Source organism: Ambystoma mexicanum, chromosome 4p, assembly GCF_040938575.1.
Source record: "Ambystoma mexicanum isolate Mex_15411 chromosome 4p, UKY_AmexF1_1, whole genome shotgun sequence".
Taxonomy (NCBI): domain Eukaryota; kingdom Metazoa; phylum Chordata; class Amphibia; order Caudata; family Ambystomatidae; genus Ambystoma; species Ambystoma mexicanum.
The window spans coordinates 892,911,723-893,055,901 of NC_090927.1; positions in this window are offsets into that span (position 1 = coordinate 892,911,723).

Sequence of the window (144,179 nt, forward strand, 5' to 3'; positions counted from 1 at the left end):
ATTATTTGTGGTGATTTAAATATCGACTGTATAAAATCAAATAAAATTGGGGAAAATGCCCAACAACAGTAAAAAAACGCTCAATCCAAACAATGGCTGAAAGAAATCAAAATAAGAGATCTAAAAATGGTAAACCGAAACATCAAAGGTGATTTAAAAGGAGAAGCCACATGGTCCTCCTACAATGGCAGTGCTACACTGGACTATTTCTTTGTATACTCTGGAACTTTTCTACAAATAACATCTATGGATATTCTAAACACTTACAAAAGTGACCATAAACAACTCATTACAACTTTTGAACAACCAAGGCATCTGCTGAGAAATCAAAAAAACAAACCCAGAGAGCTATGGACTCATAAAGTCAACAGTAACAATGGCCTAATAGGCTTCGATTAACAGACAGAGAACAACCTCGTCTAAATAAAGAAATCCAAAAACAATTTAGATGTGGAATACGAAGAGTGTTCAGCCTATTTAGAACTGCTGACACAAAATATGGAAACGCCCAAGTAAAAAGACTCCATAAATATGACCAACAACTGGCTGAAAAAAAGAAACACTTGCAAAAAAGTCTGCAGGTTATAAGGAAAAACACAAAAAACAACAGAAAGTAAATTGGAAGAAAAATAAGTAATAACTAAATATCGAAATTGGGTCAAGGCTCATCGAGCACAACTTAACCAGCAGGATGGAGAAAACATGATTCGGTCTACTGAAAATAAGAATCCAAAGCTCTTCTGGGCACTAATAAATGAACAGACAAAGCCGACAGGATGCGAACAACTAAACCCAATTCAAGAACTCCAATGGGTGCAACATTTCGAGAAAATATGTGACCCAAAGAAAGAAAACTTGAGAGAATTAAAAGAAACTACAGCTAAAGCCTCATGGAAGATTTTTTCACAAAAAGTGAAATACTAACAATTATCAAGAAGGCAAGGGAATCACGTGCTCCGGTCCCGATGGATTATCAAATTTCACACTCAAGCTAAACCCGGAAATGTGGGCAAAGTTAAGCTATGTCTTATTTAATAGAATTAACATCATGCGACAAATACCCAAATCATGGAAAATCGCTATTGTAATTCCGATTTTCAAAAAAGGGGACCCAACCAAGCTGGAAAATTATCTTCCGATTTTCCTTTTAGGTGTGCTGGGAAAAGTATATGCGGGAATACTCCTGAAAAGACTAAAAGAGTGGATTGCAATAAGCGGCAACTTTGACCATAGACAGACGGGTTTTGTGGAACGGGTTGATTGTGGCTTCAATCTCCTCCTGCTTAACATCCTCAAAATGAAATCATTAAAAGACAATCAACCCATTTATCTGGCATTCATCGACATGGCATCAGCCCTTGATAGGGTCGATAGAGAAATCCTTTGGGAAAAACTCAAGGTAAAGGGCTGCCCGCCTGACTTATTGGAGTCAATTACAGCCCTTCATACAAACACCAACCTCAAAATACGGCTAGATCTAACAGGTAATCTCAGCAGATGCATAAAAACAAAGAGAGGTTTGAAACAAGGGAGAGATCATGTGCCCCTCGTATTGATGGAACTGCCATAATGCACCTATTGTACGTAGATGACCTAGTGTTGTTGGATTTAACTCCTATAGGGCTACAAAGAAAACTAAATACCCTACAAGCGTATGTTGCAAACAGCAAACAACAAATAAACACAACAAAATGAGAAATCCTAATTTTCAGGAGACTGAAGACAAAAAGAAACAAAGGATTTCAATGGAGGTTAAATGGCACATCCATCAAATCATCCAACAACCTGAAATATCTAGGAGCAATGATTAGTGCAGACGGTGGTGACAGCCCATGGAAATTGAACTTGGAGCTAAAAATGGACCAACTTATTGCCCAAGCATTGATAATGAAGAATACATTCGGAAAGTTCTCGATACAATGCTTAATTGACTTTTACAACCGAAAAGTCACACCCATAATTACCTATGGGGGAGAGTGCTGTCTGTGAAAGCCATGGGAAACTTGGGGACGTTTGGAAGCCAAATTCTGGAAAAGAACGCTAAGGCTGCCGAACTGTGTCCCAAGCGGAGTAATAAGACACAAACTGTGACTCTATTCGGTACATGTACAAGTGGGTGGAAACTGCTGACAACCTACAGAAAAGCAGAATTTAGTGACTTCCCCGCCCAATACAAGGTGCTAAAGGCACAAACTTCAAACATGAAGCCTTGTTTGTTAAGTATCTGGAGACACAAATGCCAAGAAATAATGGAAAACATCGGCATTCGTGTGGAACTGTTGCATAATAACCCAAAAACAGTAAAAGAAGCTTTCTCGGCAGTAGACTGGGCCCAAACAGAAGACTTACATATGAAAGCAAAATCTCACACACTCTCAAACAAACTACTCAACTTTCCAAAAACACTCCCAAACTACCTAAAAAAGAGTGAACATTTGAAACACAGGGACACCCTACTGCGCTTCAGATTGAACATTCTAAGAACCCATCAGATTTTAAAGAAATACGGCATAGTGGAAAATAATACGTGTCGTCTTTGTAATGAAGAAGAGGAATTTTTGCAACATTTGACAATGTTTTGTAAACAACTCAAACCTGAAAGAGAAAGGACCCTCCTACCCAATTTGCCAATAACATGTAGTTTGGTGGATGCCATGTACTTTATCCTCAATAAAAAAACGGTCAGAGGCCTGGGATTGTTCTTAATTGCAACACAGGAAAAATTTGCCAAGCAAGCCAACTTTGAAGGCCTGTGAACCATTTTAAATTGTACCTGGACATAATAGCCAAACATAAGGATAACTAAGAACGTGGAACGAACTGGGACGAACAACGAGCTGAAAAATGTTTGGGTTGATGATAGGAAAGACAATGGAAACGTTGAGCAAAAATTGTATTAATTTATGATAAATGTTTAAATAAAACAAAAACAAAATAAATAGTGGTAGAGAGGCCTACGCCTAACAGGTCATATGGGTGCTGTACTAAACATGGTTTTGTTTAATAGTGTGATGTTCAGGAAGGCAGAATAGGTGTTAATTATTATTAAGGTGTTTTAGATAGGTTTGACAATTGTTCCAGGCTTCCAGGGTAGAGTAATTGCTCTACTTCTCACCTAGGCCTACCTTACTGGTCCTGGTTGTTGCTGGTTGATGGCTGGCTACTGGCCTCCCCTGTGGACACCTGCTGACACTTTTTGGAGCCGCATCTGTTAGAGCAACCCTTTGCCTTGCAGCCCTTAGCCGCAGGGGCTACCGGGCAGAGTGAAGATATGAAGATTAGTTCAACTTCAGTGGACACAAAACTGTTATTGGTTTATTTGTATTTGTAACTACTTTTTTATATAATAAAATATGTATTGTTGTACATTGAAATTTAGAATACAGACATATTGTGTTGGTTATAAGACCTTGGGTAGGTCCCTGCAGGCGGAATATGTTTTCAAAGGTTGGTGTATTGAGTACAATTGAGGATGAGAGTTGAATGGTTAGAGTCACAGAAGTTATGCGTGTCTCCCAAAGGAGCATTTTTGTTAAGGTTCCTATCCCAGTTAAGGGACGCATTAGTCCAGGCCCCACCTTTTTCAGATTGAAATGTGTTAGCCTACAAACCCCAGTGCAACATGTGGCTTTTTACTCAAGTTTGTATGGAAGGTTTTCTGAAAATGTATCATTTGAACAAAATATTTGTTTACAATTTTCTCAGGAAGTAAAACTCTCCTCAATCCTCTTTTTGTTTGTACAGGCTCTCTCTGTGCGCTCGGTCGCTGCACATATTCAGGAAAAACATTTACACCCCTCCAATAAAGAAATTAACCAGCTGCCACCGATAAATCATTTAGACACTGCCCCAAAGATTCACTGATATGCACCACAACTGTGCATGAAAAAGATGTACAATATTATCAGAAGATCACTTCTCATAGATGTGCTAATGCACAACAGAAGACAGAAGAGAAGCACAAAAGATAATCGCAGTGGGTTGAAAGCATGCACAACAAAAGGAACTCAAGCATGAAAGAAGGGAGGGGCCATGAAAGTACGCAAAACACTCCACGTATTAGATTCTCAAAAAGGGAGTACATGATTTGTTCCAAAAAAGGCCCTCAATATTGTCTCCTATCAGAAAGCAGGGCAAGCGACCAACAAAAAGTGCAACTGTTTGCTGACCCTAACAAGTGACCTAAGCCACTCCAGTCATGGCACACAGCACAGTATGAAAGCCCCACAAATTAAGGCATCAGCATTCTCCAAAATGACAGATTCACTGGGCATCACGCAGCTGCACCATCTGAGGAGGAGGAGGAGGAGCCAGCCACTGAAGTACAGAAGGAGGATTAGTTAATTCCACCTAGCACATCGAGAGATAACCCAGAGGTACTAACTTCTACCACACGTCATAATGGATATGGTAAGAGAGCGGGCCGAGGGGGCCTAACCACACCAACATTGTGAGGACACCCCTTACCACCACGGGTAAAGCAACTTGCCGGCCTGCATTATTTTTCACACAGGCATATGGATGGCCTGCAATTCTAAGGGAATATTATCAGGCACCAGCAGCGACTTAACACCTGTACAAGAACATACACTGGCATTCCTTGAATGTCCAGATGGGGTGTGACGTTGCCAACAACATCAGAAATGGTTATGCAAACTTTCCAAGATCAGCACACAACAGTTAGATATGCCAGCACGCTGGTCACATGATGCCTCTCTAATCCACTGATAACAGTGGGTAACCCCTGTGAATGTACCTTCTTCCCCCTTGCAGGAACCCATTCACTAGAGGCTAGCAGAGGTAGAAAGCAGAGCACATTCACACCAGAAAACCATTAGACCACACATTTGGCATACCCAACTCATGCCTCAGGTGCTGTGACCATTCTGGCAGGGTGCTACTCTTCTATCCAATTACTGTATGCAACATTTCTATTCTGTGCTACATGACATAGCACTCATGTGCGGCATGCATGCTGAGAAATGCCCTGATCTTCGCCCACTGTCACATGTCCCAAATAATGCAGTTTATGACCAGAGAGAAGCAGCTGATGCATTTCTGTTGAGGAAGCATGCATGTTAGACATCCCCTTATCTGTGGCATTTTAGCATGCATGATGAGCAACATCTCCTGCAAATGGCATTGCCTGTACTAGGCCTTCTACTGACCTTGAGGCTGTGCCATCCATTCATGATATTCAATCACATTGTATGAGGTCACTGATACCAGGATACTTGAGAATAATGAGGCATGGGAAATGCGAGACCAGTGAGCACAGTAACTTACCTGTACTTGAATGCAATCACAAACATGACTCATAATCATCCGTTGATGGACTCACCTTTCTAAATATAGCATTTGTTTTAACTGCTGGCATGGAAGAACATTTTCATTGGTTAAGAAAAGTTAATCAGCAAGATATTTATTAAAAACCAAATAAAATGCTAACATCACTGCAAACCAAATACAACATTAAAGTCCATGTGTATGGTGCTTGTGGCATTGTGGTTTTAGCACCTTACTGGCTATCCGGTGGTCTCTTTGTGGCTTCACTGATGTTGTGCTGAGCTATGTGGCTGTGGCTGGGGGATGCATTTCCTAGGAGTGCATACTGGATTATGTACTCGGGTTTGAGCCTGACACCATCACTGCAACATGCCCCACTAGGGCAGCAGATTTCTTGTTTGCAGCAGCAAGGCTCGCAGCATGCGGCCACATATGGAATCTCACCTGCCTGTGGGCTGTGAGTTGTATGGCGTTGCACTGTTCAGGCAGCTCTTACTAGGCAACCTTCATCACCTCACTGACAGAGCTGTGACCTTCCCGCAGAGCCCTATTCTCCTCCCTGGTGGCACTGACAACTGCCACCATGGACTGTCTGCTCTCTGCCATCTCTATTGTAAGGCCAAGATGCCCCTAAGCCAAAGTTCTGCAAATTGAAGTCCATTGGGTGGAGACCGTCTCCTGGCATGTCCACATCCTGTCATTCCCGGAACGGTATTGGCTTTGCCTGAGGCCTATTGGTATGTGCAGACCTTACCTCACTCTGGACTGTGTCACTTTTCTGTAGCTTGATATTTGGTTGTGTTACACCCATAGCAGGGATAGCCTCAACAAGTGCCAGGGATTGTCCTATACTGTCACCTGTGGGTTCCTCTCAAGGCGCAACCTGGGTGACTGTCAGTTGCACACACTCCTATTGTTCTTCCTTTTATCCATCCAGTAGCAGCATGTCAGTGTCATCAAGTGTCAGTGTCACAACATGTGTGCCAAATTCTGTACAGGATGCAGAGAGTGGTATGTAAGGGCATATTATTTTGCAGTCATATACAGGTCTATGTACGTCTATGGGAGTATTTGCACAGGGAACGTATTCCTTCAAGGATGCCTTTAAGCTGTCTCTGTTGCAGAGCAACCAAATGTTAGGCGCAGCACATGTGTCCATGTAGGTTACATCTTCAAGTCTTTCCATTGACATATGTGACCTGACATACACATGCCACAACATGCTTTTCAGTTAATGATGGACATGGATGCATGCCTGTGACAAATCAACTTCTGGTGTACCAGTGGTTCAGGGATGAATATCAGTTTCTAAACTGTCAATCAGCCCCACACCTTCAGTATGTGGGCTACTGTGACCCACTCAGCAGTACTCTCATCCATAACAAAGTTGCACTTCAGCAGAAGCAGCAAAATGGCTGCGCTGGCTCCTGTGAGCACCATTGCCTCATGGCAAAACTGCATTTTGCAACAACAAAAAGATGGCTGCACTATCTTGCCAAGCACACATGGGGCAGGATGGAACAAGGGGGCACACTGAGAAAGCCTGCCATTATGTTCTGACATGTACCAAAGAAAGGGAGTGAAAAAGCAGTGCTGCTTTGCTGCAAGCCAAAGTTCCCATTTGAAAAAGGGAAATATTTCCAGTTAAAACTGATGCCGTTTTGATGCTCTTTTCCTCTGGTTCCTCATCAAACTACTGTTATTAATAAGGCCCTGCCATGCCCATTCATATCCCCACGGTGCTTCAGCTGAAAAAGCATGACCCCTGATTGTCAGGCTGTGTCAGACCACAGCTGGGAAAACAACAAAAGCTTTCCTTCAGCCAGACGGAAAAAACGCTTGACTGTGCTACAAAGTTTCAAAAATAAACCCTGCAAAAGAAATCATAGCTCTGTGCACATGTCAATTTCACGAGACCTTTGCCTTGTACAGACTGTTGTGTAAAATAAGCTGGCTACAGCTATAGAACAACATTGGCAAGTAGATGGTAGAGAAATCCCAGCAACATTTACCATGTGTCAAAATGGGCTTGTGCAAACCAGAAAAGAAAATGCCTGTTTTAAAAAGTACCATGTTGAACAAAAACGTGTCTGTGCCTAGCAATGTAAAGGGTTTTGTTGCTGTGGAATATATAGGGGATGTTTTATCCAACAGGTTTTTTTGATCCAGGGCAAAATAAAAGAAAATAAAACTGTTAAACTGCATGGGCTAGATTTTGCAAGCTACACAAACAGGTTTTTCCTGTTGGTCAGAGCTAAGGCTTCCCCAAATGGAGCCAGCATAAACTTCCAGGACACGAAAGTGATAATTGCTAGGTTGGAAAACTTTGACTGACCAAGAGAAAGAAACTTCACATCTAATCAGACGTGGGTCTGGGCTGAGCCATCTTACAATGGAACTTCCAGGGCACGGATGTGCAAAGTGAAAAATCACACCTACTTGTGATTTCTACAGGAAGCTTCAAAGGAAATCTCTGTGACAACCCTGGATTGAGGGGGTAGCTTGGAAGCTATGCCTGTATACGGGGAACAATTCTGAACATTTGTTTCCAAAGACTATTTTATGAATAAAACTTGTTCGATTTTTACAACCGGACTTTGCAAAAATGTAAAAAATTAACAGCTTTAATGTAATTTTGTGGGTTTTCATTTAAGACATGGTAGCCTTCACTGCCATGTTGGGAATAGAAATGGCAAAGAAGTGGATATTCTGAGTAAAGGGTACACGGTGCCATTGTAAAATTTAATACAGATATGTCTAATAATAATCTATATACATGTGCAAAGTTGTAGAATTTTAAGTAATATAATTCTCACTGAAAAGTATCAAAAACTGGTAGAAGGACGAAACAAGGTCCTACCATCGTGAGGATTGAACTGCTATACTCTACATACAATATGTAACCTGCTTATGTAATTTGTTAAGATGCTTCAACTGTATAAATGTACCATTTGTGGCTAAACTGAATGTTAGCTAAAGCAACTGTGGGATATTTTGAACATTGTAAAACTCACATCATAAATCTGACATCTGTCCCTTGAAATCCAACCAGCTGAGAGCGAGGCAGGGACTATCACCCCTGACCGATCCAGTGCACCCCTGACCAATCCAGTGGTTTAGAGGCATGCTTAGCTAAGCCTGCCCTACCATATACTTCTGTGATGTCACTATGCATCATAAATAAGAGTCCCTGACAGGACTCTAGAGACTCTCCTGAATTTCCAGCGCCAGCGTTCCTGATCTGCTCCATTCATCTTGCTGATCTCAGATTTCTCTACAAGGCCAAAGCATTGCTGACCCTACTCCAGCAAGGCCAAAGCATAACTGATTTTCTCCCAGCAAGGCCATTGGTCCAGAAAAACCCACTGAATCCCATTAAAAAGGGGAAAGCTGTGGTACCTTAAGCATCCTGAAACCAGACCGGCTTCTTGCCACTACTTGCATGCCCACTGACCCTTAGCATCCAGCGACCAGACCTTGCCCAGCTTTCTTTTGCCAGGAGAGTCTGCATCCGGTGAGCAGAATCTTTTGTGATCAGAACCTGTTGACTGTCCAAAATCCCTAGACTTAAGCATGGACTGTGGTTATAAATCCCCACCCCATAGAAACACATAACCTTCCTCATGTTGACCTTTTTGTCTGTATCACACTCTCTAAGCAGTCATATTCATACCCTAAACCCTTAGTTATATTTTGAGTAATCAAACTAATTTCCAGTTCAAGTTGAGCACTTGGGTGATAAGGTTGACCTCACGAATCAACCTTGGAGCTTACTGTGTTCCTCTTTAACAATATAGTTTAGATAATTTGGTTTAGGTCAAATTTGCCTTTCTTTCAAAACTGATTTTCTTATTTTTAACTGCTCTATTATTCCTAAAACTGAACCCCATTCCACCCCGAAAATCTCATCCAAATCTTCAGCTACCACTATTCTTTCACTTTGATATTGTCCCTGTGATATACATCTGTCCCCCAGACTAAAAACTGCATCCCAATTCACTGTTTTTCACCCGTTTCTATAAAAAAATGTTTTTGCAGTTATAACTGCTTCTGTGTAAAAATGCAACTTTCCAACGTGTGATTTGACTGCACTGGGTTTTCAATTTTAACTTGCTTTGTGAACTGTATGCTTGTGTGATAATTTGCCTGATGGTTGCTAGTGATATAAAATCCCTGATACTGTGATAAAACATATGCATAGCATTATTTAAACACAAATATAATTCATTATTTATCAAAATCCGAATATCATTTGAAAAGGGTTTAAAATTTGTTTTCTGAGGGAAGGTCGGATTTTGATTCTGTTTTCTGTCTCTTATCCATGACTACCTGCTGCGTCTTTCTATCTATTCAGAATTTGATTATTTGCGGGTTTAGGGAGCATTGCAGGTGGAAACCTTAACCTGGGTGCGATGTATCCTAATTCAAAAAGTACTCCTATTCCACTGTGCTTTGGATATGTTCATGTAGAAGGTTAACTAAGTGCATTGCTCCATTCACATTGTAATTATCACCCCATTGGTGATTGCCGCCCAATATTAAAATGTGTGCGATTTTTGTGAGCTCTAAAAATAAATAAATATTGTATTTTTCACCAACTGGCCTGGTTCCTGGTCCATTGTGCCCCAGTATATTTGTAAAATGAGGTGTGAGACGGATAGGGTATTGGCTCAATTTAAATTCATTGAAATGAAAGAAAAAGCATTCCTATTGAGCACCACATCCCAGGCTAAGACGAAGTGTCCTGGTCCAGTGTGTGACGCCCGATTGGTATCCTTAACAAGTACACCAGAAGTGATCCGAACAGATTGGAACACAAGTACATTATACATTTCCTTGTCCAATTTTGGTAACGTGGATGGAACGGCAGACTTATCTGGGTAAGGTCATGGATCATTGGTTAGTTGCAACACAGCAAAAATAAAATGATTACCAACTGATAAAAGGGACTGTCCAGTCAAGATTGTATACAAATATCTACATTATTATTATTACAACAGACAGTTCTAGCACACTACAAAATACAACCCATCCTGTAAAGGAACAGATAGGAGAGAAAGTTTCCCAAAATAAAGGGATGCACTCTCGATCCTGACAGGAGGGTGTTTGGTAAAGCAATCAGTCGTAACTGTTCAAGGTTATTTGGTTTCAGCACCAAGTGAGCAAGGGGTCGTAAATGTCACTAGGGGCCTTCGGAGAAGGACCAAGGGGCAGAACCACAATGTACCTGGTGCTTGAGATGATTTTGATTCTCAACAGCATCAAGTCGGTTCTAGGATGCTTTGCAGCTCCTGTGACAGAGTCCAAGACGGGAGACAGCTACGGGTATCAGGCCTCAGGCAATTTGACAAGTGAGGCTGGACGGACGGCTGCAGGCTGGCCTACATGGCAACTTGGGGTCCAGAATCATTGTCTCTGTGCTGGTTGGCGAATCTAGAATGCTGGTCTTGGCATCTCAGCCGGCTTTAGTGGCTGCAGAGTGACAACAGTCAGTGGTGCAGTCGGTCACGGTTCAAGGGCTCGACTGCCTCGAAAATGGCCTTAAAAGATGGATGCTGATTGATGCTTTTTGTGGCACTCCTGCAAGCTTCTTCTCAGGGCTTTTGTTGTCCTTTAAGGTGGAGAGTGTTTGCAGGCAACAGCCTTGTCCTTTGTTCAGAGACTCTCTGGCCCTTCCCACCTACGAAGCTTGCTGGCAGAACCTAGCAGGGCACGCTGTGTGCTGGCTGGGTACTAGTTCTGGAGCTGCTGGATGGGTCCTCTGAGTCTGGCATCTCCCTCTGTTCCCTGGGAGATGTTTAATCCAGGCTTTCCTTCACTGGCGGTAGGTGTAAGGCTAACTGTACCTTCAGCCAGGGTCCAAATTAGTCCTTCTTACTCCTTTCAAAGTTGTTGGGTGATCAGCCAAAATCGGGGCGCAGCCCTCTTTTAAAGCCAAAGGGCCCAGTGATTAGCGCAGGCTAGGCCTACCTTAATGAACCAATCCTGGGTCCTCACCAACAATCTTCTGTTATGTGTGAGGTTATAACCAGAGTGCTTTGAAAAAGGAAAGCTAAGGGATGAAAACATGTTGTGGATCAATGTGTCTCTCTGGTTAATTGATCTCTCTGTGACTCTTGATCAAAGCGCATGTCTCCCTTGAAGTTGGTGGCGAGAACATATTTTCTATCTCCATTAAATCAAATACTTCATCCCTCTGAAATGGGGTCTCCCTGCACGTTTTGCCTACTGTAAACAGTTGTCCCAGACATGCCATTTACTGCCAGAGGGGTGGGATCTAGCTTTAGTTGACACATTGATTATCAAAGAGGTGTTGAGCTTCCTGTCCACTTTTGTCAGTTCTGCGATCAGGTTTATCGCAGGCCTGTTTTAATTAAATATCATCAGTATGCGCTACCACCAGCAGATCTTAGACAACAGAGAGGGCAGATCCATGGAGCCTTTGATATTTTAATTAGAGTGGCCATGTCCGGAGGAAGGTGTTTCCTTCCCCCTTCCTGAGATGCTTTGATGTACCCATGGCTATCATATTCCAGCTAAATATGATAGGAAGGACTGCGCCTGCAGGCTGTGTCTGCCGGAGTGCACATGACCTTGTGTTTTTTGTGCAGTGATCAGAGGAAAATGTGTGTGGATTAGCGCTACACATTTTCCGAGGTTGATCTCCCATCATTCATTTTCATTACAAAACTTTAAAAAAGCCCAGGTGAGCACACAATCTGGATGGTCCAATTCCTGAATGCCCCGCATCATCAACATGTGAACCACCACCCTACTGAGGGTCTGGTTTGTCATCAAGTCGAAAGTACTGGCTGAGGCCATCTGCATTTCCATGCTGGGAGCCTGGTGTGTGCTGGATGTCCATATCTAATCCCTGTAGGAACATAGTCCAAAGCTAAAGCTTAGAGTTCTCTCCATGCATTGCCATTAACCATTGCAAAGGCCAGTGGTCTGTCTGGATCGTAAAGTGAGACCCAACGATGTAGGGTTTCAGCTTCTTTACGGTCCACACTACTGCATACACCTCTGTTTCTATAACAGCCCAGTTCTTTTCCCTTTTTGCCAACCACCTGCCAATGTAGCTGACAGGTTGCTCTACCTTTTCTGAGTTCAGCTGCGCTAACACTGTTCCAATCCAAAAATCACAGGCATCTGTCTAGATAATGAACTCCTGGCCATAGTCTGCCACTTTCAGAACTGGGGTCTTGCACAATCCATTCTTTAAATCCTGAAAGGAGGTTTGACAGGCAGGTGTCCACGTTACCTTCTTGGGTATCTTCTTGGAAGTTATATCATTCAGGGGCATGGCAATGGTCCCATACCCTCTGATGAATGACCGGTAGTACCCGGTGAGACCTAAAAAGGCTCTCACCTGCATCTGTGTGGTGGGGATGCCCCGATCCTTCACAGTCTGTACCTTTGCTTCGAGAGGTTGTTTCTTGCCTCCACCAACGAGGTGGCCTAGGTAAGTAACTGTGCCCTGCGCTATCTGGCACTTTGTGGCCTTAATAGTCAGACCTGCATTCTGCAGCACATTAAGCACTTGTTTCAGGTGGGATAAGTGATCCTCCCAGGTGTGGCTGAAAACAGAAATGTTGTCTAAATAGGCAACACTGACATTTTTCAGAAAGGACAAAACCTGGTTAAAAGTGGCAGGGACATTCTTTAATATGACGGGCATCACTGTGAACTAATAATATCCTTCCTGGGTTGAGAATGCTGACCTTTCCCTCGCTCCATCTGTCAAGCCGACCTTCCAATACCCCACTTTGAGCTCAAAGGTACTCATGTATTTGGCAGTGCCAAGCTTGTCAATGAGCTCATTTGCCCGAGCAATGGGGTGAGCATCTGTCCTTGAGACGGAATTGAGCCCCATGTAGTCCACACAAAAGCGAGCTTCAGTCCCTCCACCACTGGTCTTTTAAGGGACCAGTACCACCACTAGCCCAGGGTCTGTGGGATGGCTCTATCACTCCACGAGAAACTTCCTCCTTGGTGGTGCCCCTGACCTTATGGGACATCCGTCAAATCCCATTCTTCATCGGCTTAATCTCTCCAGTGTCCACATCATGGGTGCACCAATCTGCACGACCGGGAGACTGAGAAAACAGATGGGAAAACTGTCCCAGTAAACGGAGAGTCTGTCAGTTGCTGTCCTGACAGGTCTGTTGTAAGGTTGACACCTGTGGCTTCAGTGTGCAAGAGGTCTGGGAGGGGATCAGTCTCCTCCTCAGTCTCTCTGTTAGTCACTAAGGCCATGATCAAGTCATCCTGGCTATAATGGGGTTTTAGCTGGTTCACATGAAATACCCGCCACATCTGTTTAGGTCCTTTCACATTAATGAGATAATTCACCTCACTGAGCTTTTCTAGCACTCAGTAAGGCCCAGTCCACTTGTCCTGAAGGGCACTGCGTTTGACAGGCTCCTTAATCAACGCCCACTGTCCTGGAGAATAGGCTGTAACTGTGGCCTTCTGGTCGTGCCAGTGCTTCAGGAGCTCTTGACTGGCCTTTAGGTTCTTTGTTGACTGTTCCATGTACTTTGCCATTCTAGATCGAAGGCTGAGTACATAGTCCACCACATTTCATGCATGGGATGAGGGTTTGCTTCCCCATCCCTCTTTCACTAGACTGAGGGGACCTCGTACAGGGTGTCCAAACAGAAACTTAAAAGGACTAAACCCTACTTTGTTCTGTGGCACCTCCATGTGTGTGAACAGAAGGCATGGCAGAGGAATATCCCATTTTTTCCTCAAGTGCTCATCCAAGCCACCTATCATGCATTCCAGGCTCTTGTTGAACCGCTCAACAAATCCATTGGTTTGTGGATCTAAGGATGTAGAGAACCGGTAGGTGACTCCACACTCTCCCCTCATTGCCTTCATATTTGGTGATATGCAGTTTGATCCCCTGTCATAAATGACTTCCTTGGTAATCCAACACAGGAGAATATTCCAATCAGAGCCTTTGCAAACACGGGGGCTTTGATGCTCCTCAGAGAGACAGCCTCAGGGTATCTTGTGGCATGATCTACCACCACCAAGATATATCTGTTCCCTGAGCAGGTTTGAGGATCCAAAGGACCCATACTATCCATGCCTATTCTCTTGAAAGGCTGCCCAACCACAAGTCATGGAATTAAGGGGGCCTTTGTGACACCACCTGACTTGCCAGAAGCTTGACAAGTTGGGCAGGAACGGACAGATTCCTTAACCTTCACGCTGAACTGCAGCTAGTAGAAGTGTGCAGACAACCGGTGTGTTGTCTTAATCACTCCCAAGTGACCCGCTAAAGGAATTTGGTGAACCAAATCCAAAAGGAACTTTCTGTGGCATTGAGGAATCACCAAAATTCTGGTGCCCTCGCCCTCAAAACCTTTGGCTCACTGTACTGGAGTCCATCCTCCCAGTACACTTTGAACAGTACAGGGGCCTCACTCTTAGCCTTCTCCCCTGCCTGCTTCCGCAGGCCCCCCAGTGTGGGACACACACTCTAGGCTGTGAAGAAGTCAGTCTGACCTGGGACCCTAGCTAATGCAAACTCATTCAGCTGGTGCTGGCCCTTCAGATCGGCACCCATCTTGTCCTCCACCTCAGGTTCCTGCACTGCGCCAGGCAACAGTTAAATCACTGAGTCCCCTGCTATCAAAGTAGGGTACTCAGTGGCTGCTAGCCCCTCTCCCGCAGTGGTAGGCAACTCAGTAGTCTGTGGAACTGGACTAGGGGCTACCGGCCATGCTGGTCCTTCCAACAAGACTTCTGAAAGCACTCCAGGCCCTAACGTTCTCAGAGTGTTCAATCTTCTTCTCTCTTTGGCCCTCGATCGGGTAGCCGCTGTGACTATTTCAGGATCAGGAAGATCATCATCCAACAGATATGGGACAGGGATGGAGTCTTTCTCCGCTACACAGCGCTGGGTCATTTCACCTCGCCAGCTGAACTCTACTATCGCCGAGGGACACTTACTCTTTCCACCAAACCCACTGACACACAAATCAGGCCCATCAATATACTGGCCTGGCTGTACCCACTGCCAGGTGACAGTAGTGACGCTATTCATGGTGTCTCGAACCGCGGGAGTTTTGTGTCCATTGATGTACACGAGTACGAGTTGAGTATTATTGGGAACTGGGGCCTCTTCTGAAGACCCGGTACCATTCCTACTTAGTGTAACTAATCCACATCTGGCCACTCCTTGGCTTAGTGCTAAGTCCTCCTCTAAGAGGCCTACACTAATGATAAATCCAACATTCACTATGACATGCTTGGGTAGGCCCTTGCAAGCAGGATCCCCTTTCCTATGGCCCAGCTCCTTACACATGAAGCAACCTTTGGGTGGTGAGAACGCTTGTGTCCCAGTGTTAGGGCTGCCTGTGCTATTCTTTTCAGTGTGCATGGCTGAGCTGGAGTTTTGGGAATTCCCTTCGTTCTTTTGGGGACCTGACTTTGAATAGGATTGGGTTAGAACTTTGTCCTTCCCATCTTTGTCTACTTTTTTGTCTGCCGATTTCTCTTTCGGTTTGGGTGTGCTCGCCTGAGCCTTCTTCTGGACAGGAGTACTCAGAAACCTGTCGTCAGCATTGCAAGCTCCCTGGGGTCTGTGATAGTCTTGTCCACAAAATGCTGGTGTAGGTCAACCTCAAAATGTTTCTATACATGCTCACACAAATTAAAAATGGAACATACCTTTAAATTTGTCAACTATGCTACCAGTCACCCACCCGCTCAGATATTTCAAGGACAAGTGTGTGAATGCTTTGAATGTCGCCACACTTTTGTTTCCAAGCTCTCTGAAGCTTTTGAGATACTGTTCTGGGGTTTTACATAACTTCCTGAGGAGGCTGCCTTCATGCTCTCATAAACGGGCCTTTTCTCAGGAGTTAACTGAAGAATTACATGATTACCTGGTGTCGGTAGGTGACTCGTCAGGGCTGCACCCCTCAGTACTTGATCCACCTCCCGTAGCTGAAAAGCCAGCTCGAGCACTTCAAACCCGTCAACAATATCCTTCCTCACTTCATAATCCTGCACTAAGTCTTTCAGGATGTGCTTACGGGAGTTACCCTGGGCACTCTGGTTTGAGCCACTACTACTGTTTTTGCTAGAGGTGGATCAGTTGGCCTCCTTCTTCTCTTCAAGTGCCAGCTTGCGCATCTCTATGGTGACCATGTCCCGTTGTTTCTGTTCCTCTAGCACTAATCTCCAATCCTCGAGCAGGAGCTTTCTAGCCACTACCTCATTAACTGCCTGAACAATTACTGGCCCACTTAGAGACTGTGCTGAGCCCTGGGGCCTGTGGGATGCCACACTACCCCATGTCCTCACTGACACTCTCGGGTGTTGAGAAACCACACTTGCCCCCCAGCGGGATGACACTGCTCATGCGTTCGTCCTCTTCATTTTCCCCCTCCCTCCAGAAAGTCTTGTCTGTTCGGGTACATGGGGACTAGCCCGTCCCCTGGTGTCTCCTTCCCAACTGCCCTCGCTTCTACCCAAGCTTGGAGACTGGTCAGCAACTTGGGGTTTATTCACCTTACTGCTGTAGGGAAGGCCCTTCTCTTGACATAAGACACGCAGGACATCCTTTGTCCTGCCATTTACAGTCTCCATGTCAAGATCCATGACTATTACTATTAGATCTGACTGCTTACCACCAATCTGAAAAATCAACCTCTGGGGTACCAGTGGTCCAGGGATGAATATCAGTTTCTAAATCATCAATCAGCCCCACACCTCTAGTATGCCAGAAGGGATCTGAACAGATTGGAATACAAGTAAATTATAAACTTCCTTGGCCAATGTTGGTAACATGGACAAAACGGCAGGCTTATCTCTGCAAGTTTGTGGATCGTTAGTTAGTTGCAACACAGCAAAAATCAATTATTACCCAATGATAAAAGGGACTGTCAGTCAAGGTTGTATAAATATATCTACTTTATTATTATTGCAACAGACAGTTCTAGCACACTACAAAATACAACCCACTCTGTAAAGGAACACAGAGAACAGAGAGTTTCACGAAGGAAAGGGATGCACTCTGGATACTGACAGGAGGGTAGTCGGTAAAGCAATCAGTCATAAGTCATAACTATTCAATGTTATTTGGTTTCAGTACCAAGGGAGCCAGGGGTCGTAACTGTCACTAGGGGCCTTCAGAGAAGGACCAGGGGGACAGAACCACAATGTACCTAGTGCTTGAGATGATCTTGATGCTCAACAGCGTCGAGTTGGTTCCAGGACACTTTGCTGCTTCTCCGAAAGAGTTCAAGATGGGAGACAGATGAGGGTATCAGGCAGGAGGCAGTTCTGCAAGTGAGGCTGGATGGACGGCTGCAAGCTGGCCTAGATGGCAGCTCAAGGTCAGGAATCGTTGTCTCTGTGCTGGTTGGTGGATCTGGAACGCTGCTCGAGGCGTCTCAGACGGGTTTAGTGACTGCAGCGTGACAACAGTCAGTGGTGCAGTATGCCTCGGTTCTAAGGCTGGATTGCCTCCAAAATATCCTTAAAAGATTGATGCTGGTTGATGCTTGTTGTGGCACCCCTCCTATCTTCTTTGCAGGGCTTGTGTCATCCTTTAAGGTGGACCGCCCAAAGCTCAGGAGAGTGTTTGCAGGCAATGGCCTTGTCTTTTGTTCAGAGACTCTCTGGCACTTCCCACCTAGAAAGCTTGCTGGCAGACCCTAGTATGGCACGCTGTATGCTGTCTGGGTACCAGGGGGTGAAGCTGCTGGACGGGTCCTCTGAGTCCTGTATCTCCCTCTGTTCCTTGGGTGATGTTCCCTCTAGGAAATCCTGGCCTTCCTTCACTGGGGAAGCTGTAAGGCAGACTGTACCCGCAGCCAGTGTCCAAATGAGTCAATCTTTTTACTCCTTTTGAAGTCATCGAATGATCTGCCAAAAGAGGGGCTCAGCCCTCTTCTAAAGCCAAATGGTCACAGTTATTGGTGCTGGGTAGTCTACTTTAATGAACCAATTCTGGATCCCCAGCAACAATGTTCTGTTATGTGTGAGGGTATAACCACATTGCTTTACAACAGGAAAGATAAGGGGTGACAACATGTACTCCTAAATCCCACTCATGTTCCTGTCTGTTGTCGATCAAGGTGTCTCTCTGGTTAATTGAGCTCTCTGTGACTCTTGATCAAAGCACAGGTCTCCCTTGAAGTTTGCAACGAAAACAGACTTTCTGTCTCCATGAAATCACATACTTCTTCCCTCTGAAAGGGGGTCTCCCTACAGGGTTTTCCTACTGTAAACAGTTGTCCCAGACATGCCATCCACTGTCCTTCATACAGAGGGTGGGAGCTATCTTCAAGTTGATACATTGTATATCAAAGAGGTGTTGGGTTTCCGGCCCTCTTTTGTCAGTTCTGCGATCAGGACTATCGCAGGCCTTTTTCAATTAACTCTCATTAGTATGCGCTGCCACCTGCAGAACCTAGACAATAGAGAGGGTAGATCCATTGAGCCTTTGATAGTTTAATTAGGCTGGCAATGGTCAGAGGAAGGTGTTGCCTTCCCCCTTCCTGAGATGCTCTGATGTACTGTGGCTTCACATTCCAGATAAATGTGGCAGGGAGGACTGAGCCTGTAGGCTTTGTCCCCCCAGAGTACACATGACTATGTATTTGTTGTGCAGTGAGCAGAAGATAATGTGTGCGGATTAGCTCCACACATTTTCTGACGTTGATCATTCATTTTCATTACAAAACTTCAAAACTTCAAAAAAGCCCAGGCGAACGCACACTCCTTGTGTGGATGGTACAATTCCTCACAATGACAAATGTCCAAATTAGAGAAAGAGTGGGCACTACTTATTAATTGATAAGGTAGTCTGTACTTGATAAGATATTTAGTCCTGTCGCCAGATTCCTCCCCGTTGCATAGGGAGGTGGAAAATACTAATATAATGTTGACTGGTTAATTATCACCAGTCTGCTGGAAGGACTCGTTTGGATATCCCACTAAATTTCTTTTTGAAAAATATTTGATTTCTTCAATAATTCTTGAAAAAGTGTTGATAATTCTGATGAATTTATGGTAAAATTATTTTTATTCAACCATTTACATTTTTCTGAGGCCTTTGGCAAACATTATACTGTTCAATGCATTTCGGTCAATAATAGACCTTCATCAGGAACTGTTAATAATAAAGAAAAAAAGAAAAAAGAAAAATTAACTAAGGTATTTATGTAACTTTACATTAACAAAAGAAATAATCATATATTTTGAATTATGCTTAAAGTCAGCTCTACTATACATTTTACAAAAAGGGTACCTGTGTAAAACGTTGCTTTAAATCTTTGGCCTGATTTACTGTACTTCCTTGTTGGTAATTTATCCAATTTCTCTTCACTCAAGCATGCTTATTAGTGTTAGCTGTTGCATGTCCTTAATATCACTTCTTTAACTTCCTGGTGATATAAACAATAACCAATGTATGTTCAAATTCTAACAAATATTATGTGCAAATTGTTCTATCGGCTAGAGTTCAACCTCCCCACAGGGGGAGTCTTACCTGTTGTGTAAGCCAAAGTAGTAGCATCTGGGCACCTTGCTCGCGTGAAAACGCGTTGCTGGTTGTCCCGCTTGCTTTTATATTGAAAAAATGGCGCCGGCACACAACGCGGTGACGTCATCAACGTGATGACATCATCGCGCGCCGGCGGCCATTTTGGATTGGTCAAAAATCATTGTTGGATCATTGTTAGTACTTATGCTCATGTATTGTCTACACGTGTGTTAAACTCTTCAAATAAAAACTGCTCATTGCTAAACTCCAAGGAAACCACCTAAAAATTAACATGTTTGACAGATATATATGAAAATAAACGCAAATTGAAGATATGGTCCAGTGATTGTGTAGGCTATTGTTACTCCACTTAAAGTGATACACGTATTTTCTAAGTCATTAAAGCACAACAATGTACATTCGGTGTTCTTCAATATAAACTGCAAGTGATGCAAATGAATTGCATACTTATTCAAACTCTATTGCCATATTATTCAGCCTTCTACACATATTGTTGGACATTTAATAGTTAACAGCATACTTACGTTCTAGAATGCAAAGTATAATTTCAACTTAATAATTTTAAATTTGCTTTAGAGAAAACATGCAAAATTACATTCCTCATTGAGACCATCCGGCTGCATGGAGTTGAGTTTTTCAATCCAGAAGGTTTCTTTCTGGTTTAAAAGTCTGTTAATGTCAACTCTCTCTCTTTGGGAAACTTCAAGTACATCCAAAATTTGGAATTTCAATTGCGCTATCTGGTGCTGGGCTTCTTTGAAATGTCTCGCTACTGGAGATTTAATGTTGCCTGTGCAAATGTTTGAACGATGTTCATTCCATCTGATTTTCGCTTCGCGAGCAGTCTGTTCCACGTATAATTTGCCGCATGGGCACTTAATACTGTATATAACGTTCATAGTATCACATGTTGCAAATTTTTTTAAGTAGATTTTGCGACCTGTTTTTGGATGAAACACAACATCCCCCTTCTGAACCATGTTGCAATTTGAACAGTTTAAACATGGATAAGTTCCCTTCTTTTTTGTTCTTTGTCTTTGTTCTTGAGCGTCACTACGTATGAGCATATCTTTAATGTTCTTACTTCTGGTATAAGCAAACATTGGTGGAGTAGTATAAAGATATCCCAGTGTTCTGTCTTCTGATAAGAAGTGCCAATGTTTCAAAACTATTTTCTTGACTTTGTTACTTTCTAAAGAGTATTTAGTGACATAGATAAGCGGAGTTTCTTTAGTTACTGGTGTTTTTGCAAGGATCTCTTGTCTGTTCATTGTGGCCACTTTAGAAATGGATTCATTAATCTCTTGTGTTGAATACCCTCTTTGTGAGAATCTCATTGCCATCTCTTTAATTTGTTTTCCACATTCCACTTCATCTTGCACTATCTTCTTAACCCTTAACATTTGACTGTAAGGGAGACTGGTAAGTGTGTTCTGAGGGTGAAAACTTAAACGATGAAGAAAGTTGTTGCGATCGCTGGATTTACGATACAAAGTGGTAACAAGCTTAGAATCTTGATTTGACACAGTAACGTCCAAAAAACTCCCTTCCTTTGTACTATGAGTTGTCGTAAATTGTATATGTGTATCAATGGTGTTAAGAAATCCTGTAAATTGTATGAACTGTTCTTCACTTCCCTGCCAACTTCGGAATACATCGTCGATGTATCTTCCCCAGTATTGAAGATGTTGTTTCCAGGTATCATGATTTAATATATGTTCTGTTTCAAATTTATACATGAAACTGTTAGCATAACTTGGCGCCATTGTGGCTCCCATGGAAGTGCCACTTGTCTGCAGATAATATTGATCACAGTATCTGAAGTATGAATTTTGTGAGATGAAATCCAGAAGAATCATTAAAAATTCTTTTGATGCTTCTACCCCTCTGGTGTTTAATAAGAGCCATTCCACTGCTTCCTGTCCTTGGTTATCTGCTATCTGTCTAAAGAAGAAAACGCTCTACTACAGAAAGGACTTAATTTTGTCCCAACATACCATTCCACTCTTTTTGAAAAGAAAGTAGAACTCTTTAAATTTTCAAGAAAGCTTAGATTAAAAGCATTTTTTGCAACCATCGAAGAAGACAATACAGAGCAGACAACACCAGAAATGGAGTACAAGAGTTTAAACCTAAGAGTACTTTCATACCCCCTATTAATTATCCCATAATCGATCTGTTCCTAAGAATGGTTACCACTGATTTGAAGAAGCTTGCATATAAACCACCACGACATGGTAACTTCAGTAAACAAGATCTGAGTACTATTCGCAGATTATTCTCAAACAAAAACATAATATTTAAACTTGCTGATAAAGGGGGAGCGATGGTAATCCAAGATACGGAAGATTATCATCAAGAATGCATGCAACAACTCATGGATAGGTCAGTATATCAACCCATAGACAAAGATCCCATTGATGAGATTCAACAGAATTTGGAATACATATTAGATCTAGCGGAGAGTAACAAATGGATTACAGAAAAGACTAGACGTTTCTTAACTACCACGAGTCCAAGAACACCAGCGTTTTACACTATTCCGAAGATTCATAAAACATCAACAAAACCACCAGGTAGACCCATCGTATCAGCTACCAACAGTATTTTACAACCTCTAGGAACATACTTGGATTATTTTTAGCAACCAATAATACAAAATACCAATACTTACATCAAGGAGACCACTCATTTTTTGAATATTCTTACCCACATATCCACGAACGAAAATATCATCCTATTTACTGCAGATGTACGCAGTTTATATACCTCAATTCCACATAACCAAGGACAGGAAGCAGTGGAATGGCTCTTATTAAACACCAGAGGGGTAGAAGCATCAAAAGAATTTTTAATGATTCTTCTGGATTTCATCTCACAAAATTCATACTTCAGATACCGTGATCAATATTATCTGCAGACAAGTGGCACCTCCATGGGAGCCACAATGGCGCCAAGTTATGCTAACAGTTTCATGTATAAATTCGAAACAGTACATATATTAAATCATGATACCTGGAAACAACATCTTCAATACTGGGGAAGATACATCGACGATGTATTCGGAATTTGGCAGGGAAGTGAAGAACAGTTCATACAATTTACAGGATTTCTTAACACCATTGATACACATATACAATTTATGACAACTCATAGTACAAAGGAAGGGAGTTTTTTGGACGTTACTGTGTCAAATCAAGATTCTAAGCTTGTTACCACTTTGTATCGTAAATCCAGCGATCGCAACAACTTTCTTCATCGTTTAAGTTTTTACCCTCAGAACACACTTACCAGTCTCCCTTACAGTCAAATGTTAAGGGTTAAGAAGATAGTGCAAGATAAAGTGGAATGTGGAAAACAAATTAAAGAGATGGCAATGAGATTCTCACAAAGAGGGTATTCAACACAAGAGATTAATGAATCCATTTCTAAAGTGATCACAATGAACAGACAAGAGATCCTTGCAAAAACACCAGTAACTAAAGAAACTCCGCTTATCTATGTCACTAAATACTCTTTAGAAAGTAACAAAGTCAAGAAAATTGTTTTGAAACATTGGCACTTCTTATCAGAAGACAGGACACTGGGATATCTTTATACTACTCCACCAATGTTTGCTTATACCAGAAGTAAGAACATTAAAGATATGCTCATACGTAGTGACGCTCAAGAACAAAGACAAAGAACAAAAAAGAAGGGAACTTATCCATGTTTAAACTGTTCAAATTGCAACATGGTTCAGAAGGGGGATGTTGTGTTTCATCCAAAAACAGGTCGCAAAATCTACTTAAAAAAATTTGCAACATGTGATACTATGAACGTTATATACAGTATTAAGTGCCCATGCGGCAAATTTTACGTGGGACAGACTGCTCGCAAAGCGAAAATCAGATGGAATGAACATCGTTCAAACATTCGCACAGGCAACATTAAATCTCCAGTAGCGAGACATTTCAAAGAAGCCCAGCACCAGATAGCGCAATTGAAATTCCAAATTTTGGATGTACTTGAAGTTTCCCAAAGACAGAGAGTTGACATTAACAGACTTTTAAACCAGAAAGACACCTTCTGGATTGAAAAACTCAACTCCATGCAGCCGGATGGTCTCAATGAGGAATGTAATTTTGCATATTTTCTCTAAAGCAAATTTAAAATTATTAAGTTGAAATTATACTTTGCATTCTAGAACGTAAGTATGCTGTTAACTATTAAATGTCCAACAATATGTGTAGAAGGCTGAATAATATGGCAATAGAGTTTGAATAAGTATGCAATTCATTTGCATCGCTAGCAGTTTATATTGAAGAACACCGAATGTACATTGTTTTGCTTTAATGACTTAGAAAATACGTGTATCACTTTAAGTGGAGTAACAATAGTCTACACAATCACTGGACCATATCTTCAATTTGCGTTTATTTTCATATTGATCTGTCAAACATGTTAATTTTTAGGTGGTTTCCTTGGAGTTTAGCAATGAGAAGTTTTTATTTGAAGAGTTTAACACACGTGTAGACAATACATGAGCATAAGTACTAACAATGATCCAACAACGATTTTTGACCAATCCAAAATGGCCGCCGGTGCGCAATGATGTCATCACGTTGATGACGTCACCGCGTTGCGTGCCGGCGCCATTTTTTCAATATAAAAGCAAGCGGGACAGCCAGCAACGCGTTTTCACGCGAGCAAGGTGCCCAGATACTACTACTTTGGCTTACACAACAGGTAAGACTCCCCCTGTGGAGAGGTTGAACTCTAGCCGATAGAACAATTTGCACATAATATTTGTTAGAATTTGAACATACATTGGTTATTGTTTATATCACCAGGAAGTTAAAGAAGTGATATTAAGGACATGCAACAGCTAACACTAATAAGCATGCTTGAGTGAAGAGAAATTGGATAAATTACCAACAAGGAAGTACAGTAAATCAGGCCAAAGATTTAAAGCAACGTTTTACACAGGTACCCTTTTTGTAAAATGTATAGTAGAGCTGATTTTAAGCATATTTCAAAATATATTACTATTTCTTTTGTTAATGTAAAGTTACACAAATACCTTAGTTAATTTTTATTTTTTATTTTTTTCTTTATTATTAACAGTTCCTGATGAAGGTCTATTATTGACCGAAATGCATTGAACAGTATAATGTTTGCCAAAGGCCTCAGAAAAATGTAAATGGTTGAATAAAAATATTTTTACCATAAATTCATCGGAATTATCAACACTTTTTCAAGAATTATTGAAGAAATCAAATATTTTTCAAAAAGAAATTTAGTGGGATATCCACACGAGTCCTTCCAGCAGACTGGTGATTATTAACCAGTCAACATTATATTACAATTCCTCACAATGCCATCATTGCTGTTAGGGGTATCACCTGCGTGTCCTGCTTGGGTGGGGTGCATACAGGGAAAGTGAGGGGGCCTCCTCTGCATTCCATTGTTGAATGCATGATATCTGGTAGACATGGGTTTGGTTGGTGTAACTGCTTGCCAGGAGAGATCAGGGGTTTATGTTATCTTATTGCAATTGGTACTGCTCACCACACCCATTTTCATGGTCTTCAGGTGCTCTGGCAAGTCTGAAAAGGAACGAGAGAATTGGGGTAGTTGGTTAGTTAGATCGAGAGGGAGAGCGCTAGAGAGCTTTGATGTGCTCTTGGTAGTTTCAGTTTTGAAAAAATGGTCACTGTGTACATGAGCTTTAGTTTTCTGTGGTTTGTTGGGTTTGGTTGGTTGTTGCAGAGTGTGTGCAGTGTGTGATGGTTTCATGTTTATTAGTTAGTTAAGGTTAGTCATGAGTGTCGTTTGTGCCTTTCTTTGTGTTGATTATGTTGGTCTGGCAGGGTTCATATTCTTGTACGGTGGTTTGCATGAATTGTTTTGTTCCATTGAGTATCCAGGTTTTGCATCATAAGGGTTTTGGTTTTTTGGGGAGTTTTCTCTTGTGTTGGTTGTTCCTATTCAATAGTGTTTCCTGGTTATCTCGGTGAGTTCAAGAGTTATATCTTTAGCAGTTTTCTGAATTTTAAGTGATCTTCTTTTGTGCATATTTCCTTCTAGAACGAGTTTCTACGTTTTGCCAACATGGAGGAGAAAGTGGATCCACCAAAATTCTGCTTTGCGAATTTGTTCTGGTTTGAATATGGTTGCCCAATTACACTCTTGCTTCTATGTTTAGCAAATCTTTTAATGTGTCGTTCATGTGGCTTTCACTTCATATATTGATTGTATTTGTGTTCTTCATGTCTGTGGATTCTATGTTAATTTTCTTCATGTCTAAATACATATATTACCTATTGTACATGTCCTTCATGTGGAGTGCATGTTTGCTTCATGTCTATTGCATGCGTCTCAGTGAGTACATTCTCTCACCTTTGGAGTATTGTTGCGGGGGAGGGGCAGAAGCTATGGATGACCCATTCATCTTCCGCTCAAAATAATCATAATCCATTACATTTCTGATGGCGAGGATACACTGCTAAACCTGCATGGCCAGCAGAGAAGAACTGTAGTGAAGAGTGAACTGTGGGCAGAATTGACCAATAATTCTGCCAACAGTGCACTCTTCACTAAAAACATCATGAGCTTAACCAAATCTGTCACCCAAATAACTTGCACATTTGGCAATCCCATGTATTTTTAATACAATGAAAGTAAGGTGATTTGATGTCAGGCAGAGCTTATTTTCCCTGGCTTAAGCACAAATGCATACACATGTCTGGGAGTGCCTGTAGTTGCTGCTCATTTTTATCTTTGCCTCCATTTTCCATGTCATGCATTGCGACGATTTATTTATTTATTTATTTTTGCATTGTTGCAGCACGCTGCACCTTTGGGTATCTAGGCACTAGTTACATTGTGAGACAAAAAATAATATACAGAGTACAGCGAATGCAAGAAAAAAACTAGAAAACAAGACAGGGAGAAGGAAGTGTCGTGGTGTCTTAAAAGTCTTGGTTGGAGGAGCAGGGGTGGAGGAGAGGGAGACATGTATCTAAATGTCTTAGTTAGCTCACAGAATCTATCAGGCGAAAACCCACGTTTTTAGTTTTTTTCGGAAAGGTCCAGTAAGAGGGTTCCTTTCTCGGGGTGATGGAGAGTGTGTTCCAAAGCTTGGTGGCCATGACAGGAAAGCTTTGTCTTCATCCGGTCTTTCTGGTGAAGGTGGCCACTCTGTGAAGATGGATGTTCATGGATCTTTGATGGCGAGTTGGGGTGTATTTCTATATCCGTTGAGATAGGTAGGGCCGGGTAGTGTTTGTGGTGCACCTCTGCATGATGGAGAGTGTTTTGCATTTAATCCTTTCACGGATTGGGAGTCAGTGGGTGTCTTTCCTGGCCTTTGTAATGAGGTTGTATTTTAACAAACCCATGGCTGCTCGCGAGCAATGTTTTGGATGGTTTGCAGCTTGCACAAGTTGCGTTCAGAGGTTCCTACAAAGAGAGCATTGCAGTAATCCAATTTGGCTCTGTTGATGTCTCTGGCTATGGTGAGTCGGTTACTTGTTGTGAGGAATGGTTTGCTGGCATTCAATAGTTTTGCGGTGAGGCAGCAGAAGAAGCCATGTTGTTGACCTGCCGGGAGCAGTCAAGTGTAGAGTCTATGTAAATGCTTAGAGTTTTGGCTGCAGAAGATGTATGGATACGGTTGCCGTCAATGTCAAAAGCTTTGTAAACTGGGTCAATGCTGCAGAGGGTGGAGTGCAAGCCTACAATGAGGATCTCTGTTTTGTCGTCATTGAGGCATAATTTATGGGTTGGACAATGTCATAAACTGAGTTGATGGTTGTGGTGTCAAGGTGATATGAACCAGAGAGGGGGAGGAGCATTTGGGTGTCATCGGCATCATTTGTGTAGGATATGTTGAGGGCATCTAAATGATCAAAGAATGGTTTGGTATACATGTTGTGCAGGGTGGGGAGATGCAGGACCCTTGTGGGACTCCATCTGTTACTGGTGTCATTAGGGCAGCATGCCCGTCCATAAAGACACAGGAGGATCTGTCTGCTAGAAAGGATCTGATCCAGTCTTTTGCTGCTGGGGAAAGATCAGCTGTTGTGGTGAGGTCATTGCAAAGTGTCTGGTGGTCAACGAGGTTGAATGCTGCTGATCGGTCCAACCTGGGGAGCAGGGCGAGTTTGCCTGAGTCTATGATATCGTATAACTGTTTTTTTAGGTCCTGCAAGGCGGTTTTGGTCCGTGCCTTGGGCAGAAGCCTGATTAGTGGATGCCCAGGATGTGGTTGTCCTCAAGATGTTGTTGAACCTGGATATATGCTGCGTGGTCAAGGATTTTAAGGATGAAGGGTACTGTGGTGATGGGGCAGTATTTAGTGGGGATGGAGGGGTGAAGGGAGGTTTTTTAGAAGCAGGAGCATCCAGGCTTCTATCAGGTCAGTTGGCACAGTTTTTGTTTTGAAGGAGGAGTTGATGATAGATGTAATGATGGGTGTCAGCGTCTTGGAGCAGTCTTCAATGATAGGGGCTGGATAGGCATCTACTTTGCATTGGGAGGGTTCAAGGCCTTTGATTATGTTAGTGACTTCGGATTTCAATACTGGGCGAAGGTCAAATTGGGGGATGGGTCGTATGTTAGGAGAAGTGGGGCGAGGAGGTAGCTGGTGATGATTAGGCGAGGATGGGCAGTTGCTTAGTGCAGATTTTCGCCTGGAGAGAGGCAATTTTCCCTGTGAGGGCTTTTTGTACCCTGGTGCAGCAGGTGTTGTATATGATGAGGTCTGAGGGAATGGAGGTTGGCGACTCGAGTTTGCGTAGGATCGTGAAGAGTTTGCAGGTGTTGCATTGTGCATTGTTTATTCTGACATTGTAGGTCTGGGGTTTGGTGCTGTGAACTGCTCTTTTCTACTCTTTGGCTAGGGAGGCATACAGGGCTTTAGAAATGGAGGCAGGGTATTTTCTACATGTTTATTTTACTGCATGTTTCTTGACACGGAAGGCAAGGAGCTTGGGGTTCAACCAGGCATTCTTTTTTAAAGCTTGTTTGGCTTTGCGCTAGAGTGCCGATAGCTAGAGCAATGGTGTTGTTGTACAATTTTACCAGGGACTCTGTGTTCTTGTCTTTGTTGGACGGCATTATGAGGGCTGAGGGGAGGGGAGTGAGGCGGTCCTTGTTAAGGTTTTGGTAGAATGGGCTAAAGCTTCAGGTTTCATTAGGTGATGGGGCTGGGACTCTTGTTGATGGGGAGGTTGAATGTAACGATGTGGTGGTCAGACCACGGGCAGGTAGTGGTGGTGTGGCAGGACACATTGACGTTAAGGTTGGCAATCCAATCGAGGGTGCAGCCATGGATGAGGGTAGGTTCAGTGGGTTGCTGGGTACAACCAATGTGATTGAGGGTAGTGGCTAGGCTTCTAGCGTGTGGGTCTGTGGGGTAATTGAGGCCAGGATTGAGGTCTCCCAAAATTAGGATTTTTGAGTTTTGAGCTTGGCTTGATGGTGGCGTTGATGATAAATATGAGGTCTTCCTCGAAGGAGGCGATGGGGCCTGGTGGGCGGTAGATGAGATGGAGGTTGTGCATGTTGGTGGTTGAGGCAGTGAGTTTGGTGGACAGCATTTCACAGTTTAGGATTGAGCTGGATTTGGTGGCCCTGATGGTGATTGTGTTTTTGTAGATAAGTGCGGCTCCACTGCCTCTGCTGTGGGTTCTGACATTGTGCATGATGGCGTATCCTGGGGGGATAGCGATGGAAAGAGCAGGGCCTGCTGCAGGTTGCAGCCATGTCTCGCATATGGCAAGCAGGTTAAGATCATTGGAAGTGAGTAGGTCATGGATTTCTGGGGCGTGCGCAGGGACTGATCTGTCATTGATCAGGGCACATTTGAGTGGCTTGTTAGGAGAGGCCGATGGGGGTGAGTGAGTGCAATCTTTTGGGGTGGGTGGTGGGGTAGAGGCCCAGGTGCCTAAACAGAGGAGCTTGTTTCTAGATTAGATGGAGGGTGGTGCTGAAGGGGGTGGCGTGGGCTGATTGTGGGTAGGAGGTCTTCTTGTGTGGAGATGGAGGTGCTGATTTCTGATAGATATCGGGGAGGCTGATTGTGGGTGCATGGTCTTCTGGTGCGGAGCTGGAGGTGCAGATTCCTGATAGATATTGGGGGAGGTCTTATTTCTTCAAGAAGGAGGCATATGTCTGCCTGCGTAGATGCTTCTTTATCCCCCCCTGGAATAGCTGGGACCCTTGCCGAGGGATGGGACATCGCCCTGATGGAAGGACTGCACAGCCGCTATTGTGCTGGGGTCCAGCATGGCGTTTTATTGGAGGGAGATGCATATAGAATGAGGGGCCCCCAACTATTCACTCTTCATGACTCTTCATCACATCTCGCTTGCCCCTAGTTGCCGATCTATGCTGCAACTTCTGGCTCCTCAGCGCATTAAGCTGCTTTTTCTCACCCCTTTTGTACTTCTCACCCTGTGACCTCTTGTTCAGGCAGCCCGTTCGAGTGAGCCTCTGGCCATGTCAACCTAAAGCTATTGGGGTGGTTGCCTGTGGTGCCCCATCACTGGAAGTTTTTCGAGATTCTATTACGTTTTGGATTGTTTTGTGGGTGCACTACCTCGACTTGCACTTCTGGCTTGATACTGTACACTGTATTATATACACACTGTGCCTCTCGTCAACAGCGTTATTCAAGCACCTTGTCCATTCAATTCCCAGTGAGCCTGCACATTTTGAGATGAGCGGAGGTCTGCCTTTCCTCCCAGCTCAGATGCTGATTGCTATGCACCACACCTCCTATCCAGCCAATGGTGACAACGCAGGTCACCCCCTTCACGGCGGTATGCCTTCTCCCTGTGCCGACTTCACAGATCATGCTTCCATATAGGATTAATGCTCTCAGCAGTATGATGTGGCGGGACGTGCCCCTTCCTCACATCACTGTTGTGTCAGCCTGAGAACTTGTGCTCACAGTGCTGGACGTGTCTGTGCTTGTAAGCAGGGTTTGCTTATTCTGCCTGTCACAGACTGGTACTCTATCTCCTCCGAGATGGCCTCTGGCACCGCTCTGGGAATCTCAACCTGTTCCCCTCTGACCTACCCTCTGCTGTGCTTGCTGTGTACCGGCCAGCCTTGCAGGAATGCGCGAGTGTGCTGTCTGCTCCCCTGCTGCTTATTCCTTCTCCTACTTGCTTGTAGTTCACAGTGGCGCCCCCGGACATTTTTTCATAGAGGTGGCCACACTGGAAATCTTGGGGTGGCTTACCAAAACAGACACACATAGCTGAATGGGCTGGTGGGGGGGCAAGCATTTTTATAAGGGTGGCCGTGGCCCCCCTTGGAAGCCCCCTGGTGGCGCCCCTGGCAGTCCACCCGCTGCGTGGGTCTTAGCTCACTCCGGGCTCCTCCTGCTGCTTCCAGACACTGGAGTTGCCACCACCACTGCAGATCCTACGACATTAACCCGCAGGCCTGAGTGTGCAGCTTCCTCATGTGCCACTGTTGTGCGCGTTCTGCTCAACCACCGCTGTTGAGTCGTGACCGGCTACCACAGCTTGACTTCAGGGGGCCCGATATGCTGTTGGGTCTCTTATTTATTGAAAGTTACGTTTTTTATTATTATTTGGATATTAACGTTTGTAATTGTTCCTTTGTGTCACTCATTTTTATATGCCTTTTTACTTTTTAAATTTTAGAACAGCCTTTTTTCTGTGTTTTTTTTTACACAAGAATATACCAAGAAATTCAACACATTCATGTAGAAAGAAGGTGTAAACGAAATGTCTTCCTTTTAAATAAATAAATAATTGACCAAGAAAATTAAGGTTCTCTATAATTATGCCTTCTGAGGTGTTGGAATAATTATGAAGCTGCAGCCTTTGCTGCCAGTTGATGCTGTGATTTTGGTTTCCACAATCGTTCCAGAAATAAAGGTGACCACTACCATAGGTTTATATAAAAATTAGATGTGACAGGAAAATGCCAGCTATAATGTTTAATTTATTACTAAATCACTGTGGTAATTTCCTCCAGCAGCAGGCTTTAAATAGTAACAACATTGCAACCCTTATTGATAATTCAATTTTTTAAGTCAGGAATAGCCCGATGATTTCCGCAGCAAAATAATTGTGCCTTTTACAACTTTATCAGGTGTAATGAGTGAACAAAAATGGATGAACAAAAATCAAACACAATTATTTGGCCCATTTGTATCAGAGTGCACCATTTTAGCCAAATCAACATTGCAGAACCGAGATGCCATAGCAGTGACCAGATCTGTTTCTCTGTTCGGTAGTTCATTGATTACTAAGCCAGCATAGTTGGGGATCCGAATTCAAGACTGTATTTAAAGGTACTAAATGTAAATATAAGATAAACATTATAAAGACTGATCATGCGGCTCTTCTATACAAGCTTGATCATCTGACCAACTAAGCAGCCCATTTAAGTAACAACTGCAATTAAACCTCTAATTTTGACCAGATGAAAAGAATAAAGATAATCTGAAGATACTACCCCCTCATTTTAAATAGGGTGGAGAGAGAAACGGGGACGTAATAGTGATGTGTAATGCTTTTATTCTGCCATTTACCACTATAGCCCATTTTCCTGCAGTGAGAAGGCAGAGGAGGGGCACTGAGTGGAGATAAGATCACTGCCCTGCTGATCCCCTCCATCTTGAAAATGTGTTTCTTTAATATCTGGAAGTCATTTTGATAAGAATCCGTTGTTAAACGACGTCTGCAAAGCATAATTTGCAGGAGACAATTTACCTCTATGGAGCTCATTTTGAGCTAGGTGTACCAGAAACAAAATACGTAAAATCTGTGCGTAAGGCTTTTACATATTTTGGTACAGGCACACCCCATTGTCATTCATTTGTGTGGCAAAGAAGAGTGGTGGATCATAACTTACGATTCTGCTGCCTCATTCCTCTGCCCGACACAAATACTAGAGCATTTTTGCAGCGTGGATATTCATGGTAGCGCAAATGCTGTGGCTTTCTATGGAGACTGCCTGTATTTTACACCAGCAAAAAGCAAGCAGACTCCATAGGAATCCATTGTAAATGCCACCTGTCATGCGTACATAGCAGCCAGAGTTTACTTCATTTGCATGCAAAATGCAAAAGGCGGTGTACAAGCACGTATGCTGTCTTCTTACACTGCCCCTTTAAACTCCACTGTGCCAATGAAAAAGTTCATTGGGTGGGGGAACTATCTACGCTTAAGTGCAAATGTAACAGGTTCCCACCGCCAAATTACAAATAACTCCAAAATGACCCCCAATGTAAGTCATGAAAAAGAAAGCAATAGATAGATGCAAGTCACAAACAGTACACAGGAGCATTTCCCAATACATTGCCGTGATGCTTTTGCCTTCAATATTAGCACTTCCTGGTTCCTGCACATGCACGCAGGATCCGGAGCGCTACCTTATCACCACCTGAACTGTGTTAATGTGCATGGAGGAACGGGAGCACCCCATCCTCCTTGTAATTCGGGCCTCCCTCCGTCAGGTTCACTACGGCCTTTCTTTACCACAGTTCAGGTATTTTTAACACAGCTCCTGTATTGCCCTTTTCATCAGAAAGCAAGGTTTTCCTTCTCATAGCTTTCTTTCGGCATCCCTCTGTCGGGTTCACACTTGCCACATTCCACAGTTCCCAATCTTATTGGAAAGCAGGGTTCCCTTCCCTTAGCTTTCCTTTAGCAAAGGTTTAGAGACTTTCAATTGTACAAGGGATTTGACGTAACCCTTGTAGGACCACTCTGACGTTCTAGGCCACCCTTTCCTGGAGCCTTCGGGTTCTTGTAGTTTCAAAACAGGTCCCATTCAGAGCCTTTTGAATAAGCGCCCACATCGTGCCAGACCCCTCTGCACCTGGACCTCAACTGGGATTTCTTTTGAAGTCCAAACACACCCAAAAGTTCTTTCTCTGCAAATTCCTGGAGTTCAAAATGTTGCTACTTGCAACCTTGGGCTCAACACAGTTTGTTTTGCTATCAGTTTCCTACGGCTCACCGGTTGTGCTGAACCCGTGGGCTTCTCTGATCTCTAGAGTCAAGGATAGTACCACGGTATCCAGCTTGCCTCTCCACCTGCATTATTAATGCTGGTGTCCCCCATGTACCAGTGACATCTGCTGCTCCGCACGCCAGCTGTAACTCCTGGTATTATGATTTCCCTTTTGGATGCTTAGTGGACATGAGTTGAATGGGGCAAAGGCTTTTCTCCCTTAGTCATTGTTCCAGGTCTCGCTGCCTTTCTCCTGCCTATGAACTGCCGGTTTGGTGTAGCTGTCTCCTTGTGCATTCGGCTTTGCTTGATGTGTGCTTTTGTGCTCCGCCTTTTATCCCTGTGGGGAAAGTAAAGGGCCATCAGGTGTGCATGATTATTGTCAATTGCCTCTCTCTGCCTGACCCGTGTGTTGGGACATGCCAGGTAAATGGCTCTGGTGTTAATCCATTTTCCGTTACAGTGCAAGAAAGTGTTCATGTGCCAAGGGGGGGGGGGCTTCTAAATATCCTACAGGGTTCGGATGGGGAAAAGGTGCTACAGGGAAGGAGATACTGCGTCTCAACCCTCAGTGTTCCACTTTCACTCCCCGAACCGCCTTTTATCCCTGTGGGGAAAGTAAAGGGCCATCAGGTGTACATGATTATTGTCAATTGCCTCTCTCTGCCTGACCCGTGTGTTGGGACATGCCAGGTAAATGGCTCTGGTGTTAATCCATTTTCCGTTACAGTGAAAGAAAGTGTTCATGTACCAAGGGGGAGGAGGGGGGCTTCTAAATATCCTACAGGGTTCGGATGGGGAAAAGGTGCTACAGGGAAGGAGATACTGCGCCTCAACCCTCAGTGTTCTACTTTCACTCCCCGAAGACCCTTCGCCCAGGCGGTCCTCCCCCACTGGTTTACCCCCAGGATCTGGATCAAATAGCGATGGCGGTGTCCTGGCCATGTAGAAGACAGATCTCTGGGGACTAGCGGGTGAGACACCTTCAGGTTTCTCACACAGGAGACAAACAAAAATATGTCCAAATTCAGCTTCAAGAGGAGAGGACTAAGGAGTCAAAATTATTGTCGAGGTATTCCTTTCCACATGGACAGCCTGCTGGAGCAATGCAGGATTGATCCACTTCTTCCTCAACATAATAGGCACACATTTTTGTGTACTAAAACTATTTGACAAGCATGCTACCGCAGTACCTCTTCTCGGCACTTGCAGGTGCCTCTTGCCAATTACAACCACCTCATTCCTAGTTGTAAATAGAAAAGTCTAGATGGGTGTGACAGTGATGTACCCAGGTACCTATGCAATTCAGCCAAAAGATCATTCTGACTATTCGCAAATTCTATTTAGCCATACAGTCAGGGAAATGACAAATAAGGCATAATTCAAACACAAAGCCAAAGCTAGAGGTGTCTGGCCCAAGGAAGTGAATTTGCATTATGCAGACCCAAAATATCCCATACATGTTCTTGATAGCTATTAGTATATGGGTAAATCCCAAATTCATCCATTCATGAGACCGCAGTCCAAGCCTTAGAGGTAGCACCACAGAGCTTTTTCTGAGCCATGATATGGGTCTGGGATCCGATGCGCATGTTATGCACAATAACAATGGGGGCTTGTTAAGTTTTGAAAAGGTGGCGGTACAAACCAACACCATAATAAGCTGAGCATAGTGATCATGACTGATACTCCAAACAATACCTAAGATAAAACATTTCTGAACATTTCAACAAAGTGTCAATTGTTAGAAATGTTTTTGTCAAACTAGCTCTACTTGTTTTATCCAATGTGCTAAGTTGTGCTCTCTCTCGCTCTCTGCTTCGTCTCCCTCTCTCACTCTTTTTCTCTCTTTCTCTCTCACTCTCTATCCCTCTCTGTGTGGGACTGGAATGTTTCATGTGCCTAAGTCGCACCAGCTGCTGGAAGGCCGTTCAAGACTGTTTTTTATTATTAAAAGTATAATGAGAGCAACACTGAGGGTCCACTGTTTATTGGTGGTGAGAAAGTTCAGTGTGTTGAATGCTCACTTCAGCAATCTGTGTGTGGTCTGCAGGTCAACAACTCAGCCTTTCATTAATCTGAGATCGATAAATGAGTACTAACTTTGGTTGAGTGATAATTGTATGTAAACATGTATGTACAGTGCTTTGGCGAAAGTGCTATACAAGTCATTATCATTATAGGGTGAGGAAAGATGAGGGACAAATTGGATCTGTAGGGTATTCTGGGTTTCTGACAGACTTCGTAATGGACAGAGCACCAGGCTGAAGGACCTACAATTGTGTTCGCATTTTCTATTTCTTATTAATAATAAAGATATTTGGCCCGATTCAGGGAAAAGTGCGCATTCACCCCGCAAAGCACGCACGCCGAGAACGATACTGCGCACTCCTGCACGCAGAATTAATTTTGCACGGTCTGTAAATTCATTATTTCTGCAAAGTAGGCCTATCTGCAAGTAGCGGCCGGAACGCCCCTGACACGCCCCCACGCAAAGCAAAAAAAGCCAAAACAACTACCTTTGCATACTCCCCCGGGCACGAATACATGCACCCTTCAAACTATGCATGGGGACCCCCGCAAGCAGGCCTGCATCTCAGGGATCCTGCGAGGGGTCCCCTGTAACTGTTACTGACACCCCAACAACATGCGTACAATTTATTGTAACTCGGTAAAGCTCAGAAAATCTGCATGCAAACCCCCGTAAACTGGTCCTGCACTCCGCTACACAGCATAAGCGCAACCCTAAGTCAGACCGGAACCATGGCTGCAGAAACGCACCCCTAAATCCAACACCGGATCTTACCTTTGCGTGTTAAATCCTATGCACAAGTGTATGTATGCCTGCCTTCGGGTAGCAGATAGTAGGAGGGATTTGCACAGTAATTTACCCCCTGAGATGGTGTGAGCTTGGATCCATGAATATCTGTTGTACAATGCAATAGTGGCCGTGCAATGGACTCCCTGTGTGCTGTCCATCGTAACAACCACATTTTCCCTTGTTCTTCCTCATTTTTCTAGTTGCGCCCCCTTCTCTGCCCTCTGCGCAAGCCACCCCACTCTCTGCATGGTGTGTCGGGCAAGGTACTCGGCTGCTCGCAGAGACGTGCTGAGCCCATGCGAAGTCCCCGCAACGTATGAACGAGTGCCGTGCATTCAATTCCATGAATTGACAAACAGAACTTTGCACAAAGTTTGGCACGCATAGTTCCTATTGACCGTGCAAATAATTCCATGAATCGAGCCCATTGAGTTTAATCTAAGCACAACCCTTTCCAAGAATCAATAACATTTTGCAAAACTAAATGGCGTTTATTCTCCTGTAAAGAAGCTATTACAAATGCTGTAATTGTATTCTCTGGATGAGAAAGGATTAAAAAGGAAATTATTTAACTTCACCAATATTGCAAACTGACTCTTTTTACAATTTGACTATAGTCATTTCTAATGATCACTTCAATATATATTGTAGTCTTAGCGAGAGGTTCACTCTTGTCTTACTTAGCAAAACATATTATCAAAACCTAGAATAACCGTATAAATAATGTCATACTCTCGAAATATGCAATTGTGGTTTTGTAAGGGGAACACATATCACCAACGAGGGAGCTTGACTGATTTGCATAAAATCAAAGACCATTTTAGGAATAACCACAGATCTTTATATTCTAAAAGTGTGCCTGTGATAATAGGGCTGTTGAATCTCTAAGTAATGCACGCTGGCCGTGGGGCTCTTTTCATTTTTCAAAGCACTTTCATTAACATTAACGTTTTTGCAACAGTGAATCATATACTCATTGAGACATCATGTGGAATTTTCACCATACATATGGTATTTGCAGTGTCGTCTCAATGTTACTTTACTGATAAAACAGGCAATCGCTTGTAATAAAATGTTCTCTTGCAGTTGGAGGAAAGCGCTGAGGGGTTAGGCCCGACAGCCTGTTTGATGTTTTCTTGTTGTGAGTGTTGTGGATGGCCATGGTCATAATAGGAACACATAATAATATGCAACCTCTTTCAGAAGACAACTAAGAAGGGAAACCAAAACCAAAAGAACTTGGCAACCCCATCAATGTGCAAGGAAGTGTCTGATAACAAACGAGTTTGTCACTGCTCATGCTGTATTGGGTGACCCTCATCCCCCTCACTTGGGGACAACCTTAAAATCTTCCGGTGGCCAGCGTATCTGACCCATTGGCACCCCCTACTTACAGGGACACTTGACTACCCCAAACACTGCATCCTCCTATTCATGGAGGTACGGTTCAGGTTGTGGCATCATTTGCCAACAGAGACAGCACAGAGTTATGAGGAATGAAGGAAAATAATGCCTGAATTGCTTAACGTTAGGCAGTCGGGGAGCGGTGTGGATGTCATGGAGAAACACATGCTCCAGCACCACACTTCTATTGTGGTAGAATGGGCAAATTTTTTTATTTTTTGTTTAAATTGTAGTCGCGCTCCTAGCGCGTTGTTTGTGCCTGCTCCTGCTCCCCCTCCCACTTCCTGGTTCTTCCTCTCCCTCCCCGCCTCCCTGCCCGCACACACCCCCCCTTCCTCTCCCTCTGCCTATAACCTCCCCCCTCCTGGGCAGCCCTCTGCCCGGCAGCCCCCGCGGCTAAGGGCCCCAGGCCAAGGGCGACTCCTTTAGTGCGGCTCCCTGTGTGTCTGCAGGTGTCCGCAGGGGACGCCAGTCGCCAGTTCCACCTGTTCCTGCTCCCCGGCCCACCCCTCCACTCCTGGTTACATCCGCACACGGGGCCTTGCCTCACTGTACACACAGTTGAGGTAAACTATGGTGCTATTTCTCCCCTCGCAGGATTCTCAAACTTAGGTGGCCCGGTACCTAATACGCATTACTGTTTGCTCTGAACTGTGGCATACTAGGGTGCTTTTTCTCCCCTCGCAGGATTCTCAAACTTAGGTGGCCCGGTACCTAATACGCATTACTGTTTGCTCTGAACTGTGGCATACTAGGGTGCTTTTTCTCCCCTCGCAGGATTCTCAAACTTAGGTGGCCCGGTACCTAATACGCTTTACTGTTTGCTCTGAACTGTGGCATACTAGGGTGCTTTTTCTCCCCTCGCAGGATTCTCAAATTTAGGTGGCCCGGTACCTAATACGCTTTACTGTTTGCTCTGAACTGTGGCATACTAGGGTGCTTTTTCTCCCCTCGCAGGATTCTCAAACTTAGGTGGCCCGGTACCTAATACTCTTTACTGTTTGTTTGCTCTAATTGTGGTAACGTGTGCTTGCCGCTCACTTCCTGTCTGCGTGCTCTCGTTTCGTCTGTCTCCCCCCCTCCCTCCTACTCCATGGTGCTCTCTGTCTCACCTATCTTCTCTAACTGCTTCTCCATCGACTATCCTGCTCTCCTCACTAAATCTGGTAGGAAAAAGTTTAAAAAGGACATCCTGGGCTCCAACCCAGGCCTCCCTATCGCTGACACCTACACTAATGCCTGCTCTAAGGAAACTCTCACTGACATCCTCTTTTTCGTGCCTTCGCCCAACTTATGGACCCTTCATATGGTCTCTGTGCTCTCTCCTTTCTCCTCCTCTCCCATTAATGGTGGCACCCGTTGGGATGTCCTATTGGCCCCCTTCCGCTCCTCTAAGGCCATCATTAATGTCTACGCTAATGGGACCATCTTGGTCCAAGGCCCGCAGGCCAACCTTCACCTCTTCGATAGACGCTTCCCACACCTCATCAACTTCCTCCCCTCTCCTGCTGTCCCCCCTCCTCTATCCTTGGCTACCTTGCCTCTACCCTCCCTCCCTGCCCCCTCTCGTGCTCCTTCTTCACCTCCTTCCTCAATACCTCTGCAGGGCGTACCTCTGATCTGTACCCCTCCCCGGCAGTTCTTCAAGGATGGCAGCCGTCTCCACGTTGCCACTCTAAACACTCGCTCTGCCATCAAACACTCCTCCGATATCTGTCACCTTCTTGAGGAACTGGACCTCGACGTCCTCTGTCTCACTGCCACCAGCTTTGACACACTCCTACCTGATGGTTACAAGATCCTCTCCATGCCCAGGCCTAACCGTGCAGGGGGTGGTGTTGCCCTTATCTTCCCTGAGTGGATTCCTGCCATTGTCACTCCCACTCAGACCTACTCCTCTTTTGAATGTCTTGTCTGCCGACTCTCTCTCTCTCCTAGCCATTCCCTTACCGTGGCTACTATCTATCGGCCACCTGGTCAAATTTCCTCCTTCCTCTCTGAGTGGGCTGACCTCTCCTCCTTACTCCTGTCCTCAACCACTCAACTCCTCCTTCTTGGCGACTTCAACATCCACCTTGATGCCTCCAGTCCCCCCACTTGTCTCTTTCGTGACCTCTGCGACTCTCTCTCACTCTCTATTCTCCCGTCTGGGCCTACTCACTCTGCTGGGCACACTCTTGATGCTCTGATCTCTTCTGACCTTCCCCTCTCCGTCCCTCTCTCCACTCCTCTCTCCTGGAGTGATCACTTTCTCCTATCCTCCCACCTCACCCTCCCTACCCCTCAGGCATAGCCACCCTCTTCACTGCCACCCACCTTCTCGGTCATCCGACCCATGAAGCGTGTGTCAGTTGAGGCTTTTGCTGCTACCTTCTCTCCCCCCCCTGCCCCTTCGGCTGACTCCCACCCTGACACAGCCCTCTCCATGCTCCACTCTGCTATATCTGCTACTCTTGATATCCTTGCCCCCGTCATGAGAATCCGCCTGAAGCCCAAAGCCAAATGTAACTCCTGGTATGACTCGGATCTCGTCACCCTAAAACGCAAGTGCAGGGTTGCTGAGAGGAAATGGCGTGCTTCATGTTCACCCTCTGACAAACTGGCCTGCCGCCTGCTTCAAAGGCAGTTAGGGCTCTCCGTTCTCACCAAGAAGAGAGCCCTTATCCAAGCCCGCATCTCTGCGGCATCAAACAACTCCGCCGAACTCTTTAAAATCTGCAAGGAGCTGGCCAACCCTGTTGCAGTCTCTACCTCTCCTGTCCCCTACCAGGCCCTCTGCACTACAATGGCCTCTCACTTCATCTCTAAAACTCAGGACATCCTGTCCTCGCTCTCGACCTCTCACCTCCCTCCCTCCCTACCCGGCTCTTCCTCTGGCCCTTCTGCGGTCAACCCTCCTCCCTCTTTCTCTGCCTTTCCACCCTTCTCTGCTGACGAGGTTTCCAGACAAGTCCGATCAATGAAAGTCTCGTCTAAACAGGTTCACCCCTGTTCCTCCAAAACTATCAAGGACCACATCGACTCCCTGGCTCCTGCCCTGGCTGACTTTTGCAACCACTCCTTCGCCTCTGGAGTCTTCCCTTCCCCCCTCAAGCACTCCCTTGTGCACCCTCTTCTCAAGAAACCCTCTTCCGACCCCTCCTGCCCGGCTAACTATCGCCCTATCTCCATCACTCCCTTCCTGGGCAAGCTCCTGGAGAAACTGGCCATCTCCCAGCTTAACCTCCATGCTGAATCTGTTGGTAGTCTTCATGACCATCAATCTGGCTTCAGAGCTGCCAGAAGCACGGAAACTGCTCTTCTGAACATCCGTGAAGACCTGCTCCTGAACCTCGATTCCAACACTCCGTGTGTTCTCATTCTGCTCGATCTCTCCTCTGCCTTTGACACTGTCAACCATGCCATCCTGCTCAACCGTCTCCGGGAAAACCTGGGTATCACTGGTCAGGCTCTGGCGTGGCTGACCTCTTTCCTTTCAAATGGACCCTCCCAGGTCCAACTGGGGCCCTTCCTCTCCGACATCTTTTTCTCCAAGTGTGGTGTCCCCCAGGGATCTAATCTCTCTCCCTGGCTGTTCAACCAGTATCTGGCACTCCTTGCCCACCGCATCGCCGCTCTCTGCCCTAATTTCCAGTGCTATGCGGACGATACCCAGCTCATTTTCAGGCTACCCTCAGCCTCCCCCTCTCCTTCCCTCATCTCTGACTGTCTGTCTGCTATCCAAGAATGGTGTGCCGCCAATGACCTCTGCCTTAATGCCAGTAAGACTGAGATTCTACTCATCGGTACTCCCACTCCCTCCTTCCCTGCAGCTCTCTGGCCTGCCTCCCTTGGCCCCCTCCCTGCTCCTACCTGCAAGGCAAAAAACCTTGGGGTCATCTTCGACTCCACACTCTCCTTCTCTCCTCATATTTCTGACGTCGCCAAGAGGTCACACTACCAGCTCCACCTCCTCAGAGGTATTCTTCCCTTCCTCTCCTTCCCCCAGAAGCTCACTGTCTCCCGAGCCCTGGTTCTCTCGAAGCTGGATTACTGTAACAGCCTCTATCTTAATCTGCCTGCCTCCACTCTCCGCCCTCTGCAACTCATCCAGAACAGAACTGCGAGACTTGTCCTTGGCCTCAAGCCCAGGGACCGTATCTCTCCAGGACTGAAATCTCTACACTGGCTCCCAGTGGCTGCGAGGATAAAGTTCAAAACCCTCTGCATTGTCCACAGGGCCTTCTGGGGCCTGGGTCCTAAATACCTTCAACTCTCTCTTCCCAAATATCTTCCTCCCCGAGCCCTTCGCTCATCCGCGTCCAACTCCCTCATGGTCAGCCGCTTCTCGAAGCAACGAGCTGGGGGTAGATCTCTCTCCGCGGAAGGGGCCTCCCTCTGGAACAGCTTTCCTGCCTCCCTGAAACTTGAGGAGAACCACCTCTGGTTCCGGAAGCACCTCAAAACCTTCCTCTTTGCTTCTGCTTTCTCTCTCCCTCTCCCCTGCTGAACAGCTAATTAATTCTTCACTAAACTGCACTGATCCTGCAACTGGACCACTCTAAACTGCCTTCGGTTCTGGTCCCAGTCACTGATCCCCTGGAACCCCTCTGCACTACGGGACTGTCTCTGTATCCCTACAGCCCCCCCCCTTCCCCAGCACTTGTTCTGCACTTACCTTGCACTTGCCACTAGCTGGCCCTTTTTTATTTATTACTTTACGCCACTTACCTTTACTGCACTTCCCCCCTCCCCTTCCCCTTGCACTTTTCCCCCCCTCCCCCACCCCTGCACTTGCGCGATCTGAATGACACCTGGCCTAGTAGGATCGTTTGTTTTGTCTCCCCTTGTTCCTCCCCTCCCTGCCTCGTCGCGCCTTGAAACACCTGTGTATAGGCGCGTTACAAATACCATATCATATCATCATAAAAGGGTCATAAGGGAGGAGGCCGGGACAACTGGCATAGTCCCACAAAGATGCAGCGGTGGCTTTGCTTGTGGGTGGAGCAACATATATTGAGAAAGAACCTTGGGTGTAAGAGTTTGTAAGCATGGAACTAGGTAGGACTTAGAGATTTTCTCTGCTGGTTTGCAGAACCATGTAAACAGATGAATGATCTCCAGGCTGTGATCACAGTACTGGGAGCTACAATGTGTCGACACTGATAGGTAGAGATAAACAGAGTGAGAATGAAGGAAAAACAACAGATGTCCACCAACTGGTTGATCTCTCCTGTCCCTCGCACACCCTATTGTGTGTACAATTACTACAAACAATTTCTTCAAATAAAGTGCAATTTACATTAGTCAGAACAATTTTTTCACCTTTTTGTCATGCAAAAATGGTGTCACACATTAGTCAATACAATGATACAAAAGTCATTAAAATTCATGCTCAAAGCTGTATATTCACAAACATATGAAAAATAATACTCGTTTTTGTAATTAAAGGATGATGATCAACCATCCATAAACCATTCCTTTTGTCTATATTGTTGGCACATTTAGATTGATTGCTCTACGCGTTTCGGGAATGCTTTTCCGTCCTAGGGAGCTATATCTTCATATTTTTAGTATTAATTCTTCATACTGTGTTTTGTATCTACAGAAATTTAGAAAAAACGTAATCAATCTTTGTGTTTTAATTAAGAAACTGTTTTTGTTCATCTATTCTTGCATTACCAACACATATTTACCTGGATCATCTGCCTGCTTGTTAAATCGTTGTGCAATGTATACTTTATGATGATTCAAAAAATTGCTACCGTACTTCCAAGAATCGAATTATATATTCACTAATGTTTTAGTCTGGAGGTAAAAAGATAAAAACTTCACTCAAAGCCATAGTCGTTTTATGAAAAAGGTAGTCTACCTTAAAATTTCCGTCTACAGGAGACAGTCCAGTGAAGTTCTATTGATTTTGGATATCACCAAATAGATCTGCTTCAATTGTGCCCTACAAAAAAGGCGGCACATGTTCCCATTACTATCTACCAGTTAATCCATAATTTAAAGTACCTGTACTCCTGGTTTATTCCATTATACCACTCGCCTAATATTTTTGAATCCTCTTACTTCCTTCCAATGGAAAAAATTACTCCACTGTCCTCACGGTTGCTATGTCCATGTCCACATCCATTAGTCAGATGGGAAAATATCAATTGACTCTGTTGAAAAACAGGGATTATGACGTAATTCCACTCCTGCTTGTGTCTCAATCTCATCTATTTACAAAGAACTAGTTTAGAACTGATATCGCCATACAGGGGAGTTGCTAGGTCTGGAAAAGACCCGGGGCTAAGCTGATGTCAGAACTTTTGGGACTCGGGGCTAGCTAGTCTTTTGGCTGTAGCTCCTGAGATTCTATCCGGGGCTACAACCAAAAGATCAGGGGCTATAGCCCCCTTAGCCCCCCCCTAGCAACGCCCCTGTCGCCGTATTCTATTCTCTTACCTGCTACTGTGTATGCACTGGCACTCGTGGTACCGTTCTGAAGCCGAAAAAGGTGCTTATTTCTATAGACGGGTCATCACGTAAGGACGTGAATGCGTCATCTGTTTACTAACATCGCGATCATGGCACGGCAGCATCCCGCGGCTCGTTTTTGTATTCTTCAAAACATGTCAAAATGCAATACTTGTGTGGTTTTCCAAGTGATAGGCCCAGTGTTTCCTCCCTCCTTAGATTGTGGTAATAAGATATTTGTTAATTTCTATGATAGTAATCGCCCCCATCTGTGTGGCATTGAGGTGCATGTTAGCAGGAGGGCATATTACACAGCTAATTGAAGCAGCACAGAGGGCAACAATTATTACGTTCAAAGCCATCTTCAGAGAGGGTCATCATGACTACTCAGCTGTCATGTCCCAGGAACATGGGCTTCAACTAAATGGAGTGCAATTGATCCGCTGTATTCTCACGGGGAACCCAATACTTGGAACAAGCCAGCCAGGAGGAAAAGTCTGTCCCATAGCTACTTACATTTCTATGTTCCAGTTGTTTGAAAGAAAGCTTGTTATGGTTCCCAATCATCAGAATGTGGAGAATGAGTGCGAACTGTCTGATAACCTTCTTTGCAGTGGTGGGGTACTTCGCTTGGTTGTGGTTCTGTGGTCTTTGGCTCCCTCTAGTTGTTCCATCGGGGCCTTTAAATGGCTCCCTAGTACATCTGCATTCATTAATGACATGTCCTCTTGCAAATGGCAAACCCCTACAGTTTCCTTACACTCACTGCATGCTGTTTAAAGGTTGAGAGCAGTTGCATGGCAGATTGCCCTGCTTTTCGATAACCAGGCATGTCGTGTACATTCAATTCTAACAGACACACTGGCTACAACTCGATGATTGACATAACACGAAGGCTAAACTACTGAATGCCGTCTTCAAAAGGGTTCAGCAAAGTACCCACATTATTCGCTGTGCACACGTGGGCACCCTCCGGCAGCTGTTTCTCTCTCCAATAGTTGTTGGGCGCTGAATTGCAGTTTTCTCAGATACTTCAGCATATGGCCGGGTGAATTCCACTGAATCAGCATTGCATTTATCAGCTCCTTCTACATGTTCTGCACTGAACAGATGAAGTAGACCCAAATGTTCTAGGTCACACTTACCTTTTACTCAAGTTGTGTGTAGTTTTGCTAAAGACGGGGGCACCACTATACGCAATATATGGGAAACACGTGTGATGTGCTTGTTTCTCCAACACTAACGATATCTGAAATATTAGACCTCTTTATGCAATGCCCACTTGTGAACCAAGGGGAGAGAGACAATGGGCCTCATTACGAGTTTGGCGGCAGCCATGGAGCTATTAGCTCCATGGCTGCCGCCAAACTGGGCTCCTTTACTGGGTTGCTAGAATGGGGAATTACCAGGCCATTCCAAGTTCAGACGGCCCGGTAATTCCTCCCTCTGGGAACCCGGGCCCGGACCTTCCCCATTCCCATCTGACCCCCCCCCTAGGGCTCAATGGGAATGGGAGAGGGAGCTAATAATGGGCCGATTACGACCAGCCTGTTGTTAGCTCCCTTTTCCCCTCGCGGGACCCGGTAATGATGCCTGGTTTTACCAGGTGTCCTTACCGTGTCACGCGAGGGGACCTCGCAATTTCACGGAACGGGTTTAACTGGTCCACCTCCATTAGCGAAGCCCGTTAACCCGTTCCGCGAAAGTCGTAATGAGGCCCAATGGGTCACAACCTTCTGTAATTTATCCCCAAGACCAACTTCCCAGTGCGACTTTCAAACCCGTTCATACACAAAGTGGTCTGCAGACAAATGCTAATTTAAGCCCGCTGTCATCAGCATTCCTGATGACAGGTGCACTTTCTAAAGCTTGCTTCAACTGCAGAGTAATTGCGCTTGACAAGTGAATGCATATATACATGCCTAAACTGTCCTGTTATGTCTTGTTGCCTCCCTTGCTGGCTGCTTGTGGTATTGTCCAAGAGGATGTGCTGGAGTCTCACTCTAGAATCAGGAGACAGAGCACAATCTTTGTCATGCTGTTCTTTGTTGTCTGTTTCTTCTTGCTCATCATCAATTGATTATTCTGAATGTCGCAGAGGTAATGTCACCTGTTTTGCCTTCTTGTGCCTTACATAGCAGAGGCTAAACATCCTTCTGCTGCTTCTCCTTGAAAAGTTAATCCTCTGTCGCATGATGATGTTAAAGCAGTGCATGCATGTTTTAATTTTTCTGTATGCAACAGAGCCACTCGTTACAGATGACTCTTTTCTTTGCAGTGGAAGTGACCAGCAGCAAATGATTGATTGGTGTGGCAGCAGATAGGGTCATGTACTATCTGGGTTTCCCCAAACCCTACAGCTGTTGTGGTAGCAGGTGAACGATATCCAAAAGGTACATAGTGCCCCCTATCCTTCCCCCTAATATGTTTGTATTCTGTTGCAAAGTCAGACATTCTAATTGTATACACTGCCTTGGTGCTGTAAGGAAGGCATGGTATCAGTAGTAGACACAGACACGGTACCGTAATTAGCTCCCTGGGTCCCTTTGCAGGTTGGTTTTTAACGCCTGCAAAAAGTTAAATACCCCAACCCGCAAAGGGACCTCATAGTAAGGCGGTAAGGATTTACCGGTACCGGTAAAATACCGGTACCGGTAAACCCTTACCGCCTACCGTGTAATGAGGCCCATAGTGTCTTAAAAGAAATGTCAGAATTGCTTAGGTAACTCCCTTCACCACGTTCAACAGCATGGGGTCTCGAGAGTTTCTTAAAACGGATAGGTGGATGGAACTTTTCTATCAGTCTTGCACACTCTAGAATTCAACAGTTCAGGCTTGGGCTTCAAGCTTTTGGCAGTCTTAGAGTTTGTCCGCCTCCTCGTAAACATACAGTTCTGTTCTTGACTTTTGCTTTGCCACAATCCAATACATGCTTCCTTCTGCTGGGCTCTAGCTGCCTCTCTTTTCACATTCACCTTACGACTCCATCACAGTTCAGCACAGACTTCCCTCTGTCAGGCTCAAGCCTGTCTTTCTGTATGTGGGGGATCCCTTCCCCACTTTCCTTCATATTAATGTTCACTTTATCACAGGTCTTTGTGGGGGATTCCCTTCCCCACATTTTGTCTTTATCTCTTTACACTGTCAAAGGTTTTTGAAACTGCAAGGCTTTTACATAGACCTCTGCATGACCAATTCGACCGCTGCTTACACAATTCATTAATCAACAATCTTCTTCATCTCGCAATGCTTTTTGGAACTTGTAGTTTCTTATCCTGTTTACTTTGCCCTCTTGGCCTCTTTCAAAGTTTCAAAGTTCATACGCTTTGCCCTCTCAGCATATTCAAAGTTCACATACTTTGCTTTTCATTTATTCAACTTTTTCTCGGGAACGCAGAACTTTGCTTTTGATTCCCATTACTCAGAAAATTTCACAGAGACTTTTGAATGTGTGATTCCGCCTTGCAGGACCACTCTTTTACTTTCTATACTTTCTTTATCATTCAGAAATTGTCCTTTCCATCTATGCATTTTATCGAGACACACACAACTTTCAACTCTCTTGATTACAGTTACCTTTGCTTTTAACACAAAAAAGGCTTTTGTTGCCTCTGATCCCTCACTGGTCATGTTAATTGGCTTCTCTCTTCAGCATCTTTCATGTAGCAGTCAAGGCCATTACCAAGGCTCCTCTGATCCTCCCCAACTGCGCTGTTCACCCGGGAGGGTAACGGGTAGCTCTGAAGCATCTTGAAAGCTTCGCCTTTTCACTCACTCAGTTTAATGCTTACAGCCTCCCAAGAGTGTGGACATCTCCCCTGGCTCTCTCTCGTTCTTCGCCGCCTCCGCTGGGCTTCCAACTTCCACAGCCTGGTTCGCATTAGCCCTGAAAGAGCTGCTCCTTCTCATATCCAGCCTCACTCAGAGTGTGCCTTTGCATGCATCCTTTTATCCTGACAGGGAGTGTTAACAAGTGGCAGGTGGGTGTATTTTGGATTATGTGCCTGACTCTGCCTGGTCTCATTAAAGGGACAGAGCTATTGCACGTCAGTAGAGGTAATCTTCCTGGCCTCATTTCTCATCTTCCTCAAATTAGTAGTGTTGTGAATGTAAAGTGTGGAGGAATTAGGGGAGTTGTAGTTTCTCATAAAATAAGCAGGGATAGGGGTTAGCTGGTTTGTGGAAAAGGGGGATATCATGTCTCGCCACCAGGTATTTCTCCCCCACTCCCAGAGGAACCACTACCCAAGCAATTATGCCTCGCTTGTCCACCTCCAGGGTCAGTATCCAAAAGTGATGGCCTTTCCCTGGCCATGTGAGTATCAAATCCCCGGAGACTAGGCTGTGAAACACCATCTGGATTTTCACAGTGCTCTACCTCAAATGCAAAATGCATATGGAATTCTTCCTGTGTTGGCATTCTCCTCCACTTACAAAACACACTTGTTCCTAACACTGCCGATGCAGTCTCCTCTGACCTACAAAATGTACATATAGTTCTCCACAGCGTGCATTTGCATTCTCCACAGCCAACAACATTGCATGTGAGCTTTACACTGCATTGGTGTTCCCGCATGCATAACACTGCTTTGGCATTGTGCTCCACTTACAAAATGCATGAAGAGCTCTAACCGATTTGGCTTCCCTCTGCCCCAACAAAATGTAGATGGGTTCTGATTTGCGTTCTCATCTGCCTACAAAATGCATGCGTGTCTGACATTGCTCTGAAGTATTCCTCTGACTATTAACTGCACTTGGGGGTCTCACTGAGTTGGTTTTCTTCTCCGCCTACAGAATACATCTGGGGCTCCACTGTTTTGGCCTTCTCCAGCACTGATAAAAATGCATGCGTGTCTAACAGTGCCTTGCTGTTCTCCTGTGGTTATTCCTGCTTCAGCATTCTCCTCTGCCATCAAATTGCATAAATGATTCCCAGTGCTCTGTCAGTCTCTACCACCTACACAATGCAGACATGCTTATTAAATGCCTGTGGGGCTATGCATGCCTTGGTGTTCTCTCCTACTGACAGAATGTACATGTTCCAAACATTGGGCCTCATTATAACTCAGGCGGTCCGGAAATAACGGTGGCGGTAAACCCGCCGCCACCGTTGTTTCCGGACCGCCTGATCCCAACTCCTGCAGGCGGGAGGTGATGTTCCCGCCAGGTCTGACCTGGCGGGTTTAACACCGCCCGCCTGCAGGCGGCCGAGGAAACACCGGCAGCATTACGAGGTGCTGCCGGTGTTTCCATGATCCCCATTCCCATCGAGTCCCATAGGACTCAATGGGAATGGGGATTAACACCATTCCGCCTCTGTGATTCCCGGAAAACCGGGGTTGTAATGCCCCGGTAATTCCGGGAATCACGGAGACGGAATGGTAATACGAGTCCGGCGGTAACCAGGCGGTTTTACCGCCGCGGTTACCGCCGGACTCGTAATGAGGCCCATTGTCTTTCTACTCTCCTCTTCCTACCCATACATGTGTGGTTCACCCTGTTTTCTGTTCTCTCCCAATAACAAAACATATGTATGCCCAATATTGCTTCGATTTTCCTTTTGAGTGCTAAGTGCATGTGGAAGTCACACTGCTTTTTGATTTTCTTTCTGCCTCAAGTGCCTGTGGGGTTCTCACTGCTTTGACCTTTTCCTCTGCCTGCAGAATTCACAGTTTTCTCTGCCTAAAAATGCATGTGGAGTTCCATAATGTTACCGTACCGCTGCAAAATACGCGTGTGGCTCCATCTGTGTCATCGTCCTCCCCGTCTTATAAAATGTACTTGTTTATTTATTTCATTTATTGAGTCTGTGGTTTACAATGAAACCTTACACAGATGACCAATCTTCATCACACAACATATAATCATATTTCCAACATTAATTAATTAAACATCTCAAAATTACATATTAACATTTGACAAACATTGACAATCGCTAAAATTAGCGATATCGGCACACCAGAACATATTCTAGACAAAAAGAAAGAGTTTAATGTGTGTGTTTATTTATATGTGTAGCGTGCTAACTATTGCCCAAGGGCATCTAGGTGCTAATACTTTCCTTATCATGTGCAAACCTCTGAAATAAAGTGTCTTGAGTCTGTTCAGCTCCAATAAATTCTGTATATAGATGCTTAAGCCTCCCAGTACAATTCTTTCTATTAAGGAGACAAGTTCTTTGTTCTCGAGGTACACTCTTCCCAGCTCTAGTACTTGCTTGTGCTTCCATACGACGTAAACTAAAACGGAAACATAAATAGTGACAGTATTTTTCTGGAAATTCCAATGCATATTTGTGACAATCTAAACATTTTAGATAAAACTTTAAACATTCGAAGTACAGGAAACCCTTTTATAAATGGGTGCCTGTGTTTGCCTATCCAATTGAGTAGCTTTTTCTCTGTGTATGTTGCATAGCAAGAGATGCCTTTTCTTGCATGTCAAGATTAAAAGACCATAATGGGCCTCATTACGACCCTGGCGGAACGGGTTAAACGGCGCCGTAAAAGGTATCGGCGCTGTTCAACCCGTTCCGCCACATTACGAGGTCCCCTCGCGGGACACGGTAAGCACGCCTGGGAAAACCAAGGTGTGCTTACCGGGTCCCGCAGGGGAAGAAGGAGCAAACAACGGGCCATCTCATAATGGCCCGTTGTTTGCTCCCTCTCCCATCCCCATTCTGCCCAATAGGGCAGAATGGGGATGAGGAGCACGGCATTACCGCCACCCGCGAATGGGCACTTACCGGCCCATTCAACTCGTAATGGGACGGTAAGTGCCCATTCGCGGGTGACGGATGCGAGTTCGGCGGTAGTCGTGCCTGTAATGCAGGCACGGCTACCGTTTGAACTCGTAATGAGGCCCATGAGTTCATTATTGCCTCTCTGTTTTGTTTTTTATATTTAAGAATTTTTTCCAGAGCCTGTTTAACTATTCCTAGAAGAGAATTAGCTCATTTCTCATTATTTCGACCGGGACCCCTAAAGGGAGGATTACAAATTGCTTCAAAATTTCCCATTCTAGTTTCTCCATCATCGAGAAATTAAGTTGTTTTCTCATTCCTATACTATATAATATTACTGCCAGGATTTTTTTGAGTATAAACACAGACCAATCATTTCAAATAAAAGCCTCCCTGAAACATGTTGAACGTGTTTAGAGTGGAAACTAAAGGACTGACATTATTCATTATATGAGAATTCATTCTTCAATCGTTACGTTTTCCATCGGTAATCACCTTTCTTTGTACTATTTATTGTCAAATGCAAATGGCAAGAAAATGTGTTCTTTTTTTATTGCTTTAAGTATCTCACAATGTATGTTTCTTTCCAAATTGAAGGTCAGAAAATGTTGTACAGAACAAATCTGTAATGCTGCCAGATAATTTTGTAGTCGTATTTGTGTACATATTTGGTAAAATTATATAATTGACAAATGGCAACCATGAGTACCTCATTTAAGAGGGAAATTAGTTATCTTTTCCATGGCTTCACCTAAATCAAATATATAGAGATTAATTAGACAGGTGGCAAAACCCCACCCCTTTTTTATCCCCCCTGTTTGCATTTATATTCCTTGTGAATAGACTATTCTGACTAAGGTGAACCCTGACTGAGGTATCAGAGCAGAACATCATCACTAATTTCAGGATCCCTTCCACAATGTGCCACCTAATTAATTTTGGATAAAGTCGTTTTCCATGGCCCTTATCGAATGTGAAGGTAAAAGGTATGTACGCTGCATATAATGGTGGTACCACAGGATTAAAGTCTCTCCCTTCCAAACAGTTTAAAATCATACCCTTTACAGAAGTACCAAATCACTTAGGAACGCCAGATTTTGGGGCACAATTATTCAGATCCTTCAAAAGCAGTTTCCTAATAATCTGTCCAGGGAAATCCAGCAGCACACTTGTTCAATTATTAGCTGCATATTTCCATCTCCCTTTCTTTTGTGTTGGTATTATAATGAACTGATTATATGTAATAGGCATTTGTTGTGTACACATATTGTCCTGAATAAGGAATACAGTACCTCAGTCCAAAACCCAGGGTCAAAACCATGTTTGCTAGTACCTCTGGAACTAGTGCACACGAATCAGAATGTTTACTAAATATGTGAAAAATAGCATCTTTTCTAATAATGCATGTCGATTTGCATGGACCTATATTGACCAATTAATGTAAACTTGCCTCTGGAGGTGCAAAAGTTATTTTATTATAATTCCTCCATGTATCAGATTATTTTGTGAGGTAAAAGCGTATTATCAGTAGTATTATTTAAAATGGCTAAAACCGGTTCACCTTATTTTCTAATTGAATCCTCAACATATGCTGCTAATTCCTCACCAGGACATTCAGCTCCTAATTATTTCGCCAACTCTGATAATATTTCAATAAAAAGGTTTTTTATATGCTAAATCTGTTTAAATACTCTGAATTCCTGCATAGCATATATAAATCTATAAATTTAAACAACCTCTGCATTTGTCCATTGTACAAAAATCTACTTTAGTCAATTTAGGTTTGTTTACCATCAGCTGTAAATATGCATTATTTATGATCAGTTCATTTATCATTCGTTGAACATGAAATAAAACATTTTCTTGATTATCTCATTTAATTCACTCCAGCCCACAAAAAAGGTTCTACAATCAAATGACGTGGCCCATCTCTTAATTTTCTCAACATTATTTTTGGCTCAATTAATATTTTATCCTCCATTAAAAATTGTTTTGGATCCTTAATGTTGCACACCGAATACTACAGCTGACAGAACATCTGTATGGAGGGTTAGGTAATTGTTATCACTCCTTAACAACACATTTACTTTGAAAACTCTAAACCGACTCTGGAAATAAATGTGATCAATGTTAGCATACGTTTTAGCATTTGTCTGTGTATGTTGATTTATCAGGATATCCCCCTCTATACTTTATTTAACATAATAAAAACCCACAAATGTAATAACGCTCTTCTAGTGCAGTATCAAGGATACCTGCATATATCATTATGTTGTTACAATGGCTAACGTGTAGATCTTCTAATTGCAGTGGATAGGTTACCATCATATAGTTTGAGTGGAATAGACAGGGTAACATTATAAGGTGCCACCCAAAATGTTTGCACCCAGATCTGTCCTGGTGTAGCAGAATGCCCAACCTTCAAACTATCTATCTAAATTCTTTTGATCGTTTTCTTTATCGAAAATCAGTAAAATGTAATTAAATATATATAGGGGTGGGGTAAAGGAATAGGACGGTTTGCAGGGGGTCTCCCCCACACTGACAACCAAAAACAACTACAAATAATTTTGGTCAAGTATGAAAAGGTCAAATATTTTCGACCAAGTAGTCCTAAACCGTCTATCCTTCACCAATCTTCTAAGTTAAGTGCATGTGCTAACCATCACGGTCTCTTCTCAAGCAGAACTTGTGCTAGTCTTCACAGCTCTTAATGTGGAATTGCCTTTGAGGTAGTTGGTGCTTATCTCATCAGTGAAGGCTGTGTTAACTATAGATCGAACAGGACATGCAGGCCTGATAAATCTTGTATTCGTAATAGAGAGGTTGTTTTCCTCAGACTAGTGATTCCAGTTTCAAGAACATTCTGAGCACTTTATCAGCAATCCCCTTAAATCTTTGACAGGAGATGGGCTACCAGTATTGGTCCTGTAGGTGTGCAGCCGAGGTGGGGTGTACCGGACAAGACCACAGTGCATACTTCGTGCCCTGGGCAGCTATCCTACTGCATTTCTTTGGTAAAGAAGCGCTACCATCAAACTGTCAAGAGATGTATACAGGTAGCCTGAGCGCACCAGTCTGAGCAAAGGAGGCCAGGTGGGCAGATGTGTCTTTGTGTACATTGAGTAGTCTGCGTATGGGTGTACAGGGTGGGCCGCCACAACAATGCCCAGCATTCACCTGTGGATTAATGTACAAGAGGCTTATCAGTGCTTTGATGTGTGTAGGGTGTGCCACTGCAACAACAGCCTGTATCCACCTGTAGGTGTGTGCACATTTGACTTGTTCGTGTTTAGATGCGAGTGAGGTTGATGCATGCGAATGAGGCAGTGGCAATAAAAATAAAGGTGGGGAAGAGGGTTTCAGATTGCCATAGGGAATAGTCAAGATTTGAGGGCCTTTTTGAAGGAGAGGTAGTTATCAATGCAGTGTATATGGAGAGGAAAGCAAGTTCCAAATGGCAGGGGCTTGGATGGGGAACAAGGATCCTCTCAATCTAGTGGTGTTGTAAAGGGGGATAACGATGAGAAGAGCAGAATCAGATCTGAGGTTCCTGGTAGGTTGATAGCATGTGAGTTTATCCCCGAGGAATTTGGGTTTGGTGTTTTGGTGGGCACAGTGAGTGATGCACATGGTTTGGAAGGTAGTCTGTCAGCCGATAAGGTGCCAGTGCAGCACTCTGAGTGTAAGGATAAAATGTTCTGTAAGTGAAAAGCCAAGGGGTTTGGGATTCTTTGGAGTTTCCTGAGCTGGTATACTGGGACATCTAAGTAAAGGGAGTTTGTATAATCTATGCAGGAGACTATGATGGCAAGGATAGCAAAGATTTGGTGTGGGTAGTTGAGGTATGGGAAGATTTTCTCAAGGATGCATAGGTTGACGAAGCAGGTTCTGGACACTGAGTGGTGGGAGAGTGATAGATTCAGGTCCAGCAAGCAAAATAGATATTTGACAGAAGTGGGTGTTGCTGGGGCGGGTCCTAGGGAGTGTGGCCTGGGGATAGGTAGGGGAAGGAGAGTTGATTTTCTGCATAATAGGATTTCCATTTTTACCAGGGTTGAGCAGGAGGGGGTTGATTGTCATTCAGTGTTCGATATCTGAAAGGCAGGATGAGAAGTCAGGGCAGGGGGAAGCTGGCAACTTGGGGATCTTGAGGATGATCTGCGTGTCGTCTACGTAGTTGTAGCAGATGAGGTTATGAGATTGTATGAGTGCAGGGAGTGGGCTAATGTAGATATTGAAGAGGAGGAGATACATAGAGGCTGTCTGTAGGACCACTTTCAGCGCAGGGCAAGGGAGAGAGGAGAAATGATGGAGGAGCATAATTTGAAAGCATTTCGAGATGAAGGAGGAGATCCATGTTAGAGCAGAGTCTTTGATTCATAAGGAGTGTAACCTGTCTGTGAGTATGGTGTGGTCAATGGTATCAAAGGGTTCCATGTTCTTACTTCACCAGTTTTTTTCACTGAGTTTTTTGCCAAATATATTCACCTGAAAAATTGAATTTAAAAAAAGATATATCTGTCTAGTCCCTATTCCCCACACCCCCCTACCCCTTATATCCCCTTGTCCCCCAACTCATATCTTTTAATGAGTTTTTTCAGCTGAAGATTTTCGACAGAAAACTCAGTGAAAAAAAGGCAGGTGTTGTAACAACATTGTACCATGTCGCAGATGGCAGATAGGTTGAGAAGGATGAGCGTTGTGCATCCTTCCAAGTCTGCTGCTCTTTTTAGGTCATCCCAGACCAACACAGGAGAGGACTCAGTTCCTCCGAGGGGTCTGAAGCTCATTTGGACTGGGTCAAGAAGGTTGTTAGTTTCTGTGAAGAGCTAGAGCTGTTTTTAAGCAGTGCGGTCCAAGTGTTTGCAAAGAAGCAGCTGTTTGTAATAGGGCAGTAGATGGGGGAAGGAGGGTGTCAAGCGAGGGTTTTTTGAGGAGAGGATTGACGTAAGAAGCTTTGAAGGAATTCAGGAAGATGTCCGAGGAGAGGGACTGATTAATGGTGGACCGTGCAATGCTGTCTGCACATGTTATAGTTAGAATGTTCCTGAGAAGAGTGGGGGGACGGGGATCTCCAGGGGAGCCTGACAGTTGGCTTTGTGCTAGAAGCTAGCTTGAGAAACTCAGGGTGTGAGATGGGGAGAAAGTGGAGAAGACCGGCATAGTGGGGGAAGTGGAGCTGGGATTTTGTAGAAAATGGGAAGAGCTAGGGGGCATCAATGCTAGTTTTGAAAGGATGGCACATTGTCCATCAATATGTTCGCACAGGGCATTGCAGAAAGATTGGAGTTAGGGGCGTGGAGTGCGTGAGCATTTCGCATCTGGAATTCACTGATGATTCTGTGCAGTTCCTGGCCAGGGTTATGGGGGTTAAGGATTTGGTTCCCATAGAAGGATAATTTGACTTTCCTAATTTCTGAACAGTAGGCCATTGTTAGTCTTACAAGAGAGGTTTTGTTTTAAGTAGTAGGGTGGGTTATCCAAGTCTGCTCCAGTCGGTGCTTTAGTGTTTTGATAGATTTGAGAGGTTGTGTATCAATTGGGGCCCTATCTCTGAGAGGTATGTCTTGTTGGAGTGAAGGGGATGAGGTCACTGGAGAGCCAATGATCGAAAAGTTCAGTGGGAGAGGAACTTCTTGGAGTGAGTTGAGAAGGGAATAGGCTAGATTCAGGTTAATGGTGAGCTTATTCCAGAGAGGGATGTTGAAGGTAGTGGTCGGAGAGGGCAGGCTGGTGAGCCAGTAGAGGTAGAGTGGGGAGGTAAGGAGGCAGAAGAATATTGGAGAGTGATCTGTCCAGATTAGAGTGCAGGGTGGATATCAGTTTCATAGCGCTTTATACACCGTCAAAGATGTGTCATGCGGAGTGGGTTAGAAGAGATATGATTTGTGTCAAGTTGAGGGCTCTACATTATCAGTGAGAGAGCGGGTCCTGAGGTTTGAGGGATTATCAAACCAGATGTTGAAGTCTCCTAATATGTTGAGAGACAGATGATGAATTAAGGTGGTTGATAGGATGTCACTGAGGGAGTGTACAAAATTCATGCTGTATCCAGGAGGTCTATATAGGAGAAGGAATCTGTGGGTGATAGAGGGGGAGAGTTGAAACTTTACTAGCAGTGATTCACACTCAGAGCTACAGGGTAAGTTATCCTTAAATAGGACTGGGGGCTGGTGTTTGTGGAGGATGGCCAACCCTCCTCCTCTACTGGATTGATTATGTACATTCAGATTGTAACATGGAGGGAAGGCCTCCTGTGTGCAATAGGTATGTATACGTCAGTGAGCCATGCCTCTGTGATGAAGAGGATGCCTGGGTTTTCATCTGAAATAAAGTCAAAGATGTTACATTTGTTTTTGGAGTCTGACCTGGCGTTGACGAGTATGCATGACAGCAGGTTTGATTTCCTGGGGTGGGGAAGTATGTTAGCGATAAAAGCAGGTGTTGGTCTGTGCATTGGTGGAGAAGAGTGTTAATTGGGAGGTTCAGATCTATGGTCATGAGGTATATTGTTGTAGGACAGGAGGGGGCAGGGCGGTGAAGATGGCGGCGATGGCAGACGAAAGGATGGGAGGTGGGCAACTGGTTGGCTTGGGGTTTTGGGGGAGAGGGGAGAGGGGAAAGGAGCTAGGACAGGGTTTGGGTTGGGAGTGGAGAGTTGGGCAGAATGGGGGTGGGGCATAAATTAGGATCTCAGTTGGAGCAGAGGAGAAGAGTGGGGGGTCTGAAGGTGGATGAAGCCATAGCCATTTTGGAGGATTCTGGGTGCCAGAGGGGTGTGGGTGAGAGTGGGGGGGGCAGTTCAGATTGGTGTGAAGTAGTTGGGTGTGGGGCTGGAGAGGACATAAGGGAGGGTCAGATGTTTTTGATGCTAGCGTGCAGCCCTGATTTGGGAGGAGCAAGATCTGCATGGAGGGTGGACATATGGGTAGCAGGGATGGAATTTGGAAGGGAGGTGAGCATTGAACTGGATGTGATGAAGGGGGACAGGTTCCTGCTTGTTTGATGGAGGTAGAGGGAGGGCAGGTGATGGAAGAGAGGGGATAGTGGCTGGGTAAGTCACTAGCTAGGTTTCTGGAGTCCCAGTGTGCAGCTCGGATAAGGACAGTGTATGGCATGGTACCTAATAGTGGGGGAAAAAACAAATTCAGCCAAAACATGGCAGTGGGTGAATGTACCTAGATTTAGAATGTACACTGTAGCACCTAGATTCAAAGCATGTACTATAGTGAAAGGATGTACCTAAATTTAAACATTCAATATAGTGGAAAACACACCTGGATTCAGAATGTACATTGGTTGGCAACATCCAACTAAAATCAAAACATACCGTAGCGGGAGTAGGCACCTAGATTCAAGACATACACTGTAGTGAGAAAAGTGCACCTGGATTCAAAACATTCAGTAGTGGGAAGATGCACCTAGATTCAAGACACACCCTGCAATGGGAAAAGTGCAGCTACATTAAAAACATACAGTGGTGGAAAAAATGCACCTATATTCAAGATATACAAGGTAGTGGGAAAGTGCACCTAGATTCAAAACATACAGTGGTGGGTAAAAATGCACCTAGATTCAAAACACACATTGGTAGGAAAATGTTCATAGATTCAAGACATACACTGTAGTGGGGAAGCGCACCTACATTCACAACAGACAGTGGAGTGGTGGGGAAAAAGCACCTAGACTCAAAACATTCAGTAGTGTCAAAATGCACCTAGATTCAAGATATACACTGTAGTGAGAAAGTGCACCTAGATCTAAAACATACAGTGGTGGGTAAAAATGCACCTACAGTTCAAAACATACAGTGGTGGAAAATGCACCAAGATTCCAAACTGCACTATGCACGGAGTAAGAAGAACCAATAGTGAGGAGTCTAAGGCTACCTGGAATCCAATCAAAACCTTACACAGTGAAATGAATACCTACCCTTCCCTCTTTCACAGCTTGGCTAACCTACCCAATCTGCTGTGAAGAGCTTGCAGTGGAAGGTGAGCTACATGGCAGAATGTAAATCAGTTCAGTATATAGGAGGGAAATCCCAATGGTGACCACCTTAGGTGGAATTTATATGTTATTTTGGGGGAGTAGAACTAAAATTATATCAGAGGTAGTTAGATTATCTCAACATTTACACCAATAACACAGTGAATCTCAAGTTTCACAAATACATGATATCAATTTTGTTCGATAAACTAAATGAACTCTAAAACCCAACAAGGAGTTTTGTTGTGGTACTGTGCATCTAATCTAAAACACACAATGAAACCACAAAGCTAATAATGACAGATTATACTTTTAAAGATAGGATTGTGTATGATAAGTAAACACTGTTGGTTATAGACAGCTTTAGAAGCTATTGCAATCTGTTAGTTGTCAATTAGTATAAATATAACTATAGCGTAAATTAGTTATTAGGTTGCAGTGTTGATATTAGACCAGTGGTCTTCAAACATTTTTGGCCTGGGCCCCCCCTGAGCAAAGTTTGGACAGGCCGGGCCACCCCAAAAGTGCCAGATGGACAGTATGTAGAAATCGCTCTGAACTTTTGCGTGCCGTCGCCGCACCCTACTCCCTTTACAGTCCATGGGCTCTCCCCACCCTACTCCCACCACTATCCTAGTGCTGCCCCCCATCCTGCTCCCACCACAGTCCCATAACACAAGCATACACACATCCATACACATTTAAATAAAAAATAAATCACCATAAACGTAACTTCTGCAGGGGCCTGCGCGTGGTCGCTAAAATGCCCCGCTCCAGGTTGCTCTGCCCATATGTGCTAGAAGGCGCAGAAGCACCCCTCGCACATACATACATGCAGTGCCCCAGCCAGCATTTCCAATGAGCTATGCAAGGCTGGTCAAGCAAAACACCTCCAGCATTGCATGGCTCAGTGATTATGTGCGGCTGGGGAAATGAACTGTCAAAGGCAAACAGTGTTTCCCTTTGACAGTTCAGCCAGCTCAGGAGCACTCCCTCAGCTGCACCACCAGTTTCACTGGGCTGGCTTCTCGGCTCCTCCATAATGGGTGAGGTGGCCAGTGGGTGGACGCCCCCTCACCCATTATGGATGAGCAGGCAGGCTTGGACTGGCCTATAGGGCAATAGGGCCATGACCGTACCAAAAATGTAGTGTAGGTCAGTCAAAATGGGCCACTTTTTTGGCCAATGTGGGCCAGTTTGAGGAGTTACTTCACTATGCAGCTAGTAGTTTTGACCATTGTTGCTGAATAAATATTCTTTAAATATCACAATTTGTTTACATTTGAACAAAAAACAATCCCTTGGGTACTATTCAAACAGTCTGCGACTGAAGCACTGAATATCCATTTGCAACTGCTGGTCATTTTTTCATTGGTGCCTAAGACCGTTTTATGGTCCAGTCTGACCATGTGAGCTGCCCCTTCCCATTTCCTCCAATCTAAAAAAAATAAAAAAATACTTTTATATTTTTACATTTCATGCTGGGCTCTGCCCCCCCCCCTGGGATGCGGCCACGCCCCCTGGGGGGGCGCGCCCCACAGTTTGAAGACTTCTGTATTAGACTATAATTAGACTATAACTGCCCGCAGGGAGAAATATTAATAGGCTAAAGGTTTTCTACTCTCTAGTTAAGACGTTGGATGTTCTTCCATTAGTTTGCATTCTGATTTCTCATTCGAGTTAACAATCAAATTGTATGCCACTCGATAGCATCATTGAGGCCTTCCTTGTCGCTTCTAGTCAGGAATATGAGTATTTGTTCATTTTCGAGCAGGATCCTTTTTTTTGTAATGTTGTCATTGCCTTTTATAGTCATAAGGACTGTCCAGTTAAATTTGTCAAAGTTTTTCACCATTGGTGCCTGTACAGTTTTGTTTTTTTTATCCAGCTTCTGTGCTCAATAATACAGGTTTTTATCTTTCTGATGGCTTTGCCTATGTATTTAAGTTTACATGGACCTGTGATCATGTACATTACATAATCTGAGTTGCAGTTCGAAAAATGTGTTTGCCTTCACATTTTTTCTAGTCCTATGTCTGTCTGTTTGGATTTTTAAGTCAATTTGCAAACAGAACATTGTCTGCATGGGTGATGACCAATCAGTTGGTCCATTCCCCAGGTTCTATTTTGACTTTCTGGTTCTGGTTTCTGGATTTTCAGTTTGCTGCTACTTACTCGATTTCCTATGGTAGTAGATTGTTTATAGGAAAACAATGGGCATTGTAATTTAGCAGATGATTTATCAAAGATTTTCCATTGTTTGTGGACAATATTCGTTATAGTAAGGCTAAGATTGGTGAATGTGTTAACACATACTATTCTCTAGTCTGGTGATTTTGTGATCTTGTCATCTTGTCCTCCAGTAATGCGTCCTGGTTGTTATTAAAGGCCCTTTTTGAAGCTTTTTTTATTAGTTTTCTTGGGCATTCTCTTTGTTTCAGTTTCTTTTTTAACATCCTGGCTTCTTCCTCATAAGCTTCTTTATCGCTAATGTTTCGTTGGAGCCGTAAAAACTGCCCATAGGGCAGGTTATCTTTAAGATATTTAACATGATGGCTCTGATAATGCAAAAGAGAGTTCTTGTCCGTAGTCTTGTGATAAGGTTTTACTAACAATTGACCTTGTTTATGGCAAATGGTATGATCTAGGAAGTTAATTTCTTCTTTTTTGATTGTCATAGTAAACTGGAGATGGCGATTGTGTTTGTTCTGCCATGTAAGGAATTCAAATGCTTTTTCTTTAGTTCCTTTCCATATAATTATTTTATCATTGATATAACGAGCCCAGAATGAAAGTTTTTGTTCAAAAGGGTGGTTGGTGTAAATGTATTTACTTTTGAAAAATTCCACATATAGGTTTGCTAGACAGGGGGCCATGTGGCTCCCATTGCTGTCCCTTCAATCTGCTGATAGGGCATTGTAATTTAGCAGATGATTTATCAAAGGTTTCCATTGTTTGTGGACAATATTAGTTATAGTAAGGCTAAGACTGGTAAATCTGTTAACACATACTATCCTCTCATCTGGTGGTTTTGTGATCTTGTCCTCCAGTAATGCCTCCCGGTTGTTATTAAAGGCCCTTTTTGATGGCCAACTCTCAAGGTTGTCTTGATTTCCGATGATATTTCCTGCTACAATCAGGACACCATCTAATAAGACCCTCTCCACATACTAGAGCAGGTAATTAATATATATTTTCCAGTTAAGATACTACTCGAGTATCACAAAGAATCTGAGCAATTAAAGCTTACTCTGGTTTTGTGTGTGTTTTATCAACAGTTACACCATACAGAGTGTATAGAAGACTCCTATTTGTGGAAATGTGTCAAAATCTGTTTTGACAAATGTTTTGTTTTATTGTAATCACAACTAATGTGACAAATCCTCCTGATGAATGTTCCAAAAATTGTACAGAGAACAGACACATGTTGAGTTCTAACTTCTAGTAAAGATTTCTACTGGAAATAAGTTTAGAACCTAACCATAGGGTGTTGGCAACTAACAGATTGCATTCGCTTCTTAAGCTGTCTATAAATTAACATACACCATCGTATCTTAAAAGGATAATCTGTCATTATTAGTTTTGTGTTTTTTATTGTGTGTTTTAGAGTAGATGCACAGTGCCACAAAAAAACTCCTTGTTGCATTTTAGAGTTATTTTATTTTATTGAATCAAATTGATATTATGTATTTGTGAAACTTGAGATTCACTGTGTTATTAGTGTAAATGTTGAGATAATCTAACTACGTCTGATATAATTATAGAATGTAAATCAGTGCAGCGCTAGGAACAGGTAGCAATGTAAGTGTGACAAGGTTTTAATTGAGCAGCGTAATGGCTGTTTTGACCACCCATACCAGCCTTTCTTCAGTCGTTGCTGTAGGAAGGTCTGTCTGGTGTCTCAGGCTAAACAGGTGCAAATAAGGGATGAAGCTGCTCAGAAGGTAGCTGCCCTTTGCCTCTGAACCTTAGCTGATGACTGCCTGGGCAAGGCACCCCTGGAATTTTCAGCTAAGAGGTGCTTCCTTGCTGTGGGCCACCAATATCAGAGGATGCAGAGTGCGAGTGGGGCAGTGAAGGGAGGGAGAGGGAGAGGGAAGGAGCAAGGAGACTGGCAGCAGGGGCTTAAAAGAGGGCTTACAAATATTAATTGAATGCTGCTTAGCTGGAAAGGGTGTCACCTGTTCACAAGTGCAATTGATGCTGCAAGCTCAGCACACAGAGCAAAGGGATTCCAAGCTCCAATGTGAGAAGGATGAATATAGCATTTCCTGGATGCCTGAGCTGAACCAATCACAGTGGATGGAGGGTCGGAGCGTGGCAGAGAGTGGAGGGAGAAGGAATGTGAAGGAGCGAGGAGGCATGCGGCAGGGGCCGTGAAGAGGGCCTACAAATTATACATTAATGCCACATAGCTGGAAAGGGCCTCACCTGTTCATGGGTGCAATTGCTGGTAATATGATGTAAAATTGGGATAACAGAAATTGTACTGAGTTAAAATGCAATCTCACTGTCTTCAAGTCCTTGACATTGGGACGTTTAGCTAATTCAATCTATTTATTAATAATTAGTTGCAACTTCAGGATAAGGTCACTCGGGTTTATCAGAGTCACTCTCTTGAGAGGTTGTTTTTGGGCTTCTGTAAATATAGATTCCATAACTACATTATGTGGATTGTTAGACAGAATCATATGCAGTACCCTTTGGAAACACTACATGCAATTAAGACTACAAGTGTCAGTACAAATTCACCTTTGGTACAAACCTGTACCACAAAGTAAAGTGGTAGTGATGGCTGAGCAGCCAGACTTATCTCAAGAGTTGAGTGTGCAGTAGAACAAGTTACACATAGGGCCAACAAATACAGTGATTCAAACAAACACTTTATTCAAGGTTTATTGGTAAAAGAATATACATTTATTTCTACAGCCAGTTTGAAAACATTACACTAGCAAGAGCAGCTCAATATCAGACACTAATATACTACAAATACACCACCAATATGTTACTGAACAAGTTCACCTCCCCTGAAGTGGGAGCAAAATGGCACTTCAGATACTTTAAAAAGGGGGAAAAGATAAGGTTATAAGAATAGAAAGCACAAATACTTGCATAGGCAGGGCAAAGGGTTTCAGTAAACTACAACCAGCAATTCAGTTCATAGGCCAGGGCCAAAGTCAATGGTTCAGAGTCTTTGTATAGGATAGCACAGTTCTGGTAGTAAACAGTTAAGTTTTTGCCACAGAGTTTAGAAGAATTTGGCTAGGCGAAAAGTTTGACGAATGTTTAGGGAAGGACAAGACTTTGAAGTTGGGAAAGTTCCACAAACTTTCGCAATTGCCAAAAAGATTTCCGGACTGCGTTTGCACAGTACCTTTGTATTAAAGAAGAGTTGTAGCTGAGGCAGTTGTTCCTGGCAGTTTGAGCAAATTGTGCTATTCCTGAGCTTCAGTCGTGGAGACAAGAAGGAGGATGTTAGGGAGGTTTCTGCACTGCCCAAGGATGAGGCCACAAGCTTAGCAAAACGTCGGTTTAAGGTGTGAGTGCCTTAAAGACCACAGACTGGTATCCTTCCAACTGGCTATGCGGTTTTCCACAGCACTCTGCAGAAAATTCAACCAGGAGGGGTCAGTGTACAGGCGGCTTACGAGTTGGTTGTTCCCACCAAACTCAAGGGTAGAAGTTAACCTTGAAAGACTTTTTTGTCAATGGAGTTTCAGGCAATTTGGACCTGCAGCAGGGCTTCACCGGTCATCCAGGAGTTGCAGCAGTCCTCTTCCTTCAGCTCGTCTTTGGTTCTTTTTTTCCAGTGGTCGACTCTGCTTTCCAAGTCCCAGAGACCTGCTTTTAGACAGTTTTTCCCCATTCATTCCAGCCTGGCTGTCACTCACACAGCAGGGTGGCTGTCCTTGCCGTACAGCCAGCCGGCCAATCACGACAGAGTGCTTTCAGGTCTCCTAGGAGACTAAGCACAGGAAGTTTAGGGCACATCCCTCACATCCTTTCCACCTTAGACACTCAGGTGCCAGAGGAGGGCTTCAACACTGAAGTCTGCTAAAGGTCAATGAACAAAGGGACCAAACCTGGTTTGGCACACAGAGACAAACACATGAAGGACCTTTCCTAAAAGAAATGGATAGGTCTTGGGCTCCATATTGAAAAACATGACTGACGTGAATTTTAGCTACCGTTGATCGCTGTCGGGAAGAATTTTGGTAGTTTGATGTAAACCACTGCCACCAGCCATTTAAAGTAGGAAAGGGTAAAACTGTACTGTTACATTAGTGTTTTAACTCGGGATGCTAGTCAACCCCTCCAGCACACTCTATAGGAAGATAGTGTGTGCTGGGTCAGTAAATTTAAAGAGACTAGTAAAGTCAATTTAACTTTACATGCTATGGGAGATAGTTGTCAGTCCCAGAGAAGGTATTTAAACCTTGGAAAGACTGAAAGACATCCCTGTGCCACTGCACTGAAGGTGCTGTTGACACACAGAAAAAGATGATGCATATGGAGTTGTTTTAAAACTCCATAAACAAAGAACACAAACATAAAACACACATCAAAATACATGGAAGAGTGGGAAAAAAGGCTCACACTCTTCCCAGGTAAATAAAATCAAATCCTAGAAATCCAGCAAAGTTGACGGGGGTCTCAAAACGTAACGGGAATTAGCACATTCTTGAGAATTCTCTCTAAGAAGGATCAATTGCAAAGAAATATAAATGTGTTCCATCCAATGCCTTCTTTAATTGTAATTGAACATAGTTTTTCCCTACTGGCCATATTTGTATATTTTCTGATGTTTATTCAGTGTACCCGTATCTGATCTAATATTTGACTTTACCTACTTCTCTCCCTTTTCTATAGTTCAAGCAGCTCTTTATTTTCTCTGCTGTTGTTCCTCACACATAACTATTGGTTATATGTTATAGATATAATTTCATTTGTTATTTTGTTTTATTCTAGTGGTCTTTTCCACATTGTATTTGTTACTCAGCAGATCTTTTCATATTGCATGCAGGTTATAAGAACCATCTTCATGTTCCATGTGTGTGTCAATACTTATGATAACTGTTTTCCTCTCGTTTTTCCCTTTTGTCTTTTCAAAAGTTTGTTAGGATTGTTTCATTATGTCCTTCTTAGACCTAACATAGTAAGGGGGCGAAAGCAATGTGTGAATCAACCCTTGAGTCATGATTTAAGGTATTCAGATAATTCTATTCATTTTGCTGAGAAATGTCCTACTTAACCATTTCAGCTGCAATCCTATTATCAATGAAGATGACCTGAAAAGCTATGTGTATACAACCTTTCATCAAAATTGATTAATGCAGAACCAGTGATAAGATGTGTTTCTGGGAATTATTTGATTTTAGTTGTACAGATCTTAATTTTCATAGATCTACATCTTTCCTTCTGGTTTTCAAATGAACTAAAATAGCTTATATTGCATTATTTCTCCAACTATTTTCCTTAAACTATTTTCATGATCCATCAGTTGCCTAAATTATCATAAATTCTCACTACAGACAATACGTCCAGATGCAGTATACATTATGAAGAAGGTAAATGTCACATCTTTGCCCTTTTTGCAACGCTCAGAATACCAACACAATTACTGTACTTTTGTTTCAATACAGTCAGCACTGAATCATCACCCAAAGTCCATAACATGCCAGGGATTCCTATTGACCACAACTGTGACTGCGTGTGTGTAGCCAATATGATGCCTCCACCCTATGTTTCCTCCCCGCCAGCACTGCTTTTAAGCTGCCATGCCCCAAAGCTCCCTGTTGGTGCATTGAGATCTGAATCTTGTGCAGCTGGAGCCAATTTGGTATTGATCTCTGCTGAGCATTCTTTCTTGAACTTTGCACATGACCTATCCCTGCTCATGTGCTGCCTTGCTTCCATTTCTAAAGCCCTGGCTTGCAGGCTCAGCCTTTTCCCCTCTTCCAGATGCCAGTCTACTGTTCTCCTTTAATGTGTGCTGTGTCTATACAGCCTCTACACCTTGTTTCGTGTGCAGATGTCCTGCAGCTCCCAACCACATGCTTATTGTACTGTGTTACTGGCGAATACAACCTATGCTACTTGTAATGTTTCCGTCCAATCTCATTCCCTCATCTGCTTCTATCTTGTTCTCTCAGGGCTTCGTAGTCTCAAGCCTTACCCTACTTAGTCAAATTCTGCAGGAGTACATGGAATAGTAGGAGCTAAACTACCTACTTAGCACCCCACAATTACTAAACCAGCAATGATTGCAAAAATAAATGTAAGACAGACAACACCCAACTGGTATGCCTCTTTTGCCTTTTGTGGAAATGCGGGCCAGGGGCCAGCTAAACTCTCACGATGAGTGTGAAGTGATAACAGTAGCAACCCAAACATAATTAATACAAAAACTCCAAAATAAAAGAATGTCCCATCAAGGTTCTACATAAATATATATAACTATATACTTTAGTTAAAAAATCAAATATGCAAATAATTAACTAGAAAAACTCAGCAAAAACCCTCCCACCCGTATAAGAGCATAGATTAAATACAGAACTGGTATCGGGGAGAGATTCCGAGCTGGTTGACTGGATCCAAAACGATGTGTGGTCCAAGCAGCAAAGACAGTTGGCATAAAGACACTTGCGGGTGTGCAGGTGACATTCATGTCAGTGTAAATTACCAGTGGTTCAATGCGGGAATCAGGGCCCAGAGCTGTTCCTTGACTTCTTGGTTGCTGCGAGGCCCAATCCAGCATCTCCATTGACGAGGTAAAACATTTGGGATTTCTCTTCAATTCCACAAAGCTTGGCTGGCTGACAGGATCCTTTACCTCCAGTAAACAGTGTACTGGCTCCAGTGCAGCTACAGTGAGGCCTTGGTCCAACAATCATCACCTGCAGTCTTTCTTGGGAGGGTTAGTGGACAGAGGTCTCCTCTGCCTTGAATGCCTTCTGTCTTCACCTCTATGGCAGAGAACGTTGGACAAAACTTCACTTCCACTGGTGGTCCACAATATAACCTTCTTCTTCACTTTATGGTCCACAGATGAATCAAAGAAGGAGTGTGAGACCCATTCCTTATAAAGGTAACAAGTCACAGGGGATTGGACAGAAGCAACCCTGCTGTCAAGGGGCCAATCCCTGTCACTGTAATATGATATGATATGATATGATCTGATATACCATTTATAATGCACCTGTACGCAAGTGTTTCTAGGCGTGACAAGACAAGACAAGGGAGGGAAGGCATAGGGAGGACAAGACAAATTATCTTATTAGGTCTTGTTTCATTCAGTGACCCATGCATCTTGCATCATACAAGTGTCTTGTTCTGCAGGAAATGGAGGGGACAAGACTATAAGGGAGTCCGCAAGAAAACAGAAGAATACTGGAGTCCTTAGATCTGCGCCTATTCTGTTTTTATTTCAAATTGTATTTACACATCATGATCACTTAAATTGGCAAATTGTATCTATTTTGTCCTTTGTAGAAGTTTTGGATTGTTGTCATCCAAATGAGGTATTCTAATTATCGTCCTTACTTTCATGAATTTTTCACTGAATTAGCTGTTCGTTCAGTTTCTTCATAGGTAAGTTATACCAATCTGTAATAGTCTGTTTGACTCAGTCAAAGTGGTTTTAGTTGTGGAAGGCCCCTCGACACGTGTTTCCCCATCTATGTATTTGGCGGTTCTTAAGGAGGTTCCTGTTCTTCTTCCAATTAATCCTGTGTGCTTAACCAATTGTACTAGTTCTTTTTTTGTTCCATGAGCACTTATTTAAGCACTTTTCAGTTTCTGACATATATTGACTGAACTTGTATTCGGTTGAGCTGTGATTCATATAGTTGAATGTTTAGACTGTAAAGAAACCAGACTTTTTCATTTTAGAGTCATCCTTTTGTATGATGGAACTTGTATATACTGTTGCTTTGTTACTTAAAACCGTATTTATTCATTGTCCTGTAGGTCATATTCAGCAATCAATGTTTAGTTAAACCATTTACCTTAGTTTTAATGTTGACTTTGGTTTCAAAACTAGTGTGTATTCACTTTACTTATGAGTCACTTCCTGATTGAGGTGTTGCCTGAACAAGAAAACATTTTCGTAATACAATTTGTTTAGTAACGTGGTCCATCCTCTTAACTCCATGTGCATATAGCATGTGATTTTGCAATTAGCTTTAAGCTGCATGTTGACATTTACCAAGTTCAGTTACAAATTGCTTATTATGCAGCTTACAACGCTAATTCTTGACGGTTGTGTGCCTAAGACATGTGGTTTTACAAATGGTGAAGCCCTGAGGTGGAAAGGGCTGTGGAAGCAAAGCTGTTTGCTGTTTGGCGAGCGGCGAGCAATGGAGTCTACCCAGTCCCCTGTGCTAAGGACCCGGGCACAGAGGCGGCGTGATGGTGTGGTAGCCTCTGACGAGTTAATGGCCACTCGGCGACCTGCACGCTTACAGAAAGTAAGTCGTTATCACTCATGCACCTCTGAAACTGATGAGCACAACGAAGGTCTGATTCAAGCACACGAAGCACAGCTCCCCGAAAACGCAGCAATCAACATTTCTAATCTACCCCCTCTCTGTGACAATGTGTTCGACACTGCATGTTTCACGCACGATGTCATTACGGGTCGTGACTTTACTCACGTGCGGCGCGGGGCGGCAAACGAATGCCACGTGCAGGAGGTCGGTGAGCCCCTGCATGCGATCGCGGGGTCTGGAGATTGCGCGGTTCTTGGAGCCCTGCCGACTCGAGGTGACGTCAGCGCCAGTTGCAAAGCGTTTGGACACCGCCGCGGCTGTTCTCTCATCCCGGCACTTGACCTGGAGTGTGTTCACTTGGCCGCCGCTCCCGCGAGCGATTACGCCGCGGGGGCGGGTCTCGGAGCGCGCGAGTCCTTGAACGCACGCGGCCAAAGCTGCCTAGTCTCCGTCACGGCTAGAGGTCTCGCTGAAGACGGAGCAGCTCCCTCTAATAGAGAGCTCGCTGCAGAGCAGGATATTCATCAAACGAAGGAACTGAATTCTGCCGAAAATCAGACCGCTGGCCCTCGCCCGGCCATTTACTCTCCTGCTATCCTACCCTGTGACGATGTGGGGCTCATTTTAAATGTCTCTAGTACAATGATCACTGCGAGCTCTCCAGTGAGTGTAACCACGAGACGGTCCACAGTGGGCTTGCATGAAGAAATCGTATACATGAATGCGAATGATTCTAGCAATCAACATAGCATTTTTAACTCAAGTTTGCACGAGTGTGATCGCAATTGCGTTCTCAACTTGGAGCACGGTACAAGGGGCGAGCCAGAGGCGCGCGATTCAATGCTCGCAAGAAGAGACTCCCTTGGGGTAGTGAACAACGTTCCTCAGAACTTATCGCTCTTGAACAAAATGTGCGCCAGCAAGGCATCTAAAGAGCCGATCCTTTCAGCCGAAACGAAAGCAAAAACTGCAGTTAAACGCAACAACAGCCAGCTGCTGGGGGCAACTTCTGACATATGGCCTGACTCGTGTTATAAACGGTTAAAAGCAACCGATCAATCCTTAAAGGTCGACTCGAGGCACGAGACATCTGATTTACATCTGACTTCCCAAAAAAGACTTGCCACCTCTAAATGGAAGTCCAATGGAGCCATCGATGAATCTGATGGCAACGAACATTCTTCACATAACGAGTCTATGGACTCTTCATTAATGGAACGCCCATTTCCGAAAATTCGTCGTGACAAGGAGCCACATGAGACCAGACCTGCCGAGTCTCAATCCAATTCATCTTGCACAAACCTGCCGACGATGTCTTCTTCAACGGAAATACAAGCCCTTTTCATGGCCTCTTTGTCGATTTCCTTGGCCCCATTTACGAAACTGTACGAAAATATACACGAAGCCACTAAGGACTTAACAACGGTGGTCGCAATGATGAGTTCCAAATTAACTCAGATTGAAAAAACTTGCGACCGCTCGTATGTAGAGCAACATGAGTGCCTTAAACGACTGGAAGGAGCGTTTACCTTGTTAAACGAGTGCAAGAAAACCGACTCCTCTGACAAAAGACTGTTCGCCGAAGTGGCGCGAGAGACCCTTGCCCTATTTAAACATGACATCAAAAACGCAAGTAGGCGGCTATCTGAAGAATGCCCATGTGGCAAGTTCACTAGCTTGAAAGATAAGCCTCAGGTTGAACAAGACCTTACTAGGACATCAAAACAACAGCACTCATCAATTGATGCTGCTCCAAACCAAGATCCTCTGTGCTCTCAATCGTCACAATCGACACATATCTCTTCAGTGGAAGTGGATCTTGCTCTGGCACCTGTAAAGGCCCTTGGAGCCCCTCACGATACAGGGCTCATGATCGTTTCACCTACTTCAATCACTGGGCCTTGCTCATCGTTTATTCCGTTTGTACCAAACAGTGTCAACGTGTCATTTAACACAGCATTTGAGCAAGCCAGATGTGCTGCTAACAAGGCCTCCGTAGACCCCCAAACGGCTTCTTCCTCGGGCATTGGTTCTGCAACTAAAGCGACTGCAGATGCTGCGACTATCCCCGCAAATGTAGGTTTACCCAAGGTCTTTTCCGTTTTTACAGGATCCTCTAATGTTACAAGAAAACTGGCGACTTCGTCTTTAAACTCAAAACATGCTGTAACCAGTAAGAAACTGAAAATCCAAAAGACAAAGAAAAATGTCTCAAAGGGATCTCAAAAATTTTTGCGCAACATAAAGATGGTACAGGCCGCTTCTATTGACTCGGACAAAACTTTAACGGCTCAAGCTCCAGCTATAAGTAACGCCTTAATATCACAAAAAAGTGCACATTCGATTTCAGCCAATCAATCTCAATTAAAGAATACTAAGCCATCTGATGACGACATAACTGAACTCCTGGACTTCTCAACTTACGATGACCCAGAATTTGTAGAGTTAGAACCTGTCTCACCCACAAACTCTGAGGTGCCCCTAATCACTGTGCCAATACCTAAAGTTGATCCGATTTCACGTGAGGAGAAATCCGTTCCATCATTGGTCAAAGTCGCTTCAAATACTGTAATATCAAATCAGCCTTGTACTAAGGAGGATACTGGTAACAATTCAACATTCAAACACAAGTCCCACGAAAGACACTGTGAGCTGATTGAAGTTTGTGATAATACGAACTCTACGTCCCTGCCAACAATCAGTCCTGTGTTTATGACCATGGCCGACAAGTGGAATTTTTGCATAGCTCGGGCCCAAATCACCAGACCAGAGGGACCCTTGGCATTGTCACGCTCCACGATCAAAACAGACAAAAATAAGGAGCCCGTAAGGACTCCGCTGGAAGGTATCGAGGAAGATCATCTTGAAACCAATCGAAGAAGATTTAAAGAATTGGCGGTTGAAAGACGTCCTCAAACTTCACACGATAAGGTTCCAAAATCAGCGCTGAATAAAGTCCATATATATAAGCTGGCAATTGAGAGCTTGGAACCAATCAAGAATCTGATCTTGAATCGAAGAACGGTGCTTCAGTTACTTCACCTAGTTCCAAGCCTTCGTGCAATCTCCTCAAACGACATAAAAGTCGTGGAGTTTCCAGCGGAAGGCACGAACGACAAGGTGTTGCTTCACTTTACATCGAACCTTCTGATCAACTCAATATTAAAAGAAAATGTAGCTTTGTTTTCATTAGGTTTCGATGTTTACAATCTGAACGTCTCTGATGTACCACCGCAATACTCTAGTGGAGTGCCTAATAATGGAAGGGATGCACCTTCGATTGATGTTGCAGTTCCAATGCTGTCGAAAGATGTGCCAACAAGGACTCCGGAAGGATCGTCTCTTTTGACAAACACCCGTATTCAAAGCTTTAACCAATCACCGCGCCGGCCAAGGACTCCTCAATTGCCATCTAGCGAGGCTACTGCTAAATGTGACGGCTCCAATGCTCAAATAAGAATTACAATTAAAAGAAAGGATTCTTTCAACGGAACTCTTATTGAGTGTCAGCACCTCGCAACACCTGCAGCTGAAAATCTAGAATGGAATTGGCTTGCCGGGGCGTTAAATGTTAAAAAGAGCCAATAACGCCAGGACTCTAATGCACCTACGGTTTGTTCTGTTGCCTCATGGAACACTCGAGGGTTTTTTCACCTGTTTAACAAACCTTGGTTAGAAAAGCTTCAAATTGTGTGCCTACAGGAAACATGGCTAAGTGAATTACCACTCATAGCGGACTTTGAGTCTGTAATAAATCCGGCCATAAAACCCAAGATGGGTCGCCCTATGTCAGGGCTTCTAACGATGGTCAGAAGGACTTCTGGCTGGCGCGTCACAAATTCCGTTAATCACTCTACATATATTCAGGAAACCACCATTGAAAATTTAGGGAGACGGGCAACGCAGAAGGACATGATGATAATATTGAACGTATATTGGAACCATCTACGTGCCGGTAAAATGGAGTTCACTCACCAGATCACCGGCGTTATTGATCATCTAATGGAACATTCTGACTCTCCAAACATTCTCCTGTGCGGCGACTTAAACATCGACCTATGTAAGGAGCCACAGTTAGCCCAAAACTCACTGGCACTGGCTTGGATAACTGAAATGAAGCTACGTAACTTTCAGATGTTGAATGGTAACACTCGCGGCGATTTACCATTTAGGCAAACATGGCATCGTATGGACTCATCCTCAACAATCGATTATATGTTCGCATCCGAAGTTTTACATCCGAGGATACAATCGTTGAGGATTTGTGAAAAAGATCATAGCGACCACAACATGTTGCTTATGGAATTTGTATCAAGCTCCACCATTCAAAGCCCAAAACGGACTCATAAGCTTGAGGTTGAATCTAACAGAGTTCGCTTAAGACTAGAGGAGAGCGAAGTTAAGGGGGTGATGCTCCAGTATTGTCATCCGAGTGCTGACCTCGAATATGATCATCTCTTGACACAATTCAAAACGGTAAAAGTGAGCTCCAAATATCCCAACATGGTCCGCGCCCACCATTTTGATATTGAGATATTGACACAAAAACGAATGATGCGCACAGCCATAAGGAGAGCTAAGGCTCTTGACAGGGTCACTCGTAAACTAGAAATAAAGGCGGCAAAGCAAAAATACAAAAATTGGTTGAAAATGCACAAATACATACAAGTGCAAAACGACGCAGAACAGATGTTAAATACTTTAAAAAACAAAAACACGAGGGATTTTTGGAGACTCATTAACAACTTTCAGGCTCCTCAATTGGCACTACAGTCCAGCATGGTTTCAGAAGAAACCTGGATTAATCACTTTGAAGCCCTATATAAAGATAAAATCCCTGAGATAACCACCTTGGGATCATCCGTGAATCCATGGAATTTGACGTTCCCAAGAGAAGAGATTGTGTCTATTATTAACAAAGCAAAAAAATCAAGAGCTCCTGGACCGGATGGGCTTTCCAACTTCACGATCAAACAACAGCCTGAGCTATGGGCGTCCATATGCGTAATCCTATTTGATAGGATTTGTAAATCTCAAAAAACTCCGAAATCCTGGAAATCTGCGGTTATTGTCCCAATATTTAAGAAAGGCGACAGATCATGCCCAAAGAACTATCGTCCTGTGGCTTTACTCGACAGTTTGGGGAAAATCTATGCCACAATGTTACAACACAAACTGGTGAAATGGGCAAATGAGTCTAATCACGTTGATAAAAGACAATCAGGTTTCGTTAAGCAAGTAGGCTGCTCTTTAAACTTGTTAGTCCTAAATTTGTTGAAAATGGAAGAATTAAAATCTAAAACTAAAGTCTACTTGGCCTTTATTGACTTTTCTTGTGCCTTCGACACCATTGACAGGTCCCGCTTGTGGTCAAAATTGCAAAGTTGGGGATGTCCTGTCGACTTATTGGCAGCAATCCGCGAATTGCACTCTGAAACCTCCATAAAAATCCGGTTGGATCAAATTGGAAACGTAACAACCCCAATTAAAACCTATAAGGGGGTAAAGCAAGGTTGTTCCTTAGCAGCTGCAATATTCAGCCTATTTATCTCCGACATTGGATTGGCAATTAATGCCGTAAGATCTTTTCCGCCGAAGATTGGCAAGACCTGCTTAAGTTGGCTGTTATATGCTGACAACCTTGTTCTTATGGATCTAACTCCCGTAGGTTTGCAGAGGAAATTGTACGCAGTTGCCCAATATGTTGCATCAAACCACTTGGTAATAAACACAAAAAAGTGTGAAATTATGGTGTTAAAAAATCTTAATAGCGGAAGCCAAAACAAGAAAAATCATCCAAGATGGTATTTGGGTAGTGACACCATCCAGACAACTCTGAACGTAAAATATCTTGGAATGTTACTAAATTCATCAGTCAACGACGGCCCTTGGATTACTCAAAATAAAAGGAAATGCAAACAATTGGCCAGTCAAGCAGCCATCATACAGAACAAATATGGGAAATTTTCACTAAAACCGGTCCTTGCCTTTTACCATCAGAAGGTAATCCCAGTGTTACTATATGGCGCAGAAAACGCCTTGGGCTGCAGTTACGAGACATGGTCTTCGCTGGAGCATTGCTTTTGGTCGAAGGTACTGGCGTTGCCTCGGGGGATTGCTACTGCTTGTGTGAGGTACGAACTTTCGCTTATTTCGTTACACGCAAGGGTGTGCTGGGCCCTAATAAGCTTATTTCGAAAATCGCGCCAGCGTGAACACATTCCACAATTTGACATCTTTCACGACCCTTCATCGGCATATAATAGCATGTTATCATTATGGTCGAGAAGATGCGAAGAGATCTTAAGTATTCATGGAATCACCATGGATCAGCTGCATAACGACCCGAACGCTGCAAAATTAAAAATCTGGCGTGCCGACTGGGAACAAACTTGTACTCGACGCACCACAGCTGCCATGATGAAGGACGCCCCGCTTGAGATAAGGCCTTTCAACATTCTACAACGTTACATTGAATTATTTCCAGGCCCACAGGCCCGAAGAGGGTTCATGCTGATGCGGCTGAATGCATTTAAAACTAGTGAACGGCTGGCGTCTTGGCGAGCAAATAAAGTTGCATCCTTGAAGTGTCGAATATGCACTAAAGACAAGGAAACCCTAAAGCACTTGGTGCTATTTTGCACTAAGCTTCGCTCTGAAAGGACATTTCATCTGGGGCCTGTGGAGCAAATTATCCCTCCTGCTGTGCGGATGAGTGGTGGGCTGCTATGTTTCAAGGATGTGACAGGAAGCTGATATTACCATTAACCCGATTTCTGATGTTGATTGAAAATCGACTGAACGTACTGTCGGTTGATGTTCAAGGGTGACAAAGTCTTGTATTGTTGTCGGCGATCTTGGAGGGGTATCGCTAAGCGATTGCTAAGGGACTGTCAAGCGATTGTTAACGGACACTTCTCTCTTGATGAAATCCAGTGTTGTTTGTTGTTTGTAAACATTTTAAAGGTTTGTAATAAACCTATAAAAATAAAAAAAATAAAAAAAAAATGTTTCTTGCTGCACGTTGACATTTACCAATTGGATGTTCAATTGATGGTATTAAGTATACAGCTTGTAACGCTGATTTTTAGCATTTCCCTGCTCGGTTTGTAATAGATAGTATGAAAGGTGATTCATTACCTTAATGTGGAGGCTACGTTCTCATCGCGGTCTGCTGATCCGAGGTGTTTGGATTCTTGTTCTAGTGAGATCATGTGATCATTCTGTTTTAATGGTGTGGTGACGTTTGACGTTAAAGACATACTTGCCATACTAGTTCAATTCTCTAGATGACTATGTAATGTGATTGTGTTTAGATGTAGCGTGATGACGTTATACGTCAAAATGTTTGTTGCATATGGAGCTGTCATTCTTCTGTGTTTGGTTGCATTGCAGCTGTTTTTTGGATTTATAACCTGATATTGCGCACCAAATTGCAAAGCTAGCCATTTGTTTATAGAATCACATTTTTTTGGACGTTACGTATCTTCATACATTTTAGTTCCGAATTGTTTTAGTTTAATTATAGGTTCATTATTATATAAGGGAGTCCGACAGAAAAAATAAATTATCGTGGACCACTTTCTTAGGACCACTTCTCCCCCTCTGGCTACCCTAACCCTACCGCCCCTAATTTGGCACCTCAAAGGTCCTTTCAAGTGCAGTACCTTGGTTTCCGGCGGGTCTGTTTTATGTGAGTGCCCCTTTGAAGCAGAGTTCCTAGGAGGTCTCCCAGTGGGAGCTCTTGGGTACCCTTCCTGATGGGAAATAAAAGGAGGCCAGCATCCTGCCTTAGTCTCAATAGAAGCAGTGCACATAGCCAGACTGCTACAAATATCAATTTCTCTTACATAGCTGGTCTGGGCTAACAAAGCAGACATTTGTATGAAATCATTCTGCTGTGCCTTTAATAACTATGTGATTCTATCTGTCAACATACCCTAACTAGGTGCGGCTTATTCTTATTGATTACCCTGTCAACAGATGTGTAGGGCAACAGTTATTACACACACATATTGCATTTATTACAGTTGCATTTAAACCTCTGTCTGTAGTGTCTTTGTGTCACAGCTGTTGTCAGGAAAGCACATATGACATTTGAACCTCCCCTATGCCACTGAAGAGCAGGTGCTCAATTGTCAGGTAACTAGCGCAGCAAGGACACATATTATCACTATTATTTTGTCATGGAGCTTTATCAAAGTGGGTGTCTGATCAGCTCCACTTTCAGAAACAGAAGTTCTGCAACATTGTATTATTTAATTTAAAAACAAGCCAGGGCCTTCCCACCTCGCCAGATGACATTCTGTCACAATAAGGACCATCCAACCCCTGCATTGTAAAGCTATCTGGCTAAATTGGATTTTATGTTCTGAATCATCCAGGAGGAGGCATGGTTCATTCCTTACAACTATGTCCACTTTGATCATTTTGAACCTAAGATATTTTCTTAGACAATGTCCATGAAGCTCTGTTTGAAAGCTCTTCTTTTTAAACTTGAGCAAACCATCACCAGACAGTTGAGATGCGATGTTCTCTGATCCTCTGTGGGATTATTCAATTATAGATCATAGATGATGTGTTGAATCTACAGGGCAATGTTGAGATATTTGAGGTGCAGGCAGCATGACAATGGTTTACAGTAGAAATGTTGGCATATATTAGACACTGACATAATGAACATATCTTTAGTTATAGTACTGGCATAAATGTATAGGGCACAAGCAGCATCACATTGTCTTACCATGGTGTTACTCACATATGTCTGGGTCATTGCGTAAAAAAAATGCGAATTGCACGCAGAGGACAACCAAGGCTTGCATTTGTTGCTGGTCCTCTGCGTGCAATTTTCAACACTCACAAAGATTAGTGCAATTGTGAAGAGTTAATGAAGGCAAAAGCTTTATAGGCAATGTTTTATAATAGATTGTCAATCCACTTAGACTTTAGCAAGTGTTAATTCAAAGTGTACCCATCAGAATCCTTTGGTTTTACAATTGCATAAACATCTCATGCATGTTTAAAACCAAACGCTCTTCCAAGACAGGACAAAAGCAAAGCAGAGGTGCAAACGTTGCTTTGCTGCACTCCTGCGCTTCGGATGGCTCAAAAGTTAGGTGGAGCAGAACATGGAAATGTAAAAGCAATGTTACACTTTCCTTTTCACTACCCTCATTGAACAATTAGTGCCTTTGTGTAGACAGGCATCAAGAAAATGTGTTTTACAGGTGAATACAGCAATATATTACCTGGGCAAAAGCATCATAGAAACTTGTTTTAAAGAGCAAGTATTGAATATACTGTGAATCATCATGGAAGTGTTTCCTGTGGCAATGCTGGATCATATTGTGGGCACAGGCATCTTGAACATGTATTGCCGTGAAAATGTTCGGGTATATTGTGGGTACATGCATCATGAAATGTTTTACGTGGCTGTGACTTCATACATTGTGAGCACAGGCTTAATAAAAAAATGAGTTTTATATTGGCAATATCGAGCTTCGCTGTGTGTGCAGACACAACTTGTTCTGTACAAATGTGCCATTTCCACCCTGTTATTTTCGAATTGTGCTCTGTGGGAGAACCATAAACCCCTTCTTTGTTGGTTTGGGCCTATTAATTTTCTCATTCACTCATACCAAGTTGAGGAATTGTGTACACCTCTTCAATGAACACAAATGTTCATTCACTGCTTGAGTGTGGCCTGGTAAGGTATTGGGTAGGCCTGGTGATGATCAGATATGGGACTGTCAAGCTAAAGGTGCTTGGAGCAAGAACGTCTAGGAGGTCTCACATGATGGAAAAAGGGGTCTGCTCCTCTACGCTAGGTTCTATTTCGTTCTGAGATGACAGTAAAATAGGATGTTTTGAATAATGCATTTTAGTATGCCCAGGTCAGAGAGAGGCACTATTAAAACAGTCTGGCCTAGTGTCTTGAGTAAGGGTAAACTCACTTTCCACAGTGATGTCATCTGCTGCTCAATATCTTGAGGAGTAATGGAGGCTACTGGAGGTTTCCATAAGCAAATCCTTCAATACGCAGGAGCTGACTTATCTTTCAAGGTTCTAAAGGCACCTCTGTTAGGCTTGTGAAGGAAGGAGCAATTCCTTTTCACAACTGACCTGACTGATACCTCATGGTGGCAGTTCAGCTTTTCTACATCTGACACGAAGCACGTCTTTTTCTTCGGTCAGGATATCCCACTTAGGTAGAATTGTGGGCATCTTCCTGAGTAAAACACCTTTGACTTTAGCCCACCTTAACAAACATCTGTTTACATGATATATGCATTGCCATAGTACAGGATGATGTGCTTAAAACACCAAGCATAATGGAGCTCTATTTCCAGTTCCATCGTAATTGGGTGGCAGGGGCCTGTACGTTTGCACTGTGGCACCAACATTTGGCCATTTCCACGGTCGAGGCTTTTACAACTTTCGTTCACATTATGCCACGCAGCAAAATGAGCTTCAATTTGAATGTCTTTCTATGAAGCATTCCATGTCATCTCGTCCTAGAATGAACACTTTTGAAATTGTATGCAACTTACCTCAAATAATATCACAGATGGACTTAATTTCTATAAAACAAGAATGTCCATTTTATAATATGTGCAATTATAAAGAACATAAACATTTAGCTTACAGGATGCCTCATAAGGTGAGCCCATCTCTCATGTGCCCAATATACCATCACATAAAGCTGCACTTGTGTGCATAAAGGAAAACAGTGCATCCCCATGAAGATGGGGAGGAGGTGAAAGTGGATCTAGGTGATGACCCATTGCTCAAGTGTTAACAGAACAATTGTTTAGCAAAAAATCCTATCAACAAAGGTCAAAGATTTTCTTAATAACGTCAGAACCGAAAAAGGCCGTATCAAAGTTCCTCTTCCATCTTGAGTAAGCTCTCATCAATAACTTGGACATATGTTAGCATGCCTTATAGCTAAGCACATTCTTCTTAAACATAGCTCATACTATGCTGTGTTTTCGCAGCAAACCACATCTCTCCTTTATTGAATGTGTTAGCTCTATCCCCATTTTACCTCTTCTCGCGCCACTGGTCCTTTACGCCCACATAGGGCATGATTCAAGGGATTTTTTGCACAGTGCAAATTGACTTTTGACTGGTGCAAAGTGACTTTGCACGGCAAAAAGACACTTTGCACTGTTCCGTGAAACAGGGTGTTTGCTGGCAGTGACAAATGTCATCAATGACGTTTGTAATGTCATTTTTGATGTCCTGGGTGTTAGTCTTGCAGTGCACGGTGGTGGTGTGAGTTATGGTTGCTCAGCTTACCATAACATGCAAATTTCAGAGGTTTTTCGTTTTTTCTTGGAACCATAACGTCCCTTTAACAAAGTTCTCGCACTGAATTTCATAGGTTTTTAGTATTGCAACTTAACCATAACGTCCTTTTAACAACATTTTTTACTGAATTTCATAGGTTTTTAGTAGCTCAACTTAACCATAACACCCCTTTAACAAAGTTTTTTCACTGAATATAGACATACATAGCATGAATTTGATAGGTGTTTACTAGTATTCCCTTAGTTTATATACATGTAACATAGAACATACTGAACCCGACGCTAGGGATTTTGATGTCCGCGGACTGTGTGCAGGTCAGCGGATGGACCTGGTTAACATCAACACTATCAAAAAACTCAGGGGGTATATTGCATTGTTGTATTATACAATAGAAACACTTAACAAGTTCAGAAAGCAGCACATAAACACATTATATTTAATTATAAATAAAAAGTGGAAACTGTATATGTAAAACATCAGAATGGAATATACCAAAACAGAATAAATATGCCTCCAACATAATTACCCCACAGAAACTGCACAGCAAAAAGCAACAGCAGACCTACACAGCAGTAACAGCAAAACGTACCAAGAAACTAGTAAGTAGACTACATGTATTTTATATATTAATAAACTTTCTGTATTAGGTACACAAAAACTAATATAAATACATTTTTTTTTACACAGAAATGTCCAGTACTTTGGAATGGCTGGACGAAAATTTCCCACAGGATGAAATGATTGTAGACATTGATACTAATGGTAGACACAACATTTCTCTATACAAGCCAATTAATAACCATTATTTCATGTGCTTCATGTGTACTCACATATTTGTTTTATTTTTTTAACAGACCATACAGACACTAAAGATAATATACCAAGAGAGATATTAGAACATCCTCTGCAGCGAATGGAACTAAAAATGAATATCTTAATGAAAAATGTCATTACTTTAAAACACTTTGTGGAAAACCACATAAAAGAAGACATTAAATATCACAGTCCCATATGTACCTGTTCCCCCTCTCCATGTCCCAGTCAACTATCCCCAAACCCTCCCCAGCAAGAAAAACATTACAATGAGACTTCCATACCTTCCTCCCCTCCCATCCAACATGTCCAGACCCCTAATTCCGCTGTATTTGTTTCAGTTTCTGCTTTCCCCTTTTTCTCGTCATGTTTATACTGTTATACAATAATAACATTTTAAGTGTGTTGTTAGAATATTCCTCTGTGTCTTACTTTTAGAGAAGAGGCAGTTAGGGTGTCCGTGGTTAGCGTGGGTGTCCGGGATGTCCGCAATTAACCAAAATGGGGGTGTCCTAAGGGCACTATACCTGTTTGTACTGTTCGCAATCAAAATGGAGGTGTCCTTAGGACACACAAGATGTCCGCCTGTCTGCAATAAACCAAAATGAGGTTGTCCTAAGGACACTATAACTGTTCGTACTGCTCGCAATCAAAATGGAGGTGTCCTTAGGACACAAAAGATGTCAGCCTGTCCACAACAAACCAAAAAGGGTGTGTCCTAAGGATACTATACCTGTTTGCACTGTTCGTAGTTAAAAATGGGGTGTCCATAGGACACCAAATCCCTCTGCATGTCTGCAACTATTCAAATTAAGGTGTCCTAAGAACATATCCCCTGTTCGCAATCTCCGCAACCAGAATGAATATGTCTGTAGAATACATATCCCATCCGTCTGTCCGCAAACTTCTGATGCACATTTATTTTATTCTGGGACTTGACCACTGTCCGTAGGACACCCTCGCGCATGCCTATCACATTCCTGGGTCCTACGAACATCGCGCCTGTCTGAAACTGTCCACTGCACGTGTTTCACACTTTTAATTAATTTGGGGACAGGAACACTGTCCATAGAAAATTCGCACACATGCGCCCAACAGACCCCGTGCATTTGCTGTCCTACGGACAGCTGTCCCATTCGCGAACGTGTCCGGGATGTCATCATGTGACTGCACCCACGCTGAGCGTGTGTCCTTGTTCGCGAACAGCGTCCGGGCCCTGCAGAGGAGAACAGGCGTGAGGATGCAGAGGAGAGTGATGAAGAGGATGAAGAGGATGAGGTAGTGGAAGTCCCTACTACTAGAACTCATTGTGAGTCATGGGTGTGGCGGTTATAAACCACTCTTGATGGAGTGCCAAAAGCTTGTGCTAATAAGGTGATGAGCACCTCGTGCAAGATGATGCTGAGTCGTGGCAAGCCTGGTTCGTATAGCTATGGTAGTACATCAATGAAGCGACACCTAAAGTCGTTCCACGGTGGGGCTATTCGTAAGGTTGTACCTTGCGATCAATGTAGTAGATTGAGGTCCCCTGCAGCATCCTCTGTTTCCACTCCTGCCACCACAAGAGACACTCCTGTGGGACAGTGCATCCCTCCAGCTGCCTTGCAGGCCATTCATGATATGATGCTGTTGACCCTTACCTTTTGAGGGTCCCAATATTGTGCATTTACTGCGACGCAGTACTCTGCAGGGGGGAGAACCTTCAGAGTGCTTTTGAGACTGCGGTCAGGGAGCACGAGAAGAACTGATACCTACCTCAATAAGGCCCACCATACATCTTCCTCTCTCCACCTGCCCTTTCTTATCCTTGTGGTTGGTGTCCTTTCCTTACCCTCCTTTCCCCTCCTTTCCTTGTGTGTCGTGTTTAAAGAACCAAAAATATATATATATAAAACAACAAAAACCAAAAAAAGAAAAAGGCTTTTTTCAGAACTGCCTTTCACAGTCTAAAAATAGAAGTGCCAAATAAATTGTGCAGGGTCCTGTGCATTTTTTTGAAGTCCGCGGACAGTCTATGGACATTTACATTTTTGGGGTGATGTCCTATCAGAACCTTTGCACTTTTCTCTGGGAGGAAGTAGTTGCTCTGAAAAGAGCCTTTTTGTGGTGTTTTTTGTGTTTTGAAAACTACAAATGGTCAACACCTACTGCAAAATGGAGTGGTATAATTCCAAAAAAGGGTTCAATGCATTTTGTATATTTTGCAGAAAAATCTGATTGCCAGCATAAGTAAGATGTACTTCATCTCTGCTAAAAATGTGTGTGCTCTGAAACATATTATTTTCATTGTGAAAAGAGGACATGCCAGCATCTCTCAAAAAGGCACAAACATCCTTATTGACATTGCGCCTCGCTTTTTCCATTTGTTGACCAAATGAAGAAGAAGGCAGCCACATTTGTCTCTGCGCAATACGAGAAAAAATTACTCGGGAATTTGGAAACATGTCCATAATCTTCCCAAGTCCTTCTTTCATTGCAAATTGCAAAGAGATTCCAGAGACATGTCCTAAACTGTTCCCTCCACAATGAATAATAATAATAATGCCTGGATGACACTGTGGGCCTCATTACATGGTAGGCGGTAAGGGTTTACCGGTACCAGTATTTTACCGGTACCGGTAAACCCTTACTGCCTTACTACGAGGTCCCTTTGCGGGTTGGTACATTAACGCCTGCTTTTAGCAGGCGTTAAAAAACGAACCCGCAAAGGGACCGGGGTGCTAATTACGGTACCGCAATTTGCAGTACCGTAATTAGCGCATTCCCATTATGCCCTATGGGGCAAAAATGGGAATGGGGAAGGGCAATGGAGGAAGGAGGAATTACTGCCTTCCCAACCTTGTAATAGGGCGGTAATTCCCCTTTCCTCCAAGGCGGTACTGGTAAATTATCGGCATGAACCATGGCGCTAATAGCGCCATGGTTTACCACCTACCGTGTAATGAGGCCCTATGTCACCAAAGTAGCACAAAGAGGTACCAAATCTATCCACTTCATTCCACGTGCTCCATGCCAGTGCACTTCCACATAAGGGATTCCAAGATGTGCAGCCACTCCACAACAATCTGCATGCGCCTCCAACCAATTTATCTATGAGTCTCCCAAAATCCAGATAATCTGCTTTCTGAAACACACAGACATAGGTATCTGCTCTCCTCTCAGGAAATAGACTTTCTGACAAACTCTCTCCTTACACATCACACCCAGTAAACCTTATTGTCCAATCCCTTGCTCTCATTTGCATGCCTCTCAACCCCAGAATTCCTGTATGTAATCTGCACCGTCCACGGACAAATCGAAAAATCTGAGAGTGGGGAATGAAAATGTAAATAGTGTGCCCCATTTCCCCTTTGAGGTTGGCTCTGAAAAGAGCTTTTTTTAGTTTTTTTTAAGATGCTTCAGAAACACCTTTTATTTTGTATTTCTTTTGTTTTTTTCCTTATTTTCCTCAAAAAATGGTCATATTAACTTCTCCAAAGCAATCCTTACTTTCCAAAACAGCATAGCATTTCCCAAAAAAGGTAAACACATACCATCTTCTTTAAAATAATCCACATTAGCTCAATAAATGTTGTCATTATTACAAAAGAACATGCCAGCTCTAAGCATAAAAGCAAACATGCCTCGGTTAATTACACACCTAGCAATATTTTGCTGAGAACAAAAAACAGAACTATTGTCCCATCTTGCCCTAGGTACCAAACCTGAAATTACCTTAGCATTTGGAAGTAATTTAATTACTGTCTCAAACAAGTTTTCTAAATCTTTCAACAAAGTAGGGGCACTGACATAGCCCAAATGCAAATCACCACAGTACAAAACAACCACATGTGGACTGTTCACCCTGCCCATATCTTCACAAACTTGTACAATCGCCTGTACATTGAAACAAGGCACAGTGCTCCAGACAATCTCCACTCCTTTAATATCAAAATTGTTTGCCACAATCCTGCATTTAGCATACTGCTCCAAACCATGTACAAACATATCTCCAACCTCAACACCTGATTGGCTTATCCCTACAGTCCTATTTCCATGGCAGATATGTTGAGAAGTCCCATATGTGGCAAGCCCTGTCCACGGCCAGCCGCAGTCTCCGCGGAGCGCATAACAATGGGGCAGCCCTTCTACCCTTTCCACTTCACTCTCTGCATCATTTCCTCATTGGCTACTGTTAAGCAGTATTTGTATTTGTATTTGTATTTGTTTATTTATAACGCGCAGACCATCAGGCCCGGGGGGATCAGGGCGCAATTTGTACAGGGTTGCAAGAAAAGAACATACAGGCAGATAGATTACAATAAAAGTATATCAAAACAGCATAATAACAATCTTAATCATTACAAATATTACACATGGTATAGTGTCCCTAGGCTCCGCAGAGGAAGTATCCCTGAGGTAGTTGGGAAGGTAGCAGACCAGAAATCGTGCAGGGGAACAGGCGGGCTGGGTAAGTAGGACAGATGTGTAACACAACTATTGCTGGTCAAAGAGCCAAGATTTGGTTTTATTCTTGAAGGTGTTGAAGCACTCTTCAGCTCTGATGGCAGCAGGGAGGGTGTTCCAAAGTTTGGAGGCTAGGACAGGGAAGCTAGTGACTCCCGCTTTTTGGAGCTTAAACCTAGGGATAGTAAGGCAGTGAGTCTGAGCAATTCTTAGTGGTCGGGCAGTGGAGTGGCTTGAAAGCCGACTGCAGAGATAGATGGGAGCCTTGTTGGCTAGGCATTTGTGCGTGAGGGCAAGCGTTTTTAGGGAAATTCTCTGCTTCACGGGTAACCACTTAAGGCTTGTTCTGGCTGCTGAGATGTGGTGGTTACGTGGGATGTTCAGGGCCGCTCGAATTGCATTGTTCTGGGTGGTTTGGAGTTTGGACAGGTTTTCTTGGCTGGTGCCTAAATATAGAGCACTGCAGTAATCTATTTTTGCCATGATAAGTGTTCTCGCTAGTGTGACGCTATTGTGGGTGGTGAGGAATGGTCTGCAGGATGAAATGAGTTTGCACGTGTAGGCGGAGGTGGACCTGACTGCATTAGTTTTTCTTGACAAGGATAAGGTGGAATCCAGGTAAAAGCCTAGTATTTTAGTTTCTTTCGAGACTTGTATGGAGTTGCTGTCTAAGATGAATGACTGATAGGATGGCTCAAGTTTGCTCAGGCGTTGTGATGTACCCAGGATAAGTAGCTCCGTCTTATCGTCGTTCAGACATAGCTGGTGCTGGGCCATCCAGGCCTGGATGACCAAGTAGACGTCATTGAGGGCCTTGGTGTCAGCAAGATAATCACCAGGGATGGGAATGAGTATCTGGGTGTCGTCCGCATAGTTGGTGTAGGAGACACTCAGATAATCAAGCACATCAAAGAGTGGTTTCGTAAAGATATTGTAAAGAGTAGGTGACACGCAAGAACCCTGAGGAACACCGCAATGAATAGGGGAGGGAACTGCGGCAGCGGAAGGTGCAAAGACCCTCATAGATCTGTTGCTCAGGAAGGATTTGATCCAGGCCGCTGGTGAGGGAGAGAAGTTGGCAGCAGAGTGGAGGTGCCTGCAAAGGATCTGGTGGTTAACCAAATCAAATGCGGCGGAAAGGTCGAGGAGTAATAGCATTGCTAATTTGCCCTTGTCCTTCAGGACTTCGATCTGGGTTTTTAGGTCTAATAGAGCCGTTTCGGTCCCATGTCTGGGCCGAAATCCGGATTGTCGTAGACCTAACAGATTGTTTGATTCAAGGTAGTTTTGGATCTGCAGGTAAGCTGCTCGGTCCAGTATCTTCAGCAGAAATGGAACTGTAGTAATAGTTCGGAAATTCGTAGGTATGCTTGGGTCAAGGGAAGGTTTTTTTAGTAGCGGGATCACCCAGGCGTCTTTAAGGTTGTCCGGGACAATACCTGTTTCAAAGGATGAGTTAATGAAGGCTGTAATGAATGCGGCTAGGTCCTGGCCGGATCCTTAATGATGGGAGCTGGGCACGGGTCACCTTGGCAGTTGGATGGTTTCATCCTGAGGATGATGTTTTCTACTTCGGTGACAGTGAGCGGTGCGAAGGTGAAAGGTTTGATGTTGGCAGAGTTGGAGAGGGTGGGCCTAGTAAGGGAGAATGAGCGGTTGTCACGCCTCAGGCATTCCTGCTTTTCTTTTATTTTAGATTGGAGCATAGAGATTTTGTTTAGGAGGGCTGCTTGAATGTTAGCACACCATTTGCTGTCTTTCGTGCAAGTGTCTGGCAGGGAGACTGGGGTTTCGTGCTCTTTTAGGACTCTAAAGAGTTCCTTGGAATTAGAGTCGGCTTGCATGATACGATTATTAAGCGATTCGTTTTTAGCAATGATGATGGCGTCTTTATAAGTGAGGGAGGCGAGGAGGAAGCCGTCTTTATGCTCATCAGATGGGTGGCTTTTCCACCGGTTTTCCGCGCAGCATTTGGCTTTGCGGAGGATTCTTAGCTGTGGAGTGAACCATGAGTTGAGATGTGCTCGTGGTTTAGCCTTTCTAGGTTAAATTAGTGCTATAGTGTCAATAGCCGAGAGTATCGTTTGGTTGTAGATGTCTGCTAGGGAGGTGGGATCAGAGCAGGCGTTGGTCGGCGCATTAAGAGAGGGGAGTAACAGTGGGAGGAGTTGTTCTCTTGTTATATTTTTTTTTATTGCGGGTGGGGAGGGCTGGAGCTATGGGTGTAGGGGCTCGCGGGGTAGCTTCAATGTTAAATGTTATGATGTGATGGTCAGACCATAAGCATGGGGAGTTATTGAGGACCTGGATGTTGCAGTTGGAACCGGCTAACCAATCGATGGTCCTGCCTTTGAAATGGGTAGGTTCTTGTATGTATAAGGTGAGGCCAAGGTCAGTAATAGCATACTCCAGATCAGTTGCTACAGGATCCTTAGGGTCGCCGCGACCAAGGTTGAAGTCACCTAAGATTATTGTTTGGGAGTTGTTTTTTGTTTTGTCAAGAAGAAGAGTGGAAATTTCACTGACAAAGGTGGGTGCTGGCCCTGGGGGCCTGTAGATAAGGTGAAGGGTGGCCGTTTGGTTAGGTGTTAGTAGTAATTTGATTGTCAGCAGTTCAGCTGATTCGAGTTTGGAGTCGGATACCACTCTTAGGTCAAGGGAGTTTGTGTGGATGAATGCCACGCCGCCACCTCTAATATGGGCAGAGGAGCGGTCACAGCGTGTGATGCCATAGTCAGGCGGTAAGGCCAAGGATAGAGAAGGGCCAGAGGCGGCATGTAGCCAGGTTTCGGATATGGCAATGAAGTCAAGGTCGGCAGTGGTGATAAGGTCGGCTATGTCAAGAGCGTGTGCTTTGAGGGATCTAGCATTGATGAGGGCACCCTTGAACACAGGCAATTTAACCCCTGTGGTCTTAGTTTTGCAAGTGGCGGTGGGCGAAGGCGGGCTGGGTGGTGTGTGTGGGGCTTGCTTAGTGGTGTTGGTGCGGGAAGGACGAATGCGGAATCCGGTGCCTAGTCTCTTGTTCCTGAGAGTGAGGGGGCAAGGTTGGTTAGGAGTTGGTTTCGTGGCAAAGTGTTTGAGCCAGAGAGCTGGGTCATTAAGGTATTGGTTAATCTGGTTGCAGGGGTGGTGAGCGTAACGGTAGTTGCTGAAGGACTCGTTGAGGGTGTCAAAGTCATGGTGGGTGACGCTGGGTCACGTAGGTAAGGGCAGGCCAGGTTATTAACCTCAAAGGTAGGAGTGGTTGACTTGGGTGGTTGAGTGAATAGGGCAAGGTGTGTGGCTAGGAGGTAGTGCAATAGAAGGCGCACGCTTATGTGCATGATGGTGGTGCTGGCTGCCAGAATAGGTTCCATATGAGCTTGTTGACAGGGACAAGATAGGGTCTCCTTGAGTGGGACTGGTGAGATAATGGAAGGGAGTGAGGGTGCTATGGTATGGCTGGAAGCCTGGGCACCTAGATAGGGATAACCCAATGGCTGGAATGCAAAGGTCAGGGGAGCCCTAGATTAGCGTAATCACAGGCTGTCGCCCAGGGCAGTGGTAAACCTAGATTAGACGTGACCCAAGTCAGGCACGGCACAATACAATTTGAAGTACTCTTAAGGCACAACACCGTTGAAGTGGTCAGTGGGCTACCATAGGGTACATTACAATTGAAATGGTCTGTAAGCGACCTTAAGGCACAACACAATTGAAATGGTCTGTAAGCGGCCTTAAGGCATAACATAATGAAAAGGTCTGTGATCGACCTTAAGGCACAACACAATAGAAATGATTTGTAAGCGATCATGAGGCACAATACAGTTATAAGGTGGTCTACTAGTGACCATAAGGCACAATACAGTTATAAGGTGGTCTACTAGTGACCATAAGGCACAAAATACTTATGATATGCTAAGGTTCGAGAGTTTCAAGGGTGGCCTGAAACACATTCAAATAATAGTGGCTCAGAGTGCATGCCTACAGTAGTGTCCCTGGTACTGGCATGCGTGATTATACTCCTTGAAATGACGGTCCACGTAGTAAATGGAGTACAGATATAAGCCGACTGAGGGGGAGTCATATCATTGCAATGTCAGTAATAGGAACAAGGACAAGGGCAAAGTACTTACAGTAGGTTCTCCTTGTATGAATTGAGATATTTGGAAACTTGATTCCGATAGCTTGCCTCGGACTTTGCGGAAGGCGGTCGGGGAAGTTTAAATTGAGCAGGGGGGGTGGCCACGCCGCGCTCCCATGCGCGAAACAGGCACAGGAACAGGCCTTTGTGTGGCCTTCGTGCTGGCCACCAGCGGTTCCGCCTACAGGCGGATGAATGCAGTTTTACACTGCTTCAAGCGAGGATCAGCCTCGCTTTCGTGCGCGCGGCGGCCGGCATGTGGAAGTCAGCCGCCTTTGAGGACAGGGTCAGGCAGGCCCTTCTATGGTGCCGGCGATGGTGCTGCAATGCACTCCATGTGCGTGGAGCAGCTTCAGGGATGGGAGGTGGGGCTCCTGCCCTCTACCCTCGGCGAGGATGGATGGAATGGGGGCACAGGCGCAGGAACAGGCCTTTGTGTGGCCTTCGTGCTGGCCACACAAATCATCCAGTCACACAATCATCCACCAATCACATGCAAGAACTCTACATCTAACTCCATCATGACAGATCAGCACTTTAGATGCACCATTGATCACTCTCAGTACAATTGGGCTGTGACTGCAAAGAATCTACAGCAACAACTACTATAAAACTCCACAAGATTTCTACTTGCAGATTCATCCACATCCACATGCATGAACACAAACTACAGGTATGAATATTTTCTGCACGGTACATGTACAGCTCATGTATGAATGCATATAAACAGAGTAACGGCCACTTACGCTGTATAACCTGTAAAATAAACTTACTGTTATTTCTCCCATCTGCTATCATCATGTGTCACTTGCAAATCTGTCTGCTCTCCACATTTTTGTTTACACACACAACTATCTAAAAAAGTGTCATTTCATATTAAATGATGAGAGAAATAACAGTATAATTGTGGAAAAAGGCTTTCTAGTTTATTATAAAATGACACACAGCCAGGAAGAGTACTAGTATCTTTATTCAAGCACACAGATAGACAATATCATTAGAAAGACCCCCAACTGAAACAACACCACTGCCTCTACATCAAATCTGTATGCTTTATTTCCCACACCTTCACACATGCATACATTTCATGCTTTTTTGTACAATTCCTACCATTTACCCTGTAAAAATAGCAAAAAAACATGTGATTATTTTTTCTATCTCCTAACATCCAAAAGTACAGCCTTAAGAAACCAAGTGTGCTCTGTACACTTACTATTATACTCATTTGTAAAGCATGTTCAACTGACAGATTCTAAGTAAAATATACAGGATGCACATAGGGAAAAGAAAGTGCATGTACATACAATGCTCAGTTATCAGAAAACACTAATACTGCTGTCGGGGTGATCTTCTGGGGGCCGGCATAGCCGTCCGCGGACCTCCGGGGCTGGGGAGGCCCCAACTCCTCCCGTGTCCCAAAAGGAGTATGAGGCACACGCAAGAGCAAAGTAATTACTGCTGTTTATTGTAACATAAAGCTTCGCCCGTATACATCTGGGGAGACCGTCTCGTTCTTAGGAGGGCTCGCAGGTCCTTTTTACCATAACATGATGCGCTACTCGCGTCACCTGAAAAAATCGAAAAGGAAGGTTATTGGGTAAGGATGGGTCAGGTGGCACACTTTGGGGTGTCTCTAACACTTGCTACACTGAACTTGTTACATGGGGACCCTCAATGATTGGCTAACCAAAATGGTGTCAGAAAGAGCCCCGCGCCCCCTGATTGGTTCCCTCGTGAGCCCCCGAGCCTGGGACCATCGCTGTTCCCAGGCCGCAAGGTACCTGGCATTTGCAACATTGTGTAACTATATGTTAGTGGGGGACAATGGACAGGTCTTTGCTAGTGGCGGATGATCACGCCTTTCCCATCTGTATGAATGTCCAACTTGGCGTTTCGTTGTTGCAACCTGTGTCCCAGACGTGGGACACCAGCGACTTTCTGTCTCGTGAGCCTGGCACATTGTCATGTTGGCGTGATCACGTGTGGATAGACCGTGGCTGGAGCATAATTATGAGAATTTAATTTGGCTTGTTGGCCCAGAGGCTGCTTGGCGGCGGCATGTGTAACCTTGGCGCTGGGAGCTTGGTATGTGGGTTGCAACATTTCAGCCTTGGTGATGGGCTCTCGCTGGGGCTTGCTGTGCCTGGTCAGCGCAGTGTGTTTCATCTCAAAAGGGTTTTCTCCGGCTTGGAGACTCTTGCTTGAGGCCTACTCGGGCCTAGCTCCTGGGAAGCAATGTATGATCCACAGCATAGGTGCCACGGGGCAACAGAGTGTCACAAGTAGTAGTACTGTATGTACATATGACGGCATCTCTATAGAGGTCAGGTAGCATAAAGCTTCGGCAAGCGTAAACACGAGCTCTTTAGGTATCTTGCGTTTCTGTGGTGCTGTAGGGCCTATGTGGAAAATAACAAAGATGCACGTCCGTGAGTGAGTCAGTCCGCTATGTCATAGCACTGGGTATGTTCTTCGTGTGGGTTGGGGTGTGAGTGACCAGTGTGCATGGTGGCACGTGTATTTCTGTCAGTTGGCTATGTCGTCATGGCATCTCTAACGATGTTGATGGCTTGTGCCTGTTGTTTTAGTCGATCTGGTCCATATTGCAGGACTAGATCGACTTGACCGGGGCATGGTAATGGGCAGGCTCCTTGTGCATGTGGGCCGAGAACACATGGTATCTTGTCATCTGGTAAGGAGGTGAGCGGGTCAAACCCCTCTCTTGGGGGGTGCTCGGGTCACAAACCTCTAGGCCAGGGTCTGGATGAGAATGGGGGGAAGGAAGTTTCCCAGGTTCCCACTTCAGTCCCCCCTCTGGTTGACTTGTCGACCAAAAAATTATCCGCTCGTCTCTCTTCGCGTGGCCTCCATACTTTTGTTATCCCTCGTAAATGTCCGTACTGGTTCATATGATCTTCAAATGACCAGTACATGTACACACATCCACCACCGGGTTTGCAATACACTTACTTTCCAACATAGCTCTTGGGGTTCCTTGGGTTCTCTACCTTCACAGACAGCGGGTGTGAGTCTGATTCTATTATCTGCTTGCGCAATCTTTCTCTTTCTTTTATTATTATATCTGCATTTTTATCATCTTCAGCTGGCATCAGGGCGTGCATTCCAATCATTTCCATCATCTCGTCAGTCGTCCGGGCTGTCCAAGCTCTCCACAACCTTAATCCTAAAATGGCAGCCATTCCCAATATTATGCACCCAGCTATTATTTTAAGGCCGTCTGACAACCACGATGGCATCCAGGACCATAAATTAGAAAACCAGCTGCTGTCTTTCTTCACTCCCTTAGCTTCTTTTTCCATTTTGGCGTGCATTCTGGCTAGTTGTGACACCGCTTCAGTAAGTATAACGTTGTCTGCGTCGTTAGCAGGAGGAATATACAGCATGATTTGCCAATTTTGCCGCAAACTCCTCCTTCCATTGCAGTGAGAAGATCCTGTACATATCTATTCTGTAGCGCTACCAATCGCACAGCTCTCAATTCTTCTTTTATTGCGTTGAATCTGTTTACTGTTGAGTTTATCGTCATCATTAGCTCCCACCTGGTAATTTGAAGCTATTTGGCATTTGCGTATGCCTGCAGTCCCGGATGTATTATAGAGGAGAAGAACATCGCCGCTCTGCTGAACAGTCTGTGTCCTGGTGGGATATCGCTAAGATCTGTTTCTGATCTTCCCCACAAGTAATTCCCCGTCAGTGGCTCCCCCTGTCTTTTCGCTCTTGACAACACGTTTGTTCCATTATTCCTTTTCCCTTCTGAAATCGTCACAGATCTTTTCCTCCTTTCATTCCCTTCATCCATCTTAGGGAAGTTTTCTAAGTTCACATCTTTCTGTGGTACCACTAAGGATGGTACATTTATGTGTACCATGGTGCATAGACCATTCCAGGATGGTGGCAAGCTATGGTAGGCCTTATCTCCACAGGCTCAATAGTGATCCATTAAAACTGCTGTACCAGTGCCCTCCTTTGTTATTGTCACTATTCTTTTGCAGTTGTTGTTTCTTCCGACGTGGACGTCTCCATTGTGTTGATAGCATAGTGTTGGTGCAGTTAGAGGAAGTATGGACACTGGGTCTTCGTCCTTCTCCAACCAAGTCACTAATCCAACTGTCTTTATCCATCCATTGAAACACTTGTTTTTCTCTTCGTCCATTTTCGCTATATTTGGCTTTGTTAGTGTTATCATTTTGCTTCCCACAACGCCATCTGTCCATCCTTCCTTCATGTATACCTTTCCATATATCAGCAATAGGGGTCTTTCCCAACATCCCATTACTCCAGCAACTTTGCTTGTGCGCCATTCACATGGTAGGTAGTTCAGCGTCACTTCCTTCACCTCTCCTTTGTCTGGCCCATCCGTCACATATTGGAGCCCTTCTGCTAGTTGCCAGTAGTGGTTGTACATGTGTAGTGTCTTGATGAAGTTATTTTCATACGGGTATGTATCACTCGTCTTCCATTTCATCATTGCCATTTTCCCTTGAAATCTTCCTTTTGTCTGGAACATGACCAAATATATCAGGCATTCTACTGATGTTGCAGGTACTTCAGTATCCACAAAAGTTCTCGAGGCACTCATGGTGAATGGGATCAGTGAGCACACGTAGCAGTTGTCCTTAGTTGTCCCCTTACCAATTTTAGACATGTGCTGATACCACATGTTGTTTGAGACGTGTGCAGAATCTGTGAGATATGTGTCGACCCCATTATTATCAATGGACATGCTACGTTTAACCCTCCCTCCTCTTATTCCTTCCTTTCTCGTGCCACCTGGAACCATACCTGTTGCAGCCGTGGTGGGGGTTTAATTAGTAGAGGATGTAGCCATAACAAGGGAAGCATGGTGTGCCTGCCAGACAGTGGCGGCAAGTAGACCAGTGATGAACAACACTCCTATAATTTTTAATACAATAGCTAATATCACTGGCATTTTCCTCTTACCTTTGCTGCGGTCCTGCAGCGTGTTATGTCTGGTGATAAAGATGCCCGCCTGAAGATATCTAAAAACAAGCATTCATTTGTTAGTTTTGTTTATTTTAAGGCCTCCCTATTTTTTTTTCCTTTATTTGTATATAGTTTTAAACAAAACCTTTACAAAACACTATTTAAAAGAAGTAATACAGTTAAAAGAAAGCTAACAACAGCTAATACAATTTATCTAAAGTATTTGACATCATTATTAACAATGCAAGAAATCTACGATTCTAACACAATACTGTAAAATTTTCCTAAATAAATAAAAAATGTGTTTACTTCTTCACAGAATAAATGAACTCTCAGTAAAAGCAAATTACATCAAACCACACTCCTGTTTGAGAAATCTTACAATTGCTAACTGTAGGGAAACTTTCCTATCGAATAACATATTTTTCCAAACTTGATTTGTGTCCATATTAGTTACATCTGATACAAAGCTTGAAAAATAAAGTAGTCTCTTTGCTAGCAGAGTAGGACATTCCAATAGAAGGTGTCTGAGTGTTTCTTTTACCTTGTGTTCGTTACAGTGCCTACACCATATCGCTGGATATACCGGTTTAGTTCTTGCTGTAATTATTTCCCTGGTAAGCAAAACATTAAATCTGAATCTCATGTAGATATTTCTACAACCTCTATTAGGAAAGATATATAAATAGGGTTCCATAGTTCCCATATATTTGTAATAGGATATCATGTGTGCGTACAGTCTATATGAAGATAGTTTATTAATGGTTGAAGCCCAATCAGCATTTTGCAAAAGTTGTTTCACTTTTTTAGGATTGACTATGATCGTTGTTATTTGGGCTCCAACACTGCTTAATAGAGTTAAGCACAATTCCATAAATTTGGACAGAAATACAGATTTGGGGCTCCCCTGTTTCATCTTACTGGACAAATCATGATACAGATTATTTTCAGTTTGCGTTAGTAGATTGCGAAACAACAATAGACATTTCCATTGTACTATACTCTTAAATGACTGGAAACCGAGTTCATACCGGATTGCTGCTATTGGAACGCAATTAGGAAGACAAGTAATCATTTTCCTTAGAATAGTCACCTCTAATCTGTTTACGTCTAATCTGCCAATTATAAATGGGATTTCACTGCCGTAAAAAATTTTAGGGGTTGCTTTAAGTTTATAAAATCTCAAGCAAGGGTTATAAGAAAAGCTTCCAAATTTTTGGTCCACAACCCGCAGCTGTGTGATACACGCTTTAACCTTAGATAAGAAATGGGTAAGAACTGATATATTATTTCCCTTTGCATTCACAAAAAACCCAAATAAATCATTGAACTTTTGATAGGTAACTTATGTATGCCCATGCACCAGTTTTTCAAAAGCGGTCTTCTTTTTCCTGTTAGACACAAGATTAGAGATTTTAAGGGATTCACGACCAGGCCATTAGTTATCATATATTTTCCAAATGCGGATAGTAGGTGTTGGAGTCCTATCGGGGACCTGTCAAATAACAGAAAATCATCCGCATAGGAACACCAGCACATTTTCTTACCTTCGAACATTGGTTGTATCAGGGCGGCTGGAACTAAAGACTGACCTATATCAGAGGTGTATAAATTGTATAGGGTCAGTGCAAAAATGCATCCTTGACGGAGGCCGTTTGAGGTCTTAATCGGTGTTGAAAGATGGCCTTCATTATTTAATCTGATCTGTGTTGTTGACCCTTCATGAAGATGAACCAAAATGGCTAATAGGTCGCGGGGTAACTCCATCCGAACCAATTTCCTCCATAATATTGTTCGGCTGACCATGTCAAACGCAAGAGAAAGATCCATGCTCGCCAGGTATACTGGACTCGCCCCTTTTTGCCAGCCCAATTCTTGCAATAATGAGATTATCAGCCCTCCAGCCAATGTTCCAATTCCCTTTCTAAAGCCGAATTGGGCAGATGAATAGATCCTTTCTGTTGCTGCCCAAACTTATATTCTTTGTAAAAGGAGACTTGTGTACATTTTTTAATCTGAATCAAGGAGGGCTATTGGCCGGTAGTTGGATGGCATGGATGGAATACATCTGGTACACCCAATGTCTTCAAAGAGGAGGAATAGAGCCTTTGACCATATATATTTGAAGGGTTCTCCTTCAAAAGTATGTTCGATAGCCCGTTAGGACCCACTACTCGAGATGAACTAGATGTTATTATCCTCTCTCTAATCATAATAATCGAGAAATTGCCTGGCCATTGTGTGTCCTTAGAATTGGATGGAGCATATACTGTATCCTCCCTATTTCCATACAGGTTCTCGTAATGGTTTTTCCATGTTTGCTCATCAATGGGATTGAGATTGTGGGTTCTGACAGATTTAGATGATTTATTTATAAGCTGCCAGAAATGTCTAATGGAATTATTTTTTCAGTGAAGAAAGCATTTCCTCATTATCTTCTTGTAGTAACTTACGTTTATGGTTTTTGGTCCAATTCTTGTATACTTGCTTAATGCCTTTGATCTCTCTTCTTTTGAGATCCTCACATATATGTAATATGTACTTGTCTAAAAGTGCAACGAAATTACATTTTTGCTATATAGACTGTGGGATCATATTTATGTAGATGACGTTTAGTTGGATAATTCCTCGTCTTTTTTGTAGAATTTTCAATAAGTGTTTTTATATATGGACCAAATTGGTTGTGAGTAAACCTGACCTTTTTTTCCTCGTAAGTAGTACCCGTGTGTCCTTTGCAGAATAGGTTATTACATGTCAGAACGTTACCAGGGTGCCAGCTAATCCTGTTGTTCCCATTATTTATAATAAGCTCATGGAGCATTTTCGAGGGTTTAGAATTTCTTGTTGGGATGTGAAGGATCAATTCGAGCATCTTATGGTCGCTTTTCAAAGTGGGAGATAATCTAAAACTTTCAATCAGATTAAAAATATCAATGGAGACATAGATGTAATCAATAGTTGATGACTTAACGCCTGATGTCCACGTTATATGGGTCTTCTGATTTCAAAATTTCATGTGCGGATTTCAGGCCCCAGGTTTTAAATAACGTAGGCCAACTTAGTCAATCACATTTTTTATACGTTGAACCTTTCAAATGTGCATCAATTATTTCCCCAGGTTCCTCCAAAATGTTCAGATGGACTATGCTCGTAGTAGCTATTATTTAGTTTGTCTGCATCAGTAAATTGGTATTCAAGTCCCCCATTATCAGGATTTGAAGACCCGGGTAGATACAAAGACATTTCTCCATTATTTCTTCCATTTTGGAAGTTGTTTCGTATAGATTTATTCCAGGTGACCAATATATGTTCCAAATTAATAGATGATTAAAATTTTCAAGCTTTAGGACCGCTCCCAATCCCAAAGGGGAGATTGCAAAAGTTTCAACCGTGCTAATACCAGAAACCAACTTTATTGGCAATAAGAGTCCCCCCTTGGGGTGGCCTATTCTCCCTTGGGAGGCTAAAAGATGGTGACATTCGAAACCATCTATCTGGGCAGGAGAGGTCATCCATGTTTCCTGTAAACATAGAATGTTTTTGTTCTTAAATAGTGGCATAATTCCACGCAGGAAGACAGATGAGAATTCCCTCTTGAGTTCCAGGATAAGATGGAAACAAGATTACTTACAGTGGAATCTACTGTTTTAGATTTTGTAATCGGACAATAGAGTCTCTCAGGCTCGAGGCTAGCCATCTCCAGTTGTGTTCCTGGAGAACCTCTGACTCTTTTTTTTTTGTTCTTGTTCACCCATGCCACCCGATCTTAATAATTGTGTAGACTTAGGTATTTCTGATTGCTGAGTGCCGTCTCCAAAAATTAGAATGTCAAATCCCCTCTTATTGAATTCATCCAGTTCTAAGAGGACATTCCGATAGACCAATTTAGAGTAAAATATAATTTTTACATGGTCATAGCAATAAGGACGAATAAAGTCCATCCTTTTAATATCTGCCGAAGTGAGGTTTGCTAAGTTCGGAATGTCATTAAGGAGTTGCAGAGTTCTATTCCTGTTCATAGAGGGTTGATAGCCACAATCAAAAAGAGGATAGATTAAGATACTTGCAGAATCTAAAAAGCACGGTGTTCTCCATGGTATATGTTTAAGTTCGGTATCCATGTAATGTTTGGGTGCCCTTCCCTCCGCTGCCTCCCTTTGCCTTCTAGGTGACATTGCTGGAATAAAGATCGGTGGATCAATGAGTCTGGTGCAGGTGGAATAGGTAAAGTAGATTCCACCGCCATAGGAGCGGAGAACATTTCCCTAATCTCTTGCTGATTTTGAGGAGGCACTGATTTATCAGTTCCAACAGGGGGGATAGGAGCCAATGGCTCCAGAAAGGTTCTGGCCCTCAGTGCATCTTCTACTGCTGCACTGATTAATAATTTGACCTCCGTTTCAGTCAAAGAGGGGTTGTTGGAAAGGTTAATTACTTGTTTCTTCATCTTGACTGGACCCACCACTCATCTTCTTTATTTAAGTTCCCCAGCCCAAATTGTTTACTCATATTTTGTACGTGCGGAGCCAAGGGCCCTAAATTTGTTTGAGGCTCCATTATCAGTGACTTGTCAGCTCTAAAAGGTGGATTCGTGACTAGGGTCTTGTGAGGTTGTCTGGACTTCAATGCCGCTTCTACATCAGCATTAATTAAGAGCTTTACCTCTGTTTCAGTCAGGGAGGATTTACCATGGGAGCTATTTACAGGGTCATTCTTCCTGGGCGATCCCTCGACACAGTTTCCTTGGTTAGGAGAGCCAGTTGTTAGTGAATCACTTGTACTTTGGGTCTGAGCTACCTGTGGGCTGTGTTTGTTTGGAACTCATTTGCAAAAGGGTTCAAAGGAGTAGTAGTAGGGCCTTGCTTTTGTGTTTTAGGTTTTGTAAAAAGATCATGTGTTTCTTTCGGGTCTTTGGTAGCTGATGTTTTAGTTTTTTCTGCTACAACCATCTTGTTGGGACCCATGTTGAGGGGAGGAGTCTTTCCCTTATGTGACATTTCATCAATCAAAGAGTTCGTCGCATGACTGTATTCTCCCTCCTGTTGTTTACTTAGAGTTTCATATAAATCAGTTGTTTCAACCTCTTGGTCAGATACCTGTGTCTTTTCATCTGTAACAAATTTTCTCCAGGTGTTTTTAACAATTTTACTTCTTTTATTGAAGAAGGATGAATGTCCCTTCTTCCTGTTATTTTTGTTATTTTGGTAGTTTTTATTTTTGTTAACTTGATTTTTCGGCCCACTCCCCTCTTCCTTCTCTACCAGGTTTTTATTCATAGGAAGAGATGGCACATCAGTAACATTCAAAGCATAAGAACTCATTAAGGATGCGGGCTCAGTTTTTGAGGCAGATTTGCCAGACTCTTCCATACTGGGAAGTAATCCAAGGGCCATCAATTTGGTTACGATTTTTGTAGGAAGAAGTTCCAATGCTTCTATAATATTATTATTCTGAGAAATCTGTCTCCCTGTCAGAATGCGTATTTCCATAAAGCCAGTAGAATGAACTTTTAATTCTTGAAGTATATCCTGAAGGAGCCCTCGAGTCTCTGATGTTTGCCCTGAGAGTGGATCATTAAAAGGGTTAGACGATTCCTGTAAGTGCTGAGTTAGGTCTCTCAGATCTGAGTCTGCCGAGAAGAAATCCGGTGGAGTATCTAGGAAGGAGGATTCTGGACTATCACAGCCTCCTCCCTTGTCTCTGCATCTAATAGGGGGGGATCTGCTACTTCCTCTTGTGGGGCCTGTGTAGGGCCTCTTGAGCAAAGAAGAGACGAGTGGGCAATTGCTTCAGAGTCTAGTAGCATAGAGTCGCTCAGCTCTGGGGGGGATAGCAGTAATGGCATATTCATTGCCATTCTTAGTGTATTTTTTACTGGCGTACATATAAGTGGGGCTGATAAGATATCATCATACAGCCTAATTCCCTGTGCAGTAGCACACCTGGTGGAGGGGCCTACAGCAGCACCCCTGGAGTAGACATACTCGATACTGTTTCTGCGCCTAGACATTTGAAAAACTATGTAAGGACCCGATTTTCCCTAGAGTTCCCAAACCTTCAAAGGTTTGAGGAGGTATTTGAATTTTGAATATCAAATAAAAGGGAATGCTATTTGGTATATGGCAGGATGTAAGGTGTCTCCTAAAATGGAGCGTATACAACTGCGTGATACTATCTGGCTTTCAGGTCCTTATCAAATCCAGGAGAACAATTGGTGGTGGCTACTACACCAGGACCTGTCCGAAGGCTCACAATCTAGAATCCCTCCTAACCGAAGTTTTATACGTTAAGATAGAGAAACAATGCACCTAATGCATATATTTTATAGAGGCATACATAACCAGCATGAAATACTTGATTAATTGGACTATTCTGCTGGTTTAATTAACAATTCTCTTCCAAAACTCATGTTGATACAGACCTCAATGCTAACTCACCTCGACAGACTTCCGTGCAGTCCCTTCTCCTCTGGCCCGTGCGCCCGCCGCCCACCCGAACACCCAAACAGCTTCACTTGGCGTCCACTTCAGGTGCGCGCGCGGGTGCACAGGCACGCCAGCAGGAGTATCCGGGCGAGCCGGGAAAAGGGGGCAGGACTCACGAAAAAGTGCCACAAACTAGGAAACGGGAAGAGAAACAGATGTCGAATTGGATAAATTTTGGTGAATAAGCACTACAAACGGCCAATATTACAAAAAGGCCAACAAAAAGTCCAACAAAAAGTCCAGCCGAAAGTCCGCCTAATCAGCAGAAGATAAATGTACTTCAGTATCTGTGTCGATGCAGGCAATCCAAGGAGTTTCACCGCAATGGCCTTCACAAGCTTCATCTTGCCGACTAGGGTCTAATCAGGCGAGTCAGGCGAGAAGCATTCAGAAAGCGTTCCGGGCAGCCAAAAAGCTTCACTTGGCATCCACTTCCCTATTAGGTAGTCGTTTAATGCCCAAGCGAAAATCTGTTCCCACACGTACCTGAGTGATCTATATCTTAGGGCTGGTAAGTGTCCTCGTGAAGATGTGGAAATTATTGATCTATGGCCAAAATAAATGTGTTGTAATACACACATATTTTCCTCCTCTGTAAATACTTCGGTCTTTTTATAACATATAGAAATTGGTGGGATAGTTCTTCAGGTGTGTCGTTGTCCATTGCAGAATTTACTCTTGGGCAAAACGTAGTGTTAGTTACTTTTCTTTAAATTTAGACAGTAGAACGCGATACCTGCGTGTGCGAAACAAAAAGAGAAACAGAACATACACGTGTCTACAAGTGTGGTGCAATATTACAGTTTGTTAGACAATGTCCTTCACTGGGGTAGTGGCAGAGACGGTACTGGCCAGGACAGTGTTTGTTTGCTCTGGGATCTTGTAACCATGGGGTGGGCTATGCGCAATTGTACATTCAAGTCCTTAGGGGCTTCTGGGGTTTGGGAAGGGACAGGGTCTGTGTCACTGGTATCTTTTGTTAACGCTGATACTGTGCCTTCCTCCGTTGTCGTTGCTGCTGCGTTGGCCTTGTCGTTGACGCAAGGGCGGATCTTATCTTTGTAATGCTTGACGTCATGTAGGTGGTTCCAGGTGCTCTTATTTTTCAATTGAATAGCTCTAGGAGCTACTGCTTCCACCTGGTGGGGTCCTGTGAACATAGGGCTGTTCCACCGGCGGTTAAAGTTACGGAGGAGAACGTGGTCCCCCTCCTTAATGGTTCACTGTGAAGGTTGTTCCAGTCCTTCTGTTACTTTGTCCTCTTGCTAGGTGGTCTTCTACCCGTCCCGCGTCCTCTCGAGCTGTTGAGAGATAAAGGTGACACTAGTAATCGAGGAATTTATATATTCTATCATTTCATCACCAAAAACATTTTGTACAGAGTGACAGTTAGTTATGGCCCTTGACGGTGGGGTCAGCGGAAGGAGCATTTGTCGCCTGGTCACCATATCATGGGGTGTGAGGTGGTGATCCGACCCTGGCCTGTTTCTTAATTCAGATAATGCTAAGGGTAAACAGTAGAGCCAGCTCTTTTTTGATGACTGCTGTATTTTTCAGGAGGCCGTTGAGGCGTTCACACATGCCATTCGCCTGTGGGTGATATGCACATGCGAACTTATGTTTGTTGCTAAGAAGGGTAGTTATGTGTTGGAACAGTTTGTTTGCAAAGTATGGGCCATTATCTGACCGCAATTCCTCGCACACCCCCACCGCGGGAAAACTTCCCTCACTAGGAACTTGGCTGCTCTAAAAGCATCTGCATCGGAACATGGCCCAGCTTCAATTCACCTTGAAAATGGAGGTGTAGGAAAGGTCCTTCCGGCCCGGGTATAACACCTTTTATCACCTGCAGCATGTGACCAGCCGTAAACTGTTGGCAAGTGAGGCAATTGCTGATGAAATTCGTAACATGTAAATTTAACTCAGGACAGAACCAACCTTCCTTAATTCGTGCTGCAATGACCTCCTTCTCTGTATGCGCAGGATGATGTAGTTGCACCAGGGCTACTATCAATAAGGCTAGGGGCATAACTACTTTGCCTGTGTTATTTTGTTGCCATAATGCATCTGTAGGGGACATTGTGCATCCCCTTTTGACCCAGAGCTCCTTTTCTGCCATGGGTGTTGCTGCCTGTAGCTCCATTATTTCATTCCAGGGATATGAGTGTACCCATCCCTCATCAGCATCTGCCTTGCACCCATTATCCCCTTATCTTGTTCTTTTTCTGCGGGGGATCCATATCTCTCCATAGCATGCAGCATATTTGGCATGTGTGTCTGCTGTTTCATTACCTTTGGAAATGTGATCATCCCTGTTTGTATGGGCCTGACACTTCACCAGGGTCACTTCTCTGGGTTCTTCTATTACCCGCTTCCCCGAGTGGTAGGGTTAGTATAGAATCTTATATGAAGGAAGGTTATTGGGTAAGGACGGGTCAGGTGGCACACTTTGGGGTGTCTCTAAAACTTGCTACACTGAACTTGTAACATGGGGTCCCTCAATGATTGGCTAACCAAAATAATATCAGTGATGATCCCCGCGTCCCCTGATTGGTTCCCTCGTGAGCCCCCGAGCCTTGGGCCATCGCTGTTCCCAGCCCGTGAGGTACCTGGAGTTTGCAACATTTTGTAACTATGTGTTAGTGGGGGACAATGGACAGGTCTTTGCTATTGGCGGATGATCACACCTTTCCCATCGGTATGAATGTCCAACTTGGTGTTTCGTTGTTGCAACCTGTGCCCCAGACGTGGGACCCCGGCGACTTTCTGTCTCGTGAGCCTGGCACCTTGTCAGGTTGGCGTGGTCACATGTGGAGAGTCTGTGGCTGGAGCATAATTATGAGCATTTAATTTGGCGTGTTGGCCCAGAGGGTGCTTGGCGGCAGCATGTGTAACCTTGGCGCTGGGAGCTCGGTATGTCGGTTGCAACATTTCGGCCTTGGTGATGGGCTCTCGCTGGGGCTTGCTGTGCATGGTCAGCGCAGTGCATTTCGTCTCGAAAGGGTTTTCTCTGGCTTGGGGACTCTTTCTTGAGGCCTACTCGGGCCTAGCTCCTGGGAAGCAATGTATGATCCACAGCATGGGTGCCACGGGGCAACAGAGTATCACAAGTATTATATATCGGTATCTCTATAGGGGTCAGGTAGCATAAAGCATCGGCAAGCATATACACGAGCTCTTCAGGTGTCTTGCGTTTCTGCAGTGCTGTAGGGCCTATGTGGAAAATAACAACGATGCAGGTCTGTGAGTGAGTCTGTCCGCTATGTCATAGCACTGGGTATGTTCTTCGTGTGGGTTGGTGTGCGAGTGACCAGTGTGCATGGTGGCACGTGTATTTCTGTCAGTTGGCTATGTCGTCATGGCATCTCCAACGATGTTGATGGCTTATGCCTGTTGTTTTAGTCAATCTGGTCCATATCGCAGGCGTCGGCTTGACCGGGGCATGGTAATGTGGGCCGCAAACACATGGTACCTTGTCATCTGGTAAGGAGGTGAGCGGGTCAAACTCCTCTCTTGGGGGGTGCTTGGGTCGCGATCCTCTAGGCCAGGGTCTGGATGAGAATGGGGGGAAGGAAGTTTCCCATTTTCCCACTTCACTGCAACAACAAAACAATCAATGTCCACATTAACAACTGTGCTATAAACACACATATTTACTAACTTCTTTGTTTTACAATTACAGTGAAGAGCACTTTCCTGAAAAGCAGCAGCGTCTGAAGTACGAACAAGAACTTAGAAGAAACCCACTCTTTCCATACAAAAAGTAAGTGCAAAACTACCATAATGTTACCATAAAAGGGGAGCGCAAGCATGAAAATCGCAGCGCACGCATTCTAAATCGACGCACGCAGCCGTTCATCGATTCATGGAATGCGCTGCACTTGTAAAACCTGGGAATTGCACCAAATCCGTGGGTGGTGCACATGGGCGCACATGTCACTAAACGGCGTGCGTGATGCACACAGGGAAAGCGCACATCGTGTAGCGCACACAATAAAAGTGGGCGGAACACAGGGCGTAACACGCGGAATGGGGAACAACACGTGAAAATGTGGGCATTACGGGGGAAGTACCAGAGATAAATGCTCACAACGCCCACACGTGTACTAACAACACATATTCATGGAATCGAACAGGGGAAACCCGTGCGCCAAAAAAGACGCGCTAATCCGGAAACACATATGCCAGCAGTAATCAGGCGTAAGCGGCCCCACGCAGCATAAAAGTGCATGCAAACAACAAACAAACTCATATGCTACGATGAATATACCGTTCCTCGCAGTTGTGGTCATGGGACACCTCAGGAGGAGGAGGATAGCCAGGCCCTGCATTTTTTTACCAGCCTTTTTGGAATGCCTGATGACCAGGTGTATGGGAGGTACAGGTTTCCACCACAAATAATCCTTAAACTGGTTAGGGAGTGGGAGGATGACCTCACATCATCCACCCTGTGCTCCCAAGCACTGAGCCCCTTGGAAAAGTTCTTGGCTACTGGGTCATTTCAGCAGACAAGTCCCATAGTCGGGGGTGTCTCACAGGCCATTCATTCACGCTGCCTACACCAGGTGTTGGCCATCATGACTGCACGCCCCTCAGTCCGCAGGCACATATACATGCCCAGAACACCTGCAGAAAGGCAGGCTGTTGTCAAGGACTTTTACCGGTGGCACACTTCCCCAAAGTGCTAGGTGTCATTGATTGCATCCAGGTGGCTCTACGTCCTCCCAGGGCCACTGGGCACATTTATCGAAACTGCAAGCACTGGCATTCCATGAATGTGCAGGTTGTATGTGATGCCAAGGGAATCATCACCTCAGTATATGCCAACTATCCGGGGTCCAGCCATGATAGTTTCATATTCAGAATGTCACCCCTAAACCGGGACCTGGAAGCTGGGTGGCATGGCGACACATGGCTAATTGGTGAGTATAAATGCCTGTGCACTTGCATGCATGTCAGACACTGAGAAATGGGAAAACCCCACTAATGACAACCAGTACCACCTCCCCAGGGGACAGTGTCTATCCTCTGAGCACCTACATGATGACGCCAATAGGGAACCCCACCACACCACCCGAGGTCAGATACAACACAGCCCATATTGCAACCCGGGGCATAGTGGAGCGCACATTCGGAGTGCTGAAGTCACGCTTTTGCTCCCTTGACCATTCTGGTGGGCAGCTGCTATATGCGCCCCCAGTAGTGTGCAGGATCATAGTGACAGCATGTGTCCTGCACAACGTTGCAACCCGGTGGGACGTGCCGGTGGACATGGTGGTGCCCCCACATCCCTAACCACGGCCGTTGCGCATGAGAGGTGAAAGGGCATGTGGTGAGGCAGCCCGTACCCAGCTTGTGGCAAATTTCTTCACCTAAAATCCCACCCCTGTGGAGCGCACACAGGCCTGGCACATACCAGCTGAAAATGTATGATGATGACAAAAGGGACAGTCAACTGTCACAACCATACCACCCTGAGATTGTTCACCTGGAAGTGCTACATTGTGTGCATCCCTAACTACTTAATCACACCCAATGCTGTGTCAGTAAAAGGCACACATTCATGCAGCATGAAGGACTACCCCCTTGCAAAACACTACAAAAAATAGTGGAATGTCGCCCAACCCCTCCCTAACCCCATCTCAGCTACCCAACACACCATGGCATGGCTTGCGATGTGAAAGCAACCAAATTAATGCACATCACATGACACAAGTGTCACAAAGTGCACCCTCCCAAATGGAAACAGCCCACAGACAAATGCCTCTCACCAATGAAAAAAAACAGCTCACATTAACAAATACTCTCCAGGAAGACAAAACATCAGTACAGGATCCAAGAGTGGCAACATATGAAAATGTAAGTAGTGCAAGTGTCACAACCTGACTAACGCAGCACATCCACCCCTTCCAACTGGAGAGTGTTGCTGGTAGGCAAATGTGGCAGTGTACAGGATACAACTGAATGAAGAAGCTACATGTATACATGCAAAACGTCCTGTATGTAGAACCATACGGAAATCCACCCTCCAGTGTAGAAATGAACAACAATCCCCACTAGGGATGTATACTCAGTTTGGACTACAGACTGCCCACACAATTTATGGGAGCCCAATGCCTCTGTGTAAGTTACTGTCACTTGGTCACACCCTTTTCGAGCCCATGGAAAGGGGAAGCAGGAGGGGGGTGTGTGTCAGGAACCCAAGTTTCTAACCCAAAGATAGGACAGTCCTGCATGTGCCCAGCTGGAATACACAGTGGATGCCTACGGGAGCCACACAAAGCAACACACTGTAACACTATTTCACAATCTGAAAGAAAATGGTTATGAACAAAAATGTAAATGCAAATCAAATATAGGAAAAGCTAGAGTAAATGTAAAGTCAAAGAAACAAATAAAATAATAAAGTAAATATCAGAAGCATAACCAAATAAAAATAAATGTATGAAAATCAAAATAACAAATCAAGAATCAAAATAAAATGAAAATAAAAAATATAAAAAAGAAGAAGAAATAAAGATAACAAATGAATTAAATAGTAATTTCATTTAGGAAATCGGAATTAAATGTGAAAAAACCAAAAAAAAGAATCAAAAATCAAAAATCAAAAATAAAAAATGGCCATTTGTGGACCGGCAGTGTGGGGCACCCAGGAGGGATGAGGCACAGGGTGCACCCCCACACCCACCTGCGTGGATGTTGAGAAAAAAAACAACCTCCATGGGCTCATGGCCTGCACGGCTACCCTACAGTGGGAGAACTGCCGTTGCTGTCATCACCCTCTGGTGGCACATCAGAAGGTGGGCGTGATATGGGAAGCAGACCACACAAAGCCCTGGCATGCTCCTCCATTTCAGCAAGCATGCAGGTCTGAAAGCTTTGGTTCTGCAGGATGATGGTACAGAGATCCCCATGCAGCACCTCATGGGTAGCATGCATTTCTGCCTGCAAGGCCTCGCGTGATGCCTGGATCTCCTCACGGGTTGCCTGGAGCTCAGCTGAGAGTGTGCGTGTCAGCTGCTCCAGCTGCTGTTCTGACCTTGTACTACAGGACACCTCAAGTTCAACCAGAGTATCTCTGAGGGACCTGTGTTCTAACCTCAGGGCATCCCTGTGGGCCTGTGACTCTGCAGATATGGCTGTGCGCAGAGTCTTCAGTCCAGCCCATCGGTGCCTGTTGGATGCCAACATGTCTTCCCTGTGTGAGTGGCAAATGGAGTCTGTTGCCTTCTGCTGGAGCTCCACCTGCCTTTCAGGGGGGAGAATGGAAGTGGCCATCCTATCCACGGCCTGAACCATCATCCCACACAATGCCTCCTGTTGTGCTGCTGTAGTGTACATGGAGTTCTCCCACACAGTATTGCATGGAGGCGCACGGCCACCGTGTTGGCGGGCACCACACCTGTTTGGAGAAAGGTGATGTGCACCTTGCTGTGCTGGCACTGCCTGAGGCTGCAGGACTGCATTTCTCCTTTGATATGCTGGCCCAGGAACAGGAGCAAATATTGTGGAGTGTAACCCTGCATCCGTAACCGCCACAGGTGGAATTTCCAACACTGAATGCTCCATAGAGGGGTCTACCCGCAGTGCAAGTGGGTTGGACAGAACAGCATCCCTGCCAGAAACACTCACCTGCGATGGGACACATGTCTCAATGTCAGATTCAGCACCTGATTCAGAGAGGTCTCCGGAGTTGTACCCAGAGACACCTGTGGACAGTATGGTCTGTAGGAGTAATGGGTTTTCACCCACCACCACCCCACATCCTCCACTGGTGCCTGGTTGTGGCTGTGAGTACTCCTGCCTCTGCGCCATCTCCTCCTCCTCCTCAACAGCATCTAGTGCCTCATGACCTGCAAAAACATAAAAGAAAAGTAATGAAAACAGGCATGAGCACCATAGCCCACACACATAGGCATGATGAGGCAGACATCCAGTACATAAATGACAAATGTCACACATGACAATAACTCTGGCAGGCATGCACTGGCAATGATTTGGAAGGGGAGGCAAAAAGCAGACACTGAGGACTCCAGGATGGAAAAGCAACACATGTGCTGCATGCTGGATAGCACTGGAATAACACATTAGCCTGTGAGTGGCATGGACAATCCACATACATGACACATGCCAGCACACAGATGGCACGTAGCATAGCCATGGCAGATTTGACAAGGACACCCAGAAGGTAGCAAATCAGTACTGTCACCCATCCATGTGGGATGGACATCATGAAATCGAACATGCAAAATAGTGTGACAAAACACGCATGTGCCACATGCTGCAACAAAGCCAGTGTTCACTAATGCAGTGCTGGCAGGCACATGGATACATCAATGGTTGGTCACTTCGACATGACAGAAGACAATTGTCATGTTGAACATTCAAACAGGGCCCCGAAGTGATTGTGTGCAGGCCATGTTTAGGTGCACATTACTCAAAAAGCCTGATTGATGAAATCATTCCCAAAATAAGGAAACATATGTGGGCCATTGTGGGGTGTAATCTATGTCTGAAGTATGTTACATTTGGGGTAGAAGTGCACAAAAATGTGTGGTAAACATGCAAAGGATTTCATCAATCAGGCATGTTGTGGCAAGATGGCAGTTGAAGGACAAGTGAAGTAATCATGTGCAAATTGTCAACTGCGGTCAGAAGGGATACTTGTAAACCCTAACACAAGGCCGGGCTATGGTTTGGAGCCACCACATGGGTGACCCATATCAGTCATAACTACGCAGCCTCACCTGGCACTCAATCAGAACACATCACCCAAGCAAAATACACATGGTTTGCACACACATGCATGGCCACTCACTGGACATTGCCTCAAGATCTGGTAGGTCTCCCACGCCTTAGATCTGATTCTCTGTGATGAAGCCTCCAGCGATAGACTCATGTTCTGTGAGTACTTCCTCCTTTGGTGGCGACCCACTGCCAGTCACCAGAATAGAGGCATGATTGGAAGCCAGCTTGTTCCTTGCTCTGCATTTGAGGTCATTCCCCCGCTTAGAGCAATCACCAGCTATGCACCTGACAAATCCAAGGGCACTAATCTGGTCCGCGATGCACTGCCAGTGGACCCTATGTTGAGCAGTCATAGTTTTGCACCGTGCAGTCACCAGCATTTTGCAGCCATGGGCCGACACGTAGCCCACAAGTGTGTCTAGTTCGACATAATTGAAACTACGCTTCCTTGATGTGCCGGAGGGGGGAGCCGTTTCTGGGGTCCCAGCCTGTACCACAAGAGCACCCTTCTTCCTCTTGGGAGGTGGTGCAGACCCTGAGTGGCATACGCCACTCTGGTTGGCAGGGGCTGAAGCGCAGGTGGACTGGGCACTGTAAGTAGCCAAAGGCACGATGACCGAAGGTCTCACTGCAGGCATTGGCTGCTGTGTGATGTTGGCAGGACCAACCTCGGTGTGATGGAGTTGGACCAAAACTGTCCTGGCTGGGAGACTCCGAGCTGGGGTGGATTGAGCTGCAGCTGCCCCTGCAGCCTCCTCGCCCTGGGTATTTGGGGCAGCAGATGTCATTGCTGCCCAGATCCATGGGGCCTGGTGACAGCAACTTTCACCGCCATACGTGGCTTTGACTTGGTGACACAGAAGTCAGCCTGGGAGTCATCCGGTTCATTTGACAATATGGGGCGGGTTAACAAGGCCTGAGCTGGGATGGTGTCAGCTGCATCTCCCCAACCCATTGGGGGGGGCATAGGTGTCCCTGATTAGTCCTCCACGCATTGGCCTATTGGGCCACCCTGCACATCCTGGCCACGTCCCCTTCCGCGCCCACCTCTTGGAGGTCGGCCACCTTTGCCTCCCTTACCGCTTGGTTGCCTCCCAATCATGGCACTGATGTTCTTGTGCGAATGGAAGATGCAGTAAACAATTGTCCTGGGCAATTGGGGTGAAAGGGGCAGGGTACTAGATATAATACGTACCCTAGTGCTCTAGCAAGGTTGTCTGTGACCCCTGGGGGAAGATGACGGGTCACGCAATGCTTAGGCACCCCAAAAACAAACATTTACGTGCATGCGACCCCTGGTAGCCCACATGCGTGGAATAAAGAACCCACACTACGCTGTAACACCCAGAAACACAAAAAGAAGTGTACTCGTGGTACACGCAGGCTACAATGACCTCTGAATGGTTACGCGACACACAGGGGCAACCACAGTTGAAAAATACATGCGCGACTCACCTTCTGCATGGAAAAAGAATGTGAAAAAGACGCGTTGGCAACACCCCACCAAAAGAAGAATGAAACGCAGTCTGAGTATATAAGGAGTACGAACTGGAACCGTTAGTGAACTGACAAGAAGTACAAGAATCACCCGCTCGCTCTCCACAAAAAGCACCACGTATAAGGAAATGTCATCAAACGCGTACCTTTTAACCCAGCCCACACATGCAACATCACTTATGCGTGTACGCGCTAAGGGCCTTTCCTCAAATTGCACGCAGTGACACCCGGACGTGCAGTTTTTGCGCGTGTACAATCAACATGCACCCATGTGGAGGGAAATGCCCGCGTGCGTTGCGTCACAGACACGCTTACGCGCTAAGGGCCTTTCCTTGAATTACACGCTGACGTGCACTTTTTCCACATGCCAAATCACTCCGTATCAAGCTGGCCACGCAACAACACACGGAAGACCACGCCCTGCCTAGCAGGCCATTTTCCTGCCCCCCAGATCCCCGAGCACGCTCCCACCTGCCATATGCTGCTGCTTGCCTGCCTGCTGGCCACGTGCCCTGCTGTTTGGTGCCTGCACATCAGCCATCTGCAGGGGTCCAGTTGCTGTGACCACCCCTGCTGGAACAGAAGACTCCCGACTGGTATTCCATCGCTCCACAGCCCAGCCCCAGGAAGCAGTTGCCCAGCCACACCTGCCTCAGGGGTTGCCATGTCAGGGGAAACACCATCTGAGACCACTGGCAACTACCAGCCAGAGAGGCAGAGGGCTATCAGCTTCAGTGCTGCAGAAGTTGGTAATCTGGTGGAGCAAGTCCTGGGGCATTATGATTCCCTCTTTGGAAGTTCACGTGCCAACAATGAAGGACAGAAGAGGATCTGGACGGACATTGTGGCTGCCATCAACGTGGAGGGGTGGCAGCCCGCGACATGCAACACGTCCGGAAGCGCTGGGAGAACTTCAGGTCCAGGACCCTCAGCAAGGCCCGGCGCCTCTTGAAGGGAAAGCATGCAGCGGGGTGCCGGGTCTGCCTTAGCAACTTCCAGATGAGGGTCCTGGAACATATAAACCCAGCGCTCCACCGCCAGATCTTTCAGAGGCAGACCCGTCCGGAGTCGAGCGGTAAGTGACCATGCCTACTGATTGGACGCTGTGCATGTCGAGGTGTGCCAGGAGTGTGCAGGTTGGACATATGACTTGGTAGGCCCATGTATGGATGTGTATGTACAGGGACATGAGCCTGCCGCATGTGAGTCCAGTCATGTGTGAGGCACATCAATGGTGTATGTGTTCATATGCATGGTAGCCAAATGCATGTGTGGGTGCACACATGTTTACATTTCTGTGTATGTACTGTGGCATGGTTGTGGTGTGACACATGGATGCTGGTTCCACCATCATGTATCTGCACAATGTACATGTGCATGTGTGTGTATTTGACAAGTGTGCCACTGTGATACACCATGGATGCATGTGACACTGACATGTAGGAGGCTAATTGGCAGATGTGACATGGATGGCGATGATATCACTGCGACAGATGGTGGGGGTGTACAGATGCATGTATGTCTGGTGGCATGTGTGCATGTGTTCTGCACTCCCTGCGTTGCATGTGACCTCAGGCTAACCTTTGGATGCTCATGCTGTTGTATGTGTATGGATGGTGCTGCCTGCTGCAACATTCCTGTTGATTTGCGCATGTGTGTGAGTTCAAATGATATGTGTGTTGGGGAGTGTGATGCCATGTGTGAGTTTTACACTGTCATGCAACTGTCATTTGTGTATCAGATCATTGTACAGTGCCCTGATTCTTGTGTTCTGTCTCTCCCTGTCTGCAGCGTTAACTGGCGGAGACAGTGCTGTGGAGCACAGCGGCAGGGATCGCACCGACAGCCGGAGACGCAAGGCCAAGCTCCCCTCCCGGGTTGTCATCTCGTCGGGGAATGAGGAGTCTGGTGCCGCATCCGTGGCCACTGCTGCTGAGGGTAGGTCCAAGAGGTGGAGGTCGGAGGTGGGCTCCTCGACAGCAGAAAGGGCAGCTGAGACTCCACAGGGTCCGATGGAGGAAGGTGGCATGGAGTCATCCAGGTTGGTGGGAGGTTTGGTTGAGGAGGAGGCCATGGAAATGCCACACACGGGGTATGGAGGGGGATTCCACTGGTGCTAGTGGTGCAGTCCAGGGGCAGGGACAGGCGGCATCACAGGCCGCCGTGGAGGTACCTGTGTGTAATCCTGTCCCCGATCCTGTGACTGCGTCATCCCGCACCAGCAGGGATGCCTTTGTCCAGATCGTTCTCAGGGAGGGGATGCGCGAACAACAACTGGCCTTCCACTGCCTGTGGACGTGGCAATCTAGGACCGTGTTCAGCCTGTCCTGGCTGGGGTGGCGTTGCATCAACGTGGCATCCGGGATGACGTGCAAGGTTTTCATGACGACTCTGCACATTATTTGGGATGCCTCATTGACCGCATGGACCTACTAGGACGGGTCACCAGTGCTGGGTTCCTCCGTCTGCTGGACCTTGTACCAACCGCCTCCTCGACTGAACCCCCTATGTGCCAGTTGTCCTCCGTGCCATCTTCTGGCCCAAGTATCACTTGGGTACGCTGTGGAGCAGCCTTTGACCCAGCAGCCAGGCTGGTGGAGGACACATCCCTGCCACAGTCAGGAGTCGGAGGTCCAGCTGGGGTGGCCACCCCAACAACTGGACCCCAGCAGGAGGAGGACATGCAGGCATCAACAGGCAGGGCACATGCATGGCAGCAGCAGCCTCAAGGTGGGAGCGATGATGGCTCGGGGCGATCAACATCAGAGGGGCAGGCATCGGCCGGAAGGCAGGAGGACCCTGGATTGTGTCTTCTGTGTGGCAGCGGTTGGGCCAGCAAATAGATGCGGAGCGGCAGTGGGCGGAAGAGGCACGGCTCACCACGGTCAGGGCGGAGAACTCCATTCGCAGGGCGCTGAGGCGGGCTGAGTGCCTCGAGGGAATTCGCAGGGAGTTGGAGCTGGACATGGCATTATCCCTGCGAGACCTCAGGGCCTGGAAACAGGCCCGCCTCCAGGACGTTGAACAGGAGTTTGATGATGCCCTGGCCCAGGAAATCAACAAGTGAGCCGTAGGACTTGCCCGCCGCCATTGTATATAGTTAATTAGTGTTAGGTTTCCCTTCTATTTTTCTTTCATTTGGGGTGCATTGACTATGCCCCACCTTTTTGTATATAGTTATTAGTTAGGTAGGGTATTTTGTATGTTTCCTTTGGATTGTTGGGCTCATGGACCCTGGATTTTTACATTGTACATAGTTCTGGACTGGATTTGACTTGATTGATTTTTTTTTACACATGGAGCAATGGTTTTCTTTTTTGTTTACCTTTGGATTTGGTTTGATGGACGAACATTTTGGAGCCTTTCACTTTTGGATGTATTTGGATTCTGCATTCATATATTTTTTCATTCATTTTGGACATGAAGACTTTTGTTTATTATTTCTATTATTGTGTGATTTTCTTTCATTCCCTTGCTTTTGTATTTAATCCATTTTGGTTTCATACTTCATTTGTGTGGTATTCTCTCATTGGTTTCATGCATGTCACGATGTGGGTTTTCTCATTCACTTGCACCCATTGTGTGTGTGTGTGTGACAGACATGTACTGATGTGCATAATTGCCATTTGGGATCTATCATGACATGGGGATTTCAATGTGTCGGTGGATGGAATACTTGGTTGGGTGTTTGGACTGGAGTGGCGTGGGGTGGGATTTGGATGGCCATAAGGCCCAAGAGTGTGGATCGTGATGACGTGTTGGGGGGACATGTGTCGGGGCCTGTTGGGAGGTGCCCGTCACTGCTGGGTGGGTAGGGGTGCAGGGGGTCATGAGTCAGGCCTGCTGGCAGGCGCCCGTCACTGCTGGGTGGGTGGGGGTGCAGGGGGACATGAGTCGGGGCCTGCTGGCAGGTGTCCGTCAATGCTAGGTGGGTGGGAGTGCACGGGGACATGAGTTGGGGCCTGCTGGCAGGTGGCCGTCACTGCTGGGTGGGTTGGGGTGCAGGGGGACAAGAATCGGGGCCTGCTGGCAGGTGCCCGTCAATGCTGGGTGGGTGGGGGTGCAGGGGGACATGAGTTGGAGCCTGCTGGCAGGTGCCCGTCAATGCTGGGTGGGTGGGGGTGCAGGGGGACATGAGTCGGGGCCTGCTGGCAGGTGTCTGTCAATGCTGGGTGGGTGGGGGTGCAGAGGGACATCACAAGTATGCTCATAAGTGCATGGTGCCATGTGGGCTGACTACAGGGCATGATGAGGGTTGTAGGGTAGTCCCCTGTGGTGTGGACTGCCTGCAGGGCATGGGGAGAGTTGTAGGGTAGTCCCCTGTGGTGTGGGCTACCTGCAGGGTATGGGAAGGGGGGAAACTGCACACCCGGGAGTGCCCACAATGCCAAATCGCGTGCGAAATTCCCCGCGCACCCCACAAATGCATGTGCCCTTCTCTTGTCTGGAGTATCGCGTGTGAAACTTCCTGCTCACCCCCAAGATAGATGTACCCCACTCGCACAAGGCCTATTGCGTGTGGAACTCCCTGCGTACCCCACAAATACATGTAGCCTGGTCGCACATGGCCTATCGTGTGTGAAACTCCCCGCGTAGCCCACAAATACACGTACCATGCTTGCACAGGGCCTATCACGTGTGAAACTCCCTGCATACCCCACAAATACACGTACCCCGCTCTCGCCTGGAGTATCGCGTGTGAAACTTCCCACGCACCCCCAAGATACATGTCCCCCACTCGCACAAGCCCTATCGCGTGTGAAACTCCCTGCGCACCCCCCAAATACACGTATCCCTCTCGCACAAGCCCTATCGCGTGTGAAACTTCCTGCGCACCCTGAAGATACACATAGCCTGCTCGCACAGGGCCTATCACGTGTGAAACTCCCCACGTACTCCACAAATACACGTACCCCGCTCGCACAGGGCCTATCATGTGTGAATCTCCCCACGTAGCCCATAAATACACTTAGCCCGCTCGCACAGGGCATATCGTATGTGAAACTCCCCGCGTACCCCACAAATACACGTACCCCGCTCTCGCCTGGAGTATCGCAGGTGAAACTTCCCGCACACCCCCAATATACACGTTCCCCGTTCGCACACGCCCTATCACGTGTGAAACTTCCTGCATACCCCCGAAAATACTCCTACCCTGCTCTCACCTGGATTATCATGTGTGAAACTTCCCGCACACCCCCAAGATACACGTACCCCGCTTGCACAAGGCCTACCACGTGTGAAACTCCCTGTGTAACCCCAAAATACATGAAGGCACCCCATCCACCCTGGCCAGACCCCATAGGCAGCCCATCCACCCTGGGCATGCCCCGCAGGCAGCCCACGCCACAGGGGGGTGCTTTTTCCATGCAATTTACCTGGCGCAAACGGAGTACGCTTATTCAAAGGGGTGAGTCAGTACATTTTCATGCTTTTGGGTGCCGTGAGCAGGGTACGCGTAGTATTGTCACGCGATTACAGTGTATCGGCCCTGTAAGCTGGTGCAGGATTAGCGCGGCCCTTTGCGCTGCATTGGGGATTTCAATGCCTTTTCCTTGCGCAAGTGGGGTTCTTGGCGGCGTAACTGGCGCTGTGGGATGTTCTCTGCACCAGTGCTCAAAATGGCTTGGGAATTCCATGAATACGCGGTGCGCCAGAATGCTGTTTAGCGCAAACAGCTGGTGCATGCTGGCACATGCTGGCGCACGCTCCCTCTCTGCGCTGCTCGGGTGCGCTGCCTCTGCGCTGAAATCTATGAATTACCCCCTAAATTTGTAGTGTTGTAGAACAAACAAATTTATTCACCCTGCACCATTAGATTTAGTATTAGTGCTTCCCCTCACAAGCTGCATACTTTGTATTGTCATCTGAACCCCAGTATAGTAACACACAAATACAAGAATAGCCTACCCACCTTGATGTAGCTGCCCATTGCACAATCACACACCTCCACATACATCCTTACCATCATACTCAGACTCTCATGCACAAAGCACACATCCACTGCACAACAGCCCAACCCACACTTTCTTTTTTCTCCAACTGACCCCAAAGAATGTAAACCAAAAAGCAACTCCATAGAAAGCAACGCAGAAGTAGAGCAAATCAAAATAAAAGTGTCCAAAATGAGCATTCATCTCTAGCACAATGTGTACAAAAAGTTCAAACAAAACAGCTAATACAGTCATTAAGCAAAACAAAATAAGCTTCCAGTGCAGAAATTTTGCATCCTCTTTCAAAATGTAAAACGAAACAGAAATTGATTAACAAGACTTCAGCTACCACTACTGCTAACATTGCACCTATAAATCTTGATGTAGTGGCAAGTAACCATACCCAAAAAAGAATATTTTACAAAAAATGTTCAACCACAAAGCCCTTCAGAACCTTATAAAAACAGGAGAGAAATCATGCACAACCCATAAAACCTACCGTAGAAAATGAATCCTAGAAGCACTCGTAGACAGTGCAATCCTTCTCAAAAGGAAGTTATTTATTTTAGTTTTAAACAGAATGAAACCACTAACAAAACTAACTACTAAACTAAAAAATGACTTCTCAATAAACAGAATATCAACAAAAATTGCTTCTTAAACATCTGTGGAGGTGAATGGAATCACAACACGAGCACAGAACCATATTTTAATGAAGAAGCATACAAACAAAAGTGAACAAACCCAATTGCCATACATCCCAGTGGATGAGGGTATGAAAAATGTAATAATACCATTATGGAACAAGAAACGCTGTTCACAAAAATATCCCCAGAAAACTCACTATCACCTCTCCATTCCACTGAACCTAAACGTCCAGTCTACAAATGGTCGTGCACATCAATATGTAACATTGCCAAAACATCTTTCAAATCTTTACGCCAGTTCCTCAGTCCGTAAGTAGTAAAAAGCGAAGACAAATTCAAAACGAAACTACTACAAAATATGGATGCCTCTCCAGTGCACAAATACAAAGGACTACAAGGACATTCATTAGCCTGCATTTCAGGACCTATTTGCAAAAGCACCTTCCATCATATCAAAATGATATCAACACATCATTCAACTATAAGAAATCAGGTCCATAAACTCTACTATGCTAAAAGTCCTGCTTTAGCACTAGCCAATTTAATAACAATATTCTACACGGCACAGACAAACAACTACTCGAAGAAATAGAGCATACCCAGAGAAAATATTTAGGAAGTGAAAGCCAATTACAAAATTCAATAGCTTTACAACAAACTAGCAACTACTGTACAAATAGCAACCTTCTATTACACAGATACAAAAAAGAAATATTAAAGTTTAAAAGTACATCCGCTGAAGTACCAAACCATGTGTATGTGTGTTGCTGCAGGACTTTTTTGAAAGTAGCACAAAAACTGTATACATAACATACAAAATAGAAGACAATGAAGATTCCAAATGGTTCCAATTAGCTCTCTACCTTATAGCAGAAGACAAGTACGAAATTACTGACCCCTTAATACTTCGCAATTACTGCATTGCAAAGCATGACAACAACCAAACACCTTCACGTGCTAACACAAATAAATTGGAATTATTCCCACTTCCAAAACCCCTGCAACAACTACATTTATATGAGAGCATTATAATTCAAACAGTGCACCCCCGCCTTCAACCAAAAACAGCAAATTACCTCCCTTTGAATTAGTGAAGGGCATTCATGGCGAAGTAGTGTATTCACCATTAGACCTCCAAGAAAATGTACACACTCTGGGAGTGCAACGTCTAGTAGATCAATCTTTAATTGTCTTAGTAAATGGCATCCCTACAAAAGACAAAAACATTTGGCAACAACTTGTGGACTTACATAAAGTTAGACAAGCCCTGCAATATCTAAAAGACAAAAATGAATACTACAAAGAAATCAATATTGAAGAAAACCTGAGAGAAAACTCCTGGCTCAGCTAAGAACACATATAACATAAAAAAACAGAAGAATCAAAATATGTCAATGATTACAATGCAATCATTGCCCTCCTATGGAATGCAAACATAGATCTGCAGTGCATTGCAGACAATTCCACTGCGGTTGCACAATATGTCACAGCCTACTTAACCAAAGCAGAAAAAACAGAGCTTCAAGACCTCTGGGATGACATATCATCTGACAAAACACTGTCACATAAATAGTACAGTTTAGGAATAAAAATGCTCTCTCATAGAGAATGTGGCTGCTATGAAGCTGCAGACCGTTTAACCGGTGCTGCCTTGTATGGAAAATCTGAATACATAGTAGGGCTAAGTCTTGGTCCTGCTAAATGTAGTAAAAAAGTTCTCTAACCATATGAGGACATAGAAACAATAGCCGAAAATGATCCCAACAGCCAAGACATATTGAAAAACAATTTAATAGATAAATACTACCCAAACAGGAGTACCACTTTGGAAACTGTGTGTCTCTACCACGTAGCCCAACACTTCACGTAGAAAAATAATATAAAAGCAGATGAAAAGAAAGGTAGATACAGAGTGGCAAATTGTGAAGGCAGCTTAGTCAAACTTACCAAACAAAGCTTAATAATACATATCAAATTGTCATTAAAAACTCCTCAACATACAGAACTGTATTACATGTCTCTGCTACAACTTTTTAAACCATGGAGAAAAGAAGAAGAGTTACTACTCCTATGAAGATGCTTTCAAAGCAAATGAAAGTACTATAAAAGATGTAAACTTTACACACTACAAAACAATGTTGCACAATGACCAGCAACATGAAGAAGAACTCTAGGCCCACCTAGATGTGGACACTCCCAACAGTACTCAACCTTCTGTAACAGGAAGCCAAGAACCACTACTAGCAAATGAGGCTGAATTAGCCATGACAGAAGTAGAAAACACCATGTGTCAGTATGAACAATTTACAGAAGACTTCGCTGTACTAAAATCGCAACTCAAAAATTAGCAGCGTAGCATTTTCCAAGAAATAACAAAACAAATTGAACCTGGTCTGCAATATGAAAATAAAAACTGCACCTGTCAAGACTACAAACCTATACTGCTATATGTCAGTGTTCAAGCTGGTTCAGGCAAAACATCCTTAATCAAAATCATCAGCATGTTCCTCCAACAATTGACAAACAACAAACTGTCAGCTGTTGTAACTGCCCCCACAGGTTTAGCTGCCCACAACATAGGCGGTATCACTTTACACCGATTACTACTCCTTCCAGTAGAACACCAAAACAAATTAGACTATTACAAACTTTCTACAGAAGCTCCAATGGAACTACACAGAGTTTTCAAACAAATGAAAATGCTACTAATAGATGAGGTGAGCATGGACTCCAACCTAATGTTGGATTTGATTCACCTCAGATTACAAGAGGTCCTCAAAACCGACTAAGAAGAGCTCTTTGAAGGAAAACACATTATTGTTTTTCTGAGATATTCTTCAATTAACAACAGTGAAAGCTGAACCTATTTTTAAAACCTTTGGGCACAAACTGTGGCGTAAAACTCTTGGCAGCATAGGAAATGTCAACCTTTGGAAACATTTCCAATACAGAAAATTAATTGAAAACATGCACCAGTCTGCAGACCTCACATACACCAACATTTTAAAAAGTATTAGAGTTGGTGTACAATCTAAAGAAACACAGTCGATATTAAAAAGCAGGCACATCCATGCACTCTGTGGCCATAACTCATATGCTACTGGTGTGATGGAACAATTAGCAGACAAATATGTCAATTATATGTCCTTGATGCCATCTCTTGCAAGCTGTTCAAAATTCAATGAGACAATGTTGAAAAAAGAAACGCAACCAATAATTGAAATTTGCTCAACAGACAAACTGGACGTACATGGCATGACACTACCCATGTGCCAACAAGCCACAACACAACTAAATACCTTAGAAAACTCTATCTCCAACAAAGCTGGTTTGGAGAAAATATTAAAATTATCTTTAAACTGTAGAGTAATGCTTAAACGTAACCTAGACGTGGAACAAGGACTAGTTAATGGAACACTTGGTACAGTTTTTGGCTTTCAAACATACCCACGTGACAACAACATTCAGTTTGTGAATATTCTCTTTGACACACTATCAGAAGTTAAAAAGATAGGATGTTCAACAGCCTGCTTCCCTCTTTTCAAAGACATGTATGTACGCAGAGAACAATTTTCACTAACTCTAGCATACGCAGTCACCATTCACAAATCACAAGGTCTTACCATAGATGAAGCATTGGTAGATATTGGTAGCACAGTCTTTAAAGAAGGCATGAGCTATGTAGCGCTATCATGCTTACATACACTTGACAGACTATTTCTAATCAACTTTAATCCAAGTAAATTAAATGCTGATAATCCTTGCATTCTAGAATACAATAGACTGCGTTCACTCTGCACCCCCATCTAAAACCCCATCCTGTTCCACAAAAAGCAAAACGTTGTAAAAGAAAACTACTTCAGACTGAAAGATATAAGATCTCATTGCAATTCCTCCAAAGAAAGTAAAAGAAGCTAATACTTCATCAAGTACCACAACCAAAGAAGAATCTACTGCTCAAAGTAACTCAACTACTTCTTCAAAGAAGCAACACACACTCAAACAAATAACTTTGAAAGAGAACTGTCAGGTCCATTCAAATTTTCAAATACAACTGGTGTAAATTGCTACGCAAATGTAGCAATAAATATTATATTCCAATTGCATCCAATTATTGACAACATTTACTTACACAGTACAGACCAATTGTGTTTGCAAATGTTAGTCCTTCATAGAAATTCAACCAACAATCCTGACAATACTAACAGTGTTTCTGGAATAAGGCAGGAATTGGACTACTGTGCTGGAATGGTCAAATTCACTATAAACTCAGAAGAAGATTCACGAGAATTTCTAATGTACTTACTGCAAGTACTGGAAAAAAACATACCTATAAATTAAATATTTTAGATGTCATACATGTGGAAACATACATGCACTCTCTGCAGCCATGTGGCACAGGAACAAGTCCCTAATGAACGCTTTGTGCATGTATCCATTCCTAACTGTGAATCCATTCCATTTCAGCAACTTGTACAAAATGCAAACCATGGCATATTATGTACTACCTGAAATTCAGATAATCGCTCCACCTTACAAATACAGACACATAGTAAATAGGTAATAGTAATGCTTTTACGTTACAATGCAGATGGTACCAAAAACAACTGAAAGCTGACTGGATTCAAACATGGTCAAGTATCACTTGGTAAGTAAACCTTCTAAACAATAGGAATAATCTACCATGCAGGAGCCACAACCAATGCAAGTCATTACACTGCATATATAAAAAAGAAATGTGGATGGTTTGAATTTAATGATACTACCATAACTCTAAAACAAAGATTACCAGCAAATCTTGTTAACACTTATTTAATATTCTTAAAACCAAAATTGAACAGCTAATCTGTGCATACACATTAACAAAACTTCAATTTCAAACCTATAAACAGTTAGAATACGCTAACAGGTATCTAACTCCTCCAAGATTCTGCAACAAGCAAAAAGATATATGAATACCACTAAAATGTAACAAGAAATAACCAGTTAGAATACGCCAACAGGTATCTAACTGTCCCAAAATTCATCAACAAGTAAACTGATAAATAAATACCACTAAATTCAAACAAGAAATATATACAGTTAGAATACGCCTACAGGTATCTAAGTGCCCCAACAATCTGCAACAACCCAACAGATTGATGAATACAATTAAACTAGAAATAAACAATTATAATACACCAAGTTTCTAACTGCCTCAAAAATCTGCAACAAGCCAACATGAAATGAATATATTTTACCACAACATAGAACGTTTTTTTTTTAATCCAGCATGGATTTTTTTTCCCCACAGACCCAATGATTTAATAAACAAACACAGGAACTGAGCAAATTGCACAGTACACTGGTTTGAAATATAGTACTTCTAAAGTACTAACTATGATGGTCGAATAAATACAGACATGTCTATTATGCAATGCAATAACTCATTATGAATTTACCACACTAACATATGTTCTTCTCTGCTCCAATTACCCATGTCATGAAAAAACTGCATACAACCACAAAAAGACAAACAGTAAGTATACAATAAATGGACTCACAAACACTGCTGCCTAATACACCCATTCAAGCAAACATCTAACCATAGAGCACAATCCAAAATGTTTTCTTCCATGGGTATCTTATGCTGCAGTGCTTGTTACCAAACTCTACAATCTTAATTGCATGGCCTAGCCAAAACTTTACATGCAGACTCTACAAATGAAACAGCACACAAACTTTTGAAAACATATATCCCCTATAAGCAGCCCACATATCACAGTCAAAATGCTTGGTAGCATGGGTGTGTTATGCTGCAGTGGTTGTGGCCAGGGCCTAGAGTCTTGGGTGCATGGCACAGCCACAACCACTGCAGCATAACACACCCATGCTACCAAACATTTTGACTGTGGTATGCGGGCTGCTTATAGGGGATACATGTTCTATTGGACTATACAGTATATTAAGAGATAAGATGCTCCACCAGCTTCCCTGGGTTCCTGAGGGGGTGCTTAGCCTCACTCCATCAATCTGGATTAATAAAGTCACTGGAGAAGGATATGTCAGTTTGATTAAGGTGGCATTGAAAGAGCTTTCGATGAATATTGCATATATTGGGCTGCTGAGAGAATCTCCAAACTGACTGCTTTATAAAGCAAATACATTGTCTTCAGAGACCAATTTACTCCACCAAGATGATAATGCAACTCAGCCACACACTGACATGCAAAGAAAGCTAGTTTCGGGAACTTTTGGGTGAATGCACTCTCCTATCTCTGAAGGGCAAAGCATGGACCTGCTGTGGGTGTCATTTCACAGTCAAGTACGGTTTGCAGTCCAGTGCTTTTAGTGTACTGAATTTGTACTTTTAATTAGATAGAAGGTCACATTTCCAAATATGTGTCCTGTCCACAACCACCATAGCATAACACACCCATGCTACCAAACATCTTGACTGTGGTATGTGGGCTGCTCATAGGTGATATTAATTCCAATCAATGCTCTACTAACAACCCAAAACCAACATCATACTAAAGGAAAATAGCTGGTAGAGCGTCCAGTATTTAGTATGTTTGCAGACAGCCGCAGCGACCGCGGACACCAGAAACACATCAAGGGCTCCTATCACTTAAACAAATACAGCATTTCACCCAACTCTTACTCCCCCACCCGCCCCAAGTACTCCTACACACCAACACACTCCAAAATTGCATGTTTGCTCAGTTCAGCGCTGCGCTGTCCGTGGACGTCTGTGGAAACAATATGGCAGATGCATTGAAACAATGTGACACAGCTCACGCCTCATTCCTGGCAATCAGAGAACACATCGCGTGTCCGCGGACATGACGCACAATGGTTAGCCAATCGGTGTCCTGTCCGCGGAGTGGACACAGATATCACTATTTTTTTTAGACCAAATTTGGTGGAAAACCATCCAGCGGTTTGAGCTGTAGGCGTGAGCAAAGTTTTTTCTCCATTCACTCTATGGAAACAAAAAGAAAATTTTGGGCACCCCAATAACTTTGTCCCCCCCGGACCAAACTTCACCAAACTTTGCATAACAATTCAGAGTGGGCCATATACATTTTTCACAGTTTGGTGAGGATTTGTCCAGGTAGAGCACAGTTAAAAGCCGCCCAAAAGTTAGCAACTTAACCATAACTACACAGCCACTATATATATACGGAACTAATTTTTGCCAAAAAGTTGACATGGAAATAAAACGGGATTTCAATTGGGAGTTGCCATATGTCTGTTCCAGACTCCTAAACCAATCCTTAGAAAGAGGCTGGATTTGGGAGGAGAGAGAAGGGTAATTGTCCAATCCTGGTTGTGAGAACTCATGCAGGTCACTGCCCAATATTGAGATTCTGATGGTGTCACCACTGGTATATAGACTGGATGAACTATGAGAGAAGGTGATAGCTGCTCAAAATTACTATCTGACAGCAGCAAGGAAACACCAAAAAGAGATTTTGCTGAAATTGCATCTGGGTGGAGCTGTCTATTGCTGGGGTTGTCTAGTAACTGACTGGGTACAATGGTGAAGAGCTGGGGACCATCTTGAGAGTGGAGTGATGAGACCCCTTTCTCTGTCCTCCCAGAGGGTCCTGAAATACAGCTGTTTTATTATACTTTAAACAGAGGCTTTCAATGTAAGTAGAATTGAGACCTTTGAAACAAAAAGGTGGGGGAATCTGCTTGCCTTAAATCTGTTCCCTTTATAGTGGGCGGATGGGGCAAAACTGTGTAGATCCTTAGCCAATGTAACAAAAAATATGAATTTAATTAATTCCACTTGGCAGAAAACCACGGGTGATTATTGTTAAAATTAAATTAACAAAGCTCATTCCCAGTGTGTGCTGAAAATTATAGACTGTAATTTAATTGGGTAATCCTCTTTTTCCTGTTAACCCTGTACACATCTGTAAGCCAAACTGCTAGCCTTTTAAGCATGTAGGAAAATCGAATGTGCACCGCATTCCGTATGTACATTTATTTTGTTCATTGACCAGTGTTAATTATTTTTATTGAAGTGAAATCTGGATAAGGTCAAGTATTATGATTTGTGTTTTTCCCAACCAGCTTATGTGATTTATTTATGGAACAAGAAGTTTAAATCTGAGCCACAAAGAAGATGGCATGAGTAGTTTAGTGTGATTTCTATTACCTCTCATCCAAATAAATACAAATATATTTCCTGTACACCGGCCTGGTTCTTGGCTCATTGGTAGCTCAGGAGGCGTCAGGGGACAAAGCCTGGGAATCTGTATACATGACCTCATTGGGGCACACACACACTTAATAGCATGTAGAAAGAAGAAACAAACACAAAGCAAAAGACTGCAGCCTTATAGAAGGCTTCTGTGTCCTCATTGCAGGAAAATGGACTTGCAAAACTACAATAGCCAAGCACCCCAGGGCCAGGAACTACTTAACCAAGCCCGCTTTGGACAAGGTACACGCACACGTGTGCACAAGAACCAAAGCACAGGGCTTGTGCTCAGATACGCGGCCCGAAAGGACGTGTCTACCGTAGATCCCACTATGGGGATCAGCACGAGGGGTCACGCCCCACAGAACCTCACCACAGGCCCCTCGCCTGCAAAAGATAAGTCTCGCTGCACAGGGGGAGGAAAACAGCAAGGGGGAAAGTGCCGCACTACGGTGCAGCCAGAAGGAAACCCACAAAGTGAAGCAGAGGGGCACTCACAGGGGACATAGCCCAGAGTCTCAAGTCCCCCTGCTTCATTGAAGCTAAGTCTATACCCAAGTATATTTTAGTGCCGTAGAGCCCAGCGGGCTAAACTTGATTACACGTAGTTGCGGAACAACAGTCCGAGCAGTGCATGTACTTAGCATACCATTTAACGTGTAGCGGCTTATACCGCGTTCGCGGCTATCTTACTGCGGCTTGGCAAGTCGCGACCCATCACGTGAGACAGACAGCATGATCAGTCACCTTAGGTGGCAAACACGACCTAACCCAGCAGCAAACGGCACAGATGATTCCCAAAATTACTTTGATCAGATATATCAGAAGGTACATACTTTAAAACAACAGAAAATTGAACTGGTGAAGGAAAAAGACCTCTTGAACCAGAAACATAGTGTCCTTCAACAGGAGGGGCATCCGTTTAAAGTGAATGCAAAAAAGAGTCACTCAGGTTCTCAGGAACTGACAGGAAATAGGCAAGACCATGTAGAACTCATGGATCATGTGAGGCACGCAGAATCTGACCTGTTACAGGCAGCACAGTGTAGAAACACACAAGAGAAAGAGATTGGTATTTTGAAAGCAAACCGATTTGAATACTCGGGCACATTGCAGGCCGCACAAAATGTAAATGAGTCAAGTCAGAATTAAATCAGGGAATTGAAAGATCAATTAATCACACAGAGTAAAGTTCTTGAGACCAATCAAGCCCTGGTGTCAGAGTTAAAAAGTCAGCTCTCTGAACACCATCAGGAAATAAGGACATTGAAAAGCAGGTGTGAGAGTTTGAAAAATGAAATTGAAAATTGCAAACAGGCATTGAGGCACCCTGACCAATCTGGGTATGGGAAAGGGCACTCTGATCCAGGGATGATGCCCTCCCCATCACAAATCTCTTATCAGTTAACCACAACTTCCTATGGGCCGACTGCGACTGAACTCATGCTTTACACATAAAAAAGCCCAGGGAAACATGAGGCACCTAGACTCATTTAATTCTGCCTCTTTTTACGTCTCCTTCGCATAGGTCTTGTTCTTCACTGGATTTGATCTTTATTTCAACCTTTACTGCTTCTCCTGTATCATCTCTCCCAGTCTATCTCTCTGATTATCATCTACTATCTGTATCATTATTCCCACTTACCTCTGGTTCTTCCTCCCTTTCCTCTACCCTGTTAACTTTTTCTTGGCGTGATGTACGCAACTTCAACTCCTCACTGTTTTATACTATTTGTACTTCTGCTCTTCCTCTTCTTTCTCAGCTTATATTCCTGATGAGGCTGCATTCTCTATTTCTTCATCTCTCACCTCCTCTCTCAATCAACTATATCCTCTATCCTTCTTCCATCCCACTGTAAACCTTCCCAACCTTGGCTCTCTTCTCATCTGCGCTCTATGCGCCGTCTTCTCTGTCATTTCGATAGGCTGTTGCTCAAGATCAAATCAACTTCCGATCATTATTCCTATTTTCCTTATTATGCTCTTTATGATGACTGTCTACTTTCCGCTAAGCGTCTTTATTTCTTTGATCTTTTACAAACGACTCACCCTAGGCACCTCTTTCAAACTCTTGCATGTCTTTTTCTCCTCCCACTGCGGGTCATTCTGCTAATTCTACTTCATCTGCCTCAGACTTTGCTCATTTCTTTTCTTCTAAAGTTCTTTCTGTCCGTCATGACATTGAAGTTTCTAAGCCACCCAAAGTGTCCTCCCCTACCTCTATTCCTATTCCTCATGCTTCTATTTCTCACTTTTCTCCAGTTTCTAATTCGGGGTCCTTCTTTTGCTAGCTAAAGCTCATTCTACAGCCTCCCCTTTGGACCCCTATCCCTCTGCATTAATTCCCAAGGTTTATCCATTTTTTGTACCTTATCGTGGTTGCTTCTTTAACATTTGTCTTTCTACTTCCACTTTTCCTGCATCATTTAAGCAGACATACATTATTCCAATTCTAAAGAAATACACTGCTGATCCTCTGATAGTCTTTAATGTTCATTTTATCTCTCTACTGCCTTATCTTTCCAAACTTCTTGAACGGCTTGTTTGTTCTCAGATCTATACGTTAGTTTCTAATTCTACTATTCTTCACCAATTCCAGTCTGGCTTCCATCCTCTTCACTCTAGAGAAATGGCACGTTTTTGCTCTGTGCTGAACTCCCTTCTTTCGGCACGCTATTCTAAGCACTCTTCTTTCCTTATTTTTCTAGACCTGTCAGCCACTTTTCACACTGCAGATCACTCTTTACTTTTGGCTTCCCTTTCATCTGTTGGTCTCACAGGCCCTGTGTTGTCCTGTTTTTATTCTTACCTCTCTAAAGGAACATTCTCTGTTTCTTATGCAGGTAAGTCCTCTGAGTCATTCTTTATGTCTCATGGGGTGCCTCAGGGGTCAGTGCTGGTCCCTTTTTTATTCTCCCTCTATACATCTTATCTTGCAACTATCATTTCTTGTTTGGGGACATCTCACCATTTCTATGTTGATGACACCCAACTATTTCTTTCTTTCCCTTCTTTTTCTCCTGAAATTCATCACAATCTTTCCATTTGTTTGTGTCACGTCCCCCGGTTTCTTAGGGTATTCTTATGCCCAGGGAAGAAGCCCGTGGCGTTTAACTTGGCGTTTGCGGCAACGCCGACGCCACCGCCGGTAATCAACTACATCTCCCAGGAGGACGATGCCCGCCAGGAACCTTTGGAACGTTTTTTACTTTCTTTTTGCGTGCGTTCCACGCCTCGATTGCATTTCACTCCCTATAATTGGCCACGCCCCCAGTAAGCCGGTGCTCCTAAACCATTGCGTTACGCGAGCTACGCTCTTGGAATAAGTTCCTTCTCCCCTTTTCCTTGCCTTTCTGGTTCCTGAATTCTATGCTTACCTTGGACCTTGGACCTTGTTATCGTCTCCTTGGTTCTGCCTTAGACCTTCGTTTGATCAACTCCCCTGCTCGACCACGGAATACACCTCGGACTTGTTTTGGATTCTGCTTCTCATCTCTGGTTTCCGGCTCCCTTCAACCCCGTAGTCTTCAAATCACTCCTAGCCACCCGCTCCCCGAGTGGAGAAACCTCACTTTTTGGTTATTGTTGGGACGCTTTGCTGTGCTCATCACTGGTGGGATTTTTTGGGACGCTTTGCTGTGTTCATCACTTGTGGGATTTTTTGGGACGCTTTGCTGTGCTCATCATTTACTCCGCCCCCTTGGATCTTGAGACACTTGGCTTCACTCCTTGGATAGTGGGACGCTCTGCTGTTTTCTTTTTGCCTACTTGCTCTTGGAACATTTGATTTTGTTTTCACTCATTGGAATGGGGGACACTCTACTGTTGACATCACTAATCCATCATTGAGGGAAGTCTATGGTCCCCCTTCATTCAAGCAAGAAAACTTCCCCTGACCTTCACGCACTCCCATTCTTGTGTATTGTCACAAGTAGGTATTCCGCTGAAGGAAAAGAATACACAGGTAAGCTTGTGGGGCTCGGAGGGGGTAGAGGGACTGGAATTGTCAACAAACGGTATGTAATATTTGCTTTGTTTGTTTTCTTCCCTCTAGCTCCGCTGTGCGTTCTGCCTTTTTGCCTGAGCCCTTGGCCTGACAGGTGTTTTCTTTTCCCTGCAAGCTGTGCTCTCAGGAAGGAAGTCTGAATTACTTTAGCGGTATCTACCCAAGTGATTCCTCAGACTGATCGTGGAGCCCTCGAAACGCGACTGATTTAGGAGCCCAATACTCTCTGTCCGAGATGGATCCTAATGCAGATCCTATGGCTGCTATGATGCAAGCCTTTACCACGTTACGCACAGACATGGCAGCAGCACATGCCGCTTTGCACCAACGCATGGATGTCATGCAAAGCTTTGTGCAACCCTTGCCGGTGGTTGAGGAGTTTGGGGATGTTCCCGCTCCTGTACCACCACCAGTTCCTCCGACACCCCTAGCCCCTGTGGTGTTGCCGGGTCCTTTTCCATTGGCACCACCGGAACGCTTCACGGGAGACCCAAAAACGTATAGGACATTTGTCAATCAATGTCGTTTACATTTCCTATGCCGTCCCTTGGCATTCCCTAATTCTGAAACAAAAGCAGCTTTTGTGCTCTCTCATCTAGGGGGTATGGCTGCGGCCTGGGCGAATCCGTTGTTGGAGTCCAATGACCCGGTCTTGTACGATTTCGATGCCCTACTAGTCGCCATGAATCTGGTCTTTGACACCAGATATAAGGCTCAGGCTTCGGATTTAGAGTTTTTGGCAATATCCCAGGGGAAACAACCTCTTTTGGCGTATTTAGCCCGATTTAATCAGCTGGCCGCAGAAACCTCTTGGCCTGAATCAAAAAAGGCGGCAGTCTTTTATAAGGGGTTATCAGACGAACTTAAGGACGCATTGTCCGTTGTCCCTTCTATCCCTTCAGTATTTCCTGAATTGCTTGATTTGGTATTACAGGTCGATGCTCGGATGCAACAAAGGCGTGGAGAACGCCGTCACCTTGATCCTCGCCCTGGCAAATCCGAATTAGGATCTTCTCCAACCTCTGGAGAGGTAGAACCCATGCAAATTGGGGCAGTAAAAGGTCCCCTCTCAAAAGCAGAGAGGGAGAGAAGAATGCAAAACAATCTGTGTCTGTATTGTGGACAAACGGGACATTTCATTCGTGTCTGCCCTAAACGCCCTGTTAAACGGGCGGGAAACGCCACGACCCGTCCCTAAATCGAGCCGACGTGACGGGTCAGCCTTCCAATGGCTCATTCCTTCAAACAGCTGCCGCGCACATATATTTAGATATGCCTTTTATGTTGCCCAACTCTCAAGTCTTTTCTAGTCCAGTCATGATAGATTCCGGGGCAACAGGTAATTATATGGATGAACATCTGGCAGCAACCTATGGTATCCCGGTAGACCCTAAGGAGTCACCAGAACTTGTCTATGCAGGAGACGGCTCCTGTTTGGTTTCGGGTCATGTTGTAAAACAAACACAACCCTTGCGGATGAGCACAACGGAAGGGCATGCAGAATACCTGTCCTTCGATCTCATTTCCACACCACAATTTGGGGTCATCTTGGGCCTCCCATGGTTGCGTAAATATAACCCTATCATCGATTGGGTGGAGCAAACAGTGCTTTTTTCTTCTCCCCTGTGTTTGAGGGACTGTTTTCCGCTTCACGGGACATCTCACCCATCTCCATGTAAGGCTCTGATTTCAAGTATCCTCACTTGTAACGCTACTACTAGGATGACGGAGGAAATTCCTTCTGCATATCAGGACCTGATGGAAGTGTTTGACAAAGGTTTGTCTGAACAACTGCCGCCACATCGGGAATATGACTGTCCGATTGATTTGGTACCCAATGCCATTCTCCCCCACGGAAGGATATATTCTTTGGCACGGCCTGAGGAAGAACTCCTAAAGGAGTACGTTGAGAAATCTCTGAGATTGGGCCATATAAGACCTTCCCGCTCTCCAGCTGCTTCTCCGATTTTTTTTGTCCCAAAAAAGGAAGGGGATCTCCGGCCTTGTGTAGATTATCGTACACTTAATGCTGTGACAATAAAAAACCAGTACCCATTACCCCTCATTTCGGAGTTGTTGGATCGTCTCTCTACCGCCAAACTCTTTACGAAACTAGATCTAAGGGGGGCCTACAATCTGGTGAGAGTGCGTGCGGGCGACGAGTGGAAGACTGCCTTCAAGTGCAAATACGGCCTTTTTGAATACCTAGTAATGCCGTTTGGTCTATGTAACGCCCCCGCAACCTTCCAACACTTTGTCAATGACATCTTCCGAGACCTGTTGGATGTTTTTGTTGTGATATATCTGGATGATATATTAATATTCTCGGAAACGTTATCACAACATGAGAACCATGTCCGGACGGTGTTACTCCGTCTTCGGGAACATGGGTTATATGCAAAGGCTGAAAAATGTGTCTTTCATGTTTCCTCTGTGGAGTTTCTAGGATTCGTGATATCCTCTCAGGGTGTTCATATGCATGATGCAAAGATACGAGCAGTCCTTGATTGGCCTGCTCCTACTTCGCTTAAGGGTTTGCAATCTTTCCTAGGATTTGCTAACTTTTATAGACGCTTTATTGCATCCTTTTCAGCCATTGTAGTCCCTTTGACATGCCTTACCAGTCCCTCAGTTCCCTTTTGTTGGGACATTCAGGCTCAGGACGCCTTTCAGGCCTTGAAAGAGGCGTTCACTACGGCTCCGGTCTTGCTACATCCAAACCCCCTATTACCTTTCATCATCGAAGCTGATGCCTCTGCCCTTGCCCTTGGGGCGATCTTATCTCAAAAATGCCCCACGACTCGGCAACTACACCCAGTAGCCTTCTTTTCCAGGAAATTGACTTCTCCGGAGAAACATTATACTATAATGGAACGTGAGCTATTGGCTATTCGAGCTGCTTTTAAGGAGTGGAGACACCATCTACTGGGGGGTCGACACCCTGTCACGGTTTACACGGACCACCGTAACATACAAGCTCTATCCACGGTGAAATGTACCAACTCTAGACAAATCAGATGGCATTTGTTTTTTGCACAATTCAATTTCACGGTTTCTTATCGACCGGGCCCCTTGCATGGCAAGGCCGATGCACTTTCTCGTATCGGAGTTGATATCCCCTTCGAGGAGGCAGTCCTTCCTGTTTTGCCACACAACACGGTTATGTGTGTCTGTGCTGCAACCGGTTCCTTATTAGAACGGATCCGTCACTGGGCTGCTGACCATGGGGAGGTACTTCAAGGGCTAAAAGCACAATTGATATCGGGATTACCTTACGTACAGCAACGTCTATATATCCCTGATGCTCGGACTCGGTTACAGGCCCTAAACTGGTCCCATGATACTCGCCTGGCAGCCCATCCAGGACAAACTAAGACAACTGATCTACTCCTCCGGTGGTGTTGGTGGCCCAATATGAAACGGGATGTGGCAGACTATGTATCTAAATGTGCCGTCTGTACACAATGCAAAACGGTACCTGGAAAACCGGTGGGGCTTCTCCAGAAAATGCCCATCCCATCACGCCCATGGCACACTGTGTCACTTGATTTTGTGGTAGAGCTACCACCAGTCCAGGGGTTTACCACTATCTTGGTGGTGGTAGATGCCTTCACCAAGATGGCACGCTTTGTCCCCTGCAATGGTGTTCCTTCTGCTCCTACATTGGCCAAGTTGTTCTTTGAACAGGTGGTTCGCCTATTCGGCCTCCCTCTGATCCTTATCTCAGATCGTGGATCCCAATTCACCTCGCGTTTCTGGCTGGCTATCACTCGATTTATTGGCATTGACGTTCGCCTATCCTCAGCATACCATCCTCAGACGGACGGGCAGACAGAACGTCTCAATGCCACAATGGAGCAGTATCTCCGATGTTTGTGTCTACAATATCAATCGGACTGGCTGTCTGTATTGGGGGCTGCGGAATTCGCTTACAACAATGCCTGCCATGCATCGGCTGGTTGTTCACCCTTCTATGCCATGTATGGTTTACATCCTCGAGTTCTACCATCCACCCTTCCTTCGGTGGCACGAGTACCCGCAGCTCAGGCAACAGCCCAGTCCTTACGATCTATCCGTGCCGCTGTGCTTCAGCATCTACACCAAGCACAGGATCGCACGAAACTAAATGCTGATAGGCATCGTAGGACAGCCCCGGAGTATCACCTGGGGGACAAGGTCTGGCTATCCACTGTGCACCTTCGCATACCAGGCAAACGTAAGCTGAATCCCCGCTACGTGGGTCCCTATACCATCACGCGATGCATCAACGCAGTGGCCTATCGTTTGGGCATACCCTCGGCTTGGAAGATCCACCCCGTGTTCCACGTCTCCCTATTACGGCCTTATGTTGCCGGTACACGTTTGGGTGATCGTCCCGCTCCCATTGCGATTCAGGGGGAAGAAGAATATGAGGTTCAGGCCATATTGGATACTCGAGTAATCCGGGGCACCCGGCATTATCTAGTAGACTGGAAAGGCTATGGCCCCGAAGATCGTACCTGGGAACCCGCCTCAAATCTTCACGCTCCGCGTCTTTTGCGGGCGTTTCTCCGGTCTAATGGTTCGAGACCCGGGGGAGGCCCATCTTTGAGGAGGGGTACTGTCACGTCCCCCGGTTTCTTAGGGTATTCTTATGCCCAGGGAAGAAGCCCGTGGCGTTTAACTTGGCGTTTGCGGCAACGCCGACGCCACCGCCGGTAATCAACTACATCTCCCAGGAGGACGATGCCCGCCAGGAACCTTTGGAACGTTTTTTACTTTCTTTTTGCGTGCGTTCCACGCCTCGATTGCATTTCACTCCCTATAATTGGCCACGCCCCCAGTAAGCCGGTGCTCCTAAACCATTGCGTTACGCGAGCTACGCTCTTGGAATAAGTTCCTTCTCCCCTTTTCCTTGCCTTTCTGGTTCCTGAATTCTATGCTTACCTTGGACCTTGGACCTTGTTATCGTCTCCTTGGTTCTGCCTTAGACCTTCGTTTGATCAACTCCCCTGCTCGACCACGGAATACACCTCGGACTTGTTTTGGATTCTGCTTCTCATCTCTGGTTTCCGGCTCCCTTCAACCCCGTAGTCTTCAAATCACTCCTAGCCACCCGCTCCCCGAGTGGAGAAACCTCACTTTTTGGTTATTGTTGGGACGCTTTGCTGTGCTCATCACTGGTGGGATTTTTTGGGACGCTTTGCTGTGTTCATCACTTGTGGGATTTTTTGGGACGCTTTGCTGTGCTCATCATTTACTCCGCCCCCTTGGATCTTGAGACACGTGGCTTCACTCCTTGGATAGTGGGACGCTCTGCTGTTTTCTTTTTGCCTACTTGCTCTTGGAACATTTGATTTTGTTTTCACTCATTGGAATGGGGGGCACTCTACTGTTGACATCACTAATCCATCATTGAGGGAAGTCTATGGTCCCCCTTCATTCAAGCAAGAAAACTTCCCCTGACCTTCACGCACTCCCATTCTTGTGTATTGTCACAAGTAGGTATTCCGCTGAAGGAAAAGAATACACAGGTAAGCTTGTGGGGCTCGGAGGGGGTAGAGGGACTGGAATTGTCAACAAACGGTATGTAATATTTGCTTTGTTTGTTTTCTTCCCTCTAGCTCCGCTGTGCGTTCTGCCTTTTTGCCTGAGCCCTTGGCCTGACAGGTGTTTTCTTTTCCCTGCAAGCTGTGCTCTCAGGAAGGAAGTCTGAATTACTTTAGCGGTATCTACCCAAATGATTCCTCAGAATGATCGTGGAACCCTCGAAACGCGACAGTTTGGCCGAATCAAATCTTGGATGTTCTCTCACTACCTCACGCTCAATGCCCGGAAGACCAAAATACTGTTTTTTCCCACCATCACTCTTCCTCCCCATCTTCCACCCTATATAATTTCCCCCATCTAAGCTTTGAATCTCCCACAAGCCTGTAATCTTGCTCTTTACTTTGACACAAATCTTTCATTTTCTCCTATCATATTTCACTGACCTCCCGTTCCTGCCACTTTCATCTCTACAATGTTCGCAAAGCTTGTCCATTTCTTACCTTTCAAGCATCTAAACTCTTAATTTCTGCTCAAATTTTCTCTCGACTCTTTTATTGTTCGTCTGCCCTGTTTGGGATCCCTAACGCCTGTCTAGCACCACTTAAATCAGTATTTAATTGTTGTATTTGTCTCTTGTATCTTCTCTCCTGTTGGGATTCTATCACCTATTCCCTTGTAACACTTGGTTGGCTGCCTTTTCATTCTCAAATTAAATTCTATTTTCTTTGTCTTGTCTACAAATCTCTATATGGCTTTGCTCCCAGCTATCTTAATGCACTACTACCTTTCTATAGTCCTTCTCGCTCTTTTCTCTCCTCTTCTCAATTTTTACCCCTGGCTCCACGTCCCCCTTGTGCTCAGTCCTATTTTCGCTTCTTTGAAGTTCTTGCTCCCGTTCAATGAAATGCTCTTCCACTCACTCTCTGTTGTATTACTGTTTATTCTCGATTCTCTAAAATCTCATCTGCTCCAACATCCTTGAATGATTGTTTCCTGGGTGTTATTCTTTTTTTCATTTCTATTGTACTGATCTGTATTCTATGTACAGAGCTTTGGTTCAATGTGCTTAATAAAACACAAATAAAATACAAATACAAATGAGGCACCTAGACTCAACCAGGCATAATCATACTGAGCCAGAAGACCAGTCCTTATCTTAAATTGAGGAGTACTCACTTCTACCACAAAAAAGGGAAAGTGGCCGGACCAGTGTGTCCTGAGAAGTTAAGAATAATCATATGACTACTTCATACCATGAAAACTCAATTGATGAGAACGTTTTATTATTTAAAATTATAATTGTTCTTTTATAATGTGCCAGAGATTGGTTTATAAGCGAAGAATCGGGTTTCAAACCTGTGTTGTGCTGAATTGGCTTGCTTTCAAGACAAACACATTGCCCCTGAGTTATCCCACCTCTCCAAAATGAGGGAGGTGGACTTAACAAAATGAGATTGCAGAGAGACCACCTAGCTCGCTTCATCGGAGAAGAACATTCAAAGCTTCCACCCACGAGGAGCATATTAAAAACCTCCTTAAATTCAGGGAAAGGGATGCATTTCCCCACACTATCTGGAATGGGGGAGACTACACAGTGCCAAAAGGTGACTACAGGGGAAATGACTGATAATTCACAGCAGCACAGACATGAAGTGCCCAGACCCTGTGGTCCTGGGAGGTATTCTCAGTCTCATAGATGTAGGGAGCACCCAGAAGATAGGGAATGGAGTACAAATAGCAGATCTGAGTCAGAAGGTGAATGGACTCAGGTGCATAGAAAAAGGAAGACAGGGAAACAAAGAAAGGTTTTTGTTAAAGACCCAATCAGACAGATCAAGGCCATAAAGAGCTGCATGACCCCATACCATAACAACGCTAAGTGTTTGGTGTGGGAACATCTGGAATTGTATGAACAAATGATGCTCTCATTTGGAATTAAAAACACTGTACATTGTATGGAGTTTGCGAAATGGAAGGGCTCCCCATGAGTACACTCTTTCTTTTTGGGACTGGAGGACGAGAATCATTATAAATGGTCCACCTATTAGACAGCCGTTTTGAGAAATAATTCCACACATAGGAACCCACAAGAGGCCTATAGGTCTGAATATAATTTGCAATGTGGGGAGGATCAGGTGCATAGGGAGATTATGCAGGAGTTAAAGCGGGCATTTGCTCAGACTTCCCGGCGGGTGAACACAAATAGTATGGAGCTCATAACTACATATTTCCATCCACTCCCCAAGTACATAATTACTCATGAGCACAGGACCCTGGATTGGGTGATTGAACGAGCCACCACGATCTATGAGGTCTAGAAGCTCACTGAAAGTGAAAACACCTGCAAAACCCCCAAACCATCTAACACCCGTGCTGCTGTGAAGGTGGTGGTGGTAAAAATGACCCCTCTATTGGATTTGGAAATGGGGGGGTCTAAAAATACTCCTGCCAAAAAGTAGAATGGAAGGCAGTGGAGACCCTTGGAACCAGCCCAATTTAAGGGAAAGCAGGCAGGATCTCAGACCACCTATTTAGGCCTTAGGTATAAGGGTACCCAACCAATTCTGGGATATGTCTACATTCCCCCGGCCAAGAAGGCAGACCAGTAAGGTATGTACTGCCCCAGGAAACCTCTCTCCAAACTTCCCTCAGGAGAGAAGTATCACTCCACCTCCCAATCTGAACGTTTTCCAAGACATCCCCCGAACCAGAACTTCCCAAATAATCCTCCTCTCTCTCCCTGATTCTAGCACAATAGATCCCTCAACCCAGGCGAAGGGATGATGGAAAATTATGGGGGGAATTTCCAGTACCCGAGCTACTCCGAGAGAGGGGACAGTTGCACTTTTTGGGAGCAGCAAAGGTACGACTTGAGACATCCCTACAACCCAGAAAAGGTCTCACAGCTGGAGCGACAAGTCCAGCCACTGACCAGCGACTTGGGGCACATGCTGATGGCTGAGTCTAACCCTCAAGCTAACCCTGCTTCCCAGAATGCCCCAACACCAAGGGCTGATGCCCCAAGGGGGAAATGGTGGGAGGTAACATCTGACAAACCACAGGTTCTAAAGGTGGGGGCCCAGGTGGAGGGGAGATGCCAAGCCCTAGAGGAAGCTTCATTTCTCACCGAGACAGAACCCCTCAAAACCTCTCAGCGTGAAAGTGACACTTTTACCCCCAATATGTTAGAACCCAAAGAGCAAAGTGTAAGTAGGGGAGGTAAAAGAAGAACCCACTTTGTGGAAGAGATCAAGATTATACCCTTTGAAAGAGAAGAGTCCCTGGAGGACTCAGGTAAGCAGACCATCTCTTTCAGAAATGGGGGGATGCCTCCCAAAGAAAAATGGGTCCCAAAAAAGAGTGGGACAGGATAAGTATAGAGACTGACCCAAAACAAAGAAATATGCAACCCCCAAAGAGTGAGCCAGATAGAATAGAAACAGGGGTGTCCTTCCCCCAAACAGGTTCTGAGAACTGCCCTCAGGAAAAGGGGAACAGCAAAGAATTGGAGGAGAAAGAGGATTCCCCAAATCCACCCATTGATAGTTGTAAAATTGCCTTTACAGATTCCTGATCTCCAACACAGAAAATCACTGAAGGTAACTCAGTGTTGGAGTTCAATATCAAGAATATTACCACCAGGCTGTCAAATAACTCACTCTTTCTTTGCACCTTTGAGGAGAAAGAAGGCCAATGTTATGTGCTGGTCAAGGTGCAGGGTCACTTTGAATTATCAGCTCTGGTGGACACTGGAACCCATGCCACCATCCTGTCCAAAAATACCTTTGACCAACTAAACTCAGGATGGTGGAGGGTCACCAAATTCCCCTTATACCACTTCCCAGACAACTCCAACATTTCAACGGGAATGATATTTCTGTCGAAGTGACTGCAGACCTTGAAATAAAAATTGGGTGACATCGGCTGAAATGTCTGGTGATAGTCGTGACACCAGATGGCACACCTTGTCTATGGGGGAATGATCTCCTGAGGAGGTTATCACCTCTGATCAACTGTGTAACTGGACCCAGATTAACCGGCCTATAACATGTTCTCCCAGTCTTAAGTGGCAATCCACCCTGGAAGTGAACACCCTAAAATGTTAAACCAGTCCAAAATCAGAAGAAACCTTGAGTCCCGTGAAACCAGACAATGAAGAACCTGCTCAAAGTCTGACGGTCATTCAGAAAAACGGTGAACCGTTGTTTTTCCCTATTCAGTTAAATGAGTAGGTGGAGCCGGTGCAAACCAGAGTTTGCCTGAATATTGAAAGGAGCTTCATCAGCGAAGGATTATTCAGGAAACTCCCAAAAGATCAGAACATTCCCACATTTTTATTGATTGACAAATGGGAAGTAGGTCTGGAAACCCCAAATTCCAAACATCTCCTCCCTAGCAGATACATGCTAAAAATGTTCATTGGCAACAAAAGCATAGAGCATAACAGTTGAGTCGTGAGGGATGTCCCTTCCACCTTTCATCTGGGAAGTTACATTCTCAACCGATTCGCAATCAATTGGGACCTAATAAATAATAAACATTTGTGTCGACTGGGGGGTAACCCTATCGGATTTGACAATACAGAAAAAGCATTCCAGTCAGCTCAATTACTGCCTTATGTGATTGAAGTTCCAGTGTTAGAAGAGATTATCATCCGAGGACAGGTACCTTAAACATTAAGGGGGTAATTGATAGAATTCAGCGCACAAGTGGTGCATGCGGCTGGCGCACAGTATACACGTGTGAATGTCTGCGCCAGCCGCGTGCGCTAAAATCGATTTCCACGCACAGCGTATTCATGGATTTTAGCCTCCAAAACCAGCCGTGGCGCAGAGTGGCGCAGCGACCCTGCAGCAGCGCCAGTTACGCCACCAAGAACGCCCCTAGCGCAAGGAAAAGCCATCAAAATCCCCAATCCAGCACAAAGGGCCGTGCTAACCCTGGACCAGTTTACAGGGATGCCAAACAGCAAAGCCAAGCGGGGAACATGTATTGCTGGGGTGCGCGGGAAGTTTCACACACGATTGGCCTGGGTATGTGTATTTCAGGGGTGCGCGGGAAGTTTTACATGCGATTGGCCAGGGTACGTTTATTTGAGGGGTGTGCGGGAAGTTTCAAATGTGATTGGCCTGGGTACGTGTATTTCAGGGGTGCATGGGAAGTTTCACACGCGATTGGGCTGGGTACGTGTATTTCAGGGGTGCGTGGGGAGTCCTACACGTGAATTGGCAGTGTGGGTCCTCCCAGGTGTCCCCTCTACACCCTCCACAGCCCCTGCAGGCAGCCCACATGACAGGGGACTACCCTGCACCCCTGGTCATGTCCCGCAGGCAGCCCATCCACCATGGGCATGCCCCCAGCCAAGCCACATGTCACATTGCAATATGATCACCAACTCATGTCTCCCAGCACCCCCACCCCCAGCAGTGAGGGGCACCTGCCAGTAGGCCCCCACTCATGTCCCCCAGCCCCCCCACCTCCCCATCATTGACAGGCACCTGCCAGCAGGTCCGACACATGTCCCACAGTCCCCCTACCCCCCAGTAGTCAGGGGCACCTGCCAGCAGGCCCCACCCATGTCCCCCAGCACCCCCACCCCCCAGCAGTGAGGGGCACCTGCCAGCAGGCCCCCACTCATGTCCCCCAGCACCCCCACCCCCCAGCAGTCAGGGGCACCTGCCAGCAGGCCCCGACACATGTCCCCCAGCACCCCCACCCCCCAGCAGTCAGGGGCGCCTGCCAGCAGGCCCCCACTCATGTCCCCCAGCCCCCCCACCCCCTCATCATTGACAGGCACCTGCCAGCAGGCCCCGACACATGTCCCCCAGCACCCCCACCACCCAGCAGTGAGGGGCAACTGCCAGCAGGCCCCACTCATGTCCCCCAGCCCCCCCACCCCCCGGGCAGTGAGGGGCACCTGCCAGCAGGTCGCCACTCATGTCCCCCAGCCCCCCCACCCCCCAGCAGTCAGGGGCACCGGCCAGCAGGCCCCCACTCATGTCCCCCATCCCCCCCACCCCCTCCATCATTGACAGGCACCTGCCAGCAGGCCCCGACACCTGTCCCCAAGCCCCCCCACCCCCCAGCAGTCAGGGGCACCTACCAGGAGGCCCCAACACATGTCTCCTAGCCAACACGTCATCACAATCTAGATCCCTGGATCTTATGGCCACCCACATCCCACCCCACGCCACCCCAGTCCAAACACCCAACCAAGCTTTACATCCACTCCAAATTGAAATCCCCATTACATGATAGATCACAAATAAGCAGTATGCGCATGAGTACAAGTCTGTCAGACCCACACAATGGCAACACATGACTGAGAAAACCCACATTGTGACATGCATGAAACCAATGAGAGAAGACCACACATTGAAGTAAGAAACAAAAATGTATTCAAGTCAAAATGAAGGGAATTAAATCAAAACACAAAATAATGCCAATAATAATCAAAATGCAGCATGTCCCAAAAATGATAAATAAATAAAATGTGAATCCAAATTAATCCAAATGAAAATGTGTCCAAAGTCACCGTCCAACAAAGCAAATCCAAAGGGAAAGAAAAGCGTAATATCCATTGCTCCATGGTGAAAAAAAAAGATGAAGGAGAAAAATCCACTGTAAAACTATATACAAATAGCAAATCCAGGGTCTATGAGCCCAACGATATAAATGAATCCTGCAATGAAACCTACCTAATTACTAACTATATACAAAAATGTGGGGCATAGTCCATGCGCCCCAAATGAAAGAAAAAAGAAATGAAACCTAACACTAATGAACTATATACACTGGCGGCGGGCAAGTCCAACGGCTCACTTGTTGGTGTCATGGGCCAGGCCATCATCAAACTCCTGTTCAATGTCTTGGAGGCGGGCCTGTTCTCTGGCCCCGAGGTCTCGCAGGGATAACGCCATGTCCACCTCCCTGCGAATTCCCTCGAGGCACTCAGCCCGTCTCAGCACCCTGCGCATGGAGTTCTCCGCCCTGACCATTGTGAGCTGTGCCTCCTCCGCCCGCCACTGCTCCGCACCTATCTGCTGGCCCAACTGCTGCCACACGGAAGACACTCCCATTCCAGGGTCCTCCTGCCCTCCGGCCGATGCCTGCACCCCTGATGTTGATGGCCCCGAGCCATTATACCTCCCACGTTGAGCCTGCCACTGCCTCTGACGCAACTGCCTGTGCCAACACGACGGCATCCAGGCTGATGGTATCCACCGACGCCGTCGTGCACGTGCCCTGCCCGATGATGCCGTCACATCCTCCATATGCTGGGGTCCAGTTGGTGGGGTGTCCACCCCTGCTGGACCTCCGACTCCCAACTGTGGCAGGGATGGGATCCCCACCAAGCTGGCTGCATTGGTCAGGGCAGGTCCACAGGGGGCCCTGGTGGCTTCTGGGCCAGAAGACGGCATGGAGAACGACTGGCGCATAGTCCCCACAGAGGAGGAGAGGGCCGCCAGAGTGGCCGACACATGTACAAAACCCCTGACCATGGACATTCCCAACTTGGCCATGTTGGCACGCTGCTCTTCGTGATGATGTGCATGCTCCCCCACGGAGCACGCACGTCATCACGAATGTCACACGTGCGCAACGCAACACCAATCAGGACCTTCTCCATACGGCCAGGGGTCCCCTCGTTTATAGGTAGAGGAGTGTCAGATGAAATGGACATCCCCCCCTACCTGCGGAGGGGCCTGGGATGGGGCATCCCTGCTGGTGCATGGTGGTGCAGTCTCAGTGTCAGGGACAGTGACATGCAAAGGC